Source organism: Muntiacus reevesi, chromosome 1, assembly GCF_963930625.1.
Source record: "Muntiacus reevesi chromosome 1, mMunRee1.1, whole genome shotgun sequence".
In the NCBI taxonomy this organism is placed as follows: Eukaryota; Metazoa; Chordata; class Mammalia; order Artiodactyla; family Cervidae; genus Muntiacus; species Muntiacus reevesi.
The window spans coordinates 64,581,164-64,687,421 of NC_089249.1; the positions used below are offsets into that span (position 1 = coordinate 64,581,164).

The 106,258-nt window shown below is 45.0% G+C and overlaps 1 protein-coding gene, 1 non-coding gene and 1 pseudogene across 4 annotated transcripts; all 3 read left to right on the top strand.

The window, feature by feature from the left end:
* Positions 1–32,268: 32,268 nt before the first annotated feature.
* On the top strand, positions 32,269–104,988 carry RCSD1 (RCSD domain containing 1). Of its 3 annotated transcripts, none has more exons than XM_065946317.1 (7): positions 32,269–32,448; positions 84,118–84,219; positions 85,349–85,438; positions 89,660–89,731; positions 95,040–95,243; positions 97,308–97,943; positions 103,094–104,988. In XM_065946317.1, exons 1-7 carry the CDS (start codon positions 32,443–32,445, stop codon positions 103,124–103,126), a joined length of 1,143 nt encoding a protein of 380 aa, XP_065802389.1. In that variant the 5' UTR covers positions 32,269–32,442; the 3' UTR covers positions 103,127–104,988. The 3 variants fall into 3 exon arrangements, with proteins under 3 accessions (XP_065802389.1, XP_065802392.1, XP_065802393.1); XM_065946320.1 differs by having other exon boundaries at positions 97,308–97,923; XM_065946321.1 differs by lacking the exon at positions 85,349–85,438.
* TRNAG-CCC (transfer RNA glycine (anticodon CCC)) lies at positions 74,655–74,727 on the top strand. Its single transcript has one exon. It is a non-coding gene; the product is annotated as a tRNA-Gly (tRNA).
* LOC136160712 (small ribosomal subunit protein eS25 pseudogene) lies at positions 89,898–90,376 on the top strand (annotated as a pseudogene).
* Positions 104,989–106,258: the final 1,270 nt, after the last annotated feature.

Below are 106,258 nucleotides of genomic sequence, written 5' to 3' on the forward strand. Positions count from 1 at the left end.
CTGATTCTTTTCAACCTCACAGACTGTAGCCCACCAGGCTCCTCTGTCCACGGGGATTCTCCAGGCAAGAATACTGGAGTGGTTGCCATGCCCTCCTCCGGGGGATCTTCCCAACCCAGGAATCAAACCGGGGTCTCCTGCATTGTAGGCGGATTCTCTACCAGCTGAGCTACCAGGGAAGCCCCCGAAGTTCACTGCATGGGGCATTAATTCCCCTGCATTTCTAGGCTGAGTTACACAGACTTTCTGGTAAGTTGCTGGGAAAGTCAGATCCTCTACCCTCCAGTGTGATCTTCTCCTGGATGCAGAAGTGTGCATTTGGGAAGAATCAAGACTCTTTTACTCCTCTGACGGATATGACAGAAGCCATGCCGAAGCCAAACCCTCTCCTAGGGGAGGCTGAGGAAGCCGACACTGTCAGGACATGAGATGATGACAGTATGAGCATGGAGGATCTCCACTGAGCAGGCCGCCGAGGCCCTGGGGTGAGAAGGGGGCTAGAATGTTGGGGTGGTGTGGGGAGAAGCAGGTGGAACAGGGCAGATAAGGGCCAGGGCACGTGAACTAAACCTGATATAATTACTGTACTGCATTGGCCATGTCCACCCTGCTTCCTGCTAGAGCCCTTCTTGCTGGGAATCTCCCCAAGAAACCACTGTCTTTTCAAAGGGTGACCTCTTCAGATGTGTCTCCTGGGAGCCATGGTGGCAGACTCCACAATTCCCAACTGAAGACTTCTGCCATCCTCTGCCACTGTAGCCCCTCCATGCTGTGATAGAAAAGGAGGGTGGGAAATTCCCTCACAGTCCAGTGGTTAAGATTCTGGGCTGTCAGAGATAGATCCATGCACCTATGGACACCTTATCTTTGACAAAGGAGGCAAGAATATACGATGGAGAAAAGACAATCTCTTTAACAAGTGGTGCTGGGAAAACTGGTCAACCACTTGTAAAGGAATGAAACTAGAACACTTTCTAACACCATCCACAAAAATAAACTCAAAATGGGTTAAAGATCTAAACATAAGACCAGAAACTATAAAACTCATAGAGGAAAACATAAGCAATACACTCTCTGACATAAATCACAGCAGGATTCTCTATGACCCACCTCTCAGAGTAATTGAAATAAAAGCAAAACTAAACAAATGGGACCTAATTAAACTTAAAAGCTTTTGCACAATGAAGGAAACTATAAGCAAGGTGAAAATACAGCCTTCAGAATGGGAGAAAATAATAGCAAATGAAGCAACTGACAAAGAATTAATCTCGAAAATATACAAGCAACTCCTGCAGCTCAATTCCAGAAAAATAAGCAACCCAATCAAAAAATGGGCCAAAGAACTAAACAAACAAACTAAACTTTGGCATTTCTCCAAAGAAGACATACAGATGGCTAACAAACACATGAAAAGATGCTCAACATCACATTATCAGAGAAATGCAAATCAAAACCACAATGAGGTACCATTACACGCCAGTCAGGATGGCTGCTATCCAAAAGTCTACAAACAATAAATGCTGGAGAGGGTGTGGAGAAAAGGGAACCCTCTTACACTGTTGGTGGGAATGCAAACTAGTACAGCCGCTATGGAGAACAGTGTGGAGATTTCTTTAAAAACTGGAAATAGAACTGCCATATGACCCAGCAATCCCACTGCTGGGCATACACACCGAGGAAACCAGATCTGAAAGAGACACATGCACCCCAATGTTCATCGCAGCACTGTTTATAATAGCCAGGACATGGAAGCAACCTAGATGCCCATCAGCAGACAAACAGATAAGAAAGCTGTGGTAAATATACACAATGGAATATTACTCAGATATTAAAAAGAATGCATTTGAATCAGTTCTAATGAGGTGGATGAAACTGGAGCCCATTATACAGAGTGAAGTAAGTCAGAAAGAAAAGCACCAATACAGTATATTAACGCATATATATGGAATTTAGAAAGATGGTAACGATGACCCTATATGCGACACAGCAAAAGAGACACAGATGTAAAGAATAGACTATTGGACTCTGTGGGAGAAGGTGAGGGTGGGATGATTTGAGAGAATAGCATTGAAACATGTATATTATCATATGTGAAATAGATCCCCAGTCCAGGTTTGATGCATGAGACAAGGTGCTCAGGGTTGGTGCACTGGGATGACCCAGAGGGATGGGATGGGGAGGAAGGTGGGAGGGAGGGTCAGGATGGGGGACACATGTACACCCATGGCTGATTCATTTCAATGTATGGCAAAACCACTACAATATTGTAAAGTAATTAGCCTCCAATTAAAATTTTTTAAAATAATAAATTAAAAAAAAATTTTTTTTTAAAGATTCTGGGCTTTCACTGTTGGGAGCTCACATTCAATCCCTGGCCGGGGAACATAGATCCTTCTAGTCCCAAGGCACAGCCAATACATAAATAAATAATAAGAGAGAAAAGGAAGATGATTTACTTTCCCTCTATTTGTTTCATATTCTCTTAGATGTTACCTATGAAGACACTATCTGGATAACTGTCAGCAAAATCACAAACTGTCTAGAGCACAAGAAAAGAGAATGTCCTGGTTTATATTACTGAAGATCCCAAGAGAAGTTACATATTTACTTTTACATGAATTTAGTATTTTTAAAAATTAAAGACAATTCCTTAAGTCCAGTGGGGAAAAAATTAGCAAGCCCAGCCCTATTTACATTTCAACATAAAACAAGGAGTAATTTGTAAGGATTACACTGTATTTTCTCCAGCCCCTTTAACTTCTAACATTTGTCATCTTTGACCCCCACTGCATTACTGCAATGAATAATAATATACTACAATGATACAAAACAAAGCAAGATAGCAGTCAGGATAAACATGGTGTCCTGATAAATCAGGTAACAATTTTGAGGAGGAGATGTGGAGGTATAAATCTTGTTCAGAAAGAAATACCCAAAATGACAACCAAGACTACCTCTGAGGTAGGATTAGGGCTGGGAGTTGAACAGGAGGAAGCTTGAGCTTTTTACTCTTCCATGCTGCTTGGATTCAGCATAAGCACATATTAGTATTATATGTGTACAATTTTCAAAAGAGGAAAGATGGAAGTAAGCAGAGATTTTGATCCATCCTCTTTACAGTGTATATCATATGAACTGCTTTTGCTTTCAGATAAGGAGAAAGCATGAGTCTCTGTGTTGAGATCAGAAAGGCTCTTTTCTGAGGCTGATGACATGGCTTTGATGTTGACACTTAGAAACTGCTTCAACTGACAATGTGCTTCCCTACTAACTCAGTTGGTAAAGAATCTGTCTGCGTTGCAGGAGACCCTGGTTCAATTCCTGGGTTGGGAAGATGCCCTGGGGAAAGGAAAGGCTACCCTCTCCAGTATTCTGGCCTGGAGAATTCCATGGACAAAGAGTCAGACACAACTGAGCAACTTTCAGTTTCTTTCAACTGACAATTGAACTTTTCACCTAATGATGTCCACAAATGGCTATACCAAAGACAATACCTTTTTATTTTTCTACCTTTTGGAATCAACCCCTAAATTTAGCTAGACATGTGGCCATGCAAAATGAAGATTACTTTTCCCAAATTCCCATATCCTTGCATCTAGATATGGCCATGAGGCCAAGTTCTGATCACAGAAATGTAAGCAAATGTATTGAGTATCAACCTAGAAAATTCTTAAGGGGAGGGAGTACATCCATCTTTGCCCTTCTTTCCTGCCATCTGTCATGTAGAACCATGTGGGAGCAGCAGCAACCATCCTGGGCATGAAGTAAAGGCCACGTGCCAAAGATCAGAGCAATGTATGGAGCCTCAGTCCCTAGCATTCTCGAGTATGATGCACGTTCAGCACTGCCAACCTCTGAAACTCATTTCTGAGAGACAGAAGAAAGCTTTCAAGTTGTTGAAGACACTGTGATATTTCCGTTATATGCAGCCAAACCTTATCCTAACTTATCTAATTACTGCCCTGATGTAATAACTGACCGGGGCTGGGAAGATACCCTGGAAGAGGGCATGGCAGCCCACTCGAGTATTCTTGCCTGGAGAATCCCCATGGACAGAGGAGCCTGGTGGGCTACAATCCATGTGGTTGAAAAGAGTCGGACACGACTGGGCGACTAAGAACAGCAGAGCAGAGCCATTCCATAGAGCAAGTTAGAACATTTGGTTACTGGGAAAGGAGGGCAGGGGACACAACTGTGAACTAATTTGTACTACAGATTTTACTAGGAAGTTATGGTTTTGAAGTAGTTGTAAGTCAAGGTGTTTTACTGAGAGATTTTTGTCCAAGCAAGCAGTCCCTAGCATCTGCTTTGAGTTGTTGTCCCCCTCAACTAGAATGATCATAACCCCACTTTAAGATGATGTCTCTGTATCAATTGTTTCTTGAGTTTAAAATGTAGATTCATTAGCCCAGTCTAGAACAATGGAATCAAAGCTTTTGGATTCTAAAGGTTCTAAACAAATATCTTAGTTTAGAATTCTAAACAAATTCTTAGTATGTGCTAGGCATACCATAATATGAGAACTATTTTTATGCTTCTCTGTTTCTTTCATAAGCTGGAGTAGACCCCAAACTGTTTTCTATAGAGATTTTGACTTCAGCTTCTAGATACTTCTTTAGTTCATCCTCTGCTGAGATGGAGTAGATATCTGTCAGTCACTTGTCTGGATCTACTCCCAAATGCTCTTTAAAGGACTTGATTTTTTTCCTTTTCAGTTATTAAAATCACAATATCTTCCCTTTATCAACAACACAGGTTCTACCTGGAGGTTACAACCTGACATTCTGTTCAGCTTTACCAAAAGCCCAGTCAGGAGAAATCACACCTGCGATGGATTTCTTAAGAACATGCAGTTCACTCTTTTTTTTTTTTTTTTTTTTTTTTTTTTAGCTCTTCTAAATTTTACCCTTAAAATGTATCAGAGTAGCAGAGAATTGCCTACTTGGACTATATCATGTTCCTCCCTTGTTTGGATTGCTTTGTACTGAGCTGCACTCTAGAGTTATGCTGCCAGCCTCCTGCTGAATGTTGTTACAGGAAATAAAGGTAGGAAGCGTGTTTCTGCAGCTCTTGCAGGGCCGCTGTAGGAGCGTTTCCCACTGTAACTTGGTCCTTTCCTCAAGAGGATCCATCGGAGAATTTGCCAGGCCTCAATACTAGACAGCACAATACTCCCAAAGAGCAATTCGTCTGTTTTCATCTAATGAATATGATGAATACAATCACTAATTACTTCCTCTTTTCCTTGGCTTCTGAGAGATTCCACAATAAGATATCTTGTGACCTACTTTGAGCAAACATACAGGATTCTATGGTGTATGTTACTTTGTGCAGATCTTCCTCCTGACCTTTTATGATTACAAAAATTTTCCTTCATCATATTCTCCAAACTATATATTGTGTCATTTCTATTATATATGTTTAATAAGTGACTGACACCAAGGCTGTATACTGTCACCCTGCTTATTTAACTTCTATGCAGAGTACATCATGAGAAATGCTGGGCTGGAAGAAGCACAAGCTGGAATCAAGATTGCCGGGAGAAATATCAATAACCTCAGATATGCAGATGACACCACCCTTATGGCAGAAAGTGAAGAAGAACTAAAAAGCCTCTTGATAAAAGTGAAAGAGGAGAGTGAAAAAGTTGGCTTAAAGCTCAACATTCAGAAAACTAAGATCATGGCATCTGCTCCCATCACTTCATGGCAAATAGATGGGGAAACAGTCAGACTTTATTTTTCTGGGCTCCAAAATCACTGCAGATGGTGACTGCAGCCATGAAATTAAAAGACACTTACTCCTTGGAAGGAACGTTATGACCAATCTAAACTGCATATTAAAAAGCAGAGGCATTACTTTGCCAACAAAGGTCCATCTAGTCAAGGCTATGGTTTTTCCAGTGGTCATGTATGGATGTGAGAGTTGGACTGTGAAGAAAGCTGAGTGCTGTAGAATTGATGCTTTTGAACTGTGGTGTTGGAGAAGACTCTTGAGAGTACCTTGGACTGCAAGGAGATTGAACCTGTCCATCCTAAAGGAGATCAGTCCTGGGTGTTCATTGGAAGGACTGACGCTGAAGCTGAAACTCCAATACTTTGGCCACCTGATGTGAAGAGTTGACTCATTGGAAAAGACCCTGATGCTGGGAGGGACTGGGGGCAGGAGGAGAAGGGGATGACAGAGGATGAGATGGCTGGATGGCATCACCAACTCGATGGACATGAGTTTGAGTAAACTCCAGGAGTTGGTAATGGACAGGAAGGCCTGGCATGCTGCTTCATGGGTTTGCAGAGTCGGACACGACTGAACGACTGAACTGAACTGAACTGAATCCTTTATGGAAAGAGCAGGAAGGGATGGCTGAATGGAGACAAATCCAGATCTTCTAAATCCTAGGGTATATCAGTGCTTCCTTCTTTGTATACCCTCTGCCACCCCCAACACACACTCAAAAAAAAAGAATAGATAAAAATTTTAAATCCCATAAAAAGAGGAATAAAGGTTGTATCATTTATAAGCAAATATAACTTTTTAAGAACAGGTAAGCAGAGTAGAGAGGAGAGGAGGGAAGCAAATGCAGGTTAAAAATAGAAAAAAGAGAAAATAATGGGAGAGGTGGGGAAAACATAAAGGAAGAAAGTAAACATGTCAAGAAGGATCATATTCATATTGAAACTGAAGTTCTGGATTTTCTAGTGTAGGGAATCAGATCCCGCAGCAAAGGAGTATTCCAACATCATGTCCCTTCATTCTGTCCTGCTGATTCTTGTACTTAGTAATTTACAAAGAGTTCTGTAACATGTTTCAAAGTCAACGAAGCAAAAATAAAAACAAAAAACCCCCAAGTGTTTCATAATTTAAGATTGTTCAAAATGTCTTTCTCCTGAGTGTGAATGTGTTATACTTCTGACACAAGAGGGCGCTATTTCTTCAGTTTATAATATTCATGGTATGGCTATTCCTATGGAAGAAAACCAGGTCTGCGGAACTCCTAGGGCTTCCCAGGTGGCGCTAGTGGTAAAGAACTCGCCTGCCAATGCGGGAGAGCTAAGAGGCTCGATAGGATCCCTAGGCCCGGAAGATCCCCTGAGAAGGGCATTGGCAACGCACTCCAGTATTCTTGCTTAGAGAATCCATGTACCAAGTGAACAATGTCAAGGGTTTCAGAGCCTGCAAACTGGCCACAGGGCTGCTGGTTGGAACATGCTTGAAATCAGAACCCACGACATCTCATTTATCTATGCAGTGACAGGGTTAGTGTCTAGAATCAAAGACGTGTGAACTGGAAAAAGTTGCCTAAGCTCTTCTTAGCCTAATAAGTGTGTCCGTTGCTCAGTTGTGTCCAACTCTTTGTGACCCCATGGATCAAAGCCCACCAGGCTCCCCTGTCCATGGAATTTTCCAGGAAAAAATACTGAAGTGGGTAGCCATTCCCTTCTCTAGGGGATCTTCCTGACCCAGGGATCAAACCCAGGTCTTCTGCATGGCAGGCAGATTCTTTACCATCTGAACTTCCACAGGCTCCTCCTTTTAGCCTAATGATGAAAGTATTAACTCACAGAGTTTTGGGGAAGATCAATCTAAAGTATCTGACAACTTGTGACACATAGTAGGGATTCAATAAGCAGAAGTCATCACTATTTGTTGCTTAGCATGGCTCCCATATGGTGGTGCTTAATATGTATTTAAGTGAGTGAATTAATGAATGAAATGTGTAGAATCATGAAGATTTTACTTCACTGAGGAATCCAAATATTTTCAAGGTTTTTAAATGTGGAATCAATTGACTCACCTCAAGGCAAAGCAATCAATGTCTGGATAAGATAATTCTGTCAGTCTTCTCTACTCCTCTTTTGAGAAAGCAGAGGTCAAGGGGGGAAGTGATGTGCCCTCAGCTTCAGAGCTGATGAGGGAAGCAGGATGAGACTGACTCCAAGTCTCTTGAGTCCTAACTCAAGATTTAATTAACCATTAGGGACCTGCCTGACCAGCTGGGAGGGTGGGAGGACCTGGGGATGGGGAGGCAGGTCTTAATAGACTGATCCTAGAAAACGAATAGGCTTTGGGCTTGGTTTCAACATGCTTATGAAGGCGACCTTTACACAAGTGACCTCACCCAGGTGTGGAAAGAACCAGAACCACAAAAGAGCTTCCTGCTTGTCCTGGGGCAACCCATGCTGTGCAGGGCTTGGTGGCTCGGTCCTCTTTGCGACCCTATGGACTGTCGCCTGCCAGGATCCTCTGTCCTTGCGATTCTCTAGGCAAGAATATGGAGTGGGTTGCCATGCCCTCCTCGGGGCAATCCATAACTGGCCTCTAATCTGAAGGCATCTGTAGGAAGAGGCTCTCACTTCTCCAAATACACTTCTTCCTGTGTCACAAGCAGCCTTGGGTCACCTCCTTCCTTTGTGCAACAAAACAGCAGTTTCTGACTCTGCTTTTTTTCTTTCCTGTTACAATTTTCTTTGCCTTTTCTGGGACAACAGCCCTGCTCTAGCCTCTTTTGGCTGTATCAGCAGCCTCCCTGGGTTTCCTGGCCTGCACAGAATAACAAAAGACTCCTGAGCCCCGAGGCCCCTCCCTTTCCTTGAATAAAACAGGCTCCCTTGGGGTGGTCGAACCCCTCTGCTTTTGATCTGCCAGCAGGAAGCAATAAAAGGCACTCTCCACGTGCCTGTAGTAACTGCATTTTCCATATACAAAAACAAGGTTCATTACCCAACCAGGACAAGTGCCATTCTAAGGACTTTGGAACAAAAGATGTGAAATGGAACCATGCCAGAAATCCCAGGATGGCTAGTCGCCATGCACATACCTCATGGGAAATTGCTCCTCTGGGGAATGCCCACTGGAAGTGCCATCTGCTTTTGCCACAGATTCAAGGCTGTGACTGTGACTCATACTGGCCACAGGAGAACTTTGGTTAACTCCTGCTCAGATTCTACTAGGAAGCCAGGGCTGAACAGTTGTGTGCAGGAAACCTCTCTCCTTGACTTCACTTGCTTGTTTTATCTGTGTGAAGACCCTATTACCATGGGGGCTTTGCAAGGTGTTTTTTACCTTCAACTCAGTTATGATTCTTTTAAATATATCAATCCAAGGAGGGGAGGAGGGAACGGGGAATAATTACTAACGGGCACTAGGTTTCTTTCGGGGTAATGAAAATGTTCTAAAATTAGATTGTGGTGGTGGTTGCACTCTGAACATATTAAAAACCCTTGAATTGTACATTTTAAATGGGTAAAATGTATGTGAATTATATCTCAGTAAAACTATTAAAAATTTTTAAAAAATCAATCCAATGACTTAAGTATATGCAATAAATACATGTCAGGTACTAGGTTGTGTACTGCTGAAGATAAAATGGTGAAAATGCCATTTATTCCAACTGGTTGGTTCTCTACTATGGTCATGAAATAGAAACAGGAGGAAAAGGGACAGGAGAAAATCTTTGAAAGGATGACATAGCCCAAGGGCACAACATAAACTGATTAGAACCAAATGGGTCCAAGATGGCAGACAAGTCAACTTGACTAAACCTTGATACTCAGTATAAGCTATTCAGCAAGATAAGATATTCAGCAAGCTAAATGACACAGAGGTGCCATGACCGTTCCAAGGTCAACCATCAAAGAAAAGTAGACAGTGGCCAAACACCTGGAAATCCCACCCTTTCCCCCAGAATAGTTGGAATAATCCTGCCACTCATTAGCCTATGAAATTTCCCAGCCCATAAAAACTAATGACATCACATTTTGAGGCTGCACTCGCCCTCTGCGGTAGCCCACATTCTGTCTGTGGAGTGTGTTTTTCACCAAATAAATCCACTTCTTTCTTACCTATCACTTTGTCTCTCAATGAATTCTTTCTGCGATGAGATATCAAGAACCTGAGCTTCATCAGGTTTCATAGACCTGAAAGCAGGTCTGTGATCTCAGTTGGAAGACCATGAGTTTTGGCTGGGTTCAAGTCCTAGGACATGGGTTCAAGTCTCAATCTGAGTTAAATGGTTTCAAAGTCATGCTTATACTCTGGGGAGGATCCAATGACTGCTGGAGTGGCTTCTACCCTTCCACATTCAACTATAATAAAAAATAATCACAGTGTGGTAGAATGAGAGCCAGACTTGGCATCAGAGGTCTTGGGTCTTCAAATTCTGGCTCTTCCACTTGACAGCTATTTTATTACTAAGCAAGGTAGATTTTCAACCTCCGACTCCTCATCTGTCAGTAAGGAAATCATAATATCTGCTGGCAGTGGGGTTGGGTGGGAAATAAATGCTGGCAAGTTGTCTATGTACCTGTAACATAACAGACGTTGAAGAAAGATTCTCTTCGTCCTTTCCTTCCTTAAGGAGCATAAGGAAATTGTTGTTCAGTTGTTAAGCTGTGTGCAACACTTTGTGACCCCATGGACTGGCTCCCCTGTTCTTCACTGTCTCCTGGAATTTGCTCAGGTTCATGTCCACTGAGTTGTTGATGCTTTCTAGCCATCTCATCCTCTGCCACCCCCTTCTTTTGCCTTCAATCTTTCCCAGAATCAGGATCTTTTCCAATGAGTCAGCTCTTTGCATCAGGTGGCCAAAGTATTGAAGCTTCAGCTTTAGCATCAGTCCTTCCAATGAATATTCAGGGTTGATTTCCTTTAGGATTGACTGGTTTGATCTCTTTGCAGTCCAAGAGTCTCTCGAGAGTGCTCTCCAGCAGCACAATTCAGAAACATCAACTCTTCAGCATTCAGCCTTCTTTATGGTCCAGTTCTCACATCTGTACATGACTGCTGGAAAAATCATAACTTTGAATATGCCCTTGTTGGCAAAAGTGATGCCTCTGCTTTTTAATACACCATCTAGGTTTGTCATAACTTTCCTTCCAAGGAGCAAGCATCTTTTAATTTTATGACTGCAGTCACCATCCACAGTGATTTTGGAGCCCAGGAAGTCTGTCACTACTTTCACTATTTCTCCATCTATTAGACATGAAGTGATGGGACCAGATGCCATGATCTTCATTTTCTGAATATTGAGTTTTAAGCCAGCTTTTTCACTCTCCTCTTTCATCTTCATCAAGAGGCTCTTTAGATCCTGTTCTTTCTGCTATTAGAGTGGCATTATCTGCATATCTGAGGTTCTTGATATTTCTTCTGGCAATCTTGATTCCAGTTTGTGACTCATTCAACCCAGCATTTTGCTTGATATAGTCTGCATTTAAGTTAAATAAGCAGGGTAACAACATACAGTCTTGACGTACTCCTTTCCCAATTTCAAAATTGTTCCATGTCCAGTCAGCTGTTCCATGTCCAGTTCTAACTATTGCTTCTTGACCTGCATACAGATTTCTCAAGAGACAAGTAAGGTGGTCTGGTATTGCCATTTCTTTAAGAATCTTCCACAGTTTGTTAAAACAGTCAAAGGTTTTAGCATAGGCAGTGAAGCAGAAGTAGATGTTTTTCTGGAATTTCCTTGCTTTCTCTATGACTCAAAGGAGGTTGGCAATTTGATCTTTGGTTTCTCTGCCTTTTCTAAATCCAGTTTATACATTTGGAAGTTCTTGGTTCATGTACTGCTGAAGCCTAGCTTGAAGGATTTTGAGCAAAACCTTACTAACATGTGAGATGAGTGCAATTATGCAGTAGTTTGAGCAGTCTTTGGCATTGCCTTTCTTTGGGATTGGAATGAAAACTGACCTTTTCCAGTCCTGTGGCCACTGCTGAGTTTTCCAAACTTGCTAACACATTAAGTGCAGCATGTTAACAGCATGATCTTTTAGGATTGTTAAACAGTGCAGCTGGAATTCTATCACCTCCCCTAGCTTTGTTCATAGTAATGCTTCCTAAGGCCCACTTGACTTCATACACCAGGATGTCAGGCTCTAGGAGCGTGACCATGTCATCGTGATTATCTGGGTCATTAAGACCTTTTCTGTATAGTTCTGTATAGTTCTTGCCACCTCATCTTAGTCTCCTCTGCTTCTGTTAGGTCATTACCATTTCTGTCCTTTATCGTGCCTATCCTTGCATGAAATGGTCCCTTGATAAGCAGGGTATCCCTTGAAGAGATCTCTAGTCTTTCCCACTCTATTGTTTTCCTTATTTCTTTGCATTGTTCATTTAAGAAGGTTGTCTTAACTCTCCTTGCTATTCTCTGGAACTCTGCATTCATTTGGGTACATCTTTCCCTTTCTCCCTTGCCTTTTGTTTCTCTTACTTTCTCAGCTATTTGTAGGGCCTCCTCAGACAACCTTTTTGCATTTCTTTTTCATGGGGATGGTTTTGATCACCACCTCCTGTACAGTATTATGAATCTCTGTCCATAGTTCTTCAGGCACTCTCTCTACCAGATTTAATCCCTTGGATCTATTTGTCACCTCCACTGTATATTCATAAGGGATTTGAGTTAGGTCGTACTTGAATGACTAAGTGGTTTTCCCTACTTTCTTCAGTTTAAGCCTGAATTTTGCAATAAGGAGCTTATGATATGAGCCACAGTCAACTCCAGGTCTTGTTTTTGCTCTCTTATAGAGCTTCTCCATCTTTGGATGTGAAGAACATAATCAATCCAATTTTGGTATTGACCATCGGATGATGTCCATGTGTAGAGTTGTAGCTTGTATTTTTGGAAGAGGGTGTTTGCTATGACCAGTGTGGTCTCTTGACAGAAATCTGGAGTCTAGAGGCTAATAGGTAAGAACAGGTTCTGCTATAACTGATACACCCTATAAACTGACATACAACCTCAACTAGGGATACAAATAAAGCCAAGGCTTCCTTCTGTGGCTTGTTGTACACAGGGAAGGGAGAAACCATTCACACAGGCATCACTGGGGGGCTATTGACTAGTTTCCTTCCTACCAGTTCTGTTCCAAGGTCTCTACTCAAATCCACTTTGTGAGGAGTAAGTTTCAGGGGCCTTCACCTACCTCATATGATGAGAGCACAGACAGAGTCAGTGGGGCAGGCAGGCCACGACTCTCTCCCCAGAGACGGGTGGAAGTCCAGGTGCCTGAGGAGAGGTGCTTCATCAAGGCGGGACAGGCTAACCAGAGGAAGCAAATAGAACATGCCAAGAAGTCCCCTGTGAGTGGAAATACAAAACAGACATTTCAGATATGTGGTTTTTCACCCTAAACCAAGATTGGGAGCTAGCACCAAGTGTTCACAATTTAAACACACACACACACACACACACACACACACAGAAAACCACATCTGGGTTTCCTAATGTAGTAGCACTTCACTTTTCACGTGACCTTGAAGCCTAAGCTCTCAAATATGTGTTGTTTGTACCTCCCAGCACACCAGTGAGTTAAGCCAACTGTCATTTCCTAATTGCACAGAGGTGCCTCCAAATTCTTATTGTATTGAAACTGAAACAGTGATTACCCTTCTTCTCAAAATGATTTCAAGTGGCATAATTCAAAGAGCACCTAAGGCCAGAATGCCTGAGATCTAATTCTACCTCTACTTTTTCTGCCTTATACAGGTTAATCTCTCTGAGTTTCCTTGTCTGTAAAATGAGGATGATGGTACCTGCCTCGTGGAACACTGCAAAGGTTGGCTTAGCACAACACTTGGCACATAACAGATACTCCCTACAGCCTCCCACCCAGCCCCTCTGCCTTGCCCCCCACAGAACAGCCTTGTGACGCGTAAGCATTAGACAGGGTGCTGGTGCTACCTCCACCATCTCATGTCTCACCAACCCACTGTGGAAAAGCACACAGAGAAGCATCAGCCCTACCCAAGGGGCCTGAACTTTGATGAGCACAGGGAAAGCCCCAGAGCAACACTGGCTTAGTCCAGGAGTCGTTTGACGAGTAGAGTGGATTAGTGAAAGCTGCAGGGAAGAGAGCCTCGTGGTGTTTGGGAAGCATAACAGTGGGGGCCATTATGTGGCTGAATGCTGAAATCATGGCAGGAGCCACTGGGCTCTCAGCATGAAATCTGGGGCCAGAGGTGCCTGGGCAAGAATGGCTGCTTGGTTTGAGTTCAAGATGCCCCAATTCTGGTGGCTCCAGTCTCCACCAAGAAACCTGGGAAAACCTCTCTGTTGGACGGCGCAGGAACTGACATCAACCTGAACCACTACCAAGTATCAGGAGAAGCTTTCCTTAAAAAATCTGGAACAATTAGACATTGCGCAAGCAGGTAGATCAACAGTCTCTATCCAAATCCCAGAATAAGCATTCTTGGATATCAGCTTACAGCCTCTGGAGAGACATAATATTCCTCTGGGTGACAACCTCCAGCTTGGTTCTCAGCCCTCACTTGTCCCCATGCAACTCTTAGGCAATGGGCCCTCAACCACAAATGTGCCTCTGGGACCTGCTGGACTCCTGTAGACTGAGCTCCAGTCTCCACTTGCCCATTCCTTATCAAGAGTCTGTCCATCTCCTTCTAATCTAAAACAGTCAAGTGCGGGTTTGTAAGCATGCCAGCCCATCCTCCTCCCCATCTAGACAGAGATTGCGGCTCAAGGCTGGTCAGGTATGAGTCAGACCAGCCAAGGGTTAGCTCTCTCTACTTTACTGGAATTTCCAAAAGTACATATGCACCTTTTAGGTAGTATGGGAGTAAAAAAATTATTTTAGAGTCATAGATTTATTTTAGTTGGTATCGAAAAAAATAATAAACTCACTAAATAGGCAATTTCCTACATAGGACAATGCTAAATATAAAGAGTAAATTTAGTACAGATCTAAAAAACATAATGAATAAACTATGCTACAGGTGACTCATGACGCTGAAATAAACATGGTGCTCTTCACTAGGCTGATTGTCCTGTTGAAAATGAGAAATATGATTGCTCAATTGTTAACTCCTTTCAGTTAACAAGTGCAGAGTTGCCAGATGAAATTCAATTTAGATGTTAGATTAACTATTGCATGGGACATACTTATACTAAAAATTATTCATTGATAGTCTGAAATTCAAAAGTCACTGGACATCTTTCCTATAGTTTTGTTTGATAAATCTGGCAAACCTACTCTGAAAGTTTGTAATTCTCAGCTCCTCCTTTTTATCCTGGCTGCTAGTCCTGGCAAATCAACCTTGTAATATTTTTCAACCCCTTTCCTCCTCCCCAGTTTAGGTCTCAGTTGACGTGGTCAGGATCTCCTGACTTGCTTTCCTGTTCTGCAAACATACTGCCGCTGATTCCTTCTGCTGCCAGAGTTACCTTCATAAAATATAATTCTGACCCCTACAAAATAGCCTGTGCCATGTCGCTCCTTTCCCTCAGTTCAGTTCAGTTGATTCGCTCAGTCATATCTGACTTTCTGAGACCCCATGCACTGCAGCTCGTCAGGCTTCCCTATCACCACCAACTCCTGGAGCTTGCTCAAACTCATGTCCATTGAGTCAATGATGCCATCCAACCATATCATCCTCTGTGGTCCCCTTCTCCTCCTGCCTTCAATCTTTCTCAGCATCAGGATCCTTTCCAATGAGTCAGTTCTTCACATCAGATGGCCAAAGTATTGGAGTTTCAGCCTCAGCATCAGTCCTTCCAGTGAATATTCAGGACAGATTCCCTTTAGGATTGACTGGTTTGATCTCCTTGCAGTCCAAGGGACTCTCAAGAGTCTTCTCCAACACCACAGCTCAAAAGCATCAATTTTTTGGTGCTCAGTTTTCTTTATAGTCCAACTCTCACATCCATACATGACTACTGGAAAAACCATAGCTTTGACTAGATGGACCTTTGTTGGCAAAGTAATGTCTCTGCTTTTTGATATGCTGTCTAGGTTGGTCATAGTTTTTCTTCCAACAAACAAGTGTCTTTTAATTTCATGGCTACAGTCATCAGTCACCATCTGCAGTGATTTTGGAGCCCCAAAAAATAAAGTCTCTCACTGTTTCCATTGTTTCTCCATCTATTTGTCATGAAGTGATCGGACTGGATGCCATGATCTTCGTTTTGTGAATGTTGAGTTTTAAGCCAGCTTTTTCATTCTCCTCTTTCACCTTCATCAAGAGGCTCTTTAGTTCTTCTTTGCTTTCTGCCATAAGGGTGGTGTCATCTGCATATCTGAGGTCATTGATATTTCTCCCTGCAATCTTGATTCCAGCTTGTGCTTCATCCAGTCTGGTATTTCACATGATATAGTCTGCACATAAGTTAAATAAGCAGAGTGACAATATACAACTTTGACATACTCCCTTCCCAATTTGGAATCAGTTTGTTGTTCCATGTCCATTTCTAACTTCTTCTTGATTTGCATATAGGTTACTCAGGAGGCAGGTAAGGTGGTCTGGTATTACCATCTCTTTAAGAATTTTCCACAGTTCGTGGTGATCCACACAGTCATACCGAAGTCAATAAAGCAGAAGTAGATGTTTTTCTGGAATTCTATTGCTTTTTCTATGATCCAACGGATGTTGACAATTTGATCTCTGGTTCCTCTGCCTTTTCTAAATCCAACTTGAACATCTGGAAGTTCACAGTTCAGTTCAGCTAAGTCGCTCAGTCATGTCCGACTATTTATGACCCCATGGACTGAAGCACGCCAGGCCTCCCTGTCCATCACAAACTCCTGGAGTTTACTGAAACTCATGTCCATTGAGTCGGTGATGCCATCCAACCATCTCATCCTCTGTCGTCCCCTTCTCTTCCTGCCTTCAATCTTTCCCAGCATCAGGGTCTTTTCCAATGAGTCAGCTCTTTGCATCAGGTGGCCAAAGTATTGGAGCTTCAGCTTCAACATTGGTCCTTCCAAGGGACATTCAGGACTGATTTCCTTTCGGATGGACTGGTTGGATCTCCTTGCAGTCCAAGGGACTCTTGAGAGTCTTCTCCAATGCCACAGTTCAAAAGCATCCATTCTCCGGTGCTCAGATTTCTTTATAGTCCAATTCTCACATCCATACATGACTACTGGAAAAACCATAGCATTGACTAGACAGACCTTTGTTGACAAAGTAATGTCTCAGCTTTTTAATATCCTGTCTAGGTTGGTCATAACTTTTCTTCCAAAGAGTAAGCGTCTTTTTATTTCATGGCTGAAGTTCACAGTTCACATATTTTTGAAGCCTAGCTTGGAGAATTTTGAGCATTATTTTGCTAGCATCCAAGATGAGTGCAATTGTGCAGTAGTTTGAACATTCTTTGGCATTGCCTTTCTTTGGGATTGGAATGAAAACTGACCTTTCCCAGTTCTGTGGTCACTGCTGAGTTTTCCAAATTTGCCGGCATAATGAGTGTAGCACTTACACAACATCATCTTTTAGGATCTGCTCGGCTAGAATTCCATCACCTCCACTAGCTTTGTTAGTAGTGATGCTTCCTAAGGCCCACTTGACTTCACACTCCAGGATGTCTGGCTCTAGGTGAGTGATCACATCATCCTGGTTATCTGGGTCATGAAGATCTTTTTTGTGCAGTTCGTCTATGCCATGTCGCTCCCTTCCTACTAAAGTCCAAACTATTTAGCATGTCCCAATCCAGCCCATGTTTTTCTCCACCATCCCATCACACTAGACTCTGCTTTTCCTTCCTTACTATGTACTCTTTTGTGTATCCTCTGACTTTTTTCTGCTGACCACACAGCCTGGAAAGGTCTGCCTTGGGTCTTCATCCTTAATGCCAGTGTTGACTCCTCAATGAAGTCTCCCCAGCACCCCAGCTCTCCCTGCACCTATTGGAAGGCGCTTCTCACATCCATGACTCCCCACCTCAGGACTGCAGTGAAGTATCCAAGATGAAGTACCTGAGCAGGGTCCTGACTGCAGCAGAAGGGTTCTGGAGACCCTTGAGGCACTAGGAGGTTAGGAGAAGAAAAGGGATGGAAGTAGAAAGGAGTAGAAAGATATAAAGAAGAAACGTGAATATGTGGGTGCTTCCTCCTTCTCTTCTATTTTAGTCACCACTTATTGAGCAACAGGAGGTCACTAACTGCTCTGTGAAAACGACCTCATTAACCCTCATGTCAGCCCTGCAGAATCATGCCCAATTTCCAAATGGGGGATTGATGATAACAGAAGTTGCATGCCCTCCTCCTCTATCCCAGAATGAGTTCTTGAAAAACAAACCATTTCTTCTTTGCAAGCTATATGTTCATTTTCTGTACATAAAAGCTTCATCAGCTTAGTATATTGAATTGGCAATGATAAGGATTTTGCCATGAATGTTTTCAGAAGAAAAAAATAGGAGGAACAGATTCTTTAATTGCTACTGGGGAAAACAGCTGGCTAAACAGGGACTGATGCATTTTACAAAAGAGGAAAGCCCTGTGTCCTCTTTATTGCATCATATCAGGAGGCAGATAGTATCTTGTTTCCCACTTTGAAAAGTGCTAAGATTGATAGTGGTGCCACTTCTTAAGCATCCTTTCCCCTCTCACTCCTCCCAAGGCTTTGCTAGCTTCCAGATCTGTTCCTTGCCCTTCCCTCAATGCATGAATCTGCCCTCTCCCCAGCCCACCAGACACAATTTACATCTTATAGTTGGATACCTTATAGCTATTTTATACCTTATCCACTCAAACAGGGCTTCAGTCTGTGGCTTCAGCAGTTAATCTCATGGTCTAAGCAGAGAGATAATGCTCAAACCATAGCGCCTTCTGTCTCTCCCATTGCCACTTCTCAGACCAATTTTGTGGTTTATAATCCAATAATCTCCACACTGGAAACTAAGAAAATCAATCAGTTTGAACCTATCAGAACTTGAATGCCTTATAACATCCCCATAAGTGATTGCCTGAGATTGGCTTGTGATCTTTGCTACTGAAGACCACAGCTGGAAGGTTAGTTGTTATAGACATTGATGTCTCTTTGTTAATGACAAATCTGACTTTAAAGAAATTTTTATTCAGTCATAGGACTGCCTTTTAAGTAAACCTAGAGGAGTGGCATCGATGGAGGTGCTTTATGGTTAGGACTATTCAAGCATTCATTCTTTAACTTTCTGTTTTCTCTTTTTAAGTTTTAATTCTGGTAAAGTACACACACACACAATAAAATTCCTTCTGTCTAACCATTTTTGCTTTCTTGTGTCTTTTTTTCTATTTTTTGTTATTTTTCTCTTAACTATTTTTAAGTGTACACTTCTGGGATGCTGGATCATATGACAACTCTGTTTTTAGTTTTTTGAGGAAACTCCATACTGTTTTGCATAGTGACTTCACCACTTTACTTTCCTACCTGTGGTGCAGAAGGGGGTTCCAGTTTTTTTCATATCCTTGCCAAGACTTGTTATTTCCTGTTGGTTTTTTTTTTTTTTTTTAATATAATGACCACCCTAATAGGTATGAGGTGATGTCTTACTATGGTTTCAACTTTCACTTCTCTAATGATTAATGATATTAAGCATCTTTTCATATGCTTGCTGGCCATTTGTATATCTTTTTTGAGAAATGTCTATTCTTGTCCTTTGCCTATTTTTAAATTGGGTTACTTGATTTTTTGTTGTTGAGTTATAAGAGTTCTTTATATATTCTGTACGTTACCTCTTTATCAGATATATGATTTTCTTTTCTTCCCTGCCATTCCATAGACTGCCTTTTCACGCTGTTGATTGTTTCCTTTAATGTGCCAAAGTTTTTTAAAATTTGATGTAGCCCCATTAGTCTATTTTTGCTTTTGTTACCTGTGCTTTTGGTGTCATATCCAAGAAACCATTGCCAAATTCAATGCCATGACGCTTTTCTCCTGTGTTTTCTTATAGGAGTTCTATAGATTTAAATTTAGCTGTTTATTCCATTTTGAGTTAATTTTTGTATATGGGATAAGGTAAGAGTGTAACATTAGTCTTTTGCATGTGAGTATTCAAGCACCATTTGTTGAAGAGACTCTTCTTTCCTCATTGTGTAGTCTTGCCATCCTGTTGAAGAAATTTGGCCATAAACACAAAGGTTTATTTCTGGGTTTTCTGCTCTGTTCATTGGTCTATGTGTCTGTCTTTATGTCTGTGCCTCACTGTAGCTTTGTAATATGTTTTGAATCCATGCAGTAAGAGGCCTTCAACTTCATCCTTTTTCAAGATTTTTTGGCAGTTCAGGGCCCCTTGAAATTCTGTATGAATTTTAGGATTATTTTTCTGTTCCTGACAAAAATCATTGAGTTTTTGAAAGGGCTTATGTTGAACCTATAGATAGCTGTGTTAGTATAAACATTTTACCAATATTATATTAAGTCTTTTAATGCATGAACACATAATGTCATTCCATTTATTTGTGTCTTCTTTAGTTTATTTTAGCAACATTTTATAGTTCTCAGGTCTTTTTCAGGACTTTTATAGGTTTAGAGGTCTTTCACCTCCTTGGCCAAGCTTACTCCTAAATTTTCATTCTTTTTGATACTTTTCAAAACTGAATTCTTGTCTTAATATCTTTCTTGGATTGTTCATTGTTAGTTACAGAAATGTAACTGATTTTTGTATGTTGATTTTTATCTTGCAACTTTGCTGAATTTGTTTATTAGTTCTAATAGATTCTGGGGGGATTTTTAGGGTTTTCTACATATAAGGTCAAATTATCTGCAAACAAAGATAGTTTTACTTCTTCCTTTCCAATTTGGATTCCTTTTATTTCTTTTTCTTGCCTAATTGTTCTGGCAAGAACTTCTAGTACTCTATGTAGAATACAACTGGCAAAAGTGGGCAAAATTGCCTAGTTTCTGATCTTAGAGAGAAAGTTTCATGTTTTTATTATTGAGTATCATGTTCATTGCAGGCTTCATATAGTTCACTTCTTAAAATACAAAATTCCTGGACTAATTCTGAAATATTAAATTTGGGCAGACACTAGCAGGCATTTGAAATGATAGCTCATTGTAAATAATTACTGACTAGCAAAAGAAGATCTATATATGGATTTTCTAGATGTAGTTTTATGGAGACATGTGATACCATATATGTTTTGTGAGCCATGTTTTCTTGGACTTAGGCTTCCAGGACAGGGGTTGACAAAACATATACAACTTGTGTGACTAAAAGTCATTTGCCTTATATGATCTTTTAAAAACCCACCCTGGCAGTTTACACATGTGAGTTCAAAGGGCCAGTTACTATAATGAATGGGGGACACTCTTCTTGGATCTGTTAAAAAAAGAATTGGAGAGAGACTAATCACCACTTTCCTTCTAGTTGCTTAATGGCTTTAGAGATTCATGGTCTCTAACTTTAGAGGTCTTTCCCCTCTAGACTTAAATGAAAGGCAGTAGGAGAAAAAGTAACCCGGACAGAACAAAATAATGCCCTGATGGGTCTCGGAACAGTGTGCTGCTGATAAAGAAATAGACATTCGGCAAATAAAGAACTGTAATTGCAGCTACAAGAAGTTCTGAGATACTACCTTGAGTAGACCAAGTTGTACATGGAAAATTTTTTTTTTTGGACTAATTTGTTTTTATTTTTGGCTGTGCTAGGCCTTCACTGCTGTGCGTGGGCTCTCTCTGGTTGTGGTGAGCAGGGGCTACTTTTTGTTGTAGAACACAGGTTCTAGAGGGGAAGGCTACAGTAGTTGTGGCAGACAGACTTAGTTGCCTGTTGGCATGTGGAATCTTCCCAGACCAGGGCTCGAACCCATGTAGCCTGCATTTGCTGGAGGATTCCCAACCCCTGGGCCACCAGGGAACTCTGTGTCTTGGTTTTTTAAGTGTTAAGCTAACTTCAGATAAAAGGAAGGAGAGAAGTTTCATTTGTTTATTTACCAACCGCTTCCTAAGAGAAAATAAGTGTGGGTAAGCCATCTGCTGAGTAGGTACTGTAGAATATTGAGAAGACAATGCCCACACTTCACTCTGATATGCAGTAGAGATAAGCACCCTGAAGCAATGAGAAGGAATGGCTCTGGTACTGCATATTATTCATGATTTAGGAATTCCTTCTCAGAATTTATAGCTTCCCCTCAGTAATGGTTCCTGAGCAATTGGTCACCTTCCTTAGCTCATCAACAGCTAGTATCACAGTCCCTAAAGTGCTTTCTTCCACTCTCCCCATTTCCTTCTTACCAACCCGACTTCTCTTTCTGGTCTACCAGCCTAATGGTAACCATGATATGGTTACATGGATGTGACAGAATAAGCATCAGGCAAACAAACAGAACCAAGACATAGAACCAGAGAGATACTTCTAGAAGCATTAAACACAGCTGCAGAATTAAAACAAAATTATCAAGGGAACAGAGTGTTCCAGCTGACTTAACTTCCTGTTGGTGCGTCTCTGGGGAGGAGGGGTGAGGTCTGGAGTTCTAGAATTGGGGTAGAGGTGCAGGGGCCTGGCCAGGATGGGGGCAGAACGCCTTTGCAGGAACGGTTATTCAGAGCTGGGTTCCCATCTGCAAGGCTGTTGACACTCACTTCCTGAGCCTGGCCGTGGTCAGAGAGGCTTTCAGCTACTGATGTGCCCAACCTACAGAAAAACAGGATGTTAGCTTTCAGATCTGATTAAGCCATGAGATGCAAATTCCTTCCCCACTCCACCCCCACCCCACTCCCCAACCACTGCCACCCACACCATTCTGCCTTCCACAGCAGAGACACACTCGTCTCCCTGTGTGACTTCCAGCAGAGGCTGTCTGCCTCCTTTGCTTTATTGCCAACTCATCTGTGCAAGGCCAGATTGAGTGCTTAACCCATTTCATTAAGATTTTAGATTTATGTTTGTTTTGATTAGGAGTTCCTTGTCGCATCCTTGGGTAACTAATGAGGATTTTCACCAAATTAGAAAATGAGAATGGTTAAATAATTTTGCCCTTTAGAAAGCACACAGGTGGTAGGGTCTTGGAGTCCCTAGTCCTCAGCTTGGCCCCTTTGCCTACAGAGTCTTTATAGGAAAGTGGTTGTCAAGTCTCTTCCCCTACTCACTCTAACCCCATTTCTTTTTCTTGCTGCCTAAAATCCCCACCATGTACAATAAAGGAAACAGAAACAGAAAATATAAACCAGAAGCAACTGTGCTCGGGTCAGTCATCTTCAGGATGCAAATATCACCTATTTTTGCAGAGGCAAATACCAAGCACAAAATATTCCCAGAACAAGATTCCAGGGGCAGCAGTCTCCCTATAAGGAGGCCAGGATTCTAAATTTAATACCCACTTAAAGGGATGATGTGTACCATGTTGGAGCAGACACTGCAAACCTGAGAAGAACGTCAAAGCGGATCTCTGACAAACCCTCTTGTCCCTCTCCAGCCGCTCCTTAATCTCGAACAGCCCTCTGCTCACATGATCCTTCCAGGCACCCAGCCTCCTACAACTCTATCTCGCCAAGCACACTTAGGTCAGTTTCACCTTCCTTATACCCCAAGGCGCTCCTTGAACCTCTCATCCTTGACCTCTTGGCCTTCCTCAGGACTCACAGAATCCAGTTTTACACTGCTTCAGGACATTTGGCATTTAGTTTGCATCAAAGTGGTGCTAGTGGTAAAGAACCTGCCTGCCAATGCAGGAAACACAAGAGACTCTGGTTTGATCCCTGGGTCGGGAAGGTCCCCTGGGAAAGGGCATGACAACCCACTCCAGTATTCTTGCCAGGAGAATCTCATGGACAGAGAAGCCTGGCCAGCTATAGTCCATATGGTCGCAAAGGGCTGCAAAGAGTCGGATACAACTGAAGCAACTTAGCAAGCACCGCTGATCCAAAGGTCTATTTGATTATTGCCTTCAAGGGTCTATTAATTATTGCCTTCTTAGATAAATAGCAAGGTTACAAGATAGGACCCTGTGTGGGCTTCGCAGACTGAATAATATTGGGGACACCCAATATTATTGGGTGAGAAAAATATGAAAACGTCTCAAATACTATCACAAGGCAGAAAAGTTGAATGTAGATGTATGAGCATAGGAAATGTAATAACAATATACTCTGAAACTGTAAAATCATGAAAAAGGCTTCGGCACCAGAAGTTATGAGGTAGTACAACAGGATCAGAGCAAGTAGACTAGTCAATAAGTGATAAGAGCTAGGGGAAAAGATCAAATCCTTGACTACACCAGAAAAAAGACCATAGTTTCTGTGCATTAAATGTATGCATTTTTAACATCTGTGTAACTTAAAACTGATTTCCAAAATGAAACACATTCAAGATAGTGAAATTTATTCAGAACTGAGATGTGAGGAATTCCTTTCCCACCATTTTTTTTTTTCAGTTGTTGGCATGTACAAGCAAAACTGCAGAACTGAATCTAAACTTAAAATATCCTAGAACAGTCAGATAAAGTACAGCTGAGAAGAAATAAGACAGAGATGAGTCTTTCCTCCAAGTGAGGCTGCATCCAGCAGACAAATTTATTAAAAGTAGGTGAAAATTGGGAATTCCCTGGCAGTCCAGTGCTTAGGACTTGGCACTTTTACTGCTGAGGGCCAAGGTGTTCTATCCTTGGTTGGGAAATTAAGATTCTGCAAGTCGAGTAGTGTGGTCAAAAAAAAAAAGTAGGTGAAAATCACAAGTAGATAACTTGGAGTTGAGAGATGAACATAGAATTATGTTGTGAAGGCAGCTGTGTTTGGGGCTTCCCTCTGATTACAATCATTTCATCATGATAAAAAGCTGCTGCTGCTATTACTTCATGAAAATAATGACTCAGCCTTCATCACACTATTTTGCTAGCATTATTTTAAGCATTTCACATGTATTGATCCAATTAATTCTTTTAACTCTATTTGGTAAATTCTATCATTAGCCCCATTTTATAAATGGAGAAGCAGGAACAAAATTAAGTAACTTGATCAAGGTCACACAGTTAGGCCCAGGAAGTCTGGTTTCCACACTAATCTTTAAATCTCTATGCTATCCTTTGTGTTACAACTTTTCATGTTTATACTATATTTTTAGGTGGACATTCAAGAACTAGATTACAAAATGGATTATCTACATTTTTTGCATGAAGCCAGTGTCCATTCACTCATTCAACATGTGAACCCAACATGTGAACTCATCAAATTTGAACCCAGCACCAACCTTAGAACTTTAACCAAAACAGAATGAAATGTGCTTTCTTTAAGATTAAAGTTTTGTGCAAGGATAAAGAAAGTAAACAGGCAAGTATAAAGTAATCCTTGCAAGGACAAGAATAGTTCAGGCATGAGGTATACATAGGAAGCACATCTATTCCAGGTGGTGGGAAACCAGGGATGTGTGGTGGTGGTCAGGACCATCTTCCTGGAGGAAGCCTTATCTGAGAAACAGAAGATGAATAAGAGTTAACTTTGGGCTTTGTGCAAAGCAAGGAATGTGTTCCAGACAGAGAAAAGAGCTCATTCAGGGACCACACGGCACATCAGGATGGTTCACATGTGGAGTACTGGGTGTTCTCTGTTGAGAAGGAGCTGGAGAGGAAAACTTGGTCAAGTTAGGAGTGTGAGTTGCACCCTCCAAAGTAACCTTTAGAAAGATTACTCCCTGTAGAGTGGAAAAGAGATGCGGGGAGATGATGAGTCAAGTTTGGAAGCAAGGACAACAATTAGGAGATATGGAGATGAACTATATCTAATAGTTTTCTAATCCAAATGAAAGCTGGCAATGACTGTGATTGGTGGGAGGTTGCAGGGAGTAATGTCAGGATATTTCAGAGCTAAAAGTATATAGCACCTGGTTGGTAAAGATGACGGAAGAATCAAGAATGACTCCCAGGTTTCTGGGACAAATGGATGGATAGTGATACCACCACAAGAAGGAAGAAAAACTAACAGGTAGGAACACAGATTTTTAGTAGAATTTTGTAAATGTGTACTTTGTGCAGAAAACTTTCCACATAATTCTTTATTGTCCATGTAAAAAAAACAAAGAGAATGAGTGGCAAGTGGGAGTTGGGTGCTATTCATTCTTATAATGTTTCACTTTGTTAGTGTAGAATCATCAGAGATATTCATTTTAAGGCCATGTGGGTAAGCTCCAGCTTTGGACAGGCTCCTGTCCAATTCAAGCTACTGATTCATTTTAGTAAATGTCCTTGTGGCAAAACTGCATCACTTAATGTTACTAACAATACCCCCAAAGAAATTGTGATATGAATACTTCACGAAAACCACTTTTATTTCTACAAATATCTTCCCACTTTCTTTCTAGAAAAAAAAAACCAGTTATTTTTCTTTTCTTTTTATTGGCTTGCCACAAGGAATGTGAGATCTTAGTTTCCTGACCAGGGATTGAACCCATCTTTCTGCAGTGGAAACTCAGAGGCCTAACCACTGGGTCGCCAAAGAAGTCATTTTTTATTCTTTTTTTTTTTTAAGTTAAATCTCTCCTCCAGGGACTTCTCTAGCAGCCCAGTGGTTAGAGTTCCGGGCTGTCACTGACTTGACCCAGGTTCAATCTCTGTTCTTGTCAGAGAACTGAGATCCTGTGGGCAAGCCCCAGGGCACAGGCAAAAAAAAAAAAAAAGACTCTTCCTCCCAAACTTTAAAAGTCCATGTGTCTGCTGCAACCACTGAAACATCACAAAGATATCTGTATGAAAAAAACCTGAATAATCTTCCACATCATGTCTCCATCCTGTATTTCCAAAAGACTAGTCTCTCCCTGCCTGCTCTCTCTCTATCACCAGTGTCAACAGGCGTCTGGCCCATCCTGGGGATCTCTGGGGGTGGGTTGGGGAGGAACAGATGATGAAGGGACTGGGTAGCAAATCAGTCTGGAAAAAAGAAACAGGAGGGTTCAATTATTACCCCCACCACCTTTTTTCTTAACTTTTTTGTTTGAAATAATTTCAAACTTTGAAAAAATTTTAAGATTAGAACCAAAAACTCCCATATATCCTTCACCTAGGATCCTTAGAGTTTTGCCAATTCTAATGATTTCTCTCTTTTTCAGCTTTATTGAGATATAACTGACAAAACTGTAAGATGCCTAAAGTATACATTTGATGATATGATATGTGTATATTTGATATATGTATTAATATAGAGAGAGTATAATTCCTTCAAAGTACTTTATAGTCAAGGAGCCAATCTAGAAGCACATGGTCAACCCAATTGTCATGTGGCTCTAGTCTTCTGTAGACTAGAGTCCTTCCCCAGCCTTCCCTTGACCTACTTGATACTGACACTTTTGGAGATCACAGACCAGTCACTTTGAGGAATGTTCTTCCTATTTGACTTGTCCAGTGTTTCTTCATAACTCAGGTTATGCACCTTGGGCCAGAGTATCACAGAAGTGATGGTGTCTTATTCTTCTTTTTTAAAAAAATATTTAATTAATTTAATTTAACTGTGCCAGGGCTTAGTTGCAGCATGTGGCATTTTCAGTCTTCATTGTGGCATGCAAACTCTTAGTTGCAACATGTGGGATCTAATTCCCTGACCAGCAATTGAACCCAGGCACCCTGCACTGGGAGGGAAGAGTCTTAGCCACTGGAGCACAGGAAGTCCTGGAGTGCTCTTCTCATTGCATCCCATCAGGTAACGTGTGATGTCAGCTTGTCCCATCCCCGATGGTGTTTGCTTCGACCGCTTTCTCAATATGGTGTCTGTTAGGCTTATCTCTGGGTGACTCAGTGGTAAAGAATCTGCCTGTGATGCAGGAGACGTGGGTTCGATTCCTGGGCCAGGAAGATCCCCAGGAGGAGGGCATAGGAACCCACTCCAGTATTCTTGCCTGGAGAATCCCATTGACAGAGGAGCCTGGCAGCCTACAGTCCATAGGATCGCAAAGAGTTGGACACAACTGAAGCGACTGAGCACAACTACAGGCTCATCTCTAAAAAGTTACATTTTCCACTTTGTAATCAATGAATAGTTTATAGGGAGATAATTTGAAATTATTAAAATCCTATTTCTCATTCCATTTTTACCCCATTAGATTTAGCATCAAATGATGTTTCTACCTAAAATTATTAACTATAATTGTTGTCAAATGACAGGTTTTTTTTACCTTTGTTAGTCAGCATTGTGCTGTAAGAACCTTCCACTTATCTATCCACTTATTTGTTTATATCAGTGTGGACTTATGAACTCTTATTTTATTTAAAGGGTTTAATGCATTTCTGGAGCTTTGCTGGTGGCTCAGTGGTTAAGAATCTGTCTTCCAGTGTAGGAGAACTGGGTTCAATCCCTGGATCAGGAAGATCCCCTGAAGAAGGAAATGGCAACCCACTCCAGTATTCTTGCCTGGGAAATCCCACGGACAGAAAAGCCTGGCAGAAGTCCATGGGGTCGCAAAAGAGTTGGACATGATTTAGTGACTAAACAACAACAACAACAACAACAATGCATTGCTATCATTGTTTATTTTGATCCTTATATCATCCCAATATTGTCCTAGGCACCCCTGCAATTTGGTTTCTGTATATTCTTAACATCTTCTTTTCATTTATTAAGCACTTCCATATTTTCTAGCACAAAATGTTTCAGGCTTATCTTGTTCTTTACCTGCCGCAGCCTTGTAAGCCATTTTCTCCAAGGACCCTTGGCTCCTTCAGTGAAGAATGGTATTTAGAAACCAAGATCGGGGCTCTGTTCACTGATTGCCCCTGGGGTATCAGTTCTCCCTGGCCCTCTCAGTGGATCAAACTAAGAAATATGTGTATGTGTGTATACACATTTATATCCACATATATATATCTACAGATTGAAAACCATGAGTTCACACCAATACCTCCCATTCCAACCCAATACCATAGGGTTTATTTCAGTTCCCACTCCCCTTGCATATTTGTATCTCCCTCCACTATCAGTGAGAACCTTGTCTCCCATTGGCTTCTACACGTCAATTTCTTTGCTCAATTGCCCTATGTAATCAATTTTCCAATTCCCAGAAGGCCAGTCGAAACACTTCATGAAATCACCAACCCCTGCTGGCTGTTCTCTCCACACATCAACATCCTCCCTGTGGCCCAGCTGTTGCCCCTCTAACTTCACTTCAGTTGACCTTTCACCTGCTACCATCTTCCTCTGGGAAACTCTTCTTACCATTCCTTGAACTCATAAAGCATCAAACCGTGGTGCTTTCATTTCAATTTATTCAATTCTGTTCCTCACTGACAGTCACAGCAGAATGAGTTGTTTTGTTTTATTTTTGCCACATTCCTGGGACTTCGTGCTGAAGTATATATATTTGAAAATTAGTATTTATAGTTATGAGAGAGCATTTGCTTCTTGCTCTTAGTTTTTAAAATGAACCATCAGCAGCCCAGTGTGGCCGCTTACTAAGAATTGCCTGATTGCAGCTCTTTGCAGTTCTGCTTAAAAACTAATTAATTTACTAATTAACTTGTACCCTTCCATGATCTCTCTTGATCTTTTCTCTCAGCAGGTCTTTTCTCCCATTGAAGACCCATCTATGGAAAAAAGGCTCTGCCTTTGATTTAAAGGCAAAGATGCTATTAATTTGCTTCATTCATTCATTGATGCATTCATTCATTCACCAAATAGTAACATGTATTTGGGAGTATTTATTTGATAGTAATATGGGCTTCCCTACTCAAGCTGCTGTGGTGTTTCTTGTTTTTCATTCTGCGCTGGCCTCTATTTACTGCTTGGCTGATTCAGGCTATCAGCGTGTGTGAAGCAGGGAGAGTAAAGGAAATGAGTCCTTGTGAGATGACCAGTCCCCTCGAGACAGGGAGGAACGACCCCATCAGAGCCACCTTCCCTTCCCCTGGGGTTGTCAGCTCCTCACAGCTCACCGAGCACCAAGTCAGAATCTCAGAGAACCCATCAAAAACAGGGAGTTTTTGGAAACTCCCTGGAAATGGGTTATTTCCATTCTGGCTTCTGGGGAGCTTCAGGAGGGGTGATGGGGAAGAAAAGGTGAGCACAAGCCCCCACCTACTCAGGACTGCTGAAACAGAGCTCCAGTCCTCGGGCATCTCTCCCCATTTCCACCACTTCCTCTCATAAATGCCTCTTCCTAGGGCCCAAAGAACTACGGAGGAGCATCCCACCCTGCACATCCTGAGACCCGGGAGCAAGCTGGCGGCCAAGCTTGTCTGCATTGTGGTCATGGGTTCTCACATGGCTGAGGGAAGGCCCACACAGGGCGTGGGCTGCAGCTGAAGTCACCTTGAGCGACTGTGATGCTATCTAAGCCTAACGGTTTCCTTTGGCAGGCACTTCCGCCCTTTTGTTTGTGAACCAGAAACCTGTGCTGGGACAGCCCCATTCTGAGCAGAAAGGAGGACTAGATGGAGGCAGAAAAGAAAAGGCCCTATGAATCAGAGTTAGAAAATAAGAGAAGAGACTCTGCTCCCATCACCAACTCAGTCCTGCACATTTAAAAAAAAAAAAAGAAAAGGGAAAAAAAATTATATGCATAAGTATGCACTGCAAGGTACCAAGAAACTCCTTTCTTGCTGCCAACTCTGCTCTCGAACCCTCACTTCTGCAGCTGTGTGGCTGGAATGGAAAGAGATTGACCATTAATTCCTGGGGGTAGAATCCTATTCACTGGGCTTTAGAATGCCTGGGAATAAAAGAAATATTGGGTCCCTATTTATTTGAGCTTGTACATGAGGCTAGGCATTATAAAAGTAGTTACTCAAAAAAAAAAAAAAAAAAAGGTGTAACTTTTATCAAAGTGCCTACTGAACTATACAGGTGAGGCAAATGAGGATCAGACTAGGTAAGTGACTTGTCTCGGAAAACACAGCTATTAATTAGCAGAGCAGAAATTCAACCTTCAATCTGCTTCTGAAATAAAGGTTAGGCTAAGTTAAATGAACTAGAAAACACCCTGGCATTAGGGCTATCAGTGTTTCAGAAAGGCAAGTCTTAGAAGACTCTACAGGGAAGAGGCCATGTTTCTAAGTGAAGTGAAGTGAAGTCGCTCAATCATGTCCGACTCTGCGACCCCATGGACTGCAGCCCACCAGGCGCCTCGGTCCATGGGATTTCCCAGGCATGAATACTGGAGTGGGTTGCCATTTCCTTCTCCAGGGGATCTTCCCAACCCAGGGATCGAACCCAGGTCTCCCGCATTGTAGGCAGATGCTTTACGGTCTGAGCTACCAGGGAAGCCCAAGGCTTCCAAGGCTGGTACCCAAAGCAACAATCTTAAGTACCTGAAAGTCCGCAGGGAGTGTTGGGATAAAGAGCAGAATTAGGGCAGTTCTTTGTAGTGTGAGCACACTCTCAACTGGATTCTTTTACCCATTTTCCCACATATCTCTCTTCACAGTGCTCATGATTACCTGGCCCACTGTCTCTTTCCCAGGGTGAGCTGGGTGAGGGTTTGGGGTGGGGTGGGGCACAAGGACACTGCAGAAAGACACAGAGGGCAGCCCTGTGGGCCAGTCCTCTTCACACTCACAGGTCTCTGAAGGCTTCCCCCTTCTCTTCTCTGGGAGGGGTCCAGACCCAGAAGGGGCACCTAGCACTGGTGGCCAGTGTGTAAACTGGAAGCAGAGAGAGAAGCTGCTCCAGATTCCAGGTCCCCTGCCCCTTCCTCGCAGCTTTGTTTTCCTCAGCCTCTTTGCTGCTCAGGGAGCCGGGATGGCCCTGGGGGAGGGTTGCTATGTTGGGCCTATGGGAATCGGATGTTCGGGATCTTGCCCTTTGCTCTTAGAGTACACTTAGGAACAGCAAAAAAGGCCCTTTAGCAACAAGCAGTTTGTGGGAGATGAAATTCCACCAATCCAAATGCATCAATCCAATGGGGAGAGAAAAAGACAGATTGCTACAGGGAGCTTGGAAAACTTTGCTTGGATTCCTTTTCTTCTCCTCTACCTGATACACAGATGAGAGATGATCGATTGATAGTGGTGTTCTAAAAATGTGAGACTGAAGGTGGAGAGGAAGAGAGATGGCAGAGGGGGAGGTACTTGCGTTTGCAACACCAAGCTTTGAAGGCACTGCCTGAACTGTCTCTGAGGGGCGGGGAGGAGGGGAGTGGGAGAGTCATTTACCCTCAGGGAGGGTCCTCATTCTCCGCCCAGGAACGTTGGGAAAATCAGGTATCCGGCGAATGCAATTACTTTTTAAATGAGCAGAGACAGGGGTAGAGATGTATATAAAAGAAGTAAATAGAAAAGAGGGGAGATAAAAAGAATGAAAGAACCACTGTAACTTTTAGGGCAACCGAAAAGAAAGAAGAGATGTTAAAGGGGGGCAAAAGTTGAGGAAAGACACCGAGCAAAGACCAGGGTCCGGGAGGAACTTCACGAGAAAGAGGGGCCAAACGACTGTCCCATCCCCATGTTTGGGCAGATTAATGGAGTCGTGGCTCCCTCGCTTGAGTCCTGCCACGGGAGGGGACAGTATCTGTTTAGATTTGTGTCTAAATTTAAACCCTGATCGCTGGCCTCCTTCCCCAGCTCCCCACCCTCCCCGCCTCCTCCCTCTCCCCTCCCCTCCCTCCTCCTCCTCCTCCTCCTTCCTAGTTCTCGAGCGCGGGGCTGGGGCGGCCAGCCGTCAGTCCTGCAGCCGGCGAGCCGGGCGCGCAGCCGCTCACTCGCGCTGTGCCCGCCGGAGCCGAACCCGGTCCAGGCGGGAGCTGAGCGCGGAGCGGGGATCGGGAGCCCGTGACGGAGCGAACGCGCGCCGTCGGCGCCGAGTCGGCACCTGAAGGACATGGAGGTAAAAGATCCCGCGGCGCGCGGGCAGGGTCCGAGCAGGGAGCGCGAACGAGGCTCAGCGCTGCGGCGCTCCGGAGGCTAGCCCCCGGCCTTTCCTAGGGGACCCCTCCCGGCGGGCAGGGGGTCGGCCGGGAAGACCCCAGGGAGAGGGGAGGGGCCTTTCTAGAGGTGCAGCTATTTTGCTTAGGGACTTAACATGCTTGGGGGGGGGGGGGGAAGTTAGGTGCTGTAAACTTTGTAAATGAACAAAAGTGTGAGCAAGACCTCTTTAGAAATCAGAAGCCGCAGGATCTGAAGAGATGGATATTGAAAGAGAAGCAGAGCTGTTACCCCGAGGCACAGCTCGTCTATGCGCTTCCCTTTTCGATGAAAGTTGAACTTTTAAAAGTCCAGTCGCCCTCTTGCTTCTCAAGTCCCACTTTTGTCTGTCACATTTTTCAGAACTTTCTGGAAAGCTCCCCTCATGGGCAAATGGCACCATTTCTGATCAAGCTTGAGACTTTCCTGTATGTCCCTCATGCACTGGGGCGTGCTGGCTACATGTCTGTGGGGGGCTCCAGGGTGAGGCCCACCGCTGCTCTTCCTGGGGTTTTCCTGGGACAGTTCCAGCCAGTGGGAGCCAGGAACCACCCTCCAGTGGAGGAGTGGCCAGTGAATTCCCCTCCTCACTGCCTTTTCCATATTTTGAGGCTCCCATAGATTTTCCCCTTGCAATAGACCTGACATTTAGCCCTAAGCCTATTTTAGCTAGATTTAGGCTTGCTTTTAAAAAGAAGAAAAGCAAAGGTGATTTCCACCGTTTTCAAAGGCTGAACTGCTGCTCCCAGTGCTGCCGTCAGCATTCTCCAGACTCACATTTCTGCTAACTCTTGCCCGCTGCTGCTCTACACCAGAACTTGGGCTGGCTCTTCTAAGCAATCCCCCTGCCTGCAAAGCGCTGGGACTTCTCTGTGTGGGCAATAGGTCTGTCCTGGGCAGTTGCAGTCAAGGGTCCAGCTCTATCCGTTGTCTTCAGGGATCACCTTCAGAGAGTCTTTATAAAGTACAGGGGCCCGTGGGATCCACCGGAGGCTAAGATGGACCCTCTGGAAACATCTGTAAACTGGGGAAACTCCGGGCAGATCAGGATTGGGAAAGGGTGGAAGGGAAACCCAGCAGTGGGTGTTCACCAGTCTACTCAAAGATAGCCGAGGGCAACGAGATCTTTTCTGGCTGCAGCTTCAGAACCAAGAAAGGAGATAGCTCTGGGAGTGCCCATACGAACAAAGAAGTTTCCCGGAGAAGGTGCTTTAAGAGTTGGTTTCCTCTTCTGACAGTACAGGGTGCCTCGGGCCTTAGCTAGAGGTGCAGTGTAATTGAGGACCTCTTTAATCTCCTGCGGAAATGGATGGGAGATAAGAGCAAAGCGAGTCTTAGGCGTAGAAGCAAATTGCTTACTGCTGGAGGGCCAGATTTGTTCTCAGAAGACACAGGGGATCCCTCACAGGCACTTGCTGCTTCAGTTGAGGAAGGAACAGCGTGTGGCAGAGGCCCTGCAACTCGCCCGAGCAGCTTCCTGTGTGGAAGCGAGAAGAGAGGGGGTGAAAAGAGAAGTGAGTGGTGAAAAGAGAAGATCCTCCAGTCTGTGAACAGAAGCATGTCGGTTCACACTGAGTCTGTCCAGGGCATGGATTTGCTGGCTGGCAGTGACTGCTCTTGAAGTTCTCTTGTCAAAATGCCTGAAAAAAGCAGTCCAACAGCTAACACTGGTAAAGGAAGTAAAGAGGAAACCAAGAGGCTGGAGACGTGACATTTCTTAGCCAGGAAGTGAACTTTTTCATGGTGGGACATGATGTGCAGGAGTGGGATTTGGGAATTTCTGAAAAATCTCTGGGTAAAACTCTTTTGAGAAGTGAAACCCACTTTTGAGGCATGCCACTATATTTGATGAGAAATGGAGCTACATTACCTCCCAGTACTAGTGATTTATAACCAGGCCAATAAGACTTACTCGACATTCATTCTCTAGGACACATTTAACTTTTGAAAGTCTTTGGGGAATCTTTTTTTTTTTTTAAGTTACTTTGCTATTGTCAACAATATCAATCATTACTTCAGCCCTCTTTAAGCCCTCTGGAATAAACAAGATAGATGCCTTTTAAAAGCTCACAATCCAATAGGGAAAATAAGACTAACTTGTCATGTGCATAATTTTCAAATGCATAAGTGCCTTAAGGTATGGCATTTGCAGACCCTAAATTTTATAGTATTTCAGTATTTCTTACATTTCTGTGTAAGACTCAAAAGAAGTCTTAAAAGAAGGGTGGGTGGTGAGGAGGAGAAGCCATAAGAAGTGGTTGCACGAAGAACATACCAGCTTTGTGCAGGAAAGTAAGCCAGTTGGCTGGAAAGAAAGATGAAGAAGTAGAGAGAGAAAAAAAATGAAAGTAATAAGATAAAAACCACAGGGCCTCCGAGTATAGTGGATGCTGACCAAGTGGGTGAGTGGGAACTGGAATTCAAGCCACCTGGAAGAAAGGGTTACTTTTCTTTGTAAAAGCTCTCCTTGCCTAGCTGTACCCCAAAGGGATGCCTTTTTCTGATTCAGACAGAGGCTAGCTGCAGCCCTCAAAGCCAGATAGTGGATGGCCCTGGATTCTGCTCCTTGGACAGTAAGAAACTCTGAGTGGTGTTAAGTAAGATGACATCCACCTTGGAGCAGGGATGATATGGCAGAAATGCCAGTGTATAGAGTGAACAAGGAAACCAGACTCAAGAGCTACTCTGAGAGTCCAGGCATATTCTGACTTTGAGAGAGCAAGAAGGAAATAAAATGGAAGAATAAAGACCATGTGTTATATAAGAAACTGGAAATGATTCTGTGTTTGAGCTCGTCAGGGTGCCCAGGTGAGTAGGGTTCTCTGAGATGCCAAGGAGAGTGGCGGTACTGCTTTTACACCTCTGTAATAAGCCTTTTGTAGTCAGCGACTGTCTTACTGGTCTTTAGGTCTCCAGAAGTTTGCACAGTGCCTAGATCATCATATAATTTCTTGAGACGAGCTTGCTTGATAAATGAATTAACAGAAACAGAGAACTCTTCCCCTCTCAGTCTGCAGCTCAAATATCTCCACCTTGGGAAGCCTGTACAGATGCCCTCAGACTCTACAGCACACTCAGGACACTTTTTTCAAACTGAATTAGAGTACTAGACAGACCTGTAACTGTCTGCTTACCTGATTCTCTCCCTGGAAAATTCCTCAAGGACAGGGGCCATATATATCTAGTGCCTGATGGCACTCAAATGCTTGTTGAATGAGTAAATAAATGGTTGAAGATGGGAGAAAATCAGTTAAAACAGCAACAACAAGGTTTAGATATGTTGGTTTAGGTTGTTCTAACCAGGAGTGTCCAGCCTACCATGAGAAGTACAGGCCTCTTATGATGAAAGTATGATTCTTCTCTAGAAGAGATGATAGGTGAAGTTACTCTGGATAGGAACTCAGAATGGAGAAGTGTATAGAAAAGAAAGAGCTGGAGACTTTGTACCTCAAAATCAAACCAGTACTCTTAGTTGCTTAAATACAAGTTGTAGATACTACCGGATAACCTGAGAGTATTTTAAAAGGTTTAATTTTGCCACTGAACATGTAATGAATTTCTAATTTAGATGGAGACAGTTAATGAGCCCTTTTCTCTGAGGTAACTTCACAATCCTTTCCAGATATTGTCATTCATCCATTTAGTCAGTATTTATTGAGCATTTATTATGTACTGGATCTTGTGTGATGAATGTTAGTTAAATATTCTCAGGCTATCATGTCGTCCTCACAGGTTATCAGTATTACTAATGACAGGTATGTGTGTATCTGTATATACTGGTACATATAGTGTATTCATTTTGTAACCTACTTTTTCCAATTTCTTTTTACTTCATTAATGTGGGAGGGGGGGGCGTATTGTGCCAGGAAGCTTGGAGTCCTAACCATTGGACCACCAGAGAATTCCCATATTTCATTAAATATTTTCTACCACAATTTCACCAACAACCTTCGCTGGTTTTGGATCCACCCACCCTCTCACTGAGCCGTATGTTGGCCATAATAAGGGATTGCTCGGCCTCTGAAAGCTAGAATTTGGCTCAGTGGACTTGCAGGCCTGCCCAAGTACCCCCCACATTCCTGTCTGGCTCCCACTCTGTGGGACCCTCAAAGTACCACTGGCTTCCTCTTAATAGACACTTCCATTCCCAGGACCACAATGACAGGGGAAAGTTCCAGCAGGCAGACTGGAAGGGCCCAGGCGCTGTCACAGGAGGGGATGAGCACACATTCCCGGAGCAGAGTCAGGTTTCAGAGCCCAGTACATAGCGTGGCTGCTCACGGCCAGGGGAGCCAGAAGCTGGCGAGTGCGGTTCCGTGGGAAATCTGAACGCTGGGAGCTCAGCAGCCCGGCAATCTTATCAAGGCCTCAAGAGAATGTTTTGGTTCCAGAGAAATCTGAAGGCAAATCTGCCATCCTAAAGTAATAGTTTTAGGTTTGCAGAATCAGCTTGACCACCTCTACTTAATTCATTAGAATCTAAACATCTCAGAGCTCTGGGTGGAATGAAACGATCTCTAACTGCCATATAGTGAAGGAGAAAACAAGACAGAGATTGAGGCTGCCTAGGGAATTAGGCACCACTGAACCTTTGGAAAGCTAGCAGTTTTTCTCTCACCTAGTTTTTCTCTAAGTCTAAACCTTAAGAGGTAGAATGGTCGGTTTCATTACAAAATAAATATCCACCTCATTTTGGCCTTCAGAGTCGGGTAGATGTTTTTAATCACTCTGTGCAGACGATATAATGAAACTGCTAACACAATACTAAGACTTGGTCACCAGCATCAGTATTATTGCTCTAGGGACATAGAGGAGCTCGTCTACCCAGTGAATCTACCTGAGTCAGACACTGCCCTTATACCCTGATCTTTTGCGGTTTGAGCTCTCCATCTTTTTCCTTTTGGGTTTCCTAAATATCTATCTCCTGGGAATTGTGGGAAATGACTGCTGAGTTTATGAGATTCGTCTTGCATGAGTCAGATCTTTTCTTGAGGGAATGGACCTCTGCAATTGCGGCCCAGGACCTCCCTAGGAGAGGTGAGATGGGCTTTCAGGGCCTTTACATCTATAATGACCATCCTGAGATGCCATCAGAGCCCATACTCAATGGAGATGTTGGGGCCCCCAGGCTGGAAGCACTGAGAAGTCCTAGACCTTGGGACTGAACATTCTCTTCAGCCGAGATGTCCCTAACCCTGCATTTTGAACATGCATGCACCGTATCTGAGCCACCTTCCTGGCCTTGGGGTAGCAATCACAACTCTTTCCTAAGATAGATCTTCAATAATCGATAATAATTCATAGCATAGAACACACTAGTTTTTTAATTAGGTCCAGCAGACATACCTTGAGGCTATACTGCCTGCCAGGCAGTGGAAACAGGAAGATGAATGTTTCACCCTGCTGGTCTCTGAACACCTCAGGTCTAAGAGCGGGGCCAGCGCATACAGGCATATGCAGAACAGGGGTTTGAGTTCCCGTGGGCAGAGGAGAGGCGTCGCACCCAGCCTAGGGTTCAGAGGGGCTTCCTGTGAGAGATGGTTTCCACGTGGAGTCTAGAGGGATGGGTAGGAGTTGAGCAAGTGCAGAAAACTGGGAAGTGCGTTCTAGTTAGAGGGAATGACAAGCAAAGCACTGACACTGGAAACAACACTGTATGGGTTACAAGCAGGCCATTTCTGGAGAATAAATCAAGATAAAGTTATTTGAAGTTGGGGATATAGAGAAATAAAAGTTACAGTTCCTGTTATAAAAAGACCTCTGTTCTATTTGGGGAAACAAAATATACACATATGACACAACATAAAAAAAGTACAAGATTGAAGATAAGTTCTCAGGTGTGTGGGAATTCAAAGTCAGCGTCTCTAATGGGAGCTAGACAAAACTTGCTTCCTCTACTGGGGATTTCCCCTACAAGTGGGGCTCTTCCAAGGGCCCCTGGCAGCACCGGGGGTGCACAGCTAACAGGGGATTTCAGCCCAATGAGTAGCATACTCAGTCCAGAGCCTACACCTAAAAGCTCTGGGGAGGAAATCCAATTTGAAATAGACCCCAGGCCCCAAGGGAATGCCTGTGGTCAAGCTCAACCAAAGCCGCCCCCACAGCCCTCCTGCCTTATCTGACAAAAAGAGGACTTTGGGAATTAACCACATTCACACAAAAAAATCTCCTCTTTCAGTTCACACAGCCACCTACAGCCCCACTCCTACACTCCTCACACTGTGTTCACGCATCCTGTGCCTGCTCCAAAAAGCCAACATCTCTCCTCTCTGTCCAAAGGCAGCACAGGCACAAGCCGCGTGCCTCAGCTCAGGCTGGGTCCAGCAAAACAGTGCAGCAGAAACAAGACGCCAAGACTTGTGACTGCTGTTACACAACCCAAGCACCCACACCAGAGGTCACCGAGAATTCACATCTCACAACGTGCCGTAGAGGGCTTCTGGCTTCCTTGGGGCCTCACTCCTAGACCTTCACCCTTGATCATTTATTCCAAGCATATGAGTCAAATGGACAATTGTCCTACCTTGATGGGGCCACCCCACCCCCACCTCCATGTCTGAAATACATTCCCAAGCTTCAGATTCGTGGCTTGTCTTACTTTCAGGATATGTTTTGATGGATAGTGCAAAATCCATTTCTCAGCATCCATACTGATAATTCAGTACTGACTATTCATTGGAAGGACTGATGCTGAAGCTGAACCTCCAATACTTTGGCCACCTGATGCAAAGAGCTGACTCATTGGAAAAGACCTTGATGCTGGGAAAGATTGAGGGCAGGAGGAGAAGGGGATGTCAGAGGATGAGATGGTTGGATGGCATCACCAACTCGATGGACATGAGTTTGAGCAAGCTCCAGGAGTTGGTGGTACACAGGGAAGGCTGATGTGCTGCAGTCCATGGGGTCACAAAGAGTCGGACAGGACTGAGTGACTGAACTGACTGATACTGATGTCAGCATAGGAGAAACCTGAAGCTTGCTGTCATGGTAATCCACTTGTTGAACATCTTCTATATGCAGATGTTTTACATAAGTTTATCTTTTTAATCTTCATAAAGTCCTATTCCATCTGTTTTATGGATGAAGGTGCTGAGGATTCAGTATGCCCAAGGTCTGGAAGGTGATTACCATAAGTGCCAGCATTTGAACCCACCGGTGGGATCCCGTGGCCCGGTTTCTTCCTCCTGTAGTAGAGAGGCTCTGGCTGCCCACACAGTGCCCACGGCATGTGCTGACAGGGAGACCACACGCCCCTCGACCTGGCCAGTTCTCTTCCAGCTCAAGGCCATTGGGGAGGCCAGTGGCTCAAGGCTTGGGGCTTCTAAGGTCTGGTACAGATTTACTCCGAGTCCTCATCTACACATCTGATAGGCTTCTGAAAGGCTCCACTTGTGTTTCTGAATGAAACTAGTGCCAACGTCTATGGCAAAAAGGAAGTTTAAATAAAAATTCATTTTTATGGCTTAGAGTTTTGAGACCAAGAAGGAATATTAGCAGTTTCTTTCATCCCCTTCGTTCTAAAGATGAGGAGGGATTCCCTGGTGGTCCCGTGATTAGGACTTCTTGCTTTCACTGCTGAGGGGCTGGGTTCAATTCCTGGTTCTGGTTGGGGAGTTAAGATCCCACAAAATGTGTGGCATGACCAAAAAATGAGGAAACTGGCATAAGTGATATACTGACGGTCACACTTAAAGTCAGGTAGTGGCAAAGTCAGAACTAAGATGAAGATCTTCTAGCTCCCAGCACGGGAACCTCCCTTCTACAGGGCATGTGTGACCCGTGTGTCTAAGTAAGTTCATAATCACTTTATTGCCCCCACATGTCTGGGTACAGTCTTCTTGAGGCTTTCCAAGTCCATTCCAGTGGTGCCTGGTTTCTAGGTTTTATCTGGCAATCCACGGAGGGGATGGTGGGGGTGGGAGGAGATGGGCAGAGAGAGGAACAGCTATTATTATCACTGCCTTAAGCAACACGTGCCAAGAGATCTTAAATTAAGCCTGCGAGGGCGCCACCCCACTAGGGAGAGTACTCCACCGGTCTTCCAGCCTTCCTTTCTATGATGCCCTCAAAGGGTCTTCCTGGAGGCGTCTTTGGCCCCTGCCGCCTAGTCATTCCTGAATCTCCCCACAAAAGCCTAAATTGAAGTACTTGGGAGGACAAGAACATGGATGATTCCAAGCCGATGTCGGATGAATGGAAGACTCAGAGGGATGCTAGTACTCTGGGTTACCCTCTAAAGCCAGTGGAGCTGGCAGATGCGTGAGTTTGCTAGGACTGCCATAACACATGACCACACATGCGGTCTCAGAAATCTATTCTCTCACAGTTCTGGAGGCCAGATATCTGAAACCAAGATGTCACAGGAGACCCTAGGGGTGAATCCATTCCACACCTTCTAGAACTTCTGGTGGTTGCCAGCTTTCTTGGCTATGGTCATTGGAATCTTTGCCTCATGTTCCCTTTACCTGCCACTCTGTGAGTCCCTTCGTAAGGACGTGTGTCATTGGGTTTAGGACCCATGCTGATAAACCAGGATGATTTCCTCATCTCAGAATCCTTAACTACATCTGCAAAGATCCTTTTACTAAGTAAGGTAACATTTACAGGTTCCAGAGATTGGGAAGTGATACATTTGGGGGGGGGGGGGGCATCATTTACCTCATGACAGCAGTCAACCTGCTCTTCTTTATAAGGACAGGAGACTTCGGGCTTGGTAGGTCAAGCCTTGATTACTACTAGGCTCTCTTGTGACACTCCTCCCCCTACTGTCCTGGGGGTGAATAGTGGTGGTGTAGTCACTAAGTCATGTCCGACTCTTATGACCCCAGGGACTCCTCTGTCCAGGGCATTTCCCAGGCAAGCATACTGGAGTGGGTTGCCATGAACAGCCAATTCACTGATTCTTGTTGTGAGCCTAATTTCCTGCCTCTGGGGTAGCCCACACACATATATATATACTGTACTGGCATGAGTGACAGCCAGAGCCCTCTCTGCTCAGAGCCGCAGTCTGGAGAGGAGGGAGGAGGCCTGCAGTGCTGGAGCTCCTCTCCATGGGGCCATGAGGGTCTGCAGGGCTGGGGCTGCTCTCCATGGGGGTTGTGAGGGTCTGCAGGGCTGGAGCTCCTCTCCATGGGGCCATGAGGGTCTGCAGGGCTGGGGCTTCTCTCCATGGAGCCATAAGAGCCATCTTTCTCTGCTCTGGTCCCTTTCCCATGGGATAACTATGGTGTCAGCAGGTTGAGAAGAGCTACTTAAGATTATGTGGGATCATCTCTACCTTCAGAGAGGATTGTGTCTAGCAAGATTATAGAATTACATTTTATATGATCTCATTTGATATTCAGTTATCAAATACCTTATTCATGCATTCTTCCATTGATTCATTTAAGTTTCCCTGGTGGCTCAGTGATAAAGAGTCTGCCTGCCAGTTTTGGAAACACAGAGAATAGATTTGGCAGAGGGTGGGGGAAGGAGAGGGTGGAATGAATGGAGAGAATAATATAGAAACATGTACACTATCTTACGTAAAATTGATAGCCAGTTTGCTGTATGACTCAAACTAGGCCTCTGTGACAACCTAGAAAGGTGGGATGGGGTGGTAGGTGGGAGGGAGGGGACATATGTATACCTATGGCTGATTCATGTTAATATATGGCAGAAACCAACACAATATTGTAAAGCAATTATCCTTCAATTAAAAATAAATAGAATTTTTTAAAAAGACCCAATATAGACAAAAATAAATAAATAAAATTAAAAATAAAATGAGCTAAAATAAATAAATAAATAAATTAAAGTGTTAAAAACAAAAAGAAGAATCCACCTGCCAATGAAGGAGATGCAAGTTTGATCGCTGGGTCAGGAAGATCCTCTGGAGAAGGAAATGGCAACCCACTCCTGTATTCTTGCCTGGGAAATCCCACAAATGGAGGAGCCTGGAGGGCTACAGTCCATGGAGTTACGAAAGAGCTTACACAACTTAGCAATGAAACAACACAACTGAGCAGTTACCAGATGAGAATTTATAAGACACAGTACCTGTTCTCAGGATCTGCAGTCTGGGGTGAAATACAAGCAATGATTACAGAACAGTGTGATTGGCCCTGTAAAGGCAGTGTGTAAACAGTCTGATTGGACTAGTGAGGACAGGTGACTATAGCAGTCCAGGCGGCTGGGGTCACTGTAAGACAGTTCCATGGTCTTAGTGGCTGAAAAGAATGAAAGCTGTTTCTCGCTCTGTGAGGCGATGCCTGGGGGCCCTGCTTAGTGTTATTGTTGGCCTCCTGGGACCCTGGTTGACAGAGCGGCTACCATAAAGCACATCGTCAGTTGTCACAGCAGATGGCGGAAGGGCTCCGGAGGACTTGTCCTGGCCATGACTGTCCTGAAAGGATTGGAACTAACCACATTCAGCTCGACCACAGGGAGGAGGAAGTGCAGGCCTCCCCCATGCCTCAAGTGATGAGAGAGCTTGACATGTTTCCTGAACATCATTCAGGTCCTGGTGAAATCGTAGAAGACTTCACAGAGCAGATGACCTTTGCGCTAGTCTGGAAGTTAGACTGTTGTGTCTTTCAGGTTGACAAAGATGTGAAGGCTGAGGAAGAAAGCATTAATCTGTGCTCACTCAGGGCTCACTCGAGACTTACACTACTCACACACTACTTACACACTGTGGTCAGAGATGTTCTTCCTGATTAAAACAAAAGCTGCTTTGCAAGCATAAAAAATTTTTTTAGTGATTTTAGTTGTTATTCATGCTCTGAGGTATGATTAAGAGGGGCAGGTAGATTTGAAAGAGAAGTCAGGGGGTGAATATATGCCCTGTATCTTTTTTTTTTTTTTTTGAAACTTAACCTTTTAATTAATTAATTTATTTATTTAAATTTATTTATTTATTTATTTTTATTTTTCAGTTGGTTTTGTCATACATTGATATGAATCAGCCATAGAGTTACACGTATTCCCCATCCCGGTCCCCCATCCCACCTCCCTCTCCACCCGATTCCTCTGGGTCTTCCCAGCCCACCAGGCCCGAGCACTTGACTCATGCATCCCACCTGGGCTGGTGGTCTGTTTCACCACAGATAATATACATGCTGTTCTTTCGAAACATCCCACCCTCCCCTTCTCCCACAGAGTTCAAAAGTCTGTTCTGTACTTCTGCGTCTCTTCTTCTGCCCTGCATATAGGGCCATCGTTACCATCTTTCTAAATTCCGTATATATGTGTTAGTATGCTGTACTGTTCTTTATCCTTCTGGCTTACTTCACTCTGTATAATGGGCTCCAGTTTCATCCATCTCATTAGAACTGATTCAAATGAATTCGTTTTAACAGCTGAGTAATATTCCATGGTGTATATGTACCACAGCTTCCTTATCCATTCATCTGCTGATGGGCATCTAGGTTGCTTCCATGTCCTGGCTATTATAAACAGTGCTGCGATGAACATTGGGGTGCATGTGTCTCTTTCAGATCTGGTTTCCTCAGTGTGTATGCCCAGAAGTGGGATTGCTGGGTCATATGGTAGTTCTATTTCCAGTTTTTTAAGAAATCTCCACACTGTTTTCCATAGCGGCTGTACTAGTTTGCATTCCCACCAACAGTGTAAGAGGGTTCCCTTTTCTCCACACCCTCTCCAGCATTTATTGCTTGTAGACTTGTGGATAGCAGCCATCCTGACTGGCGTGTAATGGTACCTCATTGTGGTTTTGATTTGCATTTCTCTGATAATGAGTGATGTGGAGCATCTCTTCATGTGTTTGTTAGCCATCTGTATGTCTTCTTTGGAGAAATGTCTGTTTAGTTCTTTGGCCCATTTTTTGATTGGGTCATTTATTTTTCTCGAATTGAGCTTCAGGAGTTGCTTGTATATTTTTGAGATTAATCCTTTGTCTGTTTCCTCATTTGCTATTATTTTCTCCCAATCTGAGTATGCCCTGTATCTATGGATAAACATATTTCTTTATAGTCCAACTCTCACATCTATACATGACCACTGGAAAAACCATAACTTTGACTAGACAGACCTTTGTTGGCAAAGTAATGTCTAATTTTTAATATGCTGTCTAGGTTGGTCATAACTTTTCAAGGAGTAAGTGTCTTTTTAATTTCATGGCTGCAGTCACCATCTGCAGTGATTTTGGAACCCCCCAAAATAAAGTCTCTCACTGTTTCTGCTATTTCCCCATCTATTTGCCATGAAGTAATGTGACTGGATGCCATGATCTTAGTTTTCTAAATGTTGACTCTCAAGCCAACTTATTCACTCTCCTCTTTCAGTTTCATCAAGAGGCTCTTTAGTTCCTCTTCGCTTTCTACCATAAGGGTGCTGTCATCTGCATATCTGAGGTTATTGATATTTCTCCTTGCAATCTGGATTCCAGCTGGTGCTTCCTCCAGCCCAGTGTTTCTCATGATGTACTCTGCATATAAGTTAAATAAGCAGGGTGACAGTATACAGCCTTGACGTACTCTTTTCCCTATTTGGAACCAGTCTGTTGTTCCATGCCCAGTTCTAACTGTTGCTTCCTGACCTGCATACAGATTTCTCAAGAGGCAGGTCAGGTGGTCTGGTATTCCCATCCCTTTAAGAATTTTCCAGAGTTTGTTGTGATCCACACAGTCAAAGGCTTTCACATAGTCAATGAAGCAGAAATAGATGTTTTTTCTGGAACTCTCTTGCTTTTACAATGACCCAACGAATGTTGGCAATTTTATCTCTGGTTCCTCTGCCTTTTCTAAATCCAGCTTGAACATCTGGAAGTTCACAGTTCGTGTACTGTTGAAGCCTGGCTTGGAGAATTTTGAGCATTCCTTTACTAGCGCGTGAGATGAGTACAATTGTGTGGTAGTTTGAGCACTCTTTGGCATTGCCTTTCTTTGAAACTGGCATGAAAACGGACCTTTTCCAGTCCTGTGGCCACTGCTGAGTTTTCCAAATTTGCTGGCATATTGAGTGCAGCACTTTCACAGAATCATCTTGTAGGATTTGAAATAGCTCAACTGGAATTCTATCACCTCCACTAGCTTTGTTCATAGTTATGCTTCCTAAGGCCCACTTGACTTCGCATTCCAGGATGTCTGGCTCTAGGTGAGTAATCACACCATTGTGGTTATCTGGGTCATGAAGATCTTTTTTGTATAGTTCTGTGTATTCTTGCTACCTCTTCTTAATATCTTCTGCTTCTGTTAGGTCCATACCATTTCTGTCCTTTATTATGTCCATCTTTGCATGAAATGTTCCCTTGGTATCTCTGATTTTCTTGAAGAGATCTCTAGTCTTTCCTATTTTATTGTTTTCCTCTATTTCTTTGCATTGATCACTGAAGAAGGCTTTCTTACCTCTCCTTGCTATTCTTTGGAACTCTGCATTGAAATGGGTATATCTTTCCTTTTCTCCTTTGCTTTTTGCTTCTCTTCTTTCCTCAGCTATTTGTAGGGCCTCCTCAGATAGCCATTTTGCTTTTTGGCATTTCTTTTTCTTGGGGATGGTCTTGATCCCTGTCTCCTGTCCAATGTCATGAACCTCCGTTCATAGTTCTTTAGGCACTCTGTCTATCAGATCTAATCCCTTGAATCTATTTTTCACTTCCACTGTATAATCGTGAGGAATTTGATTTAGGTCATACCTGGATGGTCTAGTGGTTTTCCCTACTTTCTTCAATTTAAGTCTGAATTTGAAGCTGAAACTCCAATACTTTGGCCACCTAATGCAAAGAGCTGGCTCATTTGAACAGACCCTGATGCTGGGAAAGATTGAGGGCGGGAGGGGAAGGGGATGACAGAGGATGAGATGGTTGGATGGCATCACTGATTCAATGGACATCAGTTTGAGTAATCTCCAGGAGTTGGTGATGGACCGGGAGGCCTGGCATGCTGCAGTTCATGGGGTCGCAAAGAGTCGGACACGTCTGAGCGACTGAACTGAACTGAGCTGATACCTGAATGGTCTAGTGGATTTCCCTACTTCCTTCAATTTAAATCTGAATTTGGCAATAAGGAGTTCATGATCTGAGCCACAGTCAGCTCCCGGTCTTGTTTTTGCTGACTGTATAGAGCTTCTCCATCTTTGACTGCAAAGAATATAGTCAGTCTGATTTCGGTGTCGACCATCTGGTGATGTCCATGTGTAGAGTCTTCTCTTGTGTTGTTGGAAGAGGGTGTTTGCTGTGACAAGTGTGTTCTCTTGACAAAACTCTATTAGCCTTTGCCCTGCTTCTTCTGTACTCCAAGGTCAAATTTGCCTGTTACTCCAGGTGTTTCTTGACTTCCTACTTTTGCATTCCAGTCCCCTGTAATGAAAGGACATCTTTTTTGGGTGTTAGTTCTAGAAGGTCTTGTAGGTCTTCATAGAACTGTTCAACTTCAGCTTCTTCAGCATTTCTGATTGTGGCATAGACTTGGATTACTGTGGTATTGAATGGTTTTCCTCGGAAACGAACAGAGATCATTCTGTCGCTTTTGAGATTGCACCCAAGTACTGCATTTTGGACTCTTTTGTTGACTATGATGGCCACTCCATTTCTTCTAAGGGATTCTTGCTCATGGTAGCAGATATAATGGTCATCTGAGTTAAATTCACCCATTCCAGTCCATTTTAGTTTAGATTGGATTGTTACGAGGCTTAAGTGAATTAATGCCATCATACCTCAGTATTCACAGGAAATTGGTTCCAGGAGACCCCCCACCCCCCTCAGAGTCTGTGAATGTTCAAGTCCGTATATAAAACGGTGTTGTTGTTATTATTCAGCCATGTCAGTTGTGTCCGATTCTTTGTAACTATGCACATCCTCCTGTATACTTTAAATTATCTCTGGATTACTTATAATAGTTAATACAATGTAAAAGCTGTGTAAATAGTTGCTGACACTTGGCAAGTTCAAATTTTGCTCTTTGGAACTTTCTGAAGTTTTTTTTTTCTGAATATTTTGACCCGCAGTTGGTTTAATCTAAGGGTGCAGAACCTGTGGAATTGAAAGGCCAACTGTACTTGTATAAAGCATTTAGAACAGTGCCTGGCACATATTTTATGGGAAATGATTGTCATTTGAATAAATAGTCGTTTTAAAAGTGATTGGCCTCTTTTGTCTTTGACTGTTACCCTGAACGGACAAGAGGACACCCGAAGTTCTCCAGCCTGAGAATGTGGGGGTGGAGGGGTATGCACATCGCATACCACCTCTCCTGGCGGTGCACTCCAGACTGCTATATACAGTTGGTGTTTGGAAGCAGTGCTTTAAGAGTACCCACGTAAGTCCGGACTAGAACCAAGGTAACAGCTCTATGGGAGCCTTAGGCATGGAATAGCAAATCCAAGCTTCAGGCTCACAGGCACTCAAGGGCTGCCAGAAGAAAGTATCATTTGCTCAATAAATGCATTTCAAAGAAAGGGAGACAGCAAATGTATTCTATGGTTCACTCTGGTATAGCAGGGGAAATGAGGAGGTAGGAAAAAGGAAGAGGACAGTCCAACTGAAGTATAATTTCCCTTCCTCTTCCTCCTTCTGTCATTAGTCACCTCTTCCCTGACCTGTCCTCATCTTTCACACTTGCATGAGAGGCTCTGCTAGGGGGCTGAACAGGGTGGGATGCCATGATTGCAAAGACACCTGCAGGGATTGGAGGCTGAGAAGGTAACCAAGCAGAGCCCTTCTCAGCTAGCGTCCTTCTCAGCTGACATATATCCTGAGCTTTCTGCTGGACTGGAGGAATTGAGTGCCTTCATATACCAACAAGGGCGTCCCTGGCGGCTTAGTGGTTGAGAATTCACCTGCCAGTGTGGGAGACACAGTTTTGATCGCTGGGTCGGGAAGATCCCCTGGAGATGGAAATGGCAACCCATTCCAGTATTCTTGCCTGGGAAATCCCACGGACAGAGGAGCCTGGCAGGCCACAGTCCATGGGGTAGCAGAGTCCAACATGACTTAGCAACTAAGCAACATATACCAACAAGGGTATTCTGATTTCTCAAATAGTCAAGGTTTGCTCAACCTTCTCTGAATTCATCCTGCCAAAATAATTACTTGTATTACAAAGGGTTTGGTTTTTTTTTGGTAACATGGGCTCAGAGCAGGTTGAATTACCTTACCTGTAGTGGAGCTTCAGTACACTTTGCATCCCAGGTCTTTCCAAAGGGGCATCTCCAGGGTCAGGCCACTGGGCTCTGTCATCGGCCTTGGCTTGTTAGACACTTTTGTTAATGAATGACTTGAATGAAAAATAGAAAGAAACCAGACGACCCACAGCTGGGATAGTTAATATGATACATGACATATTCAAGTTCAAAATGATTTATATAGGATGGGATGCCAGGCCAAAACCAACATAATGAAATTAAACAGGGATGAACTTCAAGTCCTTTGCTTAGCTTTGGAATGTCAGGCACCAGGGTAGGACAGACCTGGCTTGGAAATGCTTATCTGTTTAGTCAATTCCACATATATTTATCAGGACCACTGTGTGAAAGATGCTGTCTGAACCCTCAAAGGGAGTCTGATATAAACGTGATATCTCAAAATGCTAAAGGTTTGGTAGTGGTTGGGGGAGGTGATATGCATCTCTGTATAAACACAAGGTACACAGTATGAAGTGTCATGCAAGTTACAAGACGCAGGGCTGGGATACTTTCTCAGAGACAGCTCATGCTCAGCTGGCGGTGCCACTGGAGAAGGCTTCGTGGGAGAGGCTCACAGTGGGACTGAACACCAGGAAGATTCTGTCTCTCCTTTTTTTTAAGCAGGTAGCTGTAATGAAGGAGAAAGAAGTAGAAATGGTGGTCAGCTAATGTGACATGCTGGGGGAGTGGGGAGCTATGAGTACCCTAAGTGACAGGTGGACGTGTATGTACACACATGTGCCTGGGTATGTGCCCGTGGGAGTGGGGAGGGGATGAAGCCAGACTGTGCACAGACCAGAAAGACAGTGTTGATAACTTGGGCTTTCTTAGGTGGTATTGCAGGTCTTTGAAAAGTGGGAGACTCCTGGGATCAAAGGAGCGCTGGTGTCTGTTCATCTGGCCCCAGAGTGTAGGATGAATGGATGGGAGACTGGCTAAAACACCAGTGAGAGAAGGCCTTGAGATTGGAAAGGCAAAGAAACTGCAGAATAAACTGAAGCAAGGATTCACATATTTGGCCTTTGTTGGGAGGCTGCCACAGGGGTGGGAGTTAGACAGAAAGTGATCAGAGTGACTGCATTTTCAGGAAGAAGAATTGTGCTGGTTTGGGAGGGAGACTGTGTTTTGGTTGATGTCTTGGCAGGACATTCCAAGTTGGAAATTCAGAACTGGCGCGTGGCAAGGCAGCAGGCTGAGACAGCTTCAGAGGTCTTCTGCACAGAAGTGATCTCTGTAGACCACAGTACACTGAGGAGCAGGTCAGGGACAACGCTATGGGTGTCCCTCACGCTTGAGGAGCCCAGGACGGCTAAGGACAGTGAAGGAACAGTTCATGTGCAGAGGGTTGGGAGTTTTAGCTGATCACAAGCTTCCCATAACCTAGTCCTTTTTTTCTTTTCTTAAGAAAAGACTCAATCCCAGGCTTTATGTCTGTATCCCACAAATATAGGACTTAAACTTTGCTATCCTGCCCAGGTGTCCTCCCGGGACGCTGTGTGGTCCCATCTCCTTTCCCCTAACTCTCTCCTTTCCCCTAACTCTCTCCTTTCCCCTAACTCTCTCTAACTCTCTCTCGGGAACAGAGGCCTTGAGGGGATGGGCCTCTCAGTACTTTCAGGCTGTGACCTGGAAGTGCAGATGTGGTGCCTGAGGTACAGAGAAAGGAGGGAAAGGGAAGGATTATTAATCCATTGGGTAAAGGCCCTCTAAGTGCTTTTAGTGGCAATCAGGTTACAGGTCTCACATCAGAAAATTTATAGACCCATCCACAGCCTCATGCTGGAAAGGTCTGAATGAAGCCTATTCTTATTATTATTTTAAAAATGATGATAAAGCCACAATCAACAACAACAAAAAAACTTTTTAGAAAATCCTAGGACTTGGTGTTCAAGGGTTTCTCTTTAGTTTCAAAACTATTACTTTATTTTTAAGCTAATATTAAACATTTTAAGGTAAAATTATTAAAACTTTCCTTCTAACACAACTATGTTTTCTTCTTGATTCCTTCTCATCCTCAATTTTACCCCCTTTATCATTAAAAAAAAAAAAACTGGGAGAAAAAGACAATTCCACTTAATATAACTGCTTCCAATTTCATGTCTGTATTATTTCTAGCCATATATGTAATTCTTAAAAAAATTATAATCGGTGTCTATGCAACTCTGAACTCTATCTTTTCACCTAATGTTATTTCCTTTTTCTGTATAGTCATGTTTTCACTTAAAATGTCTGCATGATATTCTGTTACACAAATGTACTATCATTTGTTTAATCGTTTTTCTATTTTGGGACATGGCATTTGCTTTCCTTTTCTCCTTGTTGTAAATAACATGGCTATAAACAGTACATGTATCTTTTTTCTTCTCTTGGATTATTTCTTTGGAAGCAATTCCCGGGAGTGAAATGATTAGGCCAAAGGATATGAATATTTTTATGACTCTTGATAAATGCTACCAAATTAGCCCTGGGCTGCCTTCCTTCTGCAAAGGTTCTCTGTACCTAGTATATAAATTGCAGGCTAAGTGAGATGTGCCAGGAAGGGAACGTGAGGTGACAGTACCCCATGGAGTCTGGTTCAGTCCAGGACCCATCTTCCCACTGTATTCTTGTGGGTACCCCCCCACCAGCAAGGAGGAGGGGAGGGCTGGAAAGGGGTGTGGACACCCCGGGAAATGAAGCAACTATCTGGACTTCCTACTGGAGCAGCTGCAGATAGGGGGAAATTACGTACCAGCAAGAGGGGGCAGGGCAGAGTGAGCCACGGCACACTCAGAACTTCACCCACAGATCAAGGATGGAGGCAGAATAGTCTGTTTGAGCTGGCCTCTAGGAAGCAATGATTGGACTTGCTCCTAGGAAATCCCTTGCCATCACGGGCAAGGATGGTCTGGGTCGGGAAGAAGAAGCAATCGCCACTCACTCCCTTGCTTAATAAAGATTCCATGTGTGCCCACTGTGTCAGGTTCTATGCTGGGAATTCTGGACCCAAAAGGAAATAAAACTGGGATACTTCCCTGAGAGAGCTTGCCGTCTAGTAAGGAATTCAGAAGGAGAACAGGTGATTACAATAGTTTGGTCATGTATGCTGATAAATCTGTGCTCAGCAGACGGATCTGGCTATAACTCGGGGGATGGAAAGACTTCACAAAGGAGGTGATGCCTGAGTGTGGTTGGAAGGATAAGGAAGAGCTGAAGAGAGAAGAGAAGGATGTTGCAGCTGGAGGGCGTGTCAGAAGAGGGAGGAGAGCATGTGGAGTGTGGTTAGATTTAGTGGGTACCATGCAAGACTCCCTAGGGCTTGATCCAGGAAGCACCAGGATTTCCACGCAGAGCCTCTGGGGGCACAGTCCCCTTGCCAAGGGAGAACTTAAGGGGCCAGCTTTGAAGCTGTGTCTGTAGGGCAGGCACACTTAACTTAAACTGGACATGTATTTAGCGTGGCTGCTGAGACTATAGGGAACATTCAAGCTCTCAAAAGCCACACTTTGTGTTGCCACATGTTTTAGGCCCCATGCAGAGGAGGACAGGGAGTTAGCTGATCAGATTTACATTTTAAAAAGTTCACTGTGGCTATGGTCCCCAGGGAATGGATTAGCGAGAGCGTGATGTGGAGACCTTTAGGGGGCTATTCAGTTATCTGGACTAACAACCAGGCAAGATAGGCTTTGGAAAGGACCAGGGAGGCAGAGGGGGAAAGAGGAGCTTGAGGGGTGACCCTTCCTCACAGGCTGAGAATTTTCCATCTGAGTCCCAACTGAAGACTAAGGGAAGAGGCAGCATGGCCCCCAGGACCTGTGCATGGCTGCGTTCTGGGTGAGAACCAGGTCTATCTGGAAGCTGGAAGGAGCCAGGCGTGGTGGTACAGGAGTTCAGGGGTCTGGACTAAATTCTGTTGCTGTGGAAATTGCCGTGGGATCTTGACTCATTGGCAGAAGATCTGGGGCCCTCACCAGGATGATCATTCTGGCCTACTGTGTGCCTGGCTTATTGGGAGGATTAAATGAGTTAATGTGTTCACTGTCAAGGACTTAGAAGAGGTATAAAGGATGGGACAGATGCAAGGTGTTATCACCTCTGTGTTTTGAAATATCTGTGAATAACTTGGTGCCTCAAAGAGAAGCATGCTCTCTGGAGTGTGTGAGGCAGGGCAGGGGTGGAAGGTCAGTGGGCGTGTGCTTCTGCTTAGGCCTCTGCTTCCTCCTCTCCTGCGGTTTTTCTTTGAAGCTCAGTGCAGCTGTTACAGGCAGGCCAGGCTGGGCCCCGCCCAGATCACTCTGCTCAGAGGCAGAGGCTGCATTTCAAGCTACAAAGAGGAAACCAGCAGGGGTGGGTAGGACTTCCTGACTCTAGTATGTGGGTCCGTCCCTGGCCTGACACCCCAGGAACCCCCCAGGAGGCCTCGCGTCCTAAGGAAGGACCTGCTGTCCATGCCAGGAGGACCACTGCCCTGGCCCGCCATCTAAGCTCTGTTCCAGCCACAGTCAAGCGCAAAGTTCAGGAGCTATAGGGATGCCCCCTGTCCAGTGAGACGTTTTGAGTTTTAGAAGCAAAGGCACCAATTAACAGAGCAGAGAGGGGAAAGGGCCAGAATCCAGCCCGGCCAGTCACTCTGCTTATGTGAAGCTGAGCAGTTTTGATAGAGTGGGGAAGCAGTCAAGGCGCCTTTACCTTGCCAGCTGTGAGCACGAGTATATACAGTGAGATGGGGTGGGGAGGCGTGGGGTGCAGCCCCGGAGGCGGCCTCCACAGGCCAGATCCAATGCCTGTGATGCCAGAACAACGTACCACAGACTGGGAATTTATATTCTCACAGTTCTCATCCTGAGGTACTAGGGACTAGGACATCAATATATAAATTTGAGGGACACAATTCAGTATATAACAGCATCCCCAGACCTAAAGCCTCACTCCCAGCTGTGGGTGAGAATGGAAGAAGTTGCAGCAGAGGTCACCAAACCACAGGGAAGGAGGTGGAACCTGAAGGTCTCTGAAGACCTGGTGCCTACCTAGCCTTTTGCTCCCTGCCTGGCTGTGCCCGCACTCCTGCTCTGGGGCCACGGTCTCGGAAGAGGCACCCTGCTGTCTGCACAGCAGTTTTGCTGCCTGGCTCCCCTGCTCTTCTGCTCCGCCTTGACCCCAGGCACAGCTTCTGCCACCTTCTGGGTAGACAAACTCGTATCACCTCTCCTGCCAACACAGAGTACAATGCAATGGACTCCACACTCGCGTTTTCCAGCCATTCTGAGCTGCTTTGGGTATTCTCAGTCCTGTAGGGCTTTGCTCCTGCTCGCCCCTCTGCCCCGGACTGGCCTTGCTCTTCCCCATTCTCCTGTGAGTAGTTTTGTCATACTGGGGCTTTTACTTTATCTCCAGTCACTAGTCCATTTAGGGGGCCAGGTCTGCCCAGCCACGACAAAGGGGTGAGGCGTGGTGGGGCCCCTTGTCTGTCCTGACCCACCAACTCCCTATCAACCCTCTATCCTGAGATCACTGGGTCAGCAAGAAGAGGCTGAGCCTCTGACAGGCATTCTCCCAGCTATCCTGAGACGGGCTGCCCTCCACCCCCAACTCCACCCTTGCCTGAGGAGTGGGCCTCAGAAGTTTTCTCTCCCCTGGAGAGGGAGCTTTCACTCCCCTGGAGAGTTTGTCACCAGTGCCTTTTCCTACAGGAGGAGGTCCTGGAAGGAGTTTTTCCCCACCCCTGCTCCTATCTCTCCTCATTGTCCACTCCTTGCGGAGCCAGTGATTTCCCCCTTATCATCTGGACAGGGGAGGATATGAGTTGAAAAGGAACCATGTCCCTTTTAGTTGAAACTTCTTTAAAGTTGAAACCTCACCATGGCCAGATACTGGAGTGTATTCTCAGCCAAGAGGCCTAGGTAAAGATACAAGCAGTTGTCAGACTGGAACTAGGCCTGCCCTCCATAAAAAAAGTCTAACCAGTTGCTACCCCAGCTGGGAGCACATATTTTCTAATGACAAAAGCTGAACAAATTCAAAGCTGATGAACAATGTTTTTTACCCCATCTTTCCAAATTCACTGCCAGTTTTTGTCAAAGTATATTTGTATGACTCTCATTTTTGTACAAAACACTGTGAATTTCTCAGTCCTTTTTCTCTTTGTGTTCCATGCACATCCCCATGTATTAGAAAAGTTCAGTATTTTTCATTTTTAACAGGAACATTGTTTTATTGCCTTTATGGTCTATCATTTTCTTCAACTATTCTCTGAACGGTAATATTCAAATGGTTTTTAAGTTTTCATCTCATGTGAAAAGCAATGCTATAGATGATTTTGTATAAGCTGCATATTTCTTATTTCCTCAGCGTATATTCTAAAAATAGAATAAAGAATTTTCAAGATCTTGTTACATCTGTCTATCTGTCCTAAATTGCCTTAGTCCTGTTCCTTTGTGACGCTATGGACTGTAGCCACCAGGCTCCTCTCTCTGTGGCATTCTCCAGGCAAGAATTATGGAGTGGGGTTCCCATTCCCTCCTCCAGGGGATCTTCCCAACCCAGGGATCGAACCTATGTCTCTTACCTCTCCTGCATTGGCAGGTGGGTTCTCTACCACTGGTGCTACCTGGGAAGTCCTCTTGTTACATAGTCCTAGATTATTGACTCAAGAGAAGGTAGAATTAATAATGTGTAGTGCTAATAGCAGTTTTTAAGGGAACAATTCCCCCCACAATCCTGGCAGCTCTGGCTTTTTGTTATTATTGCTATTATTGTTATTTTGCCAATTTAATAGTGTACATGGTTACCTTAAAGTTAATTTACATTTTGGTATTTACTATCAACGTCTTGTTCTTCCCAAATTATAACTTTGGGTCAGTATTTTCTCTCTGTGCTTTGGAAGTTTATCTTCTTTGATGTTAGCTGGTGTTTATTTTACACAGATTTCATATGTATAAATGTGTTGTGTGACTTCCCTTAGCAAGCCTCTCCACTAAGTCTTCTTTAGATCAAAACCATGGTTCTCAACTATGGATGCATGTTAGAGTCACGTGGAGTTTCTAAAATACAGAAACTGGGGAACTTCCTTGGAGAATCCGTCTTTCCATACAGTGGATGTGGGTTTGATCTCTGATCAGAAGACCAAGATCCCACACGCCGTGGGGCAACTAAGTCAGTGCTGCAACTAGAAAGAAGCCCACACACTACACCTACTGAACCCACATGCTACAACAAAGACCCAGCATAGCCAAAAAATAAATAAAAATAAATTGCTTCGGGGACTTCCCTGGTGGTCCAGTGGATAAAATAAAGAATCTGGGCCCCCTTTGGAAATAAAGGAGAGGAGCTGAGCAGACTGCTGGTCTCATCTAACAGATGGAGACCCCCAGGCCCAGGGACTCGATCCAGAAACCAAAACCTCAATCTTTTCCAGTGGCTGATGTCTTTAAACCAATAAATATTTATTGTGCACCTCCTATATGTTAGCTACTCTGCTAGGAATAGGGGAAAGTTGAGATGAAGGTGGTGGTACATCCTTCAAGGGGCTCATACTCTGGTGAGGGGGACAGACAGCTCAGAGTAACAAGGGAAGTGTTATGAGGGAGGTTTGCATGGCTGGCTGCGATGACACAATCCTGGGGAGAGGTCCATGAAAGCTTATGGGAGGAGGGATCAAGAATCTGGGCCTGGGATGGAGAAGAGATATCCAGATAGAGAGAATGAGGATGAAGGGATCTGAGGTGGAGTCACAGGATGTGCAGAGACAGAGGCGTGGAAACGCATTGTGTGTTCAGAGGGCTGCAGACAGGTCCATGCCAGGTAAGAGGGTGATGCGGAGCTGGACTGCCAGGGTTGGAATCCCAGGTCCAACACAGCTTTGTCACCTCGGGCAAGTCATTTAACCTCTGTAAGCGCTGGTTCCTCCATCTACAATGTGAAATTCCTAGCACCTGGCTGGTTGGTGGTAGATCCAATGAGATCATCTTTATTAAGCACTAAGCAGAGTAGTTGGCACATGGTAAATGTTCAATAAGTATCGGCTTTTCTTATTGAGTATTATCTTTTAGGAAGGAAAGATGGACAGGAGCCTTAGATAGAAGATTTGTTTTTAATGATAGTATACTTTTCATTTTATTTTTTAATTATTTATGCTCAGTTGCTCAGTTGTGTCCAGCTCTTTGTGACCCTATGGACTGTAGTCTGCCAGGCTCTGCTGTCCATGAGATTTTTCCAGGCAAGAATACTGGAGTGGGTTGCCATTTCCTACTGCATTTAAATAGTTTGTTTGTTTATTATTTGTGGTTGCACTGGGTCTTCGTTGCTGCTTGTGGGTTTTCTTTAGTTGCAGCGAGTGGGGGCTATTCTTGTGGAGCACAGGCTCCAGGCCCTCCAGCTTCAGTAGTTGCAGCACGCGGGCTCAGTAGTTGTGGCTCAAGGGCTTGTTGTGGCACATGAGCTTCGTTGCTTTGCATCATGTGGAATCTCCCCCTACCAGGGATCGAACCTGTGCCCCCTGCCTTGGCAGGCAGATTCTTACCCACTGCTCCGCCAGAAAAGTCCCATACTGAGATGTTTTGATTGTGTCGTAGGTACTATATAGTAGGTTGAGCAAGCAAAGACAGATTTTAGACAGACTTTTTGGGCAGCAGAAGGGAGAATCGGCAAGAGAAAGAAAAGCAGAGGCAAAGAGACCAGTTAGGTGACCACAATCAAGGGCAAGACGCTAGGGACCCTTAAGTGCAGTGGCCACAGGGCAATGGAGAGGCCAGGCTGGAAATGGAGCTAGGAGAAACATGACTAGGCTTGGTGACTTACTGGATGTGATAAGGCAGGGGAGAGAGCTGGGTCTGAAGTTTCCTGCTTCCACCACCTTTCTTGTCTTTTTAAATTTGTTTTATTTTTAGTTGCACTGGGTCTTCATTGCTGCACATGGGCTTTCTCGAGTTACAGTGAGCAGGGGCTGCTCTTCCTTGTGGTGCATAGGCTTCTCCTTGCAGTGGCTTCTGTAACAGGAGGAGAGCGCTGGCCCCAGGGTGCACAGGCTTCACTAGTTGCAGCACGTGGGCTCAGCAGTGGGCTCACGAGCTCGAGAGCGCAGGCTCATTGGTGCAAGGACTTCGTTGCTCTGAGGCATGTGGAATCTTCCTGGACCGGGGATCAAACCCATGTCCCTACATTGGCAGTTGGATTTTTATCCACTGTACCACCAGGGAAATTCCTCTACCGCCTTTAAATCTGCTCCTCAGCCAGATCCTGCAGGCTCAGCAATCACATCCTTTCCAAATGGGCCTGCCATCCTTGATCTTCAGGACTCTGAGGAATTGACTTGCTGGGATTGGGAAGGCTGTGGAAGAAGAACACAAGGGCCTTTTATGTCCAAAACTAGATGGAGGCTACCCCTCTCCCCCAAGGAAATGAGCTCAGCTTCCTCAAATCTTCCCTCCTACAAAGGAAATCTCAAGTCTGGTGACTTGGACCCTGCTCGGGACCCTCACTGACAACAATCTTAGGCATCCAGATGTCTGGGGCTATCAGAGCATGTGGTCCAGGCCTATGTCTGCCTGGGGAGGCTGGCCCGTAGGAGGGAGGTGCTTTGCAGAGCAGAAATGGCTCAAACCAGATATTACCTTGTTTGCTTTCCCTGTGGAAAAAAGAGACCATTTTACTTATCTTTTTAATTTATTTTTTAGATATCAGTCACATATTTTTAATTCCTCTAGTTTCCTGCTGTCTACAGGTGTTTCCTGTGGTGTTGCTCTCAGAAAGGATAGAGCCATGACATAATCAGCTTTGCTCCTGAGATTTCTAAAAAGTCTTCCCACTCTGGCCTGTATGTGCCACATTCAGGTGCCCTGTGGGCAAGGTGAGGTGAATACAGACCTCTTGCATAATTGGCTCTGTGTTCTCCACCGTTCACCTGTGCTGCAAGGCTGGACTCTCTGAAGACCAAATGATAAGCAGAACTTTTGGGGAGAGAGAAGGAGAGGAAGGCTTTGGTTTTCAGTGTTAACTCTGGTTTTTGAGTGCCTAGCAACTGTGGCTTTATTGACAGAGGTGCTAGGTAACTCCAGGAGAATTGCTCTTTACTGCTCATGTGTAGGACAATTCTCCCATCTCCAAACCAATTATGACAGCTTCACAGAGCAGGTGCTTGTTTGCTTTTATCCCCCAAAAGTTATGCTAAACTAAAATTTTAGGGGAATCGTCATGTCTCTCATGCACAACAAAAGCACATGATGAGAAATCCCTTTATCAAGTGAAGAAACCTTTAGTAAGGCAACACAGTTTCTCTCAGTTGGTCTAATTTGACAGTATTTATGGAGCCTTACACCTGTCATTCAGAAGGAATGAAGCAGACATTTATTGAAGATCTTTCTTACGCAGATTGTCTTTTAGAGCCATCCCAGTTGTTCTGTGAACTGGCTGTTACTGACTCATTTTGTTGGTGAGGAGACTCAGGCTCAGGAAGTTAAGTAGTCTAGCGGCTGCCGGCGGGCAGGAGCGGTACCTGAACCCTTTTCATTCTGTCTGGAGTTCTGTATTTTAAGCCCTCTTAGAATGCAATGAGAAGGTAATAATACCTTTGATACTTTTTTTTTTCCTTTGATACTTTTTATTATTAATAACAATGGTACCAGTTCAGTTCAGTTCAGTCACTCAGTTGTGTCCGACTCTTTGCAACCCCATGAATCACAGCACGCCAGGCCTCCCTGTCCATCACCATCTCCCAGAGTTTACTCAAACTCATGTCCATTGAGTCAGTGATGCCATCCAACCATCTCATCCTCTGTTGCCCCTTTCTCCTCCTGCCCCCAATCCCTCCCAGCATCAGGGTCTTTTCCAATGAGTCAGCTCTTCGCATCAGGTGGCCAAAGTACTGTAGTTTCAGCTTCAGCACCAGTCCTTCCAATGAACACCCAGGACTGATCTCCTTCAGGATGGACTGGTAGGATCTCCTTGCAGTCCAAGGGACTCTCAAGAGTCTTCTCCAATACCACAGTTCAAAAGCATCAATTCTTTGGTGCTCAGCTTTCTTCACAGTCCAAATCTTACATCCATACATGACCACTGGAAAAACCATAGCCTTGACTAGATGAACCTTTGTTGGCAAAGTAATGTCTCTGCTTTTTAATATGCTATCTAGGTTGGTCATAACTTTCCTTCCAAGGAGTAAGCGTCTTTTAATTTCATGGCTGCAATCACCATCTGCAGTGATTTTGGAGCCCCAAAAAAATAAAGTCTGACACTGTTTCCCCTGTTTCCCCATCTATCTGCCATGAAGTGATGGGACCAGATGCCATGATCTTAGTTTTCTGAATGTTGAGCTTTAGTGATGTACAAATAGTAAAAACAAATTTATATATTGAACCAGAAGTTACTTCCTTGGATTATCCAGGAAAATAGGTAGAATGTGATAAAAGCATACTTCCCATAAATCAGAAGTAGCAAACTGGTAACCTTCTGGGCCCAATGCTGTAGGCAGACATTTCCACCCCCCTACCCCCACCCCCACTGAGGTTTTCTTTTCTTTTTTATCTGGACTGATGTTAAAAACAAAATACATGGTACTTAAAAATCTGGATTTTAATCTCTTGATAAACCAGATCATTTAGTGATGCTGTACCTTGAATTATCCTTTGAAAAACAGCTCCGTGTGACCCCTGCAGGCAGTGGGCTAGACCTGAGTAGCATCTGGGAAGGCAGGGTTCTCTCCCAAACCCCATCCCTTCCTTTACAGTCTCTGAAGGCTCTAGACTTTGCAAGGCCCATCCCAGATGATGTGGGAGAGGGTCGTGGAAACAGGTTCCAAAGTACACTCAGGACCATAATGGGTCTTACACCCTTTTCCGTCCACTCCGGAAGAGTAGGCTGTCAGGCTGCGTTCTCACAGTGGCAGCCCCTGCCCAGAGTTTACATCATTGACATCTAGAGTAGAAGTAGGTTTCCTAGCAGGGAGGGTGTCTGTGTTAAACTAGAAGTCAGAGTGGCCAAGTTTTGAACCCAACTCCACTATACCCGCATGTGCCTCTGGAAAAGTAACTTTATGCTTCCTTGTAAAATAGGGCTAATAATATTTACATCTCACGACTGTTGAGAATTCAGTGAGCTATGTCTGTGATATGCCCTGTACATAGTAAGCACTCAGTTAATATTGATTACTGATCCCTTTTTCCTTTCCGAAAGTAATGAATACATAACCCCCCTGGGGACATTGCTTATCACCAGGGAGTAAATGAGTCCACGCTGAGCCATCCAAGACTTTTATAGAAAATCAGAGTATCTGCTAAGATGGAAGGGGACAGTTTGGCTTCAGATTGATCATTTCCTTGAGCAGAGAGCAGTTTGTAATAGCAAAAAGAGAACATTTAAAAATGTTTCGGGAGCTATTACAAATGGGGCAAATTGGTCTAGATTTTAGTAAACCTGAAAACAGCTTTAGCGTCATGTTTTTAAACTTAGTGGCACAATATCTTTATGGAATTATGGACTTCACTTCCTCCTTCTCCTCCCCTCTGGGCATATGTGTCCTGTCCCTCAAAGCTCAAGCCCTTGTTTTGATATTTTGAGAAGACTAACAACTTGCTACAAAGTTTTTTTCAAGTATCTGTTCACACCAGACTTTCCCAAAAGATTTGGCGAGTAAGCTTGAAAACTCTCATTTCAAAATTTAAAAAAAATTTTAATTTGATGGTTTTCATACTATGTCTTGGCAACTTGCTTTCTTTTCCTTGAAAACATAATCATGGACAGCCCTATGAGTTAGTTCTAATTTACTCTTTCAAATACACACACACAATTTTACATGCATGAAATCATAGCAAGCATGATGAGTTTTTACAGGCAGTGTTTTTCTTTTGGTTTGCCTCCTCCAAATCAGCTCTCCTCCCCATCACCTCAGCTTCCAGAAACCTCATATATACCTTTCTGTAGGCTATTTCATATTCTGTAACTATATGTATTGCTGTTGTTTCTGGTTAGTTGCTAAGTCAGGTCCAGCCCTTTGCAATCCCATGGACTGTGGCCCATCAGGCTCCTCTGTCCATGGGATTTCCCAGGCAAGAATACTGGAGAGGGTTACCATTTCCTTCTTTAAGGGATCTTCCCAACCCAGGGATGGAACCTGCATCTCCTGCATTGGCAGGCAAATGCCTTACCTCTGAGCCACCAGGGAAGCCCGCATATAAATTATTACATATACATTAAACACACATATGATGAATAGGTATATGTACACATAAATACAGATGGGGATAGATTGTTTAGTTGTTTCTTTATAAAACCAGGATCATATACACATTTCTTTGCATCTTACTGTTCTCACTTTACAACTTTTCATGGAAGTTTGGAATGCTCTAATTCATCCTTTTTAATGGTTTCATAATAGCTTGTTACTGTGAATGGACCACAAAACGGTTCCCCTTTTATGGGTATTTAATTTGTTTCCAGAGTTTTGCTTCTATAAACAGCGCTGCAGTCAACCTCCATGTCTATATATACTGGGGCTTATAAGTCTGTGGAGCGTGGGGCTGAGTCAAAAGGTTTGTGTAATCTAAATGTTGCCAGATAACTTTCCTAAAAGGCTGGACAGCTCAATTTCCTCCAGCAATCTGTGATGGTTCCTTTTCCCATTTCCCAAAGAGTAATGGCTGTTTTTTCCTCTCTCCCTTCTCCTTGCCTATCTGATATGCATAAAGAGAAATCTTAGTGCTATTAATAATTTAATTTGCATTTTCCTGAAAACTTGTACGTTTGAGCACCTTTTGTGTTTATTGGCTTTTTAATCTGCTTTGCTGTGAATCGCTTATTTGTGCTGTGCGGTGCTTGGTCACTCACTCGTGTCCAACTCGTTGGGACCCCATGGACTGTAGCCCGCCAGGTTCCTCTGTCCATGGAGTTCTCTAGCCAGGAATACTAGAGTGGGTTGCCATGCCCTCCTCCAGGGGATCTTCCCAATGCAGGGATCGAACCCAGGTCTCCCACATTGCAGGCGGGTTCTTTACCATCTGAGTCACCGGGGAAGTCCAAAAATACTGGAGTGGGTAGCCTATACTTTCTCCAGGGTTTCCCGACCCAGGAATCGAACCAGGGTCTCCTGCATTGCAGACAGATTCTTCACCAGCTGAGCTGCCAGGGAATTCCTTGTTTATTTATATCCTTTCTTATATATTGTTCCCATCATTTTGTGAGAAGATTTGGTATAACAGATGTTATCTCCTTTTCATCTGTGTTACAAATAGTTTTTGGGTCTGTTGTTTTCTTTTTACTTCATTTATAGTATTTTTGCCACTACAAAAGCTTTTCTTTTGTTTGTAGCATGTGGGTGCACATGCATGCTCAGTCGTGTCCAACTCTTTTGTGACCCTATGGACTGCAGCCTGCCAGGATCTGTCCATGAATCTTCCCAACCCAGGGATCGAACCTCAGTCTCTTGCATCTCCTGCATTGGCAGGGAAATTCTTTGCCACTGAGCATTTGTTTTTAGTAGAGTAGTGTGTATATATATATATATAGGATTTCTTTCTTAGCTAAAAAGGGAAATGTTTCATTTTAACACTCTTTTACCCTATACTTTGCTGTAACACCTTATGTTTCAGCTAACTAATCTCAGTTTGCCTTCAAAATGACAACGAACCCCAGAGGCAGGCGTGGAAAATTAGCAAAGCATGCTGGAAACTGTTATCACAGGCTCCCCTTAGACCACATGCACATTCTCTGCCCAGATTCTATAGCTGATACCAGTCTGGAATTTTTCTATCCTCAGCTCTTAGCTTCTGTCTTCTCCTCCCATCCCCACCAGTGCCCTCCCCATTTGCTCCTTAAATAGAAGTTTTTCCATCCATTTTCCCAGCTCTCTTCTATATTTTGTCCTTTTTTGGTGGGATACATGTTCCTGAACTCTCCATATCCCTGTCCCAGGACCTCCTAGGATCACAGAGTTCTTTCCTGCCATCTGAGCTGGGTCTCCCACCCTTTTCTGAATGTCCAACCCTCTCTCCAAAAGGTTGTCCTCATCACTGTGGGGGCTGCCTGGCTACTCCTTTGCAGTTCTGGTTTGCATGCTAAGAATTCAGGACAAATGTTTTCCTTTAAACTCCTTGCTGGATTTACCCTTTCAGGATAAATTCCAAATACCTTGGCTTCAAATACAATGATAGACTGCATTTAGTGAGGACTGTTATGTGCCAGACTATGCTAAATACTATACATCTCACTTGATTCTTACCCAAGCTTATGATGCAAATACTGCTATTCTCACTTTACAGATGAGGCCCCTGAAATTTGCAGAGGTTGGTTACCTGCCCAAGGACCAGAGTGAGGATATGAATCAAACATTCTGTCTCTGGAGCACTGTCTGTAACCACCTTCTGATCCAGCACCCCCTCCCCCATTTGTACTCCACCACTTCTCCTTCCTGGGTCTTCTGACACATGCACATTTACAGCATGTACAGCTCCTTGGGCCATCGATCATGCCTACATGCATACAATTTCTGTGCCATTGTCTGCTTAACTTGCTTTTGTGTTTGATTCACCTTTGCTTCATGTTTCCCCAACTGGACTGTCAGCTTCAACAGAACAGGGACCATGACTTAACTTCTCTGTAACTGTCCCTTCCTCCAAAGTTGTTGGCTGATTGCTTTTTATTTTTCAGGAACTTCCTTCAGTGCAGTTCAGTCGCTCAGTTGTGTCTGACTCTTTGTGACCCCATGGACTACAGAACGCCAGGCTTGCCTGTTCATCACCAACTCCTGGAGCTTACTTAAACTCATGTCCGTTGAGTTGGTGATGCCATCCAACCATCACATCCTATGTCGTCCCCTTCTCCTCCCACCTTCAATCTTTCCCAGCATCAGGGTCTTTTCCAATGAGTCAGTTCTTTGCATCAGGTTGCCAAAGCTGATGGAGCTTCAGCTTCAGCATCAATCCTTCCAATGAATGTTCAGGACTGATTTCCTTTAGGATGGAGTGGTTGGATCTCTTTGCAGTCCAAGGGCCTCTCAAGAGCCTTCTCCAACACCAGAGTTCAAAAGCATCAATTGTTTGGCACTCAACTTTCTTTATAGTCCAACTTTCACATCTATACATGACTGCTGGAAAAACCATAGCTTTGACTAGACAGACATTTGTTGGCAAAGTAATGTCTCTGCTTGTAATATGCTGTGTAGGTTGGTCATAGCTTTTCTTCCAAGGAGCAAGCATCTTGAAATTATCATGGCTACAGTCATCATCTGCAGTGATTTTGGAGCCCCAAAAACAAAATCTCTCACTGTTTCCATTGTTTTCCCATCTGTTTGCCATGAAGTGATGGGACTGGATGCCATGATCTTAGTTTTCTGAATGTTGAGCTTTAAGCCAATTTTTTCACTCTCCTCTTTCAGTTTCATCAAGAGGCTCTTTAGTTCCTCTTCACTTTCTGCCATAAGGGTGCTGTCATCTGCATATCTGAGGTTATTGATATTTCTCCCAGCAATCTTTATTCCAACTTGTGCTTTATCCAGCCTGGCATTTCGCATGATGTACTTTGCAGATAACTTAAATAAGCAGGGTGACAATAAACAGCCTTGACATGTTTGGAACCATCCTTTCCCAGTTTGGAACCAGTCTATTTCTATGTCCAGTTCTGAACTTCCTTGAGCTTTCACTAAATTGTTTAACCAAGACTCTGTAGGAATATTGAACCTTCCTAAATCTCACTTGACTTTAAAATTCCTAGAACTATGGACCCACCAAAATCTCTGCTTAACTTAAGGTGCTGACTACCAAACAAGTTCTAATGTGAAATATTTCTTGGCCTAATTAGGTGAAATCAGTGGAAAGTATTAAATAGGAATGATCAATCAATAAATATTGGCTGATAAGACACTGCCCATGCATGTTTCACTTCATCATGATAATGACCCTATGTAGTAGATCTCATTTCCATTTTATAGAGGAGGAAATGAAGTCCAGAGGAGATGGATCTGGAACCATGAGTCCTCTCAAATTTCATCACAGCAGCCTGTGGTTGGACAGCAAGTTAAGAGCAGACAGGCCAGAGTGGGCCAGTCTGGTCTCCTCAGCACCGTGCTGATCCTGGGGTGGAAATGAGCACCATGTGCTCTCCGCTTTCTGCGGTCCCAGATTTTCTGTGTGTTACGTGGCCTTGGAGCGACGAAGAGCGGAGCCCCCTCTCCTGGAAGAGCCATGGCCGCTGAAGGGTAGCTCAGAGGTATAATTTATAGGTGTGCTAGAGTGATGGGATAAAGTACTGTTGGACTGTCCATAAGAAAACCAAACTATCTTGAGAGTCATCTGCTCAAATCTCTACATGAGAAGCACTTTGGCCATTGTCCAAAGAGAGATTTTTCATGCATATGGTGGAAGGTGCTACAATTGCTGATAAGAAGGGAGCAGGAGAAAGTTGATTTACTTCTATCTTAGACCTTGTACTCATGTCTCTTGAGCTGGGGGCCTGTATATTTCTGTGTTCCATACTAGGAAGATTTTTCTAGGGTCTCCTGTGAGGAACTTCTGCTCAGAGCCTGGGAGCCCCTGCCAGAAAAACAGTCCCTCCCCTCTCCCTCAGGGCCCAGGGAGTCCCTCACCGTAGGGCATCCATGTCTACTCCAGATGTGTTCCTGCTGGCCTGTTCTATTCTTAGAACCCTAGTTCTTGCTTCAGAACTGTGAGGCTCTCAAGCTGACTATGGTGCTGAGACCTTGGTGTGTGGATAGCAAAAAAGCAATAGGCCAAAGGGTGTGAATGAAAGAAAACAATACCTGTACTCATTCCTTCTTTGTATGACTTCCAGAGGAAACCAAAATGAGAGTTATGGTTTTCCCCAGCTGGGCAGCAATGAACCTGGAGAAAAACCTGAACTCTATGCTCATATACTTTTCCCCTTTACAGTTTATGCTTCTCTTGGCCTTTATCCTTTGCTCGGGCTTGGTATTGTTCTTTGTTACTGATTTCTCACCCACCTTCCTCTTATATTATTTATTTTTTATTTTGGCTGCGTGGGTCTTTGTTGTAGTTGCCCTGTGGCATGTGGGATCTATCTTAATCCCTTAACCAGGGATTGAACCCATGTTCCCTTCATTGCAAGGGGGATTCATAACCACTGGACCACCAGGAAAGTCCCCACTTTGCTCTTTACTGGCTTTTAAATGCCCCTGAGGCTATTTGAGCCCTGTCATTACCAACCCTAATTTGCTAATGTGGAATGAAGGGATTAAATCGGATTACCATTTGATTCCTGGTTTGAGAGTAGGAAGTGTCCCATTCTTAGAATCTTCTTTGGAAGAAACACGAGAAGGAGGGATGGGGTTCTTTACTTTACAGAGCTGTGTGTCAACATGGTGCTGGGGGAGGGGTGTAATTTCACTGTAATATCACTTGGGATTCCTGATCTTCCTTTCAGCGTTTGCGCTGATTCTGCCTAAACTCAGTCGGGTATCCACCTCCGTTCATCCACGCGAGAAGGATAACCTAAGTGTTCCCGATTTCCTCTTAGTGATGTTAAAGTTAAAAAAATAATAATAATTAGCCAGCTGGAAAGGGCCTTGGAAAGCATGCTGGGCAAGCTCTTCATCCTAGGGATGAGGAGACAGAAGGGCAGAGAGAGGTGGAGAGTTCACACAGCTCTCCTGACTGCTGGGTCAGTGGCCTCCGCTGCCCCTAGGGTGCTCAGCTCTTGAAATGACTCATCTGGATCTTCTCTTCTAACTTTGCAGGACAAAGCATGTCTGCCCAGACATATTTCTTCTTCCCACTTCCTGCATCCCTTGAACCCAAGCATATTCCCTGGAGAGCTACTCCAGCCGTTCATGCACCCACCCTAGACCCTGAGGGTCCCTGATTAGGCTTGGACCTACAGGGGCAGGCACAACCCTCAAACTCTGGCCATGAGGTGCAGGGCCCTGGTTGAAAGGCAGGACTCTCCTCCCCTGCAGAAGCCAGAAGCAGGCTTCCCTTTGATGACTGGTCTTGCCCCGCCTAACCCCACTCCACATACCAGAAACATCCAGCTAAAATCCTGCACGTGAACGCCCCGCACATGAACGGCCCTACATAAGGAGGTTATGTAGCCTAACTACTAGGAGCCTAGGATCTCACTTCAATTAGCCAGCCTGCCCTTGAGTATGATTCAGAAAATTCCTATTTGTAAATTCCTCTGACATTAAGATGCAGTGCCAGTCCACCAGGTCTGCAGACTTGTTCTACGGAATGGGAATGAAAATGACTTAGCAGCAGATCCCTCCTGCCCCCTTGCAGTTACTCAGGGCCAACAGGCAACAGCCTGCTGACCCTACAAGGAGTGCAGGGGGGCCCAGGTTCCAACTAATACCTACTGAGTGAGTGGCAATCAGTGTCTTAGGTATAACAACGAGAGCTAAGATGGGAGGGAAAGCTTATTATGTACCAGGCACTGTGCTGGGTCTTTATGCACATTAATTATCTCATTTGGGCTTTATAACAATCATATGGGATAAGTGCTGTTACAAGCCTCATTTTATGAGCGGGGAGATTGAGGCTCAGTGAAGCTAAGTCTTGCCTAAGCTCACACACAGAGTAAGAGGCAGGATTTGGATTTGGACCCAAACTGCATGTGTGCTCAATCATGTCAAACTCTTTGAGACCCCATGGACTGTAGCCCACCAGACTCCTCTGTCTGTGGAATTTTTCAAGTAACAGTACTAGAGTGGGTTGCCATTTCCTACTCCAGAGGATCTTTCCAAACTATCAAACACTATCTCTTAGTATTGTCATGACTCTGGAGGGGGTGTTATTAGCCACATTCTACAGGTGAGACTCTGAGTAGTTAAGTCAGTTGCCTGCAACCCAACAACCCATAAATTATATTCATACCTGAACTTGTCAAGTGCCGAATTCTGTGCTCACATCACCATTCTTGCTTCCAGAGTGCTGGTGGCTGCCCTGGGGCAGGAATGGCTGGACGTGGCCTGTTCGTCGCAGCTGCAAGAGGCTGCCAGCCTCCCTGGGGCCTTGGTGCCTTCTTGCCAACACTTTGAGGTCGATGGGGCTGGCACCCTGGAACTAAGCCAAGTCCCCTACCCCCAGGGCAAATGAAAGAAGACCTCATGCAGAGGGAGTGTGCCTCAGTCTTTTTTTCTTTTATTTTTTGAGCATGTGTTTTTTATTTCAAAAGCTGTTTATCACATTTATGAGATAAAATTTACACAAAATAAAATTCACCTATTTTAGAAGTAAAATTTGATGAGCATTGACAGATACAGATCACAATCAAAATATAGATTGTTTCTTTCACTTCAAAAGTTCCCTTGTACCCTTTATAGTCAACCCCCTGCCCCTATCCTTGGTCTCAGGCAATCAATGAGTTGCTTTCTGTCATTATAGCGTTGCCTTTTGAAGAGTGTTATGTATATGGAATCATACTGGATAACCAACCAGTACCCACTGTATAGCACAGGGAACTTTGTTCAAGGTTATGCGGCAGCCTTGCCGGGAGGGGAGTTTGGAGGAGCATGGATGCATATATCTGGATGGCTGAGTCCCTTCGCTGACCACCTGAAACCATCACAACATTGTTATCATGGATGTTGCTGTTGTTTAGTTACCCAGCTGTGCCCAACTCTTTGCGACTCCATGGACTGTAGCCCACCAGGTTCCTCTGTCCATATCCCAGTAGAAAATGAAAAGTTAAAAATAAATAAAGCAGTATGTATCTGTCCATCCCAAACTCTCTAACTATCCTTCCCCCCATTCTTCCCCCAACATCCATAAGTTCATTCTCTAAGTCTGAGAGTCAGTTTCTGTTCTGTAAAATTTGTATCATGTCTTTTTAGATTCCCCATATAAGGGATGTCACATGATGTTTCTGCTTCTCTCTGACTTACTTCTTTCAGTATGCTAATTTCTAGGTCTATCCATGTTGCTGCAAATAGCATTATTTCATTTTTTTTTGATGACTCAGCTAAATTCCATTGTGTGTATATATATGGGTATATATATATATACCACATCTTTATTCATTCCTCTTTTGATGGATATTTAGGTTGCTTCCAGTCTTGGCTATTTTAAACAGCGCTGCAGTGAATATTAGGGTGTATGAATCCTTTTGAACCATGCTTTTCTTTGGTTATGTACCCAGGAATGGGATTGCAGGGTCATATGGTAGCTTTGTTTTTAGTTTTTCAGAGAATTTCCATACTGTTCTCCATAATGGTTGAGCCAATTTTCATTCACACCAACAGGCAGGAGGGTTCCCTTCTCTCCACACGCTCTCCAGCATTTGTTGTTTGTGGATGTTTTGATGAGAGCCATTTTGACTGGTGTGAGGTGACATCTCATTGTAGTTTTGATTTGCATCTCTCTAATAATTACTGAACATCTTTTCATGTTCAGCACAATAAGCTTTCAATAAGTTATCTGCTTTATTATTGTTAAGAACATACAATGCAAAAGGCCACTATTACTAATTCAAAACCAAACTAATTCACAATTCTTTAGAAATGGCTTTCGAAAGAGAGCCGTTTGATTCGTGGTAGTGGGTGTACACAGAATCGCTCGGTATGGGGATGCTGCTGGACACAGAGCAAGCCTGAGCAGCCCAGCAGGTCTGGACTCCTGTGAGACTCCTGACCCTTGACCCTCAGTCAGTGACTTTAGGGGACACTCCCAAATATGAATCAGTCCCAGGCCCAAAGGGAGCAGGCAGAGGGAAGACCGGTGGAAGAGAGAGATCAGGCCATCTGCAAGCTGAATGTCAACACCCCAGCCCTGCCTTTCCCAGTCAGCTGTTTTGCCCTATAAAATCCAATAGACTTTTCAAGTAAAGCAACTTAACTCAGCCTGGTGGTTTTCTTCTCTCTGCTTCAAGACCCTTTTGGCCTCATCCCAATGAGTCAGTTTCTAAGGCAGGTAGAACATTTCTTGTCCTTTGCGTGGGGCCTCTTTGATATACCAAACATTATGGATTCCTGCCTGGACCATCCCTGGGCAGCAAGGTTGGGGAGAACAGCCTTAGTGTCTGAGGACAGCTACAGCTATGTGAAATCCACATCAGAGCAGAGATGTGGACTTCACAGCCTGGGCAGGTACCATTCTACACTGATAGGAGACCTATGCCTTCCACCCATGCCTCAGTGACTCCTTGATGAAATGTGTCTGAAAGTCAATAGCCAACAGAAAGATTCAACCACGCTACATAAAGAAATAGACATATTTTAAGTATTTTTTAGATATGTCGTATTTTAGGATAGATTGAGTTAATAAAAGCGAACACAGCTTATACCCAGGGATGGGAAATATGAAATTTTAATGCGTTCCTTCGCTCCAAGTAGAAACTGGAGGCTCAGATTTTTAAGTGTTGGATTCATCAGGGAAGGTCTCATTCTTTGCCCTCTAGTTACACTATTCCAATGACCTTGGCTCAGCTCAGTGAACCTTAATGAAAATATTCAAGCCTGGTGTGCCCAGAGCCAAGCCTGGCTGACACAGTGTGTCCATTTTTACCTTGAGGCTCTGTTCTATGTTTATCAAGCCCTCACAGTGTCAGCCCACTGGTGTTGGTTTACTGATGCATCATTCATTTATTCATTCATTCATTCGTTTGGCATTATTTATTGAGCACTGAATATGGTAATGGACTAGGGGGTGGGGACATGAATAACACATGGTTTCTGTGCTTAAGGCAGAAAGAAACAAGCTTGCAAAACCATGGGTATTTGATAAGCCTTTTGATCCACTGTGTGAATCACAACAACTGTGGAAAATTCTTAAAGAAATGGAATACCAGACCACCTGACTGCCTCCTGAGAAACCTGTATGCAGATCAAGAAGCAACAGTTAGAACTGGACATGGAACAACCGACTGGCTACAAATGGGAAAAGGAGTATGTCAAGGCTGTTTATTGTCACCCTGCTTATTTAATTTAGATGCAGAGCACATCACGTGAAATGCCAGGCTGAATGAAGCACAAGCTGGAATCAAGATTGGGAGAAATACCAATAACCTCAGATATGCAGATAACACCACATTATGGCAGAAAGCAAAGAAGAACTAAAGAGCCTCTTGATGAAACTGAAAGAGGAGAGTGAAAAAATTGGCTTAAAGCTCAACATTCAGAATACTAAGATCGTGGCATCTGGTCCCATCACTTCATGGCAAATAGATGGAAAAAGAGTGGAAACAGTGAGAGACTTTATTTTGAGGGGCTTCAAAATCACTGCAGATGATGACTGCAGCCATGAAATTAAAAGATGCTTGCTCCTTGGAGGAAAAGTTATGACCAACCTAGACAGCATATTAAAAAGCAGAGACACTATACTTTGCTGACAAAGATCCGTCTTGTCAAAGTTATGGTTTTACCAGGAGTCATGTGTGGATGTTAGACCTGGACTATAAAGAAAGCTGAGAACTGAAAAATTGATGCTTTTGAACTGCAGTGTTGGAGAAGACTCTTGAGAGTCCCTTGGACTGCAAGGAGATCCAGCCAGTCCATTCTAAAGGAAATCAGTCCTGAATATTCATTGGAAGGACTGATGCTGAAGCTGAAACCCCAGTAGTTTGGCCACCTGATGCAAAGAATTGACTCACTGGAAAAGACCCTGATGCTGGGAAAGACTGAAGGCAAGAGGAGAAGCAGATGACAGAGGATGAGATGGTTGGATGGCATCACCAACTCGATGGACATGAGTTTGAGTAAGCTCTGGGAGTTGGTGATAGACAGGGAAGCCTGGCATGCTGCAGTCCATGGGGTCACAAAGAGTCAGGCACAACTAAGCAACTGAACTGAACTGAGTTCTATACATTGCCTTCTTTTATTTCCTCAAACACATCATGCTCTTCTCACTTCCAGGCCTTTGGGTAAACTCTCCTTGGAATGCCCTTGGCTATGCCCATCCCTTCCTTATCACACACACGCTGCTTGGATCACTTCTTATCTTTCAGACCTCAGTTTAAACATCATGTCTTTGGGTCAGATCCCCTTATCACTTACTTTCCTAGTCCTTTCCCTCTGCAATGTTTATCATCCTAAGAAACAATAAACTGGAGTAAAAATAATGATGGTTGCTGAACAGTTGCCCTCATTAGACTGCAACTTCCATTATGAAAAGACCTGCATCATCTTGTTCATTGCTATATCCTGGAGTACAGGAAGAATGATGAATGAATGAATCCAAGATGTGGTAACACAAAAAGAAGCCTAGAACCCAGGACCACACCCTGCCTAGGGTGACCCAACCCACAGAGCATCCCAAGAGACATCCTGCTAAGAGTGCAGCTCCAGACTGCAAGGGAGAAGGGGAGGGAAGGAAGAGGAACCGCTGTAATAGGAGAGGCTACAGCTAACTGGGAGGCAGGCCCTTGTCCTTGAGCAACTTGTTCTAATCTTAGAAGGTATGCTTGGGCTTTCTATTGGGACATGAAGGACAAATGTCCCAGTCCTCAGGATTCACTCACACGTCACTCCCACTTGGGAAGCAGAAATGGTCGCCCGTGAAGGATATTATTAGGAGGCCTCCAGGTGTCTGCAGCAAACCCCAGGAGTCAGAGGGACTGTCAGCAAAATCAGGCTTATTAGGGAACTAACCAACACGGAGAGCATGTGACAGGAGTCTCTGAATTCTCTTTGAAGAGCAGATGGACTGTAGATTTACCTGTTGGCCTAGGCTGTGAATCCCCCTGAATCACTTAAGCTAGCTATGTAGGCATTTCTTTCACACTCTTCCCCTTTCCCCTAAAAAGAAAAAAGAAAAAAGAAAAAAAAAAAAAATAGCTAACTGCTCTGAGGCTGCCAGGCTCACAAGGTTGAATTTGATTTTCCCTCACTGCACACCCACAGTTGGAAGGAGAAGACAACTTTGGTGGTGCAGGCACCCAGCCTGAACCACAAAGTCATTGCTTCCTCCTCTTCATCCCAGGGCCCTCTCCATCTCCTTTCTAGCCTCCACTCACCCAGCCTGTCTTCGAGCTAAGCCATCACTTTGTAACAGGAGCCAAGTTTCAAACCCAGGTTCATCTGACTCCAAAAATTCCAAGCTTTCAAGGATCCATCCTGGACCCTCTGCTCTGATCACTCTCCCCTTCTGGGGACCTTTTCCTTCTCTAGCCACCTCTTGCCTCTTTCCTCCTAGCCCTGCTCTCGTTGGGGCTCACCATCTCTGTGGGTGGCACCCCTGTCCACCCAGCAGACAGAGCCAGAAGCCTGGGCAGCATCTTGACTCCTCTCTGCACCTACCTGGGCAGTCACTAGTTCCAGACAGTCCTTTTTCCTAAGTTGCTTTTAAGTTCCTGTTAATGTTCTTCAGCTCCATGGACCCTCCCCTAGTTCAGGGCACCATTCTGTCTGATCTTATACTCTTGAGATCTACAGTGTTGGCTCCAACTCTATGTCTTAATCATCCTTGAGAGAGTTTCTAATTCCTAGATGAATTTATCTGATCTTGGTCCCAGTTTTCTGCCACTACTGAATCCTTGCTCTCCGTTTTCCTGTAAGCCTAGGAGACCTAAACACTCTGAATCCCTGGCATGTGTAGGGCTCATTATCTACTAGTGGTTGAATCAATAAACTCTGCCTCTTGAAGGCATTTCTTTACCAGCTGTGGGCCATAGATGCTAGATTCTCACTCTGCTACTACTGCTGCTAGGTCGCTTCAGTCGTGTCCGAGTCTGTGCGACCCCGTAAATGGCAGCCCACCAGGCTCCCCCGTCCCTGGGATTCTCCAGGCAAGAACACTGGAGTGGGTTGCCATTTCCTTCTCCAATGCATGAAAGTGAAAAGTGAAAGTGAAGTCGCTCAGTCGTGTCTGACTCTTTGCGACCCCATGAACTGCAACCTACCAGGCTCCTCCGTCCGTGGGCTTTTCCAGGCAAGAGTACTGGAGTGGGGTGCCATTGCCTTCTCCAATTCTCACTCTACCACCTTTAAAAAGCACCCACAAATACCACAAGCTGCCACTTTCAGTAGAACTTCTGCTGAAGATTTGCAGATTTGCAAGAAGTTGTCATAATGATCCAACACAGCTAGCAATTGTAAATCAGTGACCAGAGATTCCTATTCATCAAAACCTTTTTGGCTGGACTTCCCTGGTGGTCCAGTGGTTAAGACTCTGTTCTCCCAAAGCAGGGGCCCTGGGTTCGTTCCACAGTCAGGGAACTAGATCCCAGATGCTGCAGTTAAGATCCTGACGAAGGTCAATCCCATGTGCCACAACTAAGACCCAGTGCAGTCAAATAATAAATATACCTTTCATGGCGATGGCAACGGCCCATCCATTTCTCACACTGCAGCAAAGGGACCATCAAGATAAATCCATTTATTTTAGAGGACCCTCTGTTTTACTCTTTTTCTGAAAACCTTCCAGTGACTTAGCATGGCCCTGAGAACAGGGTTCTGCGTAGAGGCCCCTGTCTGCTCTGGCCTCTGTTTCCTCTACAGCCTCATCTTCCCCTCAGGCCACATGTCATGAACCAGGCTTAGGGACTTCTGGTAGTTCAGTGAGGAGCCCCAGCCTTGCATCCTTCACACGTGGCTCCCTCAGCAGAAGAGTGACTAACTCTGCCCACCCTTCACATTTGTCCAGGTTGGGGCTTCCTTCTAGAAGCCCTCCTGGATACCTCTAGCCAGATTGGGTGCCCCTGTTATGCTTTTCACCCTGTCCTCCAGTCACAACATCCTGAACTCAATATCGCCTCCCTCTGCTCCTCCTTGGGGAAGCCTTCTGTGACCGACCACTCAGGGCACCAACACGTACTCGCTTACTGGGTCACCGCCTGTCTCCCCTGGAATGTGAACTCCAGCAAGAATATGAACTTGAGGACTCTCTTCTTCAGCACCATGTCCCCAGACCTCAGAGCCCATGGTGGGTCAGCAGGTACTTACTGCCTGTTTTACTTCCATGTGGCTGATGCAATAAATGACCACAAACTTTGCAGCCAAAACAACATAAATTTATAGTTCTGGAGGTCAGAAGTTCAAAACAGATCTCACTGGGACTAGAATCAAGGTCTTGGCTGGGCTGCCTTTCTTCTGGAGACTTGCCTTTCCCAGCTTCTAGAGGTACCTGCATTTCGGCATGTGGCCTCTTCATCCATCATCAAAGCCAGCAATATTAGGTCAAGTCTTTCTCACATCCCATCACTCTGACACTGAGTCCTCTGCCCTCCTCTCCTACTTTTAAGAGCACTTTGGATTGCATTGGGCCCACTTAGATAATCCAGAGGAGTGTACCACTTTAAGGTCAGCTGATTAACAACCTTAATTCCACCTGCACCCTTTGGCATGTAACCTAACACAACCACAGGTTCCACGACTAGGATGTAGACATCTTTGGGGGCTATTCTGCCTTCTGCACTGGCTGACCCATCATACTTTAAAAAAATTATTTATTGATTGATTGCACCAGGTCTTAGTTGTGGTGTGTGAACTCTTTGTTGCAGCATGTGGGATCTAGTTCCCTGACCAGGGGTTGAACTCAGGCCCTCTGCGTTGGGAGTGCAGTCTTAGCCACTGGATCACCAGGGAAGGCCCTGACCCTGACCATAGTTTAAATACTTGCTTAGTCGCCCCTGTTCCTTAGTAGGCCATGAACTCTGGGTGTACACAGTGTCCATCCTGTGCATCTCTGTGCGTCTCTTCTCCAGTGTGCTGTCAGTCACTGCATCCCGAGAGCCTCACAACTATCCCCAGATGAAGTCAAGGCAGGCGCTTTTCCCACCCTAGATGAGGAAGCTGAGGTTTCACTACCTCATGTGTCTTGACCAAGGTCACACAAGATAGGGCAGCTCCAAAACCATACTCAGGACTTAGTGTGTCCTTACTGTCAAGCCTCTGAGAGCTCCTTGCCTAAGGTGGTAGGAGAGCATATAAAATAATAGCAATAATCATAATCAGAAGAAGAAGGAGAGAAGGAAGAGGGGACATGACCTAGGTCATGACCCTAAAGGCCATAAAATTACAGTCAGCTTTATTTTTTCTTAATTGCTAGCTAGTATGCACATCAGTTTCTCAGGGATGGTTTGAAAACTCAGGAAAGGAGTGTCTGTTAACCGTCTGTCTTGTTAAGTATCTGTTAAGTGTAGACCGCCAATGACCAACTCATGACTGCCCACTTATGAACTAAAAATGGCAGAAAGCAGCAAGGAGCATATCTTAGCTGGCTGGGGTTCCCTCTGGGAGACCTGTGCCCCAGAGAGAATGGAAGGGCAAGGGTAGACTAGATGACAACCCTGGACTTCCCTCAGTGTTTTCTCCCCATTTTACAGGTGGAAACTGAGGCACAGAGAAGTTAGGTAACTTGTTCAAGGCCACAGTGTATGCAGAGTATATGCAGAGCCTGGATTTGAGCCCAGACAATCTGGATTGAAGCCTGAGCTGTATGCTCTACTGCCCCTCACACAACACCATCACCTGTGATCTGTACGCTCTGCCTCTTGTATACTGGGCTGATTGTGAATCTTGCAGGGACTCTGGGGATATTGGCTACCTCCTGCTGCTAGTGGAGGGAGGGTGGTGCAGGCTCCAGACATCAGGCACATGTTGCAGTTCGGTTTGGAGCAGAGGGCAACTGGGCTTCCCAGGTGGTGCTAGTGGTAAAGAACCTGCCTGCCAATTCAGGAGATGCAAGAGAGGAGGGTTTGACCCCTAGGTCAGGAAGATTCCCTGGAGGAGAACATGGCAACCCACTCCAGTATTCTTGCTGGAGAATCTCCACGGACAGGAGCCCGGCAGGCTACAGTTCATAGGGTTGCAGGGAGTTGGACACGACTGAAGCAGCTTAGCATGCACGCACACACAGTGGCCAGCTGATGGCAGTTTGGGCTGGAGGAAAGGCCAGTGGATGTTAATAACCTCACTTACCAACAAGGATCCTGAGGCTCAGAAAGATCTACCCCCAATATGTGTCAGAGACAAGACTCGATTTACCTCTGAATTAGCTATTCTTTCTGCTCCTGTCATGTCATCCCTGCACATCCCCAACCCCACAAGACTCAAAATACACTTTTATCCTTATGCTTGTGCAATGATTGACAGGTTTCACAGAGAAATTTCACATACATTATCTCCCTGATTGCATCGATAAGGTCCTAGACCATCATGACATTCAGAATGAATGGTTCCCTTCCATTTCTTTGTTGTCCTTGCTGTCACTTGGGAATGTGCCTGGACTAACCCTGCCTGTGCCACCACCACCAAGCTCACTGACCCCACCTGGGTGGCTGGCCAGGCCCCTTAGGCTGTGAGCTACCCTGCTTCCAAAACCACTGAAGCAGTCAGGCTGATGTCCACTGACTCAGGGTTGCTTAACCCTGTCCAGGCCCCTGGGCTGTAGCACCACATCCTGGGAGGCAGGGGAAAGCCCTGGAGGTCCCATGGAGTGACGCAGTCCCCGGGGAATGGCCTGTGGACCCTTTGTGTGAGCTGGGCATCCTCCCTGGGTTTTTCCCTGGGATAGAACTTCAGAGGCTAAGGACTTGCCATTTTCAAATTCTTAAAGCTCACAAGGGGGGAGGTAGGGAAAATTTGGAAGACTTGTGGTCTTAATGTGAAATAGTGGACCAGCATTCCTGTGCACCAGTTTCTCTTCTTCTGCCTTGTCCAGTTGTTGTGGTTCTTCTTCTTCACCTGCTCTCCAGCCCTTCAACCCCCACCTCCCCAGTCACTGCTATTCCGGTGCATTGTGCAGTGTCTACAGATGCCCAAGAAGTGATGAATGTTTGGCCCAACAGCATGAAGGCAGGACACAAGACTTTCTCTTCTAATGGCATTTCAGGGCTTCTGATCCTCTCTCACCCAAGCCAAAGAACTCTGTCCTCAACCCAGCCTGTCTGCGGTCTGCACCAAAATGTCTGCAAGGCTCCTCCTGGAATAAGAAGAGAAGTCCCATCACCTTTCTGAGTGAAAGGTAGCTCAATGCTAATAAGGAGTTCAGTCTCTGGACCTCTTCTCCAGAGACTGTCTCTATATTTAGACCTCTTCTCTATATCTTCTGATTTTATTTAGTTCAGTGACTTCAGATACTATCACTATCTACTGACTCTCAAAGTTTTGTTTCCAGCCTGGAAACCTCCTCTGAATTTAAGACTTGGGTGTATATTTAAGTCCCACCCTGCGTCTCCACGTGGATATCTAATAGATATTTCAAATGTTCATGACCAAGGAAGAACTATTGAGCCCCTACCTTCCCCTACCCACATCTTTCTCCAACAAACCCTCCCCAACCCAGGAAAAAATATCCCATGCATCCTGTTGTCCAAGTCAAACACCTGGGAGTCATCCTTGATTGCCCTTTTTCTCTCACTTCCCACACCCAGCACATCAATAATTCCCAGCCATCTTACCTTCAGATCCACCCCTTTTACCACCTGCTGCTACAATCCTGGTCCATTCCACCATCACTTCTCAGCTGTACCACTGCCAGAACCTTCCTCCTGGCCCCTCTGCTTCCACTGTCATCCATTCTCTACAGACAGCCTTTTGATGTATAATTCAGGTCACATCTCTCCTCAAAACCCTCCAAATCGTGTTCCATTCATTCAGAATAAAATACTGATACAAACTGCTTGCTATGATCCTCAAGGCCTCATGCAGTGGGCCCCAGACTGCCTCTCATCCTTTATGTCCCCTCAAGTATTTTGGATGCGATAGGTCCCTGCCACACTTCTCTTCTCTGTCCCTCACCCTTTGTTCCTCTCTGTGCTTTCTGCTCAGAACAGTTTTCTTTCCACCTTTTTCCCACCTGGAAATTCAGATGGCTCCTCCTCAGAGATGTCTGCTCACAGCCCCATAGGCAAAGCATCCTATTTTCTCTTTTCCATGCACTTAATTTCTCTTACTTGTTTATATACTTTGTGTTTATTCTCTGCGCCCCTTGCTGGAGTAGCCACTCCTTAAGGGAAGAACACTGTCTTGTTCACTGCTTCAGCCCAGGTCTCAGGACAGTGATGTTTGCTGATGAGACACTCAGTAAGACAACTCTTGAAGAGAAGGTCTAGAGTTAACAAAGCAAGTCTGTGTGGAAAGAGATCTTTGGAATCCAGATGATGCAGCACTTACTAACTTGAAGAATGAGTTAGCAACTCTGGGCCATTTTCTGTTCTAGAAGAGGTGTTGTGAGAATGATAGAAAAATATATCAAGTGCTGTAAGAACACTGCCTCCCACATAGCAGCTGCTCTAAGTAAGGCAGGTACATCAAACTGACTAACCTGGTTCCTAGTCCATTGTCCTTTCAATCATTCCCAAGTGGTAATGGTTAAACACTGGTGAATTGAAGAGTTCAGGGTAAGGTAAGCATAAAAAAAAACAAAGGAATCACTGCGGCATTCCCAAAGGGACTGTCTGTTGATCCTTTTAAAATGAAGGTTTAAGTTGGAAGGGGTTGAGTGACCTGAAGATCCACTGCAGTTCTAAAAGAGCAAAGAAGCGAGCATACCTTATGTTTTGAGGCTCTGGCTCATTTATCCTGTTTCTGGTGAGCAAGACAACCTTCCTTTTAGCTAACAGCAGGTGTTCCTCAAGCCCCAGGCAGACCCCCTCACTGACTCTCCCCCGAACTATAGACGAGGCCTCCCCTGGTGCCTTGTGACCCTAAACCGTGGACCACAGACTGGTAGAAACGTACACCTGGGCCGAGGAGGAGGGTGGGAAATGGGCCCCAGGGCAGGGTCTGATTTGGGCCTGTACACAAAGCTTCCACTGTGTGAATGGTTGGCAGCATCCAGATTGTATTTATTCATCACGGCAACAGTGAGGGGGAAGTTCCGTGCTGTCCAGACACACGGGCTCCTCCGTTCTCTGAAGAAAGTCCCATAGAAACAGAAAGTAAACTCCAGAGGTGGTTTTCTTCTGGCCTCGGCAGAGTTGAGGGAACCACAGGAGTGGTTTCCAAGCTTGCCGGCAGAGCCAGGCGGAACAGTGGCATAAGGGCTTGGTCAGCAGGCGCTGGGCCCAGCAAGGTGGGCTGGGGGCTGCAGTCTGTAAGCATGAGTGTCAACTAAAGCAGGTCGCGTGTGGGAGTGGGTTCAGAAAATAAGACATGGAGATTGGTCCCAAGAAGAAAGGGTCCACAGAGGTCAAACCGTGACCAAGACCTGGAGGTGGGTGCAGGTGGAGTTGAGGGTGTCAGCGACTCTGGGAGCAGGGGCCCAGACACGGACACCACAAGCTGGACTGGATGGGAGGTGGGAGGAAGGCACCCTTGGAGGACAACTTTCTATGTTCCTGACTCTGTTCAGTACTTAATGGATAACTCTGGAACGGAGAAGGAAGGCTGCTTCGGTGGTGGGGGGCTCCCGGGAAAGTTGGGGACTGGGCAGGTTCACTAAAGTCATGCTCAGATCTAAGAACAGTCAAGGCAGGCACCTTCCCAAACCAGCCTCAGGGCTGAGAGAGAGGAGAGGGAGAGGGGAAGAAATGTCACTCACCTGCCTGGGGCCAAGGTGGTGTGACGTTGAACCACTGGAAGAGGTCGGTAGCGGCACCTGCCAGAAGCGCAAGGCAGAAATCCAGGCAAAGCCTCAAGCAGGCTAAACCACAGTGCCTGACCATCCCCAAAGCCATGCTGTCCCTTTGTACCCGTGGAACCCAGAGGCTTCTAATAGATTTGCCATTTATATATCACTTTACAGTTTTCAAAGCAGCTTCACAAACTAGGCTATTTAACTGACGTGCGTTGTTGGATTATTAAAGTGTTTCCCAGATTATTCTGTCTGGCATCTCCTGTGTGACTCTGGCTAAGTTACTGGCCCTCTCTGGCCTTCTGCCCAACTGAGAGAAGGCAACAATCAATCACTCTTCCACAACACAGAATGAGAAGCAGCATTTGGAGAGGTGCTGGTGGTGAGTGGATGTGCCAGGCTTCAACAAGCTCTGGAGTCCATAGACATTCTAAAGAAAACCCATTCACTGGGCTCCAGGAAAGCAAATTCAGACGTATCATAATCTTTCCTTCAACCTGGCTTTTAAGTCCTAAGTCCTTCCAGAAGGCTTGTCGTTCTCTCACCCCTTGCCAAGCCCGGTTTCAAGACAGGGAAGTTGGGGAGGAGTTTCAGATTCCTGCTCAGCTCTATTTTTATCTGGAATGTTTCTTCCTGCACCGCCCGTGATTGGCGCCTTCGGGGCTGAGGTAAAGTGCACTGTCAGCAGGCGGCGAGCAGTAAATAGCAACAGACAGAGCGACTGAGACAGACGGATGGGCCCAGCATTTTTGCCAAGAGCAGCTCAATTAATAAATTGCGCTGTCCCTGGAGCCGCTCCATTGTTCCGGGAGGACATGATGTTCACCTCTGACCAGGCCTGGATTGGCCAGTGTGGGGCACACGTCAGGGCGGGCACTGAGGCTCCCCACCCCTTCTCCAGCGCTGGGGGGGAATTCTGGCATCTTGAAGAGAGGTGAATCCTTAACATCTTTTTTTGAAATCAGTATTTGATATTTAGGCTGAAATGGGGATAAACCTGACTTATAGCAGGGACCTGCCTTTTCGTCTAGAACAGCCTGTTCACAGATCAGAAGACCCGTGTCCCAGCAGTTCTTTCCTATCTCTTTGCAAAGCCCTCTTCTCAAAGTTTTGCCCACACTTACTCAGCTTCACCTGAGGTCAGTGTGGGGCAGGTGGTTGCCCCTCCTGCTCCAGTGGGACAACGTCATGGTATGACCAGTGATATTTCCTTCAGAGGGAGCGCTCAAATAAGAAAGCTCAGAGACACTTTCAGCACAAAAAGGAGGGTGTAGGACATGTATGTGAGCGTATGTGTGTGTGCACATGCATGTGGATGTGTGTGTGGAGGGGCATATATAGGAATGCAAGTTTGCAGCTGGAGCATGCTTGGTGTTTGTAGGCCATGAGCTCCATGGAAAGACAGAGATGTACTTTGTTGGGCAACTGCTACCCAGATTCTCTCAGTTTCAAGCTAGACATGAGCCGGTAGAGTGGAGAGGTTTGCAGCCTGGGTGCAATATGCCATCATCATGGTCATCAAAAATCAAAGCTGAATGTCTCTAAGACTGGACATTTAAAAAACATTATGAAAGTCAGGTGATTTTGTAGGCCATGTGTAATAAGGCAGAAGTGAAGCGTCTGTTTCCAGGGCTTGCTGACTCATCAAATGAGTCTTGGTGACAAGAGGCACATGAGAGTGAACAGTGACCGTGGTTCACTGAGGTCATCACAAGGGTTCTTAGAAGTAGTAGAAACAACGCTTCTGAAGCTCTTATGTCCTAGGCCTTGTCCCCACACTTTAGATACATAGTAAATCATTTGATCTGCAGCACCACCATGTGAACAACGTGCTACTGTTACCCGAGGCGCAGAGGAGGAAGGGATTTGCCCAAGGTCACTGAGCTAAGGAGATGGAGCAACTCAGTGGTCAAATCCAGATAGTCTGGTTCTCATCTGCCATGCTACTTGACTTTCATGTTGTTTATTAGTTCAACAAATATTTTCTGAGCATTTCTATGACCAAAGCACTCAATCAAGTAGGAGAAATAAGATACAAAAGTACTTGTCAAAAGTTCAATCCAGGACTTCCCTGGTGGTTAAGAATTCGCCTGCCAATGCAGGGAACATGCGTTTGGTCCCTGGTACAGGAAGGTCCCACAAGCCTCAGGGCAACTGAGCCCTTGTACCACAACTACTGAGTCTGCACAGCCTAGAGCCCATGCTTCACAACAAGAGAAGTCCACAGTGAGGAGCCCCTGCTCTCCACAATTAAGAGTAGCCTCCACTCTCTACAACTAGAGAAATCCGAATGGAGCAACAAAGACCCCCCACTGCTGCTGCTGCTAAGTCACTTCAGTTGTGTCCGACTCTGTGCGACCCCACAGACGGCAGCCCACCAGGCTCCCCCGTCGCTGGGATTCTCCAGGCAAGAACACTGGAGTGGGTTGCCAGTTCCTTCTCCAATACATGAAAGTGAAAAGAGAAAGTGAAGTCGCTCAGTCGTGTCTGATTCTTAGTGACCCCATGGACTGCAGCCTACCAGGCTCCTCCGTTCATGGGATTTTCCAGGCAAGAGTATTGGAGTAGGGTGCCATTGCCTTCTCCGAGACCCCCCACAGCCACAAATTAAAAAAAAATTTTTTTTTAAGTTCAATCCAGGGCATTTGCTCATCCCACTAGATACAATCAGGCACTGGACTCTCTCCAGTGCATTTTGCCAGCCTCCAGTTTTCAAAGCTCCCTTTGACTAAGGGGAGACAGTGTCTCTGACAGAGCCCTCTGCAGGCCAGGTCTTTGTAGAATGAGGAGCCCAGCCTCGTCCTGCCTCCCAGATCCCGGGGCCCTCCACGGCCCACCCCCCGGGGCAACTTTAATTCCTTTCCAGATCAACAGAGCCACACCCTGGGCCAAGGACATTGTAAATATTCATAGGAAATGCAGTTGATGAACTGAGTTTTTAAAATAGCTGATGCAGAAGCCAATTACAAAATGCTGGGGAAAGACCTCACTGTCACATAGCAGGCACCTCGCGTGGCCCCGCGTGCTGACGCTCAGCAGTGCCAGGTGTATATTTGCTGCTTAACTTTGGCTTCCCCTTGGTTTGCCAGGAACGGCCGGCACAGACCAGCGCCATTGTGGACGACTCTGCGCCCCCCTCGGTGGCCCAGTTGGCTGGGCGGTTCAGGGAGCAGGCAGCCGCTGCAAAGGAGGTGAGTCAGGCGGCATCAGAGCCCCTCTCCGGAGAGGGGACTGCAGGAAGGGGAAGTCTGGGTCAGGCCCAGAGCAGAGGGAGGGAGGAGGTTTAGTGATTACCAAATTAGGAAGCGAAATCAGAGAGGGGTCTCTCTGAATGTGAGGAATGTCGCCAAGCCGCTGGGCCTGGGCAGGGTCTTTCCTCACCGGAGTGAGGCTTATACTTCGGCCAGGAGGGAGCGGACACGCGGCTGAGCGTTGAAAGGCCTGCTGTCCGAGATGGGGCTCTGGAAGCCTGGTCCACCTCCATCCTCCGCTGATGGAGATTGAGAACTTGCACAGCTGTGCCAGGCCTGGGCTGGCGCAGAATAAAGAAGTCCCCACACCAGGCTCCTCCCCTGAGCCTAGGAATTCAGAGCACGGGTAGATTTCAACAGAGAACTGGGAAGCAAGGACTGAAAGGGAAGTGCATTCAGATAGGAAGCAAGGATCAGAAAGGGAAGGGATCTGGTTAGCAGTGGATTCTAGAATCCTGGTGGAAAGGACAGTGTCAAAGGGGACCTTGTAGTGTTGGAGAAATCTGGGCCAGATTTTCTCTAGTCCTACAGTCTGAGAAGCTCCTTAGAAGTGGAATGTGGGAAGGACACCCCAGTGTCGGGGGAGGTTTATCATGGCCCCTTGGGGAAAACGAGAATGCTTTTTTAGATGCGTTGTTTTCGGTTTTATTTTTCCATCTGAAAAACCCGTCCATAATATCTAGATACAGTAGGCATGTTATCAAGGGTGAAGGAGAGAGTACTGATCGAAGGCTCTAGCAGTGCTCAGAAGCTGGATATGAGTGTTATCCATAGCTGGATATTATTAGCTGGATATTATTTTGAAATGTTGCTTCAGTCTGATGAACTCAAGTAAAAGAGGATGCCAGCAGGAGATCACTGGGAGAAGCTGAAAGTCAGAATGGGTAGACAGTACACTGGAGTGACTTTATAGTTAACTGGCAAAGACAGGCAACCTCACTCCATTCTCTTCTCCATCAGACATTCCTAAACATTCCTAAAGCCAGTTTCCATTCCTTCCTCTTCCTCCCTGTTGCCTGATTAGCTCTCTCTCTTTTTCTGTGTGTCTGTCTGTCGCCCTTCCCTCTAGACACCAGCCAGTAAACCAACCAGAAGGAAACCGCCCTGCTCCCTCTCTCTGTTCCCCCCCAAGGTAGAGCTGGGCCAGAATGGTGAGGAGGTAAGTGCTGCTGCCTCCGGGGCTCCAGAGATGCTGGTTATGGATTTGCTTTCTCCTTCTTGTGGGAAGAAACCCTCAGTTCACATTTTTAGACTTTAAAGGCTGTGCAGGGAATTTCTCCTTTTCAGATTTGGGAATGAACCTTCTTTTCTTGATGCTTCCTGTTCATTTACTGTGAGAATGAAACCCCTTCCTATTCCCTCTTATTGAGCCTCCTTTATGATTTTTCAAGGACAGTAGCACTATTTTTCAAGCCTGAGCATTTCAGCCAAGAGAATGGGCCATCGAGTATTACCACATCACATCAGATTTAAGACTCATGAAAGTCATGTTTGATTCCCAGGTCTGACTTATATGATCTTCCATGTGCCCAAGGCATCTGGAAAGAGGGTCTGCACTCACATGAGGTAGAACTGCAATGAGATAATTGAGTGTTTCTGTGGTATCTCGTACAGGATGGCTATTATTCTGGATCACTGGAAGGAAACCAGAGCCCTCAGGAGGCCTCATTGCCCTCAGCTATAAATAGACAATGTTACCGACATAATACAGGCTCTGGTATCATAGAGCATAGCCAGCAATGGATTCCCAGCCTGCATGTTCACCTACCCTTATTCATCTAATTGTAGCTGTAAGAGGAACTTGTCCACACCCTCCCAGGAGCCCATGAACCTTCACTGTGGTTGTGGTCCCCACCAGAAACAGATTTGCATGTTCTATCCTTCAGCCTGGGAGGCCAATCCCCAAATAGAGCAAGTCAACCAAAGATAGTCCAGTCCCCATATCCACTGTGACACCTGTTTCCCCACTGTCTTTTTTGGGGGCCAGCATCTTGATGACAGACGGACACAGTAGCCACATGGACTTTGGTGAGCCTCTCCTTGTCTGCTTTTTCTCACCTATAAAGTGAAACATCTGGAGTATATCAATGATGTTCAAACCTTTTTATCAACCCAAGGCATATAAGCAGAAGCCCATCAGATAAATCAGAAAGAGCTGCTCCCTGTCAAGTGGAATGGAGAAGGGGGTGTCTAGAGCCCCATGTGCTCTGGGAATACTACCTCCCCCCCCACACACAATGAACAGAGATCTTCTGGGATGAAAATCCCCAAGAAACGCAGTTGAAAAACACTAAGTTTTTTTGGGGGGTCTCCTCACGTGCTCACATTATGATTCTGTGACTTTGTGGGTTCATCAGCCAACATTCTGACCAAATACATATCAACAACTTCTCTTTGCTGAGGATCATCTTCCCCTGTGACCACCCTCTGGACTTGGAACCTGTGTTAGGCAACACGCTAAAGCTGTGGCCACTAGGAGCCCCCTGTGAGGCTGCCCCCTGACTGGACTTGGCCTTGGAGAAGTCCCTACACTGCACTGAGCCTGCTTCCTATTTTGTAAAATGGGACAAGAGCACTAACCAGTCATGGGGGCTGGATGGGGATGTTTATTCTCTGGATAAAAGTGGAGTGAGCCAGGTTAGTTCAGTGGCTCTGGGAGAAATAAGTTTGCATGTTTCATTCCATGGGGCAACACCAGAGTTAAATGATCTGTGACAGCCAAGGGCTGAATGAATGGGAGGTTGGATCTTAGAAGGAAAGTCCTGGGGTGACAGGCTGCTTGCATATGCGTAGGACATTGCTCCCAGATATCAAAGATTCTTTGTCACCTTGAAATTCACACAAAAATAAAACAAGCAGCCAGCTTTGTCTGGCTGGGTTAGATGGAGGCTGTTGTCCATAATCCTTCCATACTCCATGGTACAGCCTGCAGAAGCCCTAATGCTGGGAGCCTTGGGGGCCTGCAGGGAAGGCCCCAGTCAGGTCACCTCCCTGTTTCCAGTGCACAGTGCTGAAGGGGTCTTACTATCTCTTCTTCATTCCTGCCCCCTCCCTATGCCTCCATGAGCCTGAAATGGTGAGGCCAGCCCCTGCCCTGAGAGTGTATTGGAGTTACCCCTCTCTGAATGACCCACCCAATACTGTGTTTCAATGTAGCCACTGCCTCACCTGCCCAGAGAAGGACTGAAAAACCTGGTCATTATTGTACTCATTATTGAAATGTCATATATGGACATGCATACACATAGAGAGACGTCAGGTTGACTTGATCCTTCCAACCTTGTGAGAGGCTGCCACTTGTCTGGAGCTGCTAGTTACACAGTAAAGGAGATGCTGCCCCTTGCGGCCATTCCTAGGAACTGCACTGGCGGCTCCTCTGGATTCTTCCTGTTTGAGGTCGATTCAAATCAATAAGGGTTTTGTAGGGCATGAGCTGGGTTCCCAGCACTGTCCTACAAGGAAGGGACTGTGTTTACTGAATTTTCACTCTCTTCAGAAGATAGTGATCAGTTATGGAAGAGAGGAGTTTAAAACTATTACATAAAGTGAGTTTGGTCAGCACAATTGTTGCAGTTTCTAGAACTGGCATCTTCAAAAACACTGGCTCATGTGAATTTTCACTTTTAAGCCCAGAAATTAAGGACGACCAAATCTGTTCTCACAGTGGCCACAAGGCTCCTTGAAAGACTGACCACTCTGGAAATACATCTGATGATGCAAACTCATGGAGCCAGAGGCACCTGAAAGCTGGAGGAGGCCTTAGAATCGCTTATTCCAAACCACTTGCCTGCTTGGGTCTTGGTTGGGAAGACCGAGGCCAGGGCATCCATCTAGCTCCTGTCACAGCCAGTTGGGGACTTTCTAGGCAGTCCAGTGGTTAAGACTCCAAGCTCCCAGTGCAGGGGTCATGGGTTCAATACCTGGTTAGGGAACTAAGGTCCTGCATGCAGTGCAACTCCCCTCCCAGAAAAAGGCCAGCATCAGAAAGGGCTAGGAGGGGGCCTCCTGAGTCCTAGCAAGTGACTTATCCACTCCAGCACCATCCCCCCATTGCTGGGCCTTAAAAAGGTCACAGAGAGTTCTGTTGAGTGAGTCTCTCTCTTTCTACCACTAAACTCATCTCCCTCAATAAATATCCCAGGTTTATAAGAAATTGGTATTATTCCTCTTATAATTCAAGTAGTTTAGAATATGGGCGCAAGAGGCAGTGTCCCCAAATGTAGGTTTTTTTCCTGCTCTGGTCTCTGTCCAACAACATGGACATCGTCAATTTCTTTTTATTCATCACCATCATCATCATCATCATCACTGTCATCATTCCTACACGTTGAAGATCAATATACCTATGGAGCTAGAATCAAGCTGTAAGGATTTTACACAAAACAAGGAGTCAATCTTTTTAGATAATGTAAAATCCAAAAACTGACAAGATTCCTGACATATATTCATCACAAAAATATCTCTAACTAATGGCATATATATGTACATATATTCATATATATATACACATTTGTATGTATATGTATATCTCAGACATCATCCACTTTTAGAGGGCAGGCACACTCCAACAGTAAAGAATCTTCCTGCAGTGCAAGAGACCCAGGTTCAATCCCTGGGGTGGGAAGACCCCCTGGAGAAGGGAATGGCAACCCACCCCAGTTTTCTTGCCTGGGGAGTCCCTTGGACAGAGAAGCCTGGTGGGCTACCTACAGTACATAGGGTCACAAAGAGTTGGACATGACTGAGCAACTAACACTTTCACAAAATCATGTTCATTTTTTTATGTAACCAACACAATGTCTGGAATGTAGGGGGTACTCAATAAATGTCTGCTTAATCAAAATGAAAATTCAATGTTTTGGAAAATGATAGTTTAGAAACAACACTATTGAAGAGGTTTCCCAAAATATTATTAGTTCAAGGAAAGAATTTCAATAATACCTCTGTCAGGTTTCACTCCAACTCTATGGTTTCTTGTTATATTTGTGACAAACAGAATGGATGTTCCCTTCCCCTTTCTGTTTGAAATCCCCTCCAATTGTTTTCCCACATTGTTAAGGTCATGGACTGAAGATCTTATCCCCCTCAGACATAGTCTGTTCCCTCATGATGACCATGAAGGCATCCTTCCTGGACAGGATGTTCTGCTTGCTCCAATGCATAGGTTCAGGTGGTCTTGTGAGTGGCAGGAAGAGGAAGAGGGGAGGGGCAACCTGCTGGCCCTAGTACCTGAGGAGGTGAGTGAGTCCCTGCAGCTAAGTGGGGAAGTGATGAAACCAACTTTTTGTTCTCATTCCAATTGTGGCTTCTGGGCTCCAACCAGAACCCCACTTCCCTTCACCTTACTCATTTGGTTGTTTTGGTCCATTTGCTTTTATAGAAGTCACTGTCCAGTGCAAACCACCCTCCTAAAGTCAAAGTGAAGAGCTCACCTCTGATTGAGAAACTTCAGGTAAGTTCAGAATGGTTCAGAAGTTTAGAATGTCACTACCTCTTGTCCAATATTTGCATGTCTTTGGGATTCCTGGGGGTAGTCCCATATGTCACCTGGATAGTTGACCTTTGATAACCAACTAGAGATTAAAGTGCCCTGAAGCCTTTTTGTCCGACATCTTAGCAAGGCGGCAGTGGTTGCAGTTGCTCTCCGGCCTTCGCTATGCCGCCCAAGGACGACAAGAAGAAGAAAGATGCGGGAAAGTCAGCCAAGAAAGACAAAGATCCAGTGACCAAATCTGGGGGCAAGGCCAAAAAGAAGTGGTCCAAAGGCAAAGTTCAGGACAAGCTCAATAACCTAGTCTTGTTTGACAAAGCAACATATGACAAAACTCTGTAAAGAAGTTCCCAGCTATAAGCTTATAACTCCAGCTGTCGTCTCTGAGAGACTGAAAATTCGTGGTTCCCTGGCTAGAGCAGCCCTTCAGAAACTCCTTAGTAAAGGACTTATTAAACTGGTTTCGAATCACAGAGTTCAAGTGATTTACACCAGAAACACCAAGGGTGGAGATGCCCCAGCTGCTGGTGAAGATGCATGAACAGGTCCCACCAGCTGTACATTTTGAAAAATAAAACTTTATTAAATCAAAAAAAATAAAATAAAGTGCCCTGAAGGGTGGGAAGCTCTACTTAAAGGCAAAACACTAAAATAAGGACCCTATCAAATGTGAACACATGTCGTTAACACCTAGCAGAGGTGGAAGAGAATGGGATATCTTATGAGAAAAGGACATTACAGTGCAAAAAACGCTCCAGGAATAGTCAAGTCCTTTCTAAGGCGTGAATGCAGTGACAAACCACTTCAGCCTTACACAGGGCTTACACAGGGCTGAAATTCAGTTGCTAGACATTATACCACCACTATGGCCAAGTTCATTGTTTGGAAAGCATTCTGTCCTTCCTCATCACCAGTTACCTTGTATGCCCTCACCACTGTGCCCACTGGCTTTCCTAGGAGTGTAAATGAAGCATATAACTGCACTCGATCTCACAGTCTCGTTGTGGAGGCAAGATTTTCACAGGTTAATGTTGGTCACTCAGTCGTGTCTGATTCTTTACAACCCCATGGACTTTAGCCCACCAGGCTCCTCTGTCCATGGGATTTCCCAAGCAAGAATACTGAAGTGGGTTGCTATATCCTTCTACAGGGAATCTTTCCCACCCAAGGATCAATCCTGGGTCTCCTGCATTGCGGGCAGATTCTTTAACATCTGAGCCAACAGCGAAGCCCAGAATTTTCACATATGATACAATAAAAGACATATGGGAGAGTAAATACCAGAGATCTAAATTGTGGCCAGCAAAGTCTGTCTAGTCAAGGCTATGGTTTTTCCAGTAGTCATGTATGGATGTGAGTTGGACTATAAAGAAAGCTGAGTGCCGAAGAATTGATGCTTTTGAACTGTGGTGTTGGAGAAGACTCTTGAGAGTCCCCTGGACTGCAAGGAGATCCAATCAGTCCATCCTAAAGGGGATCAGTCCCGAGTGTTCATTGGAAGAACTGATGCTGAAGCTGAAACTCCGATACTTTGGCCACCCAGTGCGAACAGTTGACTGGGAAAGACCCTGATGCTGGGAGGGACTGGGGGCACGAGGAGAAGGGGACGACAGAGGATGAGATGGCTGGATGACATCACCGACTCGATGGACATGAGTTTGAGTAAACTCCAGGATATGGTGATGGACAGGGAGGCCTGACGTGCTGCGATTCATGGGGTCTCAAAGAGTGGGACACGACTGAGCGACTGAACTGACTGACTGACTGATCCAACTCTTACTGCTTTAGACCAGGACTTTTTTTTTTTTTTTTTTTTTTTTTTTACAGTTGGTATGGCTTTTCTTTTTTAAATTTGTTATTTTTATTATTTGACTGCACTGGGTCTTTGTTGCAGTATGGGTTTGCTCTAGTTGCAGCTCATAGACATAATTGCCCCGAGGCATGTGGGATCTTAGTTCCCTGATGAGGGATCGAACCCACGTTCCCTGCTTTGGAAGGCAGACAATCAAAGAAGTCCCTAGACCAGGACTCTTTAACCTCAGCATGATTTGGGCTGGATAATTTTGTTTCAGGGGGCTGCCTTGTACACTGCAAGATGTTTAGCAGCAGTCCTTATTCAGTAGATGCCAGCAACACTCAATAAACTGACAAAGAAAAAGTGTCCCTGGGTATTGCCAAATGTCTCATGGGAACAAAATCATCCCCCTGCCCCCTACCTTAGATGAGATCCACTGCTCTAGAATTACAGAGTAAAAAGAAAGTCAAGTGATCAAGAGTAATTGACGAATGCTTTATGAAACACCTATTCCCTGAGTTGGTCCCCAATGGTGGCTGGAAAGGAGGGAGGGAGGTTCTCCTGGTGTGGGAAAGTGTGAACTGAAATGCAGAGGAGGAGCAAGGGTGATATGCCTGGGTCAGGCCTAGAGAAGATGCTTAAGCTTTCACTGCAGTCTCAGCAAGGCTCTCCTGCATTGGATTCTCCTGTCTGGGTCCAACTAATGAAATTGATTCATCATCCTTGTTGTGGAGTCATTCTTAGTGATGTGTCAGGACAGGTGGTCACAGCCTCTGTGGTTCTCAGCTATGGGAGAGCCCAGAGAGTTCACCCCCAGCCCAATTTGGTGTTAAGGAAAGCACCTCTGGTTTGGGGTCATGAACCTACCTGGTGAAGGGTCAGGAGGAGTCTTTCTGAAGTTTAACTCATCATGAGAAGCCCTGATTCCATCTCAGCTGCAGGGAAGGGGTGGGCTGTCCGTCACTGTAGAAGGCTGCAGGACTCCCATGTACCTCAAAGGGATCTCTCACAAGGGACCCCTAAACTTGGACACCCCTCCTTGATGTCAGGGGTGTAATGCAGGACACCTACTTCCACCTCCCTGCAGCCCACCACAGCCCTCAGTCAAGTTCTGGCGATTGTCACGAAGACCATGTACCTTGAAATTTTGGTCTTATTCCCCTTTTACAGTCATTGACAAGTGTCTTAGGGAAACATGGAAACCTGAGAATGAGATTTTGACCTCCAATTGTTTAACCTTATGAAGAATGTCAGTAATAGTATATAATTTGACCAAATCCCTTAGGAACCTTACTTTGTTGGAACTAGGTAGGGAAAGAACTAAGAAATGTATCATAAGCACAATTTTTCTTCTAAATATTCTACTGGAAGAGATTAGAAACTATGGTGTGTCTTTATTGAAGAAGTTCATAATTCAAAGTTCAAGGGACTGGCCTGGTGATCCAGTCGCTAAGCGTCTGCACTCCCAATGCAGGGAATCCCTGGTCAGAGAACTAGATCTGGCAAGCTGCAACTAAAGATTCTGCATGCTGCAACTGAGAACCAGTGAAACCAAATAAATAAAAATAAAATATTTTTTTTAAAGAAGTTTTCCACTGGCTAGAAGACCCACTTTATTTGTGAACAGTATTTTCTAATATATAATTTTATTTATTTACTTTTGGTTGTGCTGGGTCTTCAAGGTGGCTTCTCTTGCTGTGGAACTCAGGCTCTAGGGCATGAGGGCTTCAGTCGTTGTGGCTCTTGAGCTCAGGAATTGCAGTTGCCCAGCTCTAGAGCCCAGGCTCAATGGCTGTGGTGCACGAACTTTGTAACCCCCAGGCGTATGGGATCTTCCTGGAGCAGGGGTTGTATCTGTGTCTCCTGCATTGACAGGTGGATTCTTTACCACTGAGCCACCGGGGAAGCCCGTGAGCAGTCTCACAGAGAGGATCTCCCAGCTTGACATTGAAAGGGGAAGAAGACCTCTTTTAACGCCCAGTTAACCTCCCCACTGCCAGGAAGCCTTCTGAGTCATCCCAGTGCATCAACTCCCTCGGCCTGTGTGGTTCAAACCTGTCCCTTGGTACCTGCCATATGCTGCGTTTAGACGTGGCGTGGGCTCACAGTGTTGCTATGTAACTTCTATATTTTTAATTTTACCATGACACAATCTTGTCTATATTATAAATTCTTCCTTAAAATCACAACAGAAGTACTAATGTCATCTCAAACATGTATAACGCTCTATACTTTGCAAGTCCTAAAGTCCCATGTAGGAGTTCTTCAGGATGACAGAGCCTTGGCTGACAGGAGGGTAGCACCAAGGAAGGTCTGGAGGGAGAGGGTGTGGGTCAGATAATGACAGGAGAGAGTAATGGGACCAGATCATAAACGACTCTGAAGGTCAGGCTCAGTAGATTGAGCAAATAAAGAATCCAAGACACCGAAAGGCTACTGGACTCCCTGTAGGTCACACAGCTATCAAGTGGAAGAGTAGATATCTGGAGTCAGATGTGTCTGCGTGGAGAGCATCGTCTGCCCCTCAAGCCTGGTCCCTTCCCGGCAGACCTTGCTGCTGGCTTTTCTGCTCTGGCAACTGGGCAATGATTTGGAAATGTAGAGGGTAGAGCTGGAGGAACCGGGTCCCCTAGATGATGCTAGGGGACCCAGGGCACTCACATTCAATCCCTCCTGCACCTTCTCTGAGGCAGTCGGATGGTTCTAGCACCACCTGCCTCCACCCCCACTAACCTTAAGACTCCCTCAGGCCCTGGTTACCTTTGGGTAACCCCTTCTCTTTGCTTGCCCTCAGGGTTCATTTTTGTCTGGTGTCAATTGCACTGTGATGCCCAGGTTGGGGCACACGCTTGCATCTGCACTGCCAGCTCCCCCTGGAGGGGCTTGGGGCCTGCTCTGTCCATAATTCTGGCCGTCCACTGAGGAAGACCCTGTACTTACTCGGAGGCTGAGGGACAAAGAGACCTGGCTTGAATCCCAGGGCAGATTCCTTAAACACTTTGCTAATTTGCGCCTTGGGAACAAAACTGAATGTGTAGGGTAGAGGGGGAAACTGCACACGCCCAGCAAAGAGTAGGCATCGTGTAAGTGGTAACTGCTACTGACTCTGACGACAAGGATGGTGAAGGTGCTGACTTAGTGTGAGATCCTGTGCCTGCAAGTCCTGGAAGTTGCTATTTTAGCCTCTTTGTCTATAAATTGGGACTGTTCAAATGCATTTTTGTTAGATCAAGTCAGTACTTCCTGGGCATTCTGGAATGCAGGCTGGAGTAAGCCTGGTTGCAGAAGGTAGACAAAGTAAGCAGGTCTTCCAGGAGCAGGACGTGCTGTGACAATGGATAATTGGTTAGGAAATAAGAAAAGCCTCATGGTACCTAGTCTCAATCAGTTCTAAGGCCAGGAAATCAGCATGCTAGAGTAGGAAATTTCATCTTCTCTCTTCCCTTACCTGAAATTCCTCATCTTTCCCAACAGGCCAATTTAGCCTTTGATCCAGCAGCCCTGCTTCCTGGGGCCTCTCCCAAGAGTCCGGGATTCAAGGCCATGGTGTCACCATTTCACAGCCCGCCTTCTACTCCCAGCAGCCCTGGAGTGCGGTCTCGGCCCAGCGAACCAGAGGAGGTGCCCGTCAGCTTTGACCAACCTCCTGAAGGCAGTCATCTGCCCTGTTACAATAAGGTAATGTCTGGGTCCTAAGTATTGTGATGTCTTTGTTTATAATGTCTGTGGACATGTGGGCACTGGGCAATCCTGAATTACCTCTACCCTGTTGTTGTCCTGAAGGAAGGAAGACACACCTTAGCTGTGGTCAGAGCTGCTTTTTTAACAAAGGATATGTTTCCTCTTTCTGGCAAGTGATCCCTGAACTAAGCTCACCCTCTACCGAGCCTGTCTCTCTCATCCCCTCTCCCTGTAACTTGCTCCCCTCACCTGAAAGGCAGGCATGGGGAGGGAGCGAGTGCTCCATCCTTTGTGGAGAGAGAGGAGGGAATTCACAACTGACCCCAGCTGAGACTTATGACAAAAGCAGTGACTCAGCAAAAAGGAGGTCACTAGGTTGTCCTGTCCTGACTTGATCCAAACACTCCTGAGTGACCAAGAACAGGCTCAAGTCATGTTTGTTGCATCTTGCATCTAGGGTTAAGGGGCTTCCCAGGTGGCGCTAGTGGTAAAGAACCTGCCTGCCATGCAGGAGACGTAAGAGATGCAGAATCGATCCCTGGGTCAGGAAGATCCCCTGGAAGAGAACATGGCAACCACTCTAGTATTCTTTCCTGGAGAACCCACAGGCAGAGGAGCCTGGAGGGCTACAGTCTATAGGGTCACAAGAGTCAGACATGACTGAAGCGACTTAGCCTGCACGCCCACCCCAGTTAAAAAACGTCCAAACTGTTTCCTTTGCAAAAAGATGTGTAACAAGGCTTGTTTCTGTGGATGCTACCTGGTGGTTTGTGTGTAATTTCATCAAATCCCTGCCCTACTGGAAGGAGGTAAGAATCAGGGAATCAGAGGTGCATACAATCCAATATACTCCAACAATACACCTGGCAAATTTGGCCAGAGCCAGGGAGAGGCTAAGAGTTAAAGGGCTCCAATGCCAGGAAATGGTATTAATAAATGAACGTGACTTTAGAATTATGGATGGAGAGAGCAGGATCTTCTGGACCCTTCCAGAGAATCCATCTAAGAAAAAGAGATCAAATGTGCAGAAACAGGTAGAACCCAAGGAAATAAAAAGGTGATGTGCTGGGCTTGAGCCTGCTGGCTAGGGACAGAATGGGGATCCTTCAGTCCAGAACAGTGGAGAGACCCCTGGGGGCAGAGAGGAACCCCGGGGAGAGCCCTAATACTGGGGACTTTAGTCTTGTGACAGCAGTAAGGGAGCAGGTGGGATTATTTCTGAACCCTGCAGGCCATGAGGACCTTGATGGTATGCAGGCTAGCCTCACTGTGGGCTCAGCAAAGTTTCTGGGAAGTTCTTTTAAAACCAAGCATTCACTCTAAACCACTGAGACGAAACTAGGATTGACAAACACAAAAATGTAACGTGGCATGTGGTATCTTAGTTTCCCAACCAGGGATCAAACCTGTGCCTCTGCATTGGCAGGGGGGATTCTTAACTGCTGGATTACCAAAGAAGTCCCTTCTTTGCACATTAATGTTTAAAGGACACATCACGTGAATAGAGTAGAGCATCTGATATAAACATCCCACTGAACTTCTGACAAAGTTCAGTGGACCAAGGTCAGGCCTAGTTCTGAGTCTCACACACTTTCTACTCACCTTTGTTAAAGCAGCGTCCTCAAAATGTTAAAACATGACTCTAATATGAAATAGTGATTTTGTTCAACTTGTTAATTTATGAGGAAATCTATAAGTTGGTAAATCTCATTCAAAGAACTGGTTATTTATAGGCAATTAAGTAGAACAAATGTGAGAATAAAATTGCTAAGTTAGACACCAAACTGATTGATGTTTTACAGAACAATAAAATCTTAGGTTATCTTTTCTTATTGGATAGAAAGCATTTTTATCTTTACCCACACAAAAAAAATTCTGCAGGTTACCATATAATACCATATACCCATAGGGCTCTACCTATAATAAATAGCAAACAGTGCTACATCCTCATGGAAAATCAAATGATCCTCAGGTGGGGCTTGTGAAACTGGCATTTGAAAGAACATGCATCCTCGCCTTGGCCTTTTTCACAGATGTATATTGCTTAACACTTTCTTCCAGGTGCGGACAAGGGGCTCCATAAAAAGGCGCCCTCCTTCCCGGAGATTCCGGAGGTCCCAGTCAGACTGTGGGGAACTGGGGGAGTTCAGGGCCGTGGAGCCTTCCCAGGAGAATGGTGCCAAGGAAGAGAACGGGGACGAAGTGTTCCCGGCCAAGAGCAAAGCCCCAGGATCCCCTGCTCTGCGGAGGACGTCCAGCAGGGCAGAGAAGCTGGAGGAGAAGAGCAGAGCCGTGGGGGAAGCCCAGGAGCCGGAGAAGATTGTGGGGGGCTCCGAGGAGGGGGCTGGCCAGCATCCAGCCCGAGCCTCCAGCTCAGAGGTGGAGGATGGGTGTGGGAGCCCCACAGAGGAGAGACCGGCTGGAGAGCAGACAGAAGAGCCTGCAGAGGTGAAGGAGAGGGTGGCCAGTGACGAGGAGGCACCTGGACAAAGCAGCCAAGACACAAAGGGGCTGGAGGAGGGAGCCGTAGAGGAGGAGACCCCTCAACCCCCTCCTGGAGGAGGGGCGGGCGGCCACAGCCCAGAGCAGGGGACCAGCGAGGAAAAGCAAGATGAGGGGGCCAGCCTCAAGCCAGGCTGCAGCCCCGACTCTGGCCACGCCCAGCCGGACACCAGCGGTGAGGTCCCCAGGACAGAGGTGGGCGCCCTGCCTTGCCCCTCCCACCCCACTCCCAACCCCCAGGACAGGGCAGGGCCAGCGCACCCCTTTTCCCATGTCAGCCAGCTGTGCAGTAAGACGGGTGCTGGATTGGGACCGGCTATCGTGATGGGGAGCAACCAGAAAGGGAAGTGTGTCCATTGCTCTGCCTCTCGCTGCCCCGCAGCCCTGGCGTCTTTCTAGGTGTGACTGAGACCCACACATCGAGGCCTCTTGGTGTAGTGTCTGGGCCTGGGCTCTTTGCTGTGGTGGATTCCGAGAGCAAAGGAGGTACTCCTTCCATAGAAAACTCACAGTCTAGCACCTGAGACCAGCCATTCCTTAGGGTGCAGTAAAGAAGGCAGGGCTTCTCCTAGGGAAGCCTGGAGCACAAGTGGGGGAAACAATTTGTATGTGGAGAGTGCCAGTGCAGCTTCAGGGTGAAGGTAGCTTTTGATTTGGGCCTTTAAAGGAGGTTTTGTGACTACAATTTAAAAAAATAGAATAAAAAATTTTTAATATAAAACTATACTCCAATTGAAAATAAAATAAAATAATTTTTAAAAAAGAAAGCACACAAAATGAATAGAGGAGGCTTTATGTTCCATCTATGTGACTTCCCTGGTGGCTCAGACGGTAAAAGCGTCTACCTACAATGCAGGAGACCTGGGTTTGATCCCTGGGTCAGGAAGATCCCCTGGAGAAGGCAATGGCAACCCACTCCACTACTCCTGCCTGGAAAATCCCATGGATGGAGAAGCCTAGTAGGCTACAGCCCATGGGGTTGCAAAGAGTCAGACACGACTGAGCGGCTTCACTACACTTTATGTTTCACCTATTCATGCACAGGGGTTAGATACCTACTACACATGGGTGGAAGGAGTGTCTCAGTCCCTTCCTTCCTGCTGGACATGCATTTATTCACCTGGCTTCTTCTACCATTCCCAGAAAGCCTACCTTGACCTCACCTACCTATGCCTCAGGAGCAAGACCAGGCTTCCACAAGAAAAGTTCTGTGTCCCATCCCCTACCACCACCCCTGACAATCTCATCAACAAAGTCACCCTCCAGTGTTTCCCCTTCCCTTTGTATTAGTTCATTCATTCACTCAAGCCACCATCAGCCTCTGACTTTCCTGCTTCCATTTTTTCTGCCTACATAGTCCATTCTCTGTACAGCAACCAAAGAGGTGTGCTTGTGTATTTAGTCTAAATGTTAGTAATTTCTAAAATTACTCATGTCCTTAGGGCTGCCCTAACAAATTACCACAAATTGGCAGCTTAAAAACAATACAAATGTATTGTCTCACAGTTCTGGAGGCGAGAACTCCAAAAGCCAGGTGTTTTAGGGTTGCTTCCTTATGGAGGCTTGGAGGATGAGTCTGCTCCATGCCTTTCTCTAACTTTTTTCTCTAACTTCTGTGACTGCTGGCAACCCTGAGAATCCTGTCTTGCCTCTTCCAGCTTCTGATGGTTGTCAGCAATTCTTGGCATTCCCAGGTTTGTAGGCTTATCACCCCAACCTCTGACTCTGTCTTCACATGGTCTGTCTCTGTGCTCCTCTAAACTCCCTCTCCTCTCTCTTATAAGGACCCCAGTCATTGGATATGGGCCTACCCTGAGTCTAGAATGCTCTCCCTTGAGATCCTTAAGTACTTCTACAAAGACCCCTTTCCAAATAAGGTCACATGCACATGAACTGGGGGTTAGGACTGGACATATATTTGGAGGAAGACAACTCACTTCTGCTCGCCCTTGTTCCGTGGCTTCCAGGGCGCTCAAAACACAGATCCCAAACCCTCTGTGAGGCCCTTCTCTGCGTGGGGGCCCCTGCCGAGCTACCCCTGACGCTCACCTTCTCTGTACCCCAACCCTGCCGGTGTGTTTGGTTTGGTTTGGTTTTTCCAGTGGTTAATATCTAGATTCTTGAAGCAACTAGGTGAAATAATTTATAAGCACAAAATTGGTTGAACATACTCAGCCTGTAGCTCTCAAATGCCCTCTGAGAGCTGTCATTTAGGACTGCCCAGATTGCATAGGCCAGGCGTGCATACCTTCCAGCCCTCCTTTTTTGTGGTTGTGTTTTTATACTCCAGATCCTAATTCAGATCCTAATATAACTTTTGAATGTTCTTTCTTCAATAGTAATACTTTAAAATTTTTGGATGTTTTGATTTTCAAGACACTATTTTCACTTTCTTATTACTTAAATGCGAGGTGCTGCCTCTTTACAAGAGCTTAATAGCATCTCATTTCTCATTTAATTGCATGTGTCACATCCTCACTGTGTGCAGAACACTGTACTAGTTATAGTGTGTGTGTGTGTTGGCCACAAACACACATCTACTCCCAAGGAGATTTTAATTGAAGAATGATAAATTCTTGAAAAAATTCTTGAGGATTTAGTATGTTAAATTCTTTAATATACAGGGATAAATATGAGTATGTGTGTGAGGTGCCAAGTGAACAAAAAATGACTCAGTTGAAAATAATGTCTTTTCCAGAAACTGTACACCCAAACTTCCCCTTTTCCCCTTGCATCAGACCAGTAATAATATGCTATTCACTGGAACTTTCAGTTTATCCACTCTTCTGAAAGAATTGGCAAAATTTGGTAAGGTAAACAAAAGGTATGGTCTATAGATTCCTAGTGTAATTTTAAAATAGAAGCTGGCAGACACAGCAAAGACTTTCTCCTATTTTGCCTATTTTATTAATGTGAATTAATTAATGAACTAAATTAATAAATGTTAGAATAATTTTCCAACTGACCTGTATCTAAAATTACTGGATAAACTCTAATTTTTATTACATAGTGCACAGAACAAATTCTCATTTTAAAGATTCTAGCAACATGGGAGTATGGAGAATGGATTTTTTTAAATTGATTTACAATATTGTGCTAGTTTCAGAGGTACAGCGAAGTGATTTGATTATACATATTCTTTTCCATTATAGGTTATTACAGGATATCAAATATAGTTCCTTGTGCTATGCAGTAAATTTTTGTTATCTGTGAGAATGAATTTTGAATCTCTATCCTCATCTTTCTCTTTGCGCCTTCTCTTTAGTAGGCATAATCACCATAAATCACTCAATGTTCATATTTTCAGTCCTATTTGGGCTTGATGCGCTCAGTTGCAGTTATTCTGGACAAAGATATATTTTTTAAGTTCCTGTATATACTTATCCCTTCCTCTTGACAGTCTTTGACATTGAGCATATTCTTATGTAGCTGATCTGATCAATATATTTCTACCAATCAAAGAAGATGGGGGTTAGAGGCGGAGGTAGAGGGGGCGGTGTTGGAAGGTGTTTCTTTAGTTCAAGCTGCCTCTGCCTGATCCAGCAAAGACCTGGAGCAGGTATGGCATCCCTGGGGAAAACTGTGACCCAAGGGCCTGCCTCATACTTGGCTTCCCCGGGAAATCCTTTGGCACCATTGCCTGAGGTATTTTGGTTCTACCTTGACCAAGCTTGAGATGACCAAGAGAGAGTTAGAAGCAGTGCCCCTTCCAGATTAAGTAAGTTATCTAGATTTTTACAGAGGTTCTTTTGTAAAGCAGTTTATTCTGATGAGTAGAGCTGGTATCCTTTGTGTCAACTTGAGCTCTGTGACTTTGGACAATTCCTGCCCCTTCTTGGAGACAGTCACTTATGAGCTGTCCTTCTGCATGTTTTTGTTGTCCTTCTGCACCTTAATCTTGGTTTCACCATGGAACTGCTCTGATTTTCTATATTAACCCCCAAAGTCCAGTCACTCTCACACCCACCTTCTTTGTCAAGACTTGTGAATGTCATTGGTGGAGTTCACAAAACCATGCTGCCTGGATCTGTTATAAACTCTTACCAATCTGGCTGAACCACATCCATCCTCCGCAGGGACACCCTTTTACTGCTTTTGTATCATCCTGTTTTCATCCCCGTTCCCCCAACTCACTGCCTGCCTTTTCCTCTCCTGCTTTGCAAATGACCTCATCTCCTGTTTACCCAAAAGGAAGACCAGCCTGTTTGTCACCTGCCTCATACCCTCAAAGTCTCTTTTCCCTGTGAATCCAAGGAGAGGCCCTTTATCCTTGATAAGACTACCCCCCTTGTCTGCTGTGTCAATCGTTTTCTGGACTTTTCTACAAGATATTTGTAGAGCATACGTGTGCCTTTTCAGCGAGGGGGTTAGACCAAGATTTTCCTGTTCGGTGACTCGTCTGTATTTCCAGCACCTCACTAGCTCGCCCCTTTCTGCCTACAAACATTTATCTCTAATCCTAAAGATAAATCTCTCAACTTTGCTCTCTGACCCTCACTCTTACCAATGACTTTGAAGCTCAGTCATGCCCTCCCAGCCACCAAGGACCTGACGTGTCTCTGCTCTTGTCATCCTCACCTCTCTGAAATAGCTGATGCTGGCAACCCACCCTAGAAACCACTTCCGTCCTTTAACCTCTGTCTGGCTGGGCTGCCCTGGCCCCTTCTCGGCCTCCCGGCAGCATCAGTGACTCCTGCAGCTGGCCCTCCCCATCACCTCCTGGCTGCTCCTGACGGCTTAGGGCCAGCCCCGCTGTCACATGGCCCCAGCCACGCCCCCACAGGCCAGCAGCCCCTCATTCCACACTCCCAAAACCAGACTGCTGCTCATTTTGTCTCTTCAGTCACTTTCAACCAAACCTGAAACTCCTGTTTAGCCATATACATTCCTGCTCATGAGGTACTTTTCCTCTTTCTCTTTGATTCTTAAGCAGTGTTTCAGGATGATGAAATTAACGGGAGTGAGTGATGAGGGGAGCAGCTAGGGCAGTGAGGACATGGGAGGCCAAGCATCAAGGAAAAGGCAATGTCCTTGTTGAGAGCCCAAGCTCTGATCCCGGGGAAATCCTGACTCCCCCACTTGCTAGCTGTATGACCTAGGGGAAGTCACTTGACTTCTCTGTGCCTTAATTAACCCACCTATAAAGGAGAGCAAACAGAAGTTCCAAACTCATACTGCTTCTGTGAGGAGTAAATATGTTGATGAGTGTGAAAAACTATGTCAGTCACATAGCATTATTATCACTATTACTATTGTTACCTGACTTAGCACCCCCAGGAAGACAAGCTGAGTGTCCAGATTTCCCTCCTCTCCTCCTAATTTATTCCTTCCTCTTTTGCTTTCAGGATAACACCCCTGTCCAGGACACTAAGCTGTGAAGAGCACATTGCACCTAGTGATGCAGCTGCTGGAGCCATGTCTTTGAAAGTAGCAGCAAGGATCATCGTAGCAGCAAAGGAAGCATTGCAGGACACGAGGGGCTGAGGGGCTGAAGTCCGCCTGAAGACCCAGGGTGCCATCCCCAACCTCCACACCGCTGCAGGCGGGGCGGGGGTCTGAGGGCAGAAGACTCATCAATTTGTGTCACTTGATGAACTGTTTTTGGTTTGGTTTTGTTTTTAAGAAAACTTATTTAAAACAACTTGCTGTGGTGACAACTCCCCAGGGATACTGGTCAACCTGTGGGGCCCAGATCCACACCCACCTATCCCTACAGCTGACCTCAGAACTGGACTGGCATTTACCTAATCAGATTGTGTTTATATAAAGTGATAGCCTTTTTATTATCTCTGAGTTTTCACAGTTCTCAAATGTAAGTAAAAACTCATTTCAGGTGACTAGAATCAAAGTAGTATCACTGGAAATATACATCCTGTAAGTTACAGAAGACCTGAAATTGTACGGAGACCCTGAAACAACCTTTCAGCTTGGTCAAATTTGACTGGTCCACCAATTTTGAAAACACTGGACTAGAAGAGATAATTATTGAAACATTAAAAAATATGTGTCTGTTTCAGCAACAGGAGCTTTGAAAGTGAAAGCAAAGTCGCTCAGTCGTGTCAGACTCTTTGTGACCCCATGGACTATAGCCTCTGAGGTTCCTCCATCCATAGAATTTTCCAGGCAATAGTACTGGAGTTGGTTGCCATTTCCTTCTCCAGGGAATCTTCCCAACCCAGGGATTGAACCCGGGTCTCCAGCAGTGCAAGCAGATGACTTTACTGTCTGAGCCACCAGGGCAGCTCCCCATTTGGAGCTATCCCATCTGGTAATTTACCAGGAGCTTTCCCATCTTGTGATTCTCTAGTTGGGAGTTTTCAGCTCAGGACAAGGAGGCGGAGGCAGAGGCAGGCAGCGACATCTTTGGGGAGGCAGAATGTCAAGAGGTTTCACATGTCTGCACTTCATTTCCTCTTCCTGAAAGCAGAGCAGTGATACCTGAGCAGTGCCTGCCCTCTGGTTTATCCTGGGAAGATGAAGTTTGTGCTTCCAGCAGGGGAGCCCCGAGCCTGAATTAGCTATCTCCTGGGAAGTGCACTGGGCATCATGATGTGCAACCCACATAATAAGGACATCCTTCCCTGACTTGAATGGAAACCCAGGGTCTCCTCCCTGACTCAGGAGGGATGGAGTGGGTCTTTGGCCTGTTCTCCCTGAATAGCTCTTGCTTTAACATTCTGTTGAGAGAGTGCAGGAAGCTTCGCTAGGAACAGGGGGCCTGACTACCCTTTTCTTAACATACCCTCTTCCCCCTTCACACTCCTGCTGAAAGATGCTCATCCAAATAAATTTTAATCTTTAGTGTTGTTCCTTACTCAGATTTATTTCAGTATCTCAACATGCAGATTTGATAGTTGGAGCAGTTGTTCATCTGGAGGTCTCTTAGACCATACTCTATCTACTCTGACTTCAAAAAGTAGTTTCCCAGACTAAAAGGCCTTATCTCACCACTGGTACCTCAGTTTTTATCACCTCATTACAGTTTTTCTAACTCCAGAATAGTATTAATATTTGATATATACATTTTTTCAAAAGCTATTTTTAAATTGAATGTAGCTTCTAAATCTTGTAATCTAGTGAAGACTGATACTATAATAAGTTTTGTATTTTAGCAGAGTTTGGGAGATATGTGTGTCAGTTATTTTGAGATCTATATACTATATATCATCTGTCTATCTACCTATCTAATCTCTTGACAGAGATGTATACCCCCTAAACAATACATGGATTTATTTATATACGTCTTTGGGTTGTTTATATATACATGCACATATTAGGCAAGAGATCTGAGAATGTGACCTTGGCTGAGGGTGTGTGTGGTGAAAGGGGAAATCTGCCACTCTTCCTTACGAGAGAGAGGCATGGAATAGATGGGATGTGAATGTAAAAATAAAACTCTATCTTACATACCTTACAGTAGCAGATGAAGAAGCAATAAAAATGACAAGAATGTGACACTGAAGGAGCATGTGTGATGGTATCAAAAGCCTCACCAGTTCCCTGTTAATCACATACTTGATCTGTTTTGCGAGAACATAGAGACCCTATTCCCAGGCATTGTTATTGGTGACTCCTGGTGGGGAATTCATGAAGCGTACGCAGGGCCCTATTCCTTGTTGGTGCTGCAGCCTGGGTGTTTAATGCTGTCTCTTCTCGAAACACTGTGGTTCAGCGACGCATCACCTTAACTGAGACTAGGACTTCACACTGGGGATTAAAGAAATCCATTCGAGTTTTAGGTGGAACAGACTCATCACCAGGCCAGGAAGACATTCTTTCATTCAGGCTCCGTTAATAGGTTGAAGGAAAACACTGTTTCTTCACAGCTACAAGGTTGAAGAAAAGAGTCAGAATCATTCTTCCAATTCCTTTGTAGTCCAGCTTGAATTTTAAACTGTGTTTCTCCTTTCTCCAGAGAGGGAGCATGAAAAAAACCTGACTGTTTTGAAGGAATATGCCAGTATTGAAAAGGGCGCTGTGATGCTGTTTGAGCTGCATGTATCCTTAGGTAACCAACCGGCTATGACCACAAAAACCCGGGAGACTTGGGGCTCCACTGTCTTCACTGAGGTCACCCTGAACAGGATCCAGTTTGCCAGACCAGTTTTGACTTGTGACCAATTGACTAATCATTAATATATGTTAGATAGTGGAATAAAGGTGTGCATGGACAAATAGTTCGTCATCATCTTTTGATTAAGTGCTCTTAGAGGTATAAAAGTTTAATGCAGTTGAATGAATGAGGACCTTTGGCTGCTAATGAAAGGAACTCAAACTGGCTGATACAAAACAGCTATGTCTATGAGTCTCTCTCTCTCCCCCTCCCCACCCCGCCCCCTTCCTTTCTCTATTTGCCTATACACTGAATAATATACATTGACAATCCACGGACAGACCTGAATACAATCAATTAAGCAATGTCAGAAATCTCTCTTACTGGCCTCTGCTCTTTTCTATTGACCATAGTCTCAAGTAGGCTCTTCCCAGCCTGCAAACCCAATAGAAAGAGC

Coding starts and splice junctions, on each gene's coding strand:
- RCSD1 (XM_065946317.1), top strand. Junction 85,439..89,659: donor TGGGCCAGAATGGTGAGGAG/GTAAGTGCTGCT, acceptor TTGCTTTTATAG/AAGTCACTGTCCAGTGCAAA. Junction 97,944..103,093: donor GTGAGGTCCCCAGGACAGAG/GTGGGCGCCCTG, acceptor TTTTGCTTTCAG/GATAACACCCCTGTCCAGGA.